The 113244-nt window shown below is 32.1% G+C and overlaps 13 protein-coding genes, 1 long non-coding RNA gene and 3 pseudogenes across 18 annotated transcripts; 6 read left to right on the forward strand and 11 right to left on the reverse strand.

Moving 5' to 3' along the window:
* The first annotated feature begins 1180 nt into the window (after positions 1 to 1180).
* LOC123203969 (glycosyltransferase BC10-like) lies at positions 1181 to 5666 on the forward strand. The gene is made up of 2 exons (XM_044620469.1): positions 1181 to 1968; positions 4826 to 5666. Exons 1-2 carry the CDS (start codon positions 1390 to 1392, stop codon positions 5468 to 5470), a joined length of 1224 nt encoding a protein of 407 aa, XP_044476404.1. The 5' UTR covers positions 1181 to 1389; the 3' UTR covers positions 5471 to 5666.
* A 3406-nt stretch (positions 5667 to 9072) lies between these two features.
* On the forward strand, positions 9073 to 14900 carry LOC123204851 (protein SAR DEFICIENT 1-like). The gene is made up of 7 exons (XM_044621654.1): positions 9073 to 9302; positions 9438 to 9513; positions 10096 to 10648; positions 13180 to 13340; positions 13442 to 13636; positions 14056 to 14155; positions 14253 to 14900. Exons 1-7 carry the CDS (start codon positions 9214 to 9216, stop codon positions 14501 to 14503), a joined length of 1425 nt encoding a protein of 474 aa, XP_044477589.1. The 5' UTR covers positions 9073 to 9213; the 3' UTR covers positions 14504 to 14900.
* An 806-nt stretch (positions 14901 to 15706) lies between these two features.
* LOC123204340 lies at positions 15707 to 20733 on the forward strand (annotated as a pseudogene).
* On the forward strand, positions 20059 to 22228 carry LOC123204912 (annotated as a pseudogene).
* A 1778-nt stretch (positions 22229 to 24006) lies between these two features.
* On the reverse strand, positions 24007 to 30918 carry LOC123204494 (LEAF RUST 10 DISEASE-RESISTANCE LOCUS RECEPTOR-LIKE PROTEIN KINASE-like 1.2). 2 transcript variants are annotated; one of them, XM_044621177.1, is made up of 3 exons: positions 29854 to 30918; positions 25501 to 25536; positions 24007 to 25398 (listed from the first exon to the last, which is right to left on the reverse strand). In XM_044621177.1, the coding sequence occupies exons 1-3, from the start codon at positions 30764 to 30766 to the stop codon at positions 24206 to 24208; spliced, it is 2142 nt and encodes a 713-aa protein (XP_044477112.1). In that variant the 5' UTR covers positions 30767 to 30918; the 3' UTR covers positions 24007 to 24205. The 2 variants fall into 2 exon arrangements, with proteins under 2 accessions (XP_044477112.1, XP_044477113.1); XM_044621178.1 differs by lacking the exon at positions 29854 to 30918 and adding an exon at positions 26059 to 27680.
* Positions 30919 to 35046: 4128 nt separating this feature from the next.
* On the reverse strand, positions 35047 to 38932 carry LOC123204495 (LEAF RUST 10 DISEASE-RESISTANCE LOCUS RECEPTOR-LIKE PROTEIN KINASE-like 2.3). Its single transcript, XM_044621179.1, has 3 exons — positions 37865 to 38932; positions 36434 to 36469; positions 35047 to 36270 (listed from the first exon to the last, which is right to left on the reverse strand). The coding sequence occupies exons 1-3, from the start codon at positions 38766 to 38768 to the stop codon at positions 35147 to 35149; spliced, it is 2064 nt and encodes a 687-aa protein (XP_044477114.1). The 5' UTR covers positions 38769 to 38932; the 3' UTR covers positions 35047 to 35146.
* A 1182-nt stretch (positions 38933 to 40114) lies between these two features.
* Positions 40115 to 40729, reverse strand: LOC123204501. Its single transcript, XR_006499567.1, has 2 exons — positions 40466 to 40729; positions 40115 to 40367 (listed from the first exon to the last, which is right to left on the reverse strand). It is a non-coding gene; the product is annotated as an uncharacterized LOC123204501 (long non-coding RNA).
* Positions 40730 to 42364: 1635 nt separating this feature from the next.
* LOC123204498 (LEAF RUST 10 DISEASE-RESISTANCE LOCUS RECEPTOR-LIKE PROTEIN KINASE-like 2.1) lies at positions 42365 to 54151 on the reverse strand. 3 transcript variants are annotated; one of them, XM_044621184.1, is made up of 4 exons: positions 53257 to 54151; positions 44356 to 44590; positions 43750 to 43797; positions 42365 to 43586 (listed from the first exon to the last, which is right to left on the reverse strand). In XM_044621184.1, exons 1-4 carry the CDS (start codon positions 53386 to 53388, stop codon positions 42463 to 42465), a joined length of 1539 nt encoding a protein of 512 aa, XP_044477119.1. In that variant the 5' UTR covers positions 53389 to 54151; the 3' UTR covers positions 42365 to 42462. The 3 variants fall into 3 exon arrangements, with proteins under 3 accessions (XP_044477119.1, XP_044477118.1, XP_044477117.1); XM_044621183.1 differs by lacking the exon at positions 53257 to 54151 and having other exon boundaries at positions 43750 to 43785; positions 44356 to 45261; XM_044621182.1 differs by lacking the exon at positions 53257 to 54151 and having other exon boundaries at positions 44356 to 45261.
* Positions 54152 to 58511: 4360 nt separating this feature from the next.
* On the reverse strand, positions 58512 to 62423 carry LOC123204496 (LEAF RUST 10 DISEASE-RESISTANCE LOCUS RECEPTOR-LIKE PROTEIN KINASE-like 2.1). Its single transcript, XM_044621180.1, has 3 exons — positions 61450 to 62423; positions 59979 to 60014; positions 58512 to 59813 (listed from the first exon to the last, which is right to left on the reverse strand). Exons 1-3 carry the CDS (start codon positions 62246 to 62248, stop codon positions 58690 to 58692), a joined length of 1959 nt encoding a protein of 652 aa, XP_044477115.1. The 5' UTR covers positions 62249 to 62423; the 3' UTR covers positions 58512 to 58689.
* Positions 62424 to 64654: 2231 nt separating this feature from the next.
* LOC123204500 (PR5-like receptor kinase) lies at positions 64655 to 69974 on the reverse strand. Of its 2 annotated transcripts, XM_044621186.1 has the most exons (4): positions 69708 to 69974; positions 69534 to 69614; positions 66023 to 66058; positions 64655 to 65858 (listed from the first exon to the last, which is right to left on the reverse strand). In XM_044621186.1, the coding sequence occupies exons 1-4, from the start codon at positions 69781 to 69783 to the stop codon at positions 64735 to 64737; spliced, it is 1317 nt and encodes a 438-aa protein (XP_044477121.1). In that variant the 5' UTR covers positions 69784 to 69974; the 3' UTR covers positions 64655 to 64734. The 2 variants fall into 2 exon arrangements, with proteins under 2 accessions (XP_044477121.1, XP_044477120.1); XM_044621185.1 differs by lacking the exons at positions 69534 to 69614; positions 69708 to 69974 and adding an exon at positions 66652 to 68587.
* A 433-nt stretch (positions 69975 to 70407) lies between these two features.
* On the reverse strand, positions 70408 to 75141 carry LOC123204497 (LEAF RUST 10 DISEASE-RESISTANCE LOCUS RECEPTOR-LIKE PROTEIN KINASE-like 2.3). Its single transcript, XM_044621181.1, has 3 exons — positions 74246 to 75141; positions 71769 to 71804; positions 70408 to 71604 (listed from the first exon to the last, which is right to left on the reverse strand). The coding sequence occupies exons 1-3, from the start codon at positions 75042 to 75044 to the stop codon at positions 70481 to 70483; spliced, it is 1959 nt and encodes a 652-aa protein (XP_044477116.1). The 5' UTR covers positions 75045 to 75141; the 3' UTR covers positions 70408 to 70480.
* Positions 75142 to 77600: 2459 nt separating this feature from the next.
* Positions 77601 to 78557, reverse strand: LOC123204341 (annotated as a pseudogene).
* A 1102-nt stretch (positions 78558 to 79659) lies between these two features.
* On the reverse strand, positions 79660 to 82528 carry LOC123204342 (LEAF RUST 10 DISEASE-RESISTANCE LOCUS RECEPTOR-LIKE PROTEIN KINASE-like 1.2). The gene is made up of 2 exons (XM_044620945.1): positions 82135 to 82528; positions 79660 to 80392 (listed from the first exon to the last, which is right to left on the reverse strand). The coding sequence occupies exons 1-2, from the start codon at positions 82526 to 82528 to the stop codon at positions 79671 to 79673; spliced, it is 1116 nt and encodes a 371-aa protein (XP_044476880.1). The 3' UTR covers positions 79660 to 79670.
* Positions 82529 to 83758: 1230 nt separating this feature from the next.
* LOC123204343 lies at positions 83759 to 94664 on the reverse strand. The gene is made up of 7 exons (XM_044620946.1): positions 93672 to 94664; positions 92423 to 92458; positions 91169 to 92287; positions 88499 to 88676; positions 86539 to 87479; positions 85130 to 85165; positions 83759 to 84997 (listed from the first exon to the last, which is right to left on the reverse strand). The coding sequence occupies exons 1-7, from the start codon at positions 94465 to 94467 to the stop codon at positions 83874 to 83876; spliced, it is 4230 nt and encodes a 1409-aa protein (XP_044476881.1). The 5' UTR covers positions 94468 to 94664; the 3' UTR covers positions 83759 to 83873.
* A 4090-nt stretch (positions 94665 to 98754) lies between these two features.
* Positions 98755 to 103087, forward strand: LOC123204721. Its single transcript, XM_044621520.1, has 6 exons — positions 98755 to 99519; positions 99991 to 100202; positions 101127 to 101418; positions 101512 to 101597; positions 101675 to 101766; positions 102393 to 103087. The coding sequence occupies exons 1-6, from the start codon at positions 99226 to 99228 to the stop codon at positions 102626 to 102628; spliced, it is 1212 nt and encodes a 403-aa protein (XP_044477455.1). The 5' UTR covers positions 98755 to 99225; the 3' UTR covers positions 102629 to 103087.
* A 1561-nt stretch (positions 103088 to 104648) lies between these two features.
* LOC123204720 (kinesin-like protein NACK1) lies at positions 104649 to 109477 on the forward strand. The gene is made up of 15 exons (XM_044621519.1): positions 104649 to 104808; positions 105039 to 105315; positions 105439 to 105525; positions 105609 to 105709; positions 105833 to 105949; positions 106069 to 106150; positions 106242 to 106309; positions 106400 to 106459; positions 106548 to 106672; positions 106782 to 106980; positions 107080 to 107190; positions 107276 to 107368; positions 107460 to 108419; positions 108502 to 108824; positions 108928 to 109477. Exons 2-15 carry the CDS (start codon positions 105075 to 105077, stop codon positions 109253 to 109255), a joined length of 2895 nt encoding a protein of 964 aa, XP_044477454.1. The 5' UTR covers positions 104649 to 104808; positions 105039 to 105074; the 3' UTR covers positions 109256 to 109477.
* Positions 109478 to 110286: 809 nt separating this feature from the next.
* LOC123204722 (non-specific lipid-transfer protein 2-like) lies at positions 110287 to 110969 on the reverse strand. The gene has a single exon (XM_044621521.1). The coding sequence runs from the start codon at positions 110951 to 110953 to the stop codon at positions 110609 to 110611; it is 345 nt and encodes a 114-aa protein (XP_044477456.1). The 5' UTR covers positions 110954 to 110969; the 3' UTR covers positions 110287 to 110608.
* Positions 110970 to 113244: the final 2275 nt, after the last annotated feature.

Raw genomic sequence — 113244 nt, forward strand, 5'->3', positions numbered from 1 at the left:
AAAATATTTGAAAAAATGAAAATGAATTGAATTAGGGTTGTGTTTGAGTCGAGCCCGTTCGAGCTCAAACTCGATTCGAACGAACCCAAAATGAGTCAATCTTATATAGGCTCGGCCGAGCTCGAGCTAATCGTCAAATTTTCTAATTAAAAATTTTGATATAAAATAACGTCATTTTGACTAATATGTATTAAAACGATATCGTTTTGATAACGAAATAGTTAAAAACTCAAGCTTAAAATGAGCCGAGCTAAATTTGAATCGAGTTCAAGTTGGACTTCCATAAGTTCAAGCTCTGCTATATACAAACTGATCTAAACTTGAGTTTGATTTAGTTCGAATCGAATCCAACCCTATGAATATATATAGCTAGATATATCGTTAAGCCAATGGGGGTGCATTCCATGGTTCTTCAATTGGGAGTATAAACCTATATAAAATTATTGAAAAGACCCAGAATAGTCAAGTTAAATAACACTGGACCTCTAAAAATTTACCAAATAAGTTTTATAGTCCTAATTTTATATTAATTTTAATTATAAAAAAAATTTACTAGTATAATTATAAATAGAAATGTCAATAATATATAATCATATGTTTGAGGAAAAATTAATTTTTAAAAATGTTGGGGGTATTAATGAAAAAGTTAGGGGTTTTAGAAATTCAAAATATATTAGTTTTGGTATTTTTAAAGTTTTAATATGTATTTAGTAGTTTAAAAAATAATAATTACACTTTCATTAAACTGAATATAACACAATGAATTAAAAGTGTAAATATCATATTACAAATTATTGGGGCTATAATATTTTTCAAAATATATTAGGGCAAATATATTATTTTCGAAACAAGATAGAGAAAAATACTTGTTTGACTATAGTAATTTTTTTTAAAACTACATTTACACCCCATAATATTATACATAGTTTAATCTAGCAAGGGTGTTATTATAATATTTTAAACCTTACAACAAAATGACGGTTAATTATTTTACTATTATAATATTTGAACAAAATAATGTAAATATTCTTTAACTTTTAAAATCAATGGTTGACTTTGACAAAGGGTTAAAAATGGATTTTTTTCAAACTTTGAGGGTAACAAAACCGTTTATTAAACCTTGGGTGGGCCATGGTATTTAGTCACAATTTATGGCAATATCTGTGCCACAAAAGATGGTTTCCCCTCTATCTTGACCCCAAGTCGTCCCTTTCCCAAATAAATTCTGCCCTCTCCGAAGCGTCACCCCCCACGAACATTTTTAAAAGAATTATTAGGGGTTACATCTGTTTATTCTCCATTAATCCTCTGAACTCTGTGTATATATAAACGTCTTGAAGCTGTTCCTCTGGAAAACCAGAAAGCTTTTCGTCTTTTCTCTCTTCAGCAATGAAGACTGAACAAAAACATCACCAAACATGGACAATCCCCACGTTTTTCAATTCCCATATGCACTTACCAAATTTCTTTTTCTCTTTTCTTCTTTTCGCCTGTGGTTTAGCCCTCGGAATCACCCTCAGTTTTCACCTCAAAGACATCACTTTCAGCTTTCAGCTCAATCAACAACTCCCCATCATCCCAAATACTCCTGCAAATCCAACCGCAATCCCTCTTCCGCCGCCGCCATCTTCATCAAATATTTCATATAAAAACCACACAAAAACCCCGGTTAGAATCGGCCTGGGAGACTTCTTAAAGCCTGCAGCTGACGCTATGCATGATATTGAAGAAGACGAGTTGTTATGGAGAGCTTCAATGGTGCCTCGCATTCGAGATTTTCCATTCAAACGTGTCCCTAAAGTAGCTTTCTTGTTCTTGACGAGGGGTGAGGTGACTTTTGCTCCTCTTTGGGAAATGTTCTTCAAGGGACACGAAGGGCTTTACTCCATTTACGTTCATTCAAGCCCTTTCTTCAATGAAACCATTTCTGAAACTTCAGTTTTCCATGGCCGGAGAATCCCAAGCAAGGTTAGTAATTTAATTATCTCTTCAATTATTTTTTTTTCATAATTATTATCGACAAAAATGAAAACCAGAAATCTCTATGATTTTTTACTGTTACTTAGATTAATATTTTTGTTACTTTGTCGTCTACGAAATCTTGTTTAGATAATATATATTTGCGTAGTCATAGGGATTAATTTAAAGTGGTGAAATCTTTCAAGTTTCAGGAAGTTAGAAATATTCTAGGATTGTATCCCCATAGATTCAGGGTTAATTAAGATGAGTTTAACTTAAATTTAAAATCTGAAGATTAGAAATATTTAGGACTAAAATTAATTAGAATGAGTTTGACTTAATTAGTAGGTTAATTGATTTAACTTTTGTAATTATTTACCGAAATTATGAAAATGAAAAATAAAAATGAAATTTCTGACAGATTTTATTTTCTTTTTCATTTTTACTTTGGTAATATTATTCATCGTTTTTCAATTAAAAGTCAAATTAATGGTACCCCTTTCACAACTAAAGTTAATTTTTTTTTTAATTAGAAGTGATTAGGAGAGGGGCACTGCATATTAAAGTCATTTAAAATATAAAACCTATTGAAAAGCTTTATTAACATTAATTATTCTACTTTAATTTGCCTAACACAGAGAATTATCGAAATAAACACATGAAAACCATTGTTGCCGTCTCCTTAAATTCTTTTTCCCAAAGCTTGCCGAATATCCTTTTGCCTCGAATATTCAATGTGGAAAATCTTATTGGGCAACAAGAATTTGGAAATTTTTTGTTAATTGAACCGGCGAAACCTTTGATGATTAAAGATTGTATACTTTAATTGTTGACGATGGTTTTCTGAGAAGAAATGGGTTTTTGAAATAGGACAAACCAATCATCAATGAGACATGTCACTAAAAAATTGGAATAGGAAAGAAGATGCCAAGAAGAAAAGTTCTTCCACCAATGAGATGTAGACAGTTTAGGGTTTATTAATTTTTATTATTTTTTGTGGTACACATTTCTTTCCTTTGTTAGTGCTTAGACGCGACTTTTGCAATGTCATATCATTTTTTTAGAACTCTAATTGAATCGGCCGAATTGATTGAGACTCAATGGCTAACCTGGAATCCATTAAACTATCGTGTTGATATTATTATGAAGTAGACCATACGAGGAAGAAACATCTAGTTATGTGAGGTGGCAAATATGTCGCTTTTGTTAGATTGCTTTAGTTTAAAATATACAATAAATTATATATATTTATTTTGAGGGGTTAAAAGATTTTTTTTCACCTAAGTTTTAATGTAAAGATAAATATATACTTGCGGGGTTTAAAAAATTTAAAGTCTCACTCATAGGCTAATTTTTGTTAAATTTTTTTTGTTAGAGATAAAGGTAAGATCATCATTTTATCACTAAACATTAAAATTCTAAAAAATTATATTATTTTCTCTCTTTAATTTGGAAAATTAATAATTTTTTTTTTAGAATTAAGTTTTGAAAAATTTATTTTCCCTCAAACCCCTAAACTTTAGGGTTTTCAAATCTGCCATAACTCCTTCGACAATAGTGATGATTGTGGCCTCAGCTCTATTTTTCTCCCTTCTCGTTCTGTCACAATTGATGAGGTTCAATGATAGGCGCCCAAACACTGATTGATGACGAAACGCGACGATCGGAGATGAAGAGGCAAATTTGAATTTGCGATGAATGACAAGAATCTGTTGTATTTTCTATCGATTCGACTTTAGAGGAAAATAAATCATATGATGAAAGCTGCATCTAGTGTTGATTCAATTAAAAATGTGATGGATTTGGACAATAAGGTTGCAACTTCTTCATCTTTAATTCATCATCATCAGGGCTTCTTCGCTTGTCATTGGACTTTGTCAATTGTGACAGTTGGAGAGGGGAGAAAAATGGAGGAACTGGTGGTCATCGCGGTCATTGAAAAGGAGAGAAAACCCTAGGGATTTAGGAAGAAAATGTTATTTTTCAAAGTTGAGGTTGAAGGTGAAATGTGAGTTTTTAAAACCAAGAGAGAATAAGATAAAATTAAATATTTTTTAATATTATTGATAAAATGACGATTTTACTTTTAATCTTAACAAAACATTTTAATAACAGTTGGTTTATGTGTGAGACTTTTGAGTTTTTGAAATCCTATAAATATGTATTTGTCTTTACAATAAAATTCAGGTGAAAAATAGTCCTTTAACCTTATTTTAAATACACAAATAAATATATATTTGATATTTGTTATGTGATTGAATAATTTTTAATTAGAAAAAAAGTAATGCTTTTTTATATAACAATATATATAAATATATATTTATTTAAATATTAGAAATAGATACATATATATACATTCTTAGTTGTTTAGTTGACTTATTGATGGCATTAACACTCTTGACTGACTAGGGCCGGCGTATTGACCAAGTCAAATACCGAATTTAAATATGAAAACATTGTGCCATACATGATGTTTTTTTTAAACGACAGTGTTAGTATTCCCAAGAGTCTTCTATAATTTAATTACATAAAAATTTGAATGCATTTGTATTAAGAATATAATTGAAAATTCAGATAATATATTATTATAATATATTAATTTTAAATTAAATATAAAAAATATTTAATTATATAATGTTATATTATTATCTAATTAGTTAACTAAAATCAGGTATACGTAACATTGTTTATCATGAATTATGTTAATTTTAAAAGATTTTCTATTATTTATGATATTCTTTATAGTTGAATATCTAAATTAGACACTGATCGATGAAAATGGATTCCATTGATATATTTTAAAACACCGAAAGTTAGCTTTGAATTTGCAATTTCAATACTGAAATTTTTTGTTTTTCTAATTTAGGAAGTAGAATGGGGACAATTTACCATGCTTGAAGCAGAGCGTCTCTTGCTAGCCAATGCCTTGCTTGACATCTCCAACGAGCGTTTTGTTCTTCTCTCAGAATCCTGCATTCCCTTGTTCAACTTCTCCACAATCTATAACTATCTCACAAACTCCCAAAAAACCTATATTGAATCTTATGACAAACCAGGCCCCGTTGGCCGTGGCCGATACCACTCTCCGATGAGCCCGATAATTGAGCTCAAGGATTGGCGAAAAGGCTCACAATGGTTCGAACTCAACCGAGCCTTGGCTGTGGAGATAGTTTCTGACACAACATACTTCCCCTTATTTCGAAAATTTTGCAAACCTGTGTGCTATGTCGATGAGCATTATTTGCCCACAATCGTAAGCATGAAGTTTTGGAACAGGAACGCCAATAGGACTGTGACATGGGTCGATTGGTCGAAGGGAGGACCTCATCCGGTGAAGTTTCAGAGACATGATGTTACCATTGAGCTTCTGAATAGGCTGAGGAATTCAAGCAAATTATGTGACTACAATGGCCAGAAGACTAGGATTTGCTTCTTGTTTGCGAGGAAGTTCATGCCAAGTACTTTGGGTAGATTATTGATGTTTGCTCCCAAGGTCATGAAATTTAATTGATTTTGTATAGAATTGTGTATATAATTATATCTTTTACATGTTTTGTGAGACATTTTACTTGATAAATAATTTTTTGTTGGGCTAAAGCTGTTTAAAAGAATGGGTTATAACATCGTTGGTAGGCCCAATGGTTGTTTCTCAACCAAGGTTGCCTTAATAACACTTTTTGGCCTTTTAAATTAACTAAATTTTTTTTTTGGTTTTATGATAGATTCAATGAATAATAAAATTATTCATATATATATATATATATATATATAAAATATGATTAAATAAATTTAAATTATATTAATCCTATTATTGTATCAAGTCACTAAGTAACTGTACTAATTACTATTAAAAATAAAACCTAACTTTAATGGATGGGTATGAAAATGAACTTTCAAATTTAATCGAAAAATGTTGTTCCATCAAAATTTGGGTGGAAAATAGCGATTTGCCTAATTATAACAGCAAATAAGACACGGATATAAATACAAATAAAATATTATTATTACGTTGAAATATTCAGATTTTGTGCTCACTCAATAGTTTCATTTTTCATATAAATATTAAATTTTTGGTATACAATTTGAGTATACAGATGATGTGTTATCATATGATTGAATATTATTTTATATTTAATTCATTATCTGTATACTTAAATTATGTACAAAATATGTAAACACATAATATCAAACCGAACTTGAGTTTGGGGTTAACTAATTTAATGCGCTCATATACTCAGTTTGTCTCGAATAAAATATTAATAAATCTTTAAAATAAATTGTACTTACACTATTAAAATCTTACTTTATAAATTTAATAAATGGGGATAAATAATAAGTACACAAGTTATTGGGTTTAAACTTTTTTTTTTTATTTGGGGTTATAAATGTAATTTTTCAAGTTACACTGAGTTAGTTGTTCCGTTGAAAAGCTTGAACTTGAAACGAAAAATTTCAAGCTTGGTGAGCTCAACCGTGAGCTTGTTATTAATGTTATCAAATCAAGCTCCAACAAAGCGCAATTAAATTTGACTACACCCCTACTTTAAGAATCATGGTGGGTTAATCTTTGAAAATAACGCGTAGCATGAAAAAACAAAGCAAGAAAGGTGTAACCTGCCGGGAAGCCTTGCCAAACTTTCCCGGAAAGTGTTATTTTGGAAATCACTCAGAAAATTATGATGGGCCCTGTTATAGCCACATCTATTTGAAAGCACTTTTTACTTTTGTTGTTCAAAAATAGCCCAGACAAAGGGGACCATTGATACAAAAGTCCCCATCTTTAGAATTTTTCCATGGACAATTCAAAGGATATATTGTAATTTATGGATTTCTGTTTTTCTCTGTGTTTGGGAATTCTATATTTGGTGAATTGAATGACATTTTACAACATGAAAGTGTAAAGTTTAGGAGGCTTTTTACCCCTGAATTCAAGGTGAAGTACTTTCATAGAAATTATCGCAAATATTCTTATATTTTAACCAATTATTTTAAAACACTGACCGTATTGACAAAGGAACCAATTTGGTCAAGATTTACGGTTAGTTTGATTCGATTAAAGTATTGGGTCAATCTAGTCAAACCATTATGGTTATGTAAGCATGACATAAATTGATTTTTTTTTTATAAATTTAGATATTCAAAATTGAATATTTGAATACTCAAAATTGAATATAAACCAAAGTTTTGAGTATTTGAATACTCAATTAAATACTAAAAATTAAATACAATAAAATCATATCTATCTAGTTTTAAATATCTAATTAGGTATTTAAATAATATATTATTATGTGACTGAATAATTTTAAATTAAAGATAAAATAATATCTAATTACATGATAACAATCCATTTAAATACTCAAAATTGGATGCATGTAACATTGCTCTTTCTGAAAAAGACTTGGGTTCGAATTTTTACCACTTTGAATTATTTATGAAAAAAAAAACCATTGCTCTTACTGAACAAAAAGAAAAAAAGTGTCTTTTTTTTTCTCTTGAATCTCACTTCAATCATTGGTAAGTCCATTATCATAAAAGCTTCTTCATGTCATTACCCCTATTTCTAAATTCAAGCACTTCATAATAAATTCATTCCATTTTTGAAAGTGCTGAATAAAACAATAGATAATAGTGGTAAATGCAATTATTTGGACACTTAAGGACATACAATGAAACATTTTTGAAAGTGCTGAACAATAATTATTATTGGACAATGAGTAATCACTAGAAACGAAAATCACGACCAAACACTTTTCTCTTATTTATCAATTATAAAAAAGGTAGGTAAACCTCTTATTTAGAGATAACGAGAAGAACTTCACAGGACAATATATTTCTCAAGTATCTATAGGATTTTATCTATTCTCCTCAAGTCTACAAGGAAAATATTTCCTACCCAATGTAATTATTATATTTTACTTCAATTAGAGTGAGAATAAACCTTGTGAATTATATATAAATTAGAGACATTCAGATTTGTTATTAGAGTGTAAAAACTCTCCCTATTCGTTCTATAAATATTAAAGGCTAATACAAAGGAAGAGATTAGGTGAAAGTCGAGTCTATCAATACACTAGAAGTATTACACAAGAATTAATCGGATCATTTACAAAATATAGTCTTTCTCAAGATATATTTCATTTATATAATTGTAGATGTAGGTTTCTGACCATCAGATCAAACTATATTAAAAATTATATCTTTTCATATTTTATCTCTCTTTGTAGTTGATAACACAAATAATTAATTGATTTCCATATCTATTGTCGTGATTGATCTTACACAAGATTTTAAATTACGTAAACAATACTAATCACAGGAAAAGCCATCTTTAGAAAATGGTGTGAGCTGAAGGGAAATTGGAAATTAAAAAATTTCGCAAACAATGTATAAAAAGAGGTGTTTATGATGGTTTTACAAATCGTCGAACCTATTAAAGATTAACAAAATGTTTTTGGTCTACAGAGTCATTTAAAAAAATGGGACCCAAAATTTCTTCTGCTCCCAGTCGATCTTTCCCAGAAGGAAGTTCTTTGACCAAATTACAGGCGGTGCATCCGTCCAACTTCTGCCACGTCGAGCAATCTCAACACACACCATAATGATTCTCAACCGTCCGATTGCCTACATTTTATACCTGAATAATCTCCCCCATACAAACATATTTGTAGAAACAAGAATAATAATATTTAATTAAATAATTTTGAAATAGATAAAAAGTAAACACGTTACCCCTTTAATTTATAAAATATATTGGCATAATTTATACGTATGATTTATTTTTTTATTTATTTAAATAATTATTATAAATTTACTATTAATAAAATTATATATATATTTTTATATATAATATATATATATAAATTAAAATTTTAAATTAAAAATTAAATAATATTTAATAATATAATAATATATTATTTATATATTTAAATTATATAAAAAAAATACACAACATTGTTCTTTCATAATTGTTGACTTTTGGTATAATACGTTGACGTCAACGTAGCTATTGAAGGGGCATTGGTCACTTCATTGAGTCTTGCCAAGATCCTTCTCTTATTATTCCATGAACCTTCTCTTTATATTATTTTATTTGTAAGTTTCCAATATTTGTCTCTTTTTATAATTTTCATTTTCATATAAATAAACCCCTTCTACCCCTAACCCTAACAGCATCTCTCCAACAGTTCTCTCTCTTCGATTTTCAGTTATCTGGTAGATTTGTCAGCCTGATTCTTACCAAACAAATTCACAAAAATGGCGGCTAAACGGGTGTTCAACGAATCCCGGTCTGACCCAGATCAGCCTCCCGAGAAAAAACCCAGAACTAGACCTTCTTTTGCTTCGTATGTGCTCAAAAACTTCATATGAAACTCTTTCTTTTACCTTTCTTGATCCGAGTTTATCAAATTTTTGCCATAAAACTTGTTTCAATTGAGCCTTTTTAGCTGATGAAATTGTTTTTATTTTTTTCTGGACAGTGTGATTGGAGAGGTCGTTATGGTGAATTCTATGAAGAACCTGTTTTCAGCTATAGAGCCGATGGTTAGACGAGTGGTATGTTAAATTTTCAAAACTGTTTGATTGTTAAGTTTAGAGCTTAGATATATGCAGCTACTTCAACAAATTACACTTACATATTCATGATTTTATGCAGATATTTGTATAAATTGTGCATGAAGATCCATGGATTAGCTGGTTTTTTCTTAAGATAATTGTTATTTTATGTATTCATGAAAGATCTTAGACTAGTAAAATCTCAACAAAACCCTATGGAAACATGTGATAATAAGTAATATTTAAGCAAGAACAATTAGATTTAATTATTTTGATTTATCCTAATCATTAACTTGTAAGATTTATTTTATATGAATAAACATAAAATTATTTCATCCTAATTTCATAGGATCTATGTATAGGATATAAAATTCTTAATTATACCTATAACGTTGCATAATTTGAAAATCTAAATTTGTAAAATTGTAGAGATTTTCTCTATCTGACTAATCTCTCATTCTTAAAACCTCTATGAATGACAAAAACCTAATCAATTCCCCCAAAACTCCGATAAAACTTTGGCTCACACTTCTTCTTTATTGCAAAATTATAATTAATGTTCATGTTAATGATAATCTTCAGGTGAAGGAAGAGGTAGAGCGTGCTGTAAGGCAAAGTTTTCTCTCTTTAACCAGCTCGCCATCGCTGAGTATTCAAGCTCTTGAACCGTCGAGCCTGAAGCTAATTTTCAGCAAGAACCTTTCTCTGCCAATATTCACCGGCAGCAAGATCACGGACGCGGAAAACAACCCACTTCAGGTCGTCCTCGTCGACACCAGAGGCGGCGGCCATATGGTGGTGGCCAATCTCCCTCACCCAATCAAAGTAGATATCGTTGTTCTAGACGGCGACTTCGCCCCGGGGGAGGGCGATAACTGGACGAGTGAAGAGTTTGACAGTAAGATAGTGAAGGAGAGAACTGGCAAGCGGCCTTTACTCACCGGAGATGTGAGTAATATCAACATGAGAGACGGGCTTGCAGCAATCGGAGATATTGAATTCACAGACAATTCAAGCTGGATCCGGAGCCGCAAGTTCAGGATTGGTGTAAAAGTTGCAGCAGGAAATTCTCAGGGAATTAGAATCCGCGAAGCCATCACTGAAGCCTTTGTTGTAAAAGATCACCGTGGAGAATGTGAGTATTTAATATTTCCCTTCTTTTATTATTATTATTTGCATTTAACATGAAATTAAATATCACATCATATCTGCATAAAGTAATATTATATATACTTATTTTGAGTATATAAATAGATATATACTTATGTGTATCATCACGTGATTGAGTGTTACTTTATTATTAATTCAAAACTATCAAATCATATGATAACACATATTAAATATGTATCTATTATTTATATATTTAAAATAGTTACGTATAGTATTATTGACCAGCGCAATGAATTTGAAGAAATAAATTGGGATAAAACATTCATGATTTTGCTTTGTTATTCCTGCTTGAGTTTATGTATAAATTACACATATATCTTTAGATATTCCTAGATAGAGATTTTTATGTCATTTTGTGTTATCCCACCCAAATTAGATTTTAGATCGGAGACTCTCAATCATAACCTGACCCAAATTAAAATAGTATTAAAAATTTCTAACCTTAGCCCAACTTAAACTATATTTATGCCGGTTAGAGACTCCCTTAACTTTTTTAGTAGTTTAATTTTTTTTCTAAATTACCCAAAACTTACTATTAACAAAATACACAAACAAATACTTTGCCTTTTACAAATAGTCTAAAAAATTATATGTCCACAACTTTTAAAATATATCAATAATTTTAATAACAAAATTTCATTCTCACTATTAAAGTATAAAATTAAAAAATTTAAATAAAAATTAATAATAATTAGGGTAATTATAACTATACAGAGTTAGAATTATAATAATATATAAATATTTCAACTATTATAACTTCTCCCTCAACATTGATTCAATCGACCCTTAACAAGTTTTATTATAATAATATTTCTTTTAATATTTGAGTTAGTTTAAGTTACTTTTTTGTCAATTTAAACACAATTTAATTTAGTTTTAAGTTATATTACACATGAATTCCTAGTACAAGGGAATTCTAAATGTTTCAACATGGTTGTATTGAAAATTGAAAATCCTAAATGTTTTAATCATGTGAAATTATATATTAATTATTGTACTAGGAACATGAATTCCTGCCAAACTAGGGCATGCTCTTCTGTACTTTCATCATGACCTTTGACATAATTTGATATTATCAATCTGCAACCTTAAAAACTCGTTTATTGCGTTTCTTAAATGTATACTGGTAGGTAAGACCTGCTGGTCTCGTTTCTGTCCCTTCCACCATGGTTTAAACATTACCCACTCATTCAGTCAAACCCTTTTACACTAAACCTAACCAAACAACTCCCACTTTCGCTTGCAAAGTTTTAGTATTAAAGGGCCAATCTTGACTCACATAGAGTTGAATAAATAAACTAACGTTTTTGAATCTTTATGTGTGAGAGATTTTGAAGGGAAGTTGTAAGGGTTAGTTTTTGTGAAGTTTATTGATTTGGTGGTCAAGTTTACACTTGATAAGATAGATTGTATGGGTTAATTTTCTAAAATTTTATTGATTTGATGGTCGAAATTATATTTGATAGTTCGTGTTTTTAGATAATGTTTGTTTGGATTTCGGGTTTAAAAACCTTTAATCTTAATCCTATTCGAATTAAAATCTTGTTAATATTTTTTTAACTCTAACTCTATTTGAATTATATCCGAATTGACTTAACACAATATGAATTAATCCAAAATAATTTCTTATTTATACTTTGATTCTTAGGTGTTTTTAACATTTTAATTTCCTTTTCAAATTAACCTAATGTTTTATTAACAAACAGTATAATACTTTGACTTATTTAAAATTGACCCAAGCACGTTGATAATAAAAAAAATTTCATCAATCCTAAAAAAATTTTCATCAATCCTCGGGCATGTCTGAACTAATTGACAAGCCTTGGTGTTGATTTATAATCGAGTCTATTAATTAATTATAAATAATATCGCTTTTGTTGGGTGACCCAGGTACTACGTTTAATTGAATAAGATAAGACTTTAATTTCGCTTTCAAACTTTGATCAAAGCCCAATAATCAAACTTTGATTTTCCAAGTCAACGAACGTCTAAAATTAATATTTAATTGAATAAAATTTTGTGCAAAACGTAAACATTAAAACAATTGAGATTGAACTGGTCATTGAGTTTTGATCAAAACGGTTTGACCATGGATCTGACTTGAAATTTAATTATACATATTTAATTAAAAATTTAAAATAATTTAATTATATAACGATATATTATCGAATATTCAACTTAATTAGATAGTTAAAACTAGATGTACATAATTTTTTTATTATAACTTTAGAATCCCGAAAAGGTAATTAAATTGACAAAAGCTGTGAAATACTCGTACATGCATAAGAGAGGATATATGTTTGAGACCAATAGGCACCAGAGTAAGATGAGATCATTAGGGATTAAAAACTTGTAATTTTTTGTCAAGAGTCTTACATTGACTAGCAAATTATATTAACAAATTATTATTATAATTTTTTTTTCTTTTCATTTAATTTGATTTTATTGAATCATCAAATTTGGCTTACTGATTTATATTATTTTTGCAATATGAAGTGTACAAGAAGCATCATCCCCCAATGTTGCAAGATGAAGTGTGGCGTCTTGAGAAAATTGGGAAAGATGGAGTGTTCCACAGGAGGCTTTCCTCTTGTGGCATTAAGTCAGTGCAAGATTTCCTCAAACTCTCAACGGTGGATCAACCGAAGCTTAAAAGGGTAAATATTTTACACATTAAAACGTCAAGATTTAATCTTTTTATTGCTTCAAATAAAGTTATTATGAGAACTAATTAAATTATTTCTTTAACTTTCATCAGATTTTGGGTGCTGGGATGTCTGAGAAAATGTGGGAAGTGACGCTAAAACATGCAAGAACATGTGTTAAGGGCAACAAATTTCATATCTATCGTGGAAACAATTGCACCGTCATCTTAAATCCGATTTGCCAAGTTGTTAAGGCAGTGATTAATGGGCAAACATATTCTGCCGGCGAATTGTCGACTCTTAGTAGCGTAAGTGCGATACCTTTAAATAAATCTTATATATGTAAAATATAAGTAGAGATAGTATAATAAAATTGATTAAATAGTTTATGAGTTTTTAAACTATTGAGACACTTTTTAAATTGTAAAACCCAAAAATAAAATTATGATAAACTATGTGCCTAAATAGTGGACCAAATGAGCTATTGGACCAAGATCTTGACAATAGGTTAGCCATTGAACCCTAATAATGTTACAAATGATGTCCCCTAGGGATGTTAAGAATTCCCACATGGAAGGGAAGTCAAATAAGACTGATTGCTAGTTTTTTTTGTTTTGTTTATAAAGTTCGAAAACAATATTATGATAGATTGTGTATAGAGTGTACAAAATCTTAATGGTGGGCATGGACAGAAGTCATAGAAAATGTTATTTTTACATGTTTGCAGGCTTATATAGAGCGCATGGTGAGGGATGCTTACGCAAATTGGCATTCACTGGAAGAGGTTGAAGGAAGTTTGAATGAGCCAGCACTTCTTCTAACCCAAGGTATTTATAAATTCTGTCTAGCCAACAAGCATAAAGAAGTACAATTGCATGGAAAAATTATGCATTCCCTCTGAACGTTCTACATGAAAATTCTCAGGTGAACTGGTAGATGAATATCCCAGCAACAATCTGGCTATGGGAAGACCTGTGCAACAGAATTCTTTCTCTGACAGAGCTTTCGACATCGGTTACATACCGAGCAATTTGCATCCAGGCGGCAATGACTGGCAAATTCAGACTACATATCTTAGCTCATCAATTGATCCTCCTACAGGGTTTACCATCTCTGAATCATCATCAGACGGTGATCCAACAACTAGCTCGAGAACTTTCCTCCATGGAAACTAATGGATGTACGAACGTCAACGGGCTATGAACAAAAAATTTGGTGTACTTAGGGGTAACAATAAAACAATGTGATTGGGTATCTAGATGATTTATCATCATATGATTAGATAATTTTGAATTAAAAATAAGTGACATTCAATCAAATGATGACATTTCATCTGTATACCCGCTTAAAACTAGACGCATATAATATTACGCTTAGCCGTTAGATTAATAACATAGGAAGAAGTGTTTAGGCATTTGGGACATAAAAATGTGGTTTGCTTGAAGGCGATCCCTCCCAATTGCTTTCATTTTTCAGTTTTTCTTTTTATCTTTTTTCCTGCGTGTTGTAATACTTTTTTGTGTACATAAAAATGAATGCGAAGGCAGATGGCAAACTAGCACTTAAACAATATGCTGCATGGTTTCTGCTGGCAAGCCTTTGGGCGGGCTCATATTGTGGGCTCAATGGGCAAGGCATAGGATCGTTTTTAGGCCCTTAACATTGGGCTGAGTTAAAACTTGTAATTAATATTATATTGATAAATAAACCTTATTAATTCACCAATACACATAAACATGTCTCTATGTGATTTGAAAATTTTGAAATAAAAGAAGAAGTAAATAATCAAATCACCAAATTAGAAATTATCATATTAATTTGTATGAATAAGTTAATAAAATTTGTTTATACATATAGTTTTATTATATAAAGTATTACGGTAATACAATATGTATAAATATTTCTACTAATTTATCTATACAAATTGACATGATAGCACATCTTATGAAAGCTTCAAGAAATGGTCCGAAAAGTGATTCTCCTACATCACTTGGTAACATCATTGTTGTTACAATGATATTGTTCAATAAGACGATAAGGATAGCAAGATAATAATGCCAATATATATAGAAATTTTAAGAGAATTGACTTTGAATGATGCAGGCAAAGGAGTGGCAAACAGACTGAAGATGGTTTTTGGAATTATATGATATCTCCTCTATTTGTTTTCATCTTTTCCGTTTCTTGCTTTTCACTGCATTTTTTTAATTCAAAAAGCATAAATCGCCACTTAAAAACAACTAAGACTAACTCGTAACTTATTTTTAGTGTCAGACATTGGTTATGTAATAACCGGAATAGCCATCATGAGTATAGTCATCTGCATATGCAGAAGGAAGCAAATCTCATCAATCATGTTAAAATTAGTTTCCAGAATTATGAGAAAGAATGATAAAGATTTTGAGGCTTTCATTCAAGATTATGGATCTCTAGCTCTCAAAAGATATAGCTTTTCAGATGTTAAGAGGATGACCAACTCATTCAAAGATAAACTAGGCCAAGGAGGTTATGGTGGTGTGTAGAAAGGGAAGCCATTGGACGGAAATATTGTAGCAGTGAAGCTGTTAAATGCCTCCAAAGGGAATGACCAAGAATTCATTAACGAAGTTGTGAGCATTAGTAGAACATCTTATGTTAATATTGTTAGACTATTGGGCTTTTGTTTAGAGGACAACAAGAGAGCTCTAATCTATAAATTCATGGCAAATGGTTCTCTGGAAAAATTCATATACAACGAGAAAAATCCGAAGGCCAGTCAACGTTTAGAATGGGAAAAAATGTATGAAATTGTCATAGGACTAGCTTGAGGATTAGAGTATTTGCATCGTGGTTGCAGTACAAGAATTTTGCATTTTGACATAAAACCTTACAATATTCTTTTTCATGAAAATCTGTGTCCTAAGATCTTTGATTTTGGCCTTGCAAAATTATGCCTCAACAAGGAGAGCATTGTATCGATGTTGGAGGTCAGGGGGACAATTGAGTATATTGCTCCAAAAGTATTTAATAGAAACTTTGGAGAAGTTTCACATAAGTCTAATATTTACAGCTATGGAATGATAATCTTGGAGATGGTTGGAGGAAGAAAAAGCCAAAATGATAAAGGTGTTCTTCATTCCAGTGAAATGTATTTTCCGCATTGGCTTTACAAACATTTTGAGCAAGGCAACGAATTAAAATGGCATGGGGTTAACAACAGTGAGGAAAATGAAATTGCAAAGAAGATGATTGTTGTTGGTTTATGGTGCATACAAACACGACCATCCGATAGGCCACCCATGAATAAGGTATTAGACATGTTACAAGGAAGTTCTGAAACATTGCCAATTCCACCTGAGCCTTTTTTATCTTCTTCTTCTTCCAGGCCCCCCAATATATTCTTCAACTACATCTATGTCATGAAACAATCCTTGGAAAATGAAATACATAGGTTTCCTTTTGTAGTCTTTGTATCAAACATGGCAAAAATTAATGGTTTATAAAAAACCTTGTGAACCGAGTGGCAATTTGAAATCCTGTTTGTTTGTACACATTTGAAAGAGGAAGACAAACTACCACATCTTCCACTAGTGCAACTAATTTTGTTGAAGGCTACATTGCCACCACTCGAATTCAATCTTAAACGGTGAGGTTTTTTCTCACACATATATTTATATCCAATTTAATTTTCAGTCAATATAAGATCCTCAACAATAATCCTTTTCTCACACATTGGATTAGGTCATTAGTCTAATATTACTCACAACAAACCAATAACCCAAACAACCAAAGAGTAAGGGAGATAGAAACCTCCCCTTGTTACAACTAAGGGAGACAAAAGATGGGGGGAGAGATTTTACCAAACAAGGGAGTAAAAGAGATGATGGTATTCCAAACTAGATGGTAAGAGAGCCACAAATCAGTAAGATTTTACCAAAGTTGGAGTTGGAATAACACAAATCAATAATTTCCCATTGACTTTGGATGAAGTTGTTCATAAATCTTTTTTATTCCACTTGTTAGGTCACCACAGAAAGTGGTATTGGGTCTCACCCATCCAAAAGTGAGGTGAAGTTTTCCCTCAAATTTATATCCTCGTATATAACTTAATTAATTCCTGATCAATGTGGGGTACACAACATTAAACAAGAAACTTCTGTTAATTTTTTTTTCAATTTCTTTTGGTAGTTAGACAAACATTGTTTGAACTAAATCTAGAAAGAGTAATACTATGTGTACCCACTTTGGGTACATAAATGTATACACACTCATATGTGTCATCATATGATTGATTATTATTTTATTCTTAATTCAAAATCATCCAATCACATGATGACATATATAAATGTGTACATATTTGTGTATCCAAAGTGGGTACACATAGTTTTATTGATCTAGAAAAATTCCTTCCACAGTTCTACCATGATTCACTTTCCATAAAGCTTCTGTCATCATAGCAGAAAAGGAAGCAGATGCAGAAACAAAAAGCTTATGGCATAAGACCAGTTTCATTTCTGATAATAAAATCATTCTATTGAAAACTTATGGCACTTAACGCATAACACTCAACTTTGTTTACAGAAACTAAATGTAATATTTCTTACCCATACATAGATGTGCAATCAAGTGGAGAAACATGAAATTAAAACAATCTCTTAATCAAGCAATTGTCAACCCCTACATAACCCAGAAACGAAAACGTTGAAATAAATTTTTTAAAAAAATATTAAAAATAGAAACGTGAAAAAATATATAACTATGAAAAATATAGAGATTTTTATTTAAAAAGACATTAACCTGTAATTAAAAAAGAACTTTTTTCCTGCCTGTTGTATTACTTATTGTGTACATAAAAATGAATGCCAAGGCAGATGAATTGCCGAAGAAGAAATGGGCCAGTGCTTTCATAAGCATTCCCAACAATTATTATGCAATTCTCAGATGCAAAACTAGCACATAACAATATGCTGCATAGTTTCTGTTGGCAAGCCTTTGGACGGGCTCGCATTATAGGCTCAATGGGCAAGGCTTTAGAAAGTTTTCAGGCCCGTAACTTTGACCCACGGTATGGCTGAGTTAATATTTCTCATATAAAATAAAATAAAGTAATACTAAAAATATAAACCAATCTTACTAATTTATAATTTTCTCTTACTAATTTATAATTTTCTCTATAGAAACTAATATACGATTTGAAAAGTTTGAAATTATAAAAAAAAAAACAATCAAATCACTTAATTATAAGTTATTACACTAATTTATATAAATAAATTAATAATATTTATTTATATATGTAGTTTTTATTTTATAAAGTATTATGGTAATATTATATGTATAAATATTTTTTATTAATTTATTTGTATAAACTTACGTAGTAATATGTCTTACAAAAGTTCCAAGAACTGGTCTGAAATGTGATTCTCTTCCACCATTTGATAACATCATTGTTATTCTAATATTGATTGTTCTCAGTTGGATTGAATGAAAAGAAGAATGGTTGTGGGATGTTTCATAATGCAAGACAAATAAAGTTGAGGTTTTGATATCGTTCATAAGGACACAAAACATTAATATTGTTTAATAAAACGATCAGGATAATAAGAGAACAATGTCACTATACATAGAAATCTTAAGAGAATAGACTTAATTTTATTTTTTAACCAACGGATTAATTTGAATTACAAGAATTTATGCCCTTGTATATATTTATTTTTTTTAACTAAACTAGAAAAATTTATTAAACTAGTACACTAATCTTACTAGAATTAGAATTATTAATTAATTCAAAATTATAGAAAATTTAAATTTTAAGTAAATAGCATTTATTTAATTAAATAAAAACTTTCTTAAATAAATAATCATAAAAATAGTTTATTTTTAGATTAAAATATGATTATAGGCATCTTTAATTAAATATTAATAACTCATTAATTAAAATTCATTTACACTAGTAAACTAATTTTAACCTTCATCTTTCTTATGTCTCTCTTCTATTCATACCTTAGTCTTGTTATCCCTTCACAGTTGAATGCATTGGTCCTCCATCACTTCATTTTCGTCGTATATGTGGATGTAATGAATCAAATCCGGAAGAATTTGAATGCCTTTTGCAGTGAAAATCCTCACCCTCATACTCGTTCCTTGTTCAACTTGTTATAAAAGTATATTAGACCTTTTCAAAATTGGGGGAAGAATGAAGAAATCTGCATTTGGCAATAAATACATGAGCAAACCAGTGGTAGTCCTAATTTAAATCCAGAAAATTAAGTCAAACCTTAAGCACACGTTAGGGTAGAAATATATACCTGATGGCAACTGATAACTGCTATTCATAATTTCAACAATTAATGCAACTCTGGCCCTCTTCCCACCGCTTGTTCTTCACTTCATGATTGTGTTGCCTCTTCTTCTGAGTCTCCGATGAGGAGTATTGTGACACTGGGTTTGTATATGCATTCAGTTCTTTATTCTGTTAAGGTGTATTTTAGAAGTAAAACCATGATAATCCACAAATCTAAAGTAGATAAAATAAGCAATTTTGGGTATCTTTTTGAAGACGCTGGGACAAATCCCACATCGTTAAAGTGAATCAGGTTATCGACTAGGAATGTTGCAATTATTATGAAATGGGCTCACTTTTTTGGGTCAACCAACTAGTCTCTCTGTTCACACCATAAAATTTCCACCATCTAATAATCTTATAAGAATTTGACATAATATACATCCCATATCTTACCAAGTCTCTCTTATCTCTCCCTCACCTTATTCGCTTCCCACCGTTTGTTTTCTATTACATGATTTTTACTGTCTTCTGCATCTTAATCTTCATCCCTTATCTAATTGTGATGATGAGCAGTTCGAGAAATGCAATGGCTTCTACCTTTTCTCATGTGGGCCAAATTTTGGGCTGGATATATCTTATCCTTTCTGGGGGAAAATATAGGCCTCGGCAGTGTGGTGGAGATGAGTTCGAGCTCCCTTGTGAAAGACATTTTTCACCCTGTACTAGAATCTCCACCCCAAAAGTTTCGAGTTTTAGGCATCAAACAGTGACAATTTCAAAAAAAACAGCCATTTGAACATTACTTCTTGTGTTGACAGGACCGAAGTTAGCGTTGATTTCAACCGATTTCTCTACAGCTACTACTCAAACGTTCGAAACCTAAGTTTATTCTATAACTGCACTGATGAAACCCAACTGGGTCGACACAATTATACTTGTTATCAACAGGGAAGTGAAGCAAGGAGAGGCTTTTACACAATTGATGATAAGCCACAGTATTTTCCAAATCTTACCAATACTGTAACATGTGGCGAGGTTACCAGAGTCCCCATTCAGCTCATTGATGATCTTTTCAAGTATGAATCTCGTGAGAACCTAGAATGGCTGGAAGCCTTTTTAGATGTGGGGTTAGAAGTGAAGTAAGAGGTGGAGAATGGACTCTGCTCTGCATGCCGATCTTCCGGTGGGATATGCTGATCTAACGAGTCAAAACCAGGGGAATTTTTGTGCCTTTGCCATGATAAACCTCGCCCTCATACCTGTGCCGTGATCCATGGCCATGGAGTGACAAACAGATTGAAGATGGGTTTAGGTGTTTTATGATATCTCCTCCTGTTTTTATCTTTTACATTTCTAGCTTTCCACTGCATTTTTTTAAATTCAAATTGTAAAAATCTCTACAGAAGAACAACTATGACTAATTCATAGTTGTTTGTACAGAAGAAAGAAAATGACATCAGTTATGTCAAAATTTCTTTCCAGGAGTCTGAAAAAGAACGATAAAGATATTGAAGCCCTCATCGGAGATTATGGATCCCTAGCTCCCAAAAGGTACAGCTTTTCAGATGTTCAGAGGATGACCAACTCGGTCAACGATAAACTAGGCCAAGGAGTTTATGGTGGTGTGTACAAAGGGAAGTCATTGGGCGGAAATATTGTAGCAATGAAGTTGCTAAATGCCTCTAAAGGGAATGGTCAAGAATTCATTAACGAAGTTGCAAGTATTAGTAGAACATCTCATGTTAATGTTGTCAAACTACTGGGTTTTTGTTTAAAAGGCAACAAGAGAGCTCTTATCTATGAATTCACGGTTAATGGTTCACTAGAAAAATTCATATACAATGAAAAAAATCTAAAGGCTAGTTAATGTTTAGGATGGGAAAAAATGTATGAAATTGCAATCCGAATGGCTTGAAGATTAGAGTACTTGCAACGAGATTACAGTACAAGAATTTTGCATTTTGACATAAAACCTCACAATATTCTTTTTGATGAAGATTTGTGTCCAAAGATCTCCGATTTCAGCCTTGCTAAACTATGCCTTAACAAGGAGAGTATCGTATCGATGTTAGAGGCTAGGAGGACAATTGGGTATATTGCTCTAGAGATATTTAGCAGAAACTTTGGAGAAGTTTCACATAAATTTGATGTTAACAACTACAAAATGATGATCTTAGAGTTGTTTGGAGGAAGAATAAGCCAAGATGATGAAGGGGTTCATTCCAGTGAAATATATTCTCCACATTGGGTTTACAAATATGTTGAGCAAGGCAAAGAGTTAAAATGGCATGGGGTTAACAATAGTGAGGAAGATGAAATTGCAAAGAAGATGATTGTTGTTGGTTTATGGTGCATGCAGACATGACCATGGGATAGGCCATCCATGAATAAGGTATTAGACATGTTACAAGGAAGTTTTGAAGCGTTGCCAATTCCACCTGAGCCTTTTGAAGAATATATTAGGGGCCTGGAAGGAGAAGATAAAAAAGGTTCAGATGGAATTGGCAATGCTTCCATGAATAAGGCATTGGACATGTTACAAGGAAGTTCTGAAGCATTGCCAATTTCACTTGAGCCTTTTTTATCTTCTTCTTCTTCCAGGCCGCCAATGTATTCTTCGACCATATCTAAGTCATGAAACAGTCCTTGGAAAATATAATGCATAGGTTTCCTTTTATAGTCTATACATCTAACATTGCAAAAATTAATAGTTTATAAAGGGCTTATGAATGAAGTGACAATTTAAAATTATGTTTGTTTGAAAACATTTGAAAGAGGAAGATAAATTACCATTTCTTTCACCCAAATTCTATCTTAAGTGGTGAGGTTTGTGCTCACATTTATATATTTATACCTAACTTAATTTTCAACTAATATGAGATTCTCAACAATCATCCCCTTATCACACATTGGATTGGGTTATTGGTCTAATACTACTCACAACAAACTCAACAACCCAGACAACCAAGGAGTAAAGGAGACAAAAACCTTCTCTCATTACAACCCGGCCAACCAAGAAGTAAAGGAGACAATGGGATTTTAACCTACATGGTAAAGGAGATGGAAATCATTGGGATTTTGCCAAAGTTAGAGTTGGAATCATATGAACCGGTAATTTCCCATGGACTTTGGATGGAATTATTCTTAAATCTTAGAGTCTGATACCATTTGTTAGGTGTGGTATTGGGTCTCACCCACCAAAAAGCCTACTGAAGAAGTTAATTCCCAACCAATGAGGGGTACACAACATTAAACAAGAAAGTTCTGTTGAAATTTTCTTCAATTTCTTTCGGTAGTTAGCCAAACATTTTTTTCAACTAAATCTAAAAAATTTCCTTCCACAGTTTCACAATGATACACTTTGCGTATAGCTTTCTGTCATCACAGCAGAAACTTATGGCATAAGACCAGTTTTATTTCTGATAACAAAATCATTCAATTGAAAACTTATGGCACTTAATGCATAATACTCAACTTTTTTTTACAGAAACTAAATGTTAACATCTATGTAGCAGGGAAACGGATTCGTGAAAACGAAAACACTAAAACAGATTTTTTTAAAAATGGAAAAATGTATAAATATGAAAAATATAGAGGCTCTTATAAATATCGAATTTTTATTTAAAAAATACAGTAACTTGTATATATTTTTTTAAAATAAAAATACATCAATTCTTTATATGACTTAAACGTAACCATAAGAGCGAGGGAAAGAAAATGTTTCCTTTCATAATAACTGAAAAATACTTTCTTCCGTTCCACTGTTGGTACATGAGATGGGAGAAACACTTGTTAAATTAAAATATGAAACTCGTTTAATTTGATTGTTCTTTACCAGATTCAAATGGCCTGAAACTTTTCGGATCAGTTTTGGAACCTTTCGGTTTCCAAAAAATTTCGGAAATGCAGTGCATTTCTGTGTTTCCTAGGTTAACATAAAAGTTAAAAATAAGTTGTTTCCTAAACAAGATGCCCAAGAGTTACACAAAAGAAGCGTCTAGTCGTTGCATAACGAGCGATTAGTCATGTGCATAGCATCTAGACATGTCATTTAAATGCAATGATTTAAAATATAAATAGACACTCTTGTATCTAAAAACGACACTACAAGTGACTTTTGAGAGATTCAATCGTTTCTATAATCTTTTTAGATATACTACTTCAGTCTATGATTATGATGGGATGACATTCTTATTTATATCTTCTAAGTACCAATGCACAAGACAGTGCAATCATATCTTATCTCAAAAAAGTAGAGTGATTAAAAACTTGCATTTAGGTATTTGGATTCACTGTGTTAGGATATAAATATGTCTATAAACACAAAACTATACGTATTTAAAATTATGAACATTTGGTAACTCAAACTATCACTCAGCCGGATATTCAAATTTTTCCTAAAGAATATCAGCAACATAACAATAAAAGTAAACTTCTGAATAGTACGTCGAACTATTTTAAAAATCTCTTTGGGACAGATTTTCACCATCAACAATAGTTTTTGCCCAAAAAGTAATTACCCGAATTCATACATTATGAATCCTATATATTTACAGAAATCCCATTCTATAAAGCCAACCAAAATGTAGTGAAATTGGGAAGAACAAAGAAACAATTATGAATTACTAGTGTTAGGTGTTGTTTTTGTGCTGATCCATTTGAAAGTCACTGAATCCGGGGAAACTGGTATAGGGCTTTTCTGCAAAAGTCCAAAATCATCTGATGGAATCTCCATATCCTCTGCTTTTTCTTTATCGTATCCATCACGCTGTATACCCTTTAGAATCTCCAAGACATCGGCCATAGATGGCCTCATGTCCTTCTCAGCTTGCAGGCATTGAAATGCTAACTCTGCCACTGCAGTTATCATCTTTCTCACCTTGCAGTCTGAATCAAACCCCAGAGTTGGATCGACAAGCTCGTGCAAGGCCTTGTTTTGGATCTTGTTAATAGCCATATTCGACAGGTTAATCTCGTGTCGATGCCTGGTGATGTCAACTGCTGGCATGGATGATATTAGCTCAATCAGGACTACCCCAAAGCTGAAGACATCACTCTTGACAGTCAGCTGGTAGCATTGGTGATATTCCGGATCGACATAACCAGGAGTTCCTTGTGGAGCAGTTGAAACATGGGTGACATTGGTCGGGAAGAGACGAGACAGGCCGAAATCTGCAACCCTGACACGGAAATTGTTATCCAGGAGAATGTTGTTGGTTTTCACATCACGATGGATAATATCCGAAGCATGAAGATATGTCAATGCGCTTGCAGTTTCTATGGCAATTTTCAGTCTAGTAGGCCATGGAAGTGCACCCGGTTTAGCAGAGGGGCCGTGGAGATGATCAGCGACAGTGCCATTGGGGACGTAATCATATACAAGCAATAGCTCACGGCTGTGCCGAGAGGTGCAGCCATAAAGAGAGACAAGATTCTGGTGGCGCAATCGGGCTAGGATCTCAACTTCATTCATGAATTGCTCAACTCTCTTGTAATTGCTTTCATACAAACGCTTGACTGCAACAGAACGCCCGTCCTGGAGCTTGCCATAATAGACAGTGCCAAAGCCGCCATCGCCAAGCTCTCTTGCAGAATCAAAATTATCAGTGGCCTCTTGGAGCTCATCGTAGGTGAAAAGCTGAACTCCACGAAAGTTGTCTCTTTTCTCAAGATCCACCATTGTTGAAGGATCAGAATAAACACTACGCGTGGTATAGGATGAGGGAGCATGTTTCTTTTTGTAACGACGAATGTAGAAATAGCAAAGAAAGGCCATCAAACCCATCCCTCCGATGGCTGCACCGAAACCTGTTCAAGAAAATTAAAAAAAAAAGAAAGAAATTGTGATTCGGAAGCTAGATTAAGTTCTGATATTTTGAAGAGAAAAAGCAATTCATAAATCCGTGTTACCTATTCCAAGCTTCCGTCCCAAATCAAGAGAGTTGCCTGAATCATTCACAGTCAAGAAAAAGTCAGAACACAATAAAACAGAATTCGGAAGAGAGGAAACAGAGTTGAAGCACTCAGAACAAGTGTAAAATTAAAGGCAAGAGAATTAGTAAATTATGATTGTGGTTTAAGGGTAATTATATAGTAGAATGCGAGTTTACAAATGTGCTTAATTGATCAACAAAGGTAACATTAGTATAGGTAAACAACACTAGTGTGAGTATTAAGGTTTAATGGATATTTGATGGTAAGGTCTAATACCCTACGATATATTGGTGAAGTTCCCTTTCCAAAACCAATAAAATATAGTTGTCGATTTCAGGAGCTCAATGGATTCAAATTGTATGGTAGCCTTTCAGATATTCCTATAACCTTAAACATTTTAATCCAATACTTTATACTCTATGTGATGATCCGTGGATTAAATTAAAGTTGTGTGTTTAAGTAAATGAAATCTTACATAATCAAGAACATGAATAGAAGAAACAAGAAACACGAATAAATCTCTGATAAATTTACCGTCATGGCATGTTTTATGATGAGTTCTATCTTGGCAAAAGCAAACGAATTTATCATTATCGAACCCACATCGCCCACCACTTGCCTCACAATTGCTGCAACTATGTGCAGTCCAATTCAGGAGGAACCCCATCTTCAAAATGTCAGTATAATTCATATACCACATATTGGCGCCGGTTTCAACATTCAGGGGGGCGTAAACGAAGGACTTACAGGAATAATTCTGAAACAATTCCTTGTGAAAACCAGCAAAAGAATAGTTGTGAGAATCATCATCACTTGCACATCTTAGAGGATAAGCAATGTCAGTAGGTGGATTCTCGGAGCAGTTGTACCAGAAGAAAAGATCTTCATCAGAGGAAACAAAATTGAATGGAGTTTGATTAAGAGAAAAATTGTAAAGAGGAGTTGGACATGAGGCATCATAGGCTATGGAGTTGGCTAAACGAAGTGAGCTATTTTCATAGAAGATGTCTTTGACAAAGAAATTTTCAGATGAAATGTTGAACACAGGTTTCTGGTCATTGCAGGTGATTTCAAAGTTGGGGTAGCCACAGAAAGACTCCTGCTCACCGGAAATCCAAAAGGGGTACTTTATAGTGAGGTTGCCACCGCAAGTTTTGGGTTCACAGGCCTGGAATTTTGAGGCAACAGAGACAGCCTGGTGGGCTGAGGTGATGAAGATGACAATGGAGAGAAAATTACACGGAAAGGTGAAGAAAGTGGGAGGATGAGGATCCATTTGGGATGGAAGATTGGAGGAAAAAATGAGAAATGGGAAGAGAGAAGAAGAGAAAAAGGTGGAGGAAGGAAGAAGGAAAATAATGTGTAGTCGGTGTGGCCTGGTTGGAGACTTTGAGAAGATTAGTTGTTTAGCTTTTGCTTTTCTTCCTGGTGAATGAGACTTGAGTTGAAAAAACTGTTCTTAGACACAAAGTGACAAAGAAAGTAGATTGAACCAAAAGCAAAGATTTCTGCAACTTATATTAACAATTCCTAATGTGGGACAGAATCCAAACTAGTTTACATTCATCATGCATCTCAAAGAGAATGAGTCAAGATGAGATAAAGTTAAGTATTGTTTAGTTTAATCTTGATTTGATTGAGTTTTTGTGAGACTCAAACTTGAGCTCAAGTTTGACAAGCTAAAGAGTTGTAAGATCAAGGTTGAGTTTAAGATAGAAATTGTTAGTTTAAGTTTAGATTAAAAAATTACAGTTAAACCTCGTAGTCTATACATTTATCAGTAATCCTTCATATTTAAAGTTTGGTGTTGGGTTTACGTGAATTTTAAGAGTTGAAGAGGTCATTTAAACTTTCATCCTATAATAAAAAAGTTTAATGAAGTGAAAGAAGTTCAAGGGGGAAATGTAAAATGTTGGGATAGTAATGGCAAGATTTTGAACTTTTAAAAATACAATATGTTATGTTTGAATTGAAAAATGAGATGAAAAACTCACCAAACCAAAAATAATAAGTTCAAGCTCTGACAGACAATAATTGAACTTAACTCGATATGAACCAAGTCGTGAGCAATCTATGGATGGCTCAACTCGTCTGTTGATCGAAAAATTTTGATAAAGATGAAATAGCCTAACCAAAGTTGAAATTCTGATTTTTTTTAAAGCAATAAAATTATATTAACTCAATTTTAAATACTCAATTGAATAATAATATATTATCATATGATTGCGTATTAATCAACTGAGTACTTAGTGCACATAGCATTGATTTTTTTGAAGTTGGAATATAATTACAAGTGGGTAGGTGGGGGAATTTTGGGCACAAGGAATTAGTAATTCAAAAGAAGTGGGGGATTTTGAGTCAGGCTTGATCAGTTGAACGAAAAAGTCGGAAAAAAAAAAAAAAGAGAGAGACGGCTTTTGGGTGACCATTCTCCTCACTCACAACACATGCTTTCAGGAATATTATAAAAGGAGAAAGTGCATCTTGAAAGGCAACCTAATTGCTGCCTGTTACGTGATGGACCACACTTCATATTTGGGTAAATCTGGCAGTAAAGTTCATAGAGGTTTCCATGATTTCAAGGAAATTTTTGAAGTGATTTCAAGGAAATCGTTCATGTGATAAAGATCAAATCAAATAGTAGACTTCATACTTAAACAAACCCATCAAAAGAAAAATTCATCTTCCCGCCATGTGAAATAGAAAATTCCAATTGGGTTTAGGTTGAAGAAGACTTGGTCAGACAGTGAGTTCAAGTTTGAGAATGAATATGTGATCATCAAGCTACCAATCCTCAATCCCATTTGGCAAAAAATTAAATGGTCAAATGACTGTCTCTAAAGTACATTTGGACACCCATTATTCACTTTCGTTAATAAACCACAACAATAAACTGATGTAGAAGACCAATGTATGCAATGGGGATTAAATTAAAGCAAAACCAAGAAAGGGAGAAGGTTAAATTAGAGCAGATGTGAAGGCTTAACTGTGGGCTTGATTAAAGTGAGTTTGTGTTTATGGGTACTAGGGTTTATTTGGATGGGCCTCATAGATTTGATGAGATAATGGATAGTTCAATTGAATCCGAGTTCAAATCTATAGATTAGATTTGTGGATTTAGTTTGATTCGAATTTATAATTAAAATCAGTAATTCAAATTTGTAATTCAAAATCGTGGTTTAAGTTTAAGTCTCATTTACAAAACGATGGTGTTTTATATATTATTTAAATAAAATAATATCATTTTATCAATGAACTACAAACTAGAATTGATAAATTTAAGTTACGAATTTAAAATAAACTAAAGCTAAACTAAGCTAAATATTTTTTGTTTGAATCAAACTTTAACTAATACTAATTTTAATATAACAAATTTGAACTAAATTTAAATTAGATTATTTTTTATTTAAATTCTATTTGAACAAAAGAGTTTTCGCATTGCTTCCGGTTCGTATGTCCTCTTAATACGAGGAAATAGTGATTCAAGAAAATTAAATAACTTGAGGAGAACCAAACTCAACTTTATGGTTTGATGTGAATGGTTTCAAGTAAAAAGTTTAAATTTGAATCTCCATCGTATTTATAAAAACTCTGAAAAAATTACTTTCCAAAATTGTAACTTATAAAAAAAAAAAAGTATAATGGGTAAATAAATGAATCAGCAAAGCCAGGCAGATTCTGAGCTCCTTCGCTCATAGACTCTGACTAGTCCGACTCAGACTATTACCAAGTCAAGTCAACTCCAATAGATGATTATGACCAGTCAGTGGACATGGCTTTTGTGAATTAGAATATCACCCAGAAAAGAAAATTAAATTATATAAAACTTAAATAATTGAAAAAAAAAAAAGAAAATTCAGAGCAATTAAAATTGTTTTTAAAATTGTTCAACAGCATGGATTCTTGACATCACCTATATAAATTAAATGTTCTGAGAAAAGCAGTTCAGTCACAATCTAAAGTCCCCAAATAATCTCTCCCACTTAAAACATTAATATGATATTTCTGAGTTAAATTAAAAAAGTCCCCAAATAATCTTTCCCTTTAGGTGTTATTGTATATTTCTAATAATTTAAATTTTTTAAAAATTATTTAATATATAAAGATTTAAAAATAATGTGAAAGGATAAATTGAAGAGAGGACAAGTCACCCCTGTCATGTCCCCTATTGTCAAAATTTTATCTATCTCTATTCATATTTCTATCAATAAATTTCTATCTTTTATTGAAAAATCCAAACCGGTCAAAAATTTGATTTTACATATTGAATTGTCATCTTTAATTTCCTGTACGAAGTAAAGAAAAATGAAGAAGAAAGAGCATGCATACCTTTAGCAGGACAAATAAGAGGCTGAGGTTTATCACGGCAAAGGCACAAAAATGCCCCATGATTTGTCTCATTAGATCCGCATATCCCACCGGACAATCGGCAAGCCGAACAGAGTTCGTTCTTCGCATCATACTTCACTTCTAACCCCAAATCTAAAATGTATCTCAGCCATTGCAGGTTCTCACTAGGTCTAGACTCATGCAGTGCAGTAATATCGAGCAGAATGGGGACTTTAGTAACTTCCCTACATGTCACAGCACCTGTATTATTTGGGAAAATGTCCGGCTTGTCATCAATGGTGTAAAAGCCCTTCCTATCTTCACGTCCCTGTTGATGACAAATGTAATTATGTATAACCAGTTGGGTTACATCACTGCAGTTATAGAATAAGCTTAAATTTCGAACGTTTGAGCTGTAGCTGTAGAGAAATTGGTTGAAATCAACGCTAACGTTGGCTCTGTCAAAACAAGAAGAAAAGTTCCAAGGGAGATCTTTTCTTAAAATTCTCACAGTTTGATCAGTTGTGTTGATGCGTAAAACTCGAAGCTTTTCGGGTGAAGATTTTAGCACAGGGTGAAAATGGTCTTCTTCACATGTGAGCTCGAATTCTGCTCGACCACAACGCGGTGGCCTATCTTTTCCCCAGAAAGGATAAGATATATTCAGCACAATATCCGACCCACATGAGAAATTGTAGAAGCCATTGCATTTCTCGAACAGCTCATCGTCACAGTGAGATGAAGGGATGAAGAATAAGATGCAGAAGACAGTGAAAATCGTGCAGTGGAGAAGATTGTTCATTGTGAGGGAGAGATAAGAGAGAGTTGGTGAGGTATGAGATGTATATACGTCAAATTTTCTTGCAAGATTATTCGAAGTTAAGGAGAAATGGAGATGAAAACTTTCCACCATGTCTTTCGTCGAAAGAGATGGTGGAAAATTTTATAATGTGAACGGAGAGACTGAGAAAAAGATGGCTGTTGACTGACTAATACTGGAGAAAATGTGATGAAATTGGAAAGGCGGGCGAAAGAGAGAACAGAAGAGGGCCAGAGTTGCATTAATTTACTAGATTGACTGACTGACTGGCTGACCCCTCGAATTTTGTTTACACAATTATGCAATGATTCTTCATGTTTCTCCTCCACTTTAATTGTAACTTCTGATTCATCCACTTTATCACTTATTTTTTTCATCCATAATTTTCCCAAATTTATAATCTACCCTTGTATATTTTGGTCATTACACGTTATCAAACAATTTGATAGAAAACGTTTAACTAGTTAATGTGTCACTTGGAATTTTTCTTCAATTAAACTTTGGAATATGCTAACAGTAATAGAATCTTACGTTTAATAAAACCATATGTATACAATTTTAAGAAACTAATTAGATATTTAAACGATGTATCATCAAATAAAAAATTGATTTTAAATTATAGATAAAATAAATACTGAATGCGGGTTAAAGATAACATTGTTTAGTTACATTAACCCTAGAATAGATAGAAGATTTCCAAACCACAAACAACTCAATCACCAAAGCCTCCAATTCCATCTTTCAATTCTCAATCTTTGGGAACAAACTTCAAATTGCTTATCTCCATCGTGTCCAAAATGGCCGAAAATTAATTAGGCCAACATGCCCACTTATTTTATACCACTAAATAGCTTGGTGGGTTCCATCTTCATTTGGACTTTGCACAAGCCTTCCAATAATTAATTATTGATTAGACTGGATACACTTACATCATTAACCAAGAAAAATTGGTTGAGATATTTTATCACATTGTATTTATATATGCATCTTTACAGATTTATAAGAGGATATAATATATATATATAAATTACATTGAAATTCAATAGGGTTTCATTCAAAATTTATAAAATATTAAATTAAAGCTATTACAATTATTATACTATAATATTATATATATAATTTTATATATAAATATTATATTATATTATTTTTAATTTTTAATTATTTAATCATATAATAATATATTATTATTTATATATACATAAATCACAGGTCATCATCGTGAACAAAATATAAGCAATAGCTGGCAACCATAGTCTTTTTATGACTTGCCGAACAAGGCCAGAATAACTTCCAATAATTCATTAATTTTCAAAATTCATTAATTTACCCTTTTTCAACATAATAACAAAAATACCCTTTTAAATTTACATAATTTTAATTAAAATTTATATGTAATTATGTAATGGAATATACAAAATTACCCTTTATATAAAAATTCAAGATTGAACAACATAATTAATAATAATTTGCCAATGTGATTTTTTATTTACCAAATTCAAGGTAAAATATGTTCCATCTTCCAAGGCCTGCACTGGGTCTTCAAATACTTCAAGAATCAGAGAAGCATTACGCACGATTATTACGTAAAGAAAAAGAAAAAACTTACTGAAAATGTACGGAAGTTGAGCCCGGCCTTTTCTCGAATACATCAAAGACACAATTGTTATTTGCAACATCATCAACCAACCAACATGCAGAAAAACTATCAAAATAATCACAACACTGAACACACAATAATAGCTACATCCTAGCTATATGCATCATATAGAGAGGACCTCACGCTCAGGTTGGATTGGGTGCCTTAACTGAGTTTCGATAATCCGAGGACGAATAGAGAGATTGTAACCATCAAAATATGACAGATTGTAAACAGCTGTTCAAACGCATCTCAATCGATAGATCATTACATCAAGAATCATAAAGCGTATCTATTTTCACCATTGGATCAACTATAAACATCGAATCTTGATTTCCCAGATGAAAGAATAGAGCCCGCAGTGAAAGGAAACCGCAGATATTTTGGGTGAAGAGAAGCCAAGGACTCGGGTTTTTAATTAGTGCCCAAATTGTCATTTTTACCCTTTCCTATGATGAAATTAGTTAATGTTTGTTCACGGTTGAAAGTCCGATATTTAAATTTTTAAAATTTAACGTATAAAAATTTGCCAATTGGTCAAACCTTGGATGGAAATAAGTCTTTTGGCTTTTCAGATTTGATCAAAGGGTTTTGGTCTCTTGGTTGACCATCAGAAAACATAATTAAAATTTTGAAACAAATTTGAGTATCATTAGGTATTACCCAATGTTCATCATTTTATATATGTATAATCTTATGTTTATAAATATATTTAGATTTTAATACATTAAATCTAAATATCCAAATATAGGTTTTTAATCGTTTTACTTTGAGATAAGATATAATTGCACTATCTAACAATGGTACGTTAAAGATGCAAATGAGATGTAATCTCATAATAATTATAAAGTAGTATATCTAAGAAGATAAAAACAATTGAATTTACTAAAAAGTAATGATATGTGTAAAACATTATTTAAGTAATGATCTATTATTACATAATTAGATAGTTTTAATAAGAGATAAATAAATATATATTCATACGATAATATAAAATTATTTATATAAATAATTTTATTATCGGTCAACGGTCACTTGTAATGTAGGTTCTAGATAAAAGAATATCTATCTATATTTTGAATTACTATATATAGAAAACATATTTAGACATCGTTCATGACACTAATAATTTATCATGTAATGATTAGATTCATCTTTGGTTTTGTTTTTGAGTATTTCTCTGGGAAACAACTATATATATATATTTTTTTTGTTAAATTCATTTTTTCTATTAACACTATTTGAATTAAACTGTTATATTGAATCAAAATTAATTATATTAAATAGGATAATCTTCAAATTTAGTGATTAACTCCGCAATTACAAGTCAGTCCGAAATGTTTCCGACTGTTTAGGAACATATGGAACTGAAATCACTTAAACCTTCCATTAAACTAATTCCTTCACCTTCTTCAGCCAAAACCTTCGTCTAAACCGTAACCCTCATGTCTCAGATTCGTCTCCAGCAATCGACGCTTCCTTCCTCTCCAGTATGATTCAACTCATCTCCTTTCCATCTCTAGCTTCTCCAATTGTCGGCAACTCAACAAATGCTTGAAAAGACTGGCTTCAACAAACACCATGTCCAGTTAGTCAAATTTATTGGATTACGAAGAGTTGGCTTTGTTGTTCTTGCGTCATGGACACCTATAATCGATTGTTTTGGCAGATATTTGTGGTATTTTTGATGAAATATAATTTTTGTGATTGCTTTGACAAAATATTAGTTTTGGTGTTTGTGATTACTTAGAGCTTGTGATTGTTTTGACAAAGTCTGAACTTTTGAATTTCAGAGTTGATGTCTATAGGATAATCAAATCGTTTTAATTGCTTGATTAAGAGATTGTTTTAATTTCCTGTTTCTCTACTTGATTGCACATAAAGTTTTCAATAGGATGATTTTATTATCAGAAATCAAACTGGGCTTATGCCATAAGTTTCTTGTTTCTGCATCTGCTTCCTTTTCTGCTGTGATGACAAAAAGCTATATGCCAACTGTATTATTGTGAAACAGTGGAAGGATTTTTTCCAGATTTAGTTGGAACAATGTTTGGCTAACTACCAAAAGAAATTGAAGAAAATCTCAACAGAACTTTCTTGTTTAATGTTGTGTACCCCACATTGGCCGGGAATTAATTAAGTTGGATATGAATATATAAATACGAGGGAAAATCTCACCGTGGGTGGGACTCAATACCACTTTTATTGGTGACCTAACAAGCAGTATCAAAATCTAAGGTTTAAGAACAATTTCATCCAAACTCCATGGGAAATTAATGATTCATGTTATTCCAACTCCAACTTTGGTAAAACCCCACTGATTTCCATCTCCTTTACCCTCTAGTTTGGAATCTCGTTATCTCCTTTCTCTCATCTCCTTTACTCCCATGTTTGGTAAAATCCCTCCCCATGTTCTAACTTCTTTACTCCCTGGTTGGCTTGGTTGTAATGAGGGAAGGTTTTTGTCTCTTTTACTTATTGGTTGTCCAAGTTGTTAGGTTTGTTGTGAATAATATTAGACTAATGACCCAATCCAATGTATGATAAGGGGATGATAGTTGAGGATCTCATATTGGTTGAAAATTAAGTTGGATGTAAGTATATAAGTGTGAGAGAAAACCTCACTGCTTAAGATAGAATCAGGGTGGTGGTGGCCTCTCCTTGAACAAAATTAGTTGCATTAGTGGAAGAAATGGTAGTTTATCTTCCCCTTTCAATAGTGTGCAAACAGTCATGATTGGTTCACAAGGCCCTTTGTAAACTATTTATTTTTGCCATGTTAGTTATAGAGACTACAAAAGGAAACCTATGCATTACATTTTCCAAGGATTAATTCATGACATAGATACAGTTGAAGAATATATTGGCGGCCTAGAAGAAGATGAAAATAAAAAAGGCTCAGGTGGAATTAGCAAGTCTTCAGAACCTGCTTGTAACAAGTCTAATACCTTATTCATGGATGGCCTATCCGATGGTCGTGTCTGTATGCACCATAAACCAACAATAATCATCTTCTTTGCAATTTCATTTTCCTCACTGCTATTAACTCCATGCCAGTTTAACTCTTTGCCTTGCTCAAGATGCTTGTAAATCCAATGCGGAAAATACATTTCACTGGAATGAAGAGCACCTTCAACATCATGGCTCTTTCTTCCTCCAACCATCTCTAGGATCATCATTCCATAGCTGTAAACATCAGACTTATGTGAAACTTCTCCGACGTTTCGCATAAATACTTCTGGTGCAATATACCCAATTGTCCCCCTAGCCTCTAACATCGACACAATGCTCTCCTTGTTGAGGCATAATTTTGCAAGGCCAAAATCAGAGATCTTTGGACATAGATTTTCATCAAGAAGAATGTTATGAGGTTTTATGTCAAAATGCAAAATTCTTGTGCTGCACCCGCGATGCAAGTACTCTAATCCTCGAGCTATTCCAATGGCGATTTCATACATTTTTTCCCATCCTAAACATTGACTAGCCTGCAAATTTTTCTCATTGTATATGAATTTTTCCAAGGAACCATTCACCATGAATTCATAGATTAGAGCTCTCTTGTTGCCCTCTAAACAAAAACCAAGTAGTCTAACAACATTAACATGAGATGTTTTACTAATGCTTGCAACTTCGTTAATGAATTCTTGACCATTCCCTTTTGAGGCATTTAGGAGCTTCACTGCTACAATATTTCCATCCAATGACTTCCCTTTGTACACACCACCATAACCTCCTTGGCCTAGTTTATCTTTGAATGAGTTGGTCATTCTCTTAACTTCTGAATAGCTGTATCTTTTAGGAGCTATGGATCCACAATCTCGAATGAAGGCCTCAAAATCTACATTCTTTGTCAAATTCCTGGACAAGAAGTTTGTCATAATTGATAACATTTTCTTCCTTCTGCATATGCAGAGCATTATACTTATGATGATTATTGTGATTATTGCAGAAGCAACGCCTGTCATAAGAAATAAGTTATGAATTAGTCTTAGTTGTATTTCTGTAGAGATTTTGAAAATTAAAAGAACAATTTAAAAAAAAAAAGAAAGATAATTCTGATTCGGAAGCTTGATTAAGTTCTGATATTTTTAAGAGCAAAGCAATTCATAAATCCGTGTTACCTGTTCCAAGCTTCCGTCCCAAATAAAGAGAGTTGCCTGAATCATTCAGAGTCAAGAAAATGTCAGAACACAATAAAACAGAATTCGGAAGAGAGGAAACAGAGTTGAAGCACTCAGAACAAGTGTAAAATTAAAGGCAAGAGAATCAGTAAATTATGATTGTGGTTTAAGGGTAATTATATGGTAGAATGCAAGTTTACAGATATGTTTAATTGTTCAGCAAGGGTAACACTAGTGTAGGTAAACAACACTAGTGTGAGTATTAAGGTTTAATGGATATTTGATGGTAAAATTTAATACCTTATTATATATCAGAGTATTAATGTTTAATGGATATTTGATGTCCCCTTTCCAAAACCAATATAATACGGTTGTCATTTAGATAAATTTCAGAAGGAAAAGACCACTCATTATGATACAGGTGATTTCAAGAGTTCAATAGATTCAGATTGTATGGTAACGTTACAGATATTTTTATAACCCTAAACAATTTTAATTCAGTACTTTATAACAAATTTGAGCTAAATTTAAATTAGGGTATTTTTCATTTAAATCAAATCCAAACAAAAGAGTTTTTGTATTCCTTTCAGTTTGTATCTCCCCTTAATATGAGGTAATAGTGATTTAGGAAAATTAAATAAGTTGAGGAGAACCAAACTCAACTTTATGATTTGATGTAAATGGTTTCAAGTAAAAAACTTGAATTCGAACCTCTATCTCAACAAAATTACTTCCCAAAATTGAAACTTAAAAAAAATAAATAAATAAAAGAGGAGAAAGGGAGAAGTATAAGTTGTAAATAATGAACCAGCAAACTCAGGCAGATTCTGAGCTCCTTCGTTCATAAACTTTGACTAGTCCGACACAGACTATTACCAAGTCAAGTCAACTCCAATGGATGATTATGACCAGTCAGTGGACATGGCTTTTGTGAATTAGAATAATATGACCCAGAAAAGAAAATTAAATTTTATAAAACTAAAATAATTGAAAAAAAAAATTCAGATCAATTAAAATTGTTTTTAAAATTGTTCAACAGCATGGATTCTTGACATCACCTACATAAATTAAATATTTTGAGAAAAGCAGTCCAGTCACAATCTAAAGTCCCCAAATAATCTCTCCCACTTAAAACAATAACATGATATTTCTGAGATAAATTGAAAAAGTCCCCAGATAATCTTTCCCTTTAGGTGTCACTGTAAATTTATAATGATTTAAAATTTTTTAAGATAATTTAATATATAAGAATATAAAAATATATTTATTTTTGTTTCTGTTATAATAATAGAGATTATATCTAATTGTTTCTATTTTTTATCGGAAAATCCAAATGGGTCAAAAATTTGGTTCTACGGGTCGAATTGTGATGTCTAATTTTCTGTACAGAAGTAAAGAAAAATAAAGAAAGAAGGGCATGCATAGCTTTACCAGGACAAGCATGAGGGTGAGTTTTATCACGGCAAAGGCACAAAAATTTCCCCGGATTCGACTCAGTAGATCCGCATATCCCACCGGACAATTGGCACGCCGAACAGAGTCCGTTCTCCGCGTCATACTTCACTTCTAACCCCATATATAAGTTGGTTTCCAGCCACACCAGGAATTCACGAGCTTCAGAGTTAACATGACCATCAATCAGCCGAATAGGGACTTTTGTAACCTCGCTACATGTTGAAGTATCTGTATGATTCGGAAAATAATCCAACTCGCCATCAATGGTGTAAAAGCCTCTCCTCACTTCAATTCCCTGCTGATAGCAAGTATAATTATTTCGACCCAGCTGGGTTTCATCAGTGCAGTTATAGAATAAGCTCAGGTTTCGAACGTTTGAGCTGTAGCTGTAGAGAAATCGGTTGAAATTGACGCTAACTTCGGATCCGTCAATGCAAGAAGAAAAGTCCCCAGGGAGATCTTTTCTTGAAATTGTCACTGTTTGATCAGTTGTGTTGATGGCTAAAACTCGAAACTTCTGGGGCGGAGAATTTAGCACAGGGTGAATACTGTCTTCTTCACATGTGAGCTCGAATTCTGCTCGACCACACCGCCGAGACCGGCCGTTTACCCAGAAAGGATAAGATATATTCAGCTCACTATGCGACCCACATGACAAAGGGTAGATGCGTCTGCATTCCTCGAACAGCGCATCGTCACAGTGAGATGAAGGGATGAAGATTAAGATGCAGAAGACTGTGAAAATGATGCAGTGGAGAAGATTTTTCATTGTGAAGGAGAGATAGGAGAGAGTTGGTGAGGTATGAGATGTATATACGTCAAATTTTCTTGTAAGATTATTCGAAGTTAAGGAGAAATGGAGATGAAAGCTTTCCACCATGTCTTTCGTCGAAAGAGATGGTGGAAAATTTTATAATGTGAACGGAGAGACTGAGAAAAAGATGGCTGTTGACTGACTAATACTGGAGAAAATGTGATGAAATTGGAAAGGCGGGCGAAAGAGAGAACAGAAGAGGGCCAGAGTTGCATTAATTTACTAGATTGACTGACTGACTGACTGACCCTCTTGAATTTTGTTTACACAATTATGCAACGACTCCTCATTTTCATCCTCCACTTAATTGTAACTTCTGATTCATCCACTTTATCACTATTTTTTTTAATCCATAATTTTCCCAAATTTATAATCTACCCTTGTATATTTGGGTCATTATGTTGTCAAACAATTTGATAGAAAATGTTTAACTTGTTAATGTGTCACTTGGAATTTTTCTTCGATTAAACTTTGGAATATGCTAACAGTAATAGAATTTTACGTTTAATAAAATCATATATATACAATTTTAAGGTTTTTAAACTATGTATTATCAGATAAAAAATTAATTTTGAATTATAGATAAAATAAATATTAAATACGGGTTAAAGATAACATTGTTTAGTTACATTAACCCTAGAATGGATAGAAATTTCCAAACCACAAACAACTCAATCACCAAAGCCTCCAATTCCATCTTTCAATTCTCAATCTTTGGGAACAAACTTCAAATTGCTTATCTCCTTTGTGTCCAAAATGGCCGAAAATTAATTAGGCCAACATGCCCACTTATTTTCTACCACTAAATAGCTTGGTGGGTTCCATCTTGATTTGGACTTTGCACAAGCCTTCCAATAATTAATTATTGATTAGACTGGATACACTTACATCATTAACCAAGAAAAATTGGTTGAGATATTTTATCACATTGTATTTATATATGCATCTTTACAGATTTATAAGAGGATATAATATATATATAAATTACATTGAAATTCAATAGGGTTTTATTCAAAATTTATAAAATATTAAATTAAAGCTATTACAATTATTATACTATAATATTATATATATAATTTTATATATAAATATTATATTATATTATTTTTAATTTTTAATTATTTAATCATATAATAATATATTATTATTTATATATACATAAATCACAGGTCATCATCGTGAACAAAATATAAGCAATAGCTGGCAACCATAGTCTTTTTATGACTTGCCAAACAAGGCCAGAATAACTTCCAATAATTCATTAATTTTCAAAATTCATTAATTTACCCTTTTTCAACATAATAACAAAAATACCCTTTTAAATTTATATAATTTTAATTAAAGTTTATATGTAATTATATAACGGAATATAGAAAATTACTCTTTATATAAAATTTCAAGTTTAAACAACATAATTAATAATAATTTGCCATTGTGATCTTTTTATTTACCAAATTCAAGGTAAAACATGTTCCATCTTCCAAGGCTTGCACTGGGTCTTCAAATACTTCAAGAATCAGAGAAGCCATTACACACGATTATTACGTAAAGAAAAAGAAAAAAACTTACTGAAAATGTACGGAAGTTGAGCCCGGCCTTTTCTCGAATACATCAAAGACACAATTGTTATTTGCAACATCATCAACCAACCAACATGCAGAAAAACTATCAAAATAATCACAACACTGAACACACAATAATAGCTACATCCTAGCTATATGCATCATATAGAGAGGACCTCACGCTCAGGTTGGATTGGGTACCTTACTGAGTTTCGATAATCCGAGGAGGCGAGGACGAATAGAGAGATTGTAACCATCAAAATATGACAGATTAACAGCCGTTCTAACGCATCTCAATCGATAGATCATTACATCAAGAATCATAAAACGTATCTATTTTCACCATTGGATCAACTATAAACATCGAATCTTGATTTTCCAGATGAGAGAATAGAGAGAGAATAGAGCCGCAGTGAAAGAAAACCGCAGATATTTTGAGTGAAGAGACGCCGAGGGGTCAGATTTTTAATTACTGCTCAAATTGTCATTTTTACCCTTTCCTATGATGGAACTAATTAATCTTGGCTAACTATTGAAAATCTAAGTGTTTGAATTCTTAAAATTTAAGAGGTAAAAAATTGCACGTACGTCAAACTTTGGGTGGGAATTAATGTTTTGGCCTTTTAGAATTATCAAACGTTCATCATTTTATATATGTATAATCTTATGTTTATAAAAACATAATTGTAGAGTGAAATAGTGTACCTAAGAAGATAAAAACAATTGAATTTGCTAAAAAATGGTGATTTATGCATAACCTTATTTAAATAATAATATATTATTATATAATTAAATAATTTTAATGTAAAATAAATAAATATTTAATTATATAATTATAAATTATTATTTATATATATAATTTTTCCAAGTTATTTAGTATCATATGAAAGTGAAATCTATTAAACCTTCCATTAAACTAATTCCTTCACCTTCTCCGGCCAAAACCTTTGTTTAAACTATAACACTCATGTCTCAAATTCGCCTCCGGCAATCGATGCTTCCTTCCTCTCTAGTTTGATTCAACTCATTTTCTCTCCATCTCCAATTGTCGGCGACTCAGCAAACGCTTGAAAAGATCGGCTTCGACAGACGACATCTCCAGTTAGTCAATCTGATTCGGTTACTTAGAGTTGGTTCTGTTGTTCTTGTGATATGGACACCAATAATCGATTGTTTTGGCGGAAATTAGTCATAGTTTTGACGAAATATTAGTTTTGGTGTTTGTTATTACTTAGAGCATATGATTGTTTCGACGAATTTTGCACTTTTGAATTTCAGAGATGACGTCTATAGAATAATCAAATCGTTTGATCCTAAAATCCTTTGCCAAGAAAGCATATGTTTATTCTGTGTCAAATTTACTTTAGTGGATTTTATTTATCACTACATTTGTTGGCTTAGTTTGTGTGAAATTTAGAATTTATAAAAGCCTCTATATTTTTCATATTTATATATTTTTCACGTTTCCATTTTTAATATTTTTTAGATATTGTGTTTCAGCTTTTCCGCTTCTACAAATCTGTTTTTGTGCTATATAGATGTTAACAATTACTTGATTAAGACATTGTTTTAATTTCATGTTTCTCCACTTGATCGCACATCTATGTTCGGGTAAGAGATATAACATTTAGTTTCTGTAAAGAAAGTTGAGTATCATGCATTAAGTTGGATAGTTGGTAATCCCATCATCTCCTTTACCCCCATGTTTGGTAAAATCCCTCCTCTCATCTTCTTTCTCCTTTACTTGCTTGTTTGGTAAAATCCCTCCCCTCATCTTCTGACTCTTTTACTCCCTGGTTGGCTTGGTTGTAGTGAGGGAAGGTTTTTGTCTTTTTTACTTCTTGACTGTCTGAGTTGTTAGGTTTGTTATGAGTAATATTGGACCAGTGACCTGGTCTAATGTGTGATAAGAGGATAATAGTTGAGGATCTCATATTGATTGAAAATTAAATTGAATATAAGTATATAAATATGAGAGAAAACCTCACCGCTTAAGATAGAATCAGAGTGGTGGTGGCCTAGTCTTTAATAATATTAATTGCACTAGTAGAATAAATTGTAGTTTATCTTCAGTTTTCAATACTGTGCAAACAGACATGATCGGTTCACAAGGCCCTTTATAAACTATTAATTTTTGCCATATCAGATACAGAGACTACAAAAGGAAACCTATGCATTATATTTTTCCAAGGATGATTTCATGACATAGATACAGTTGAAGAATATATTGGTAGCCTAGAAGAAGATGAAGATAAAAAAGGCTCACGTGGAATTGGCAACACTTCAGAACTTGCTTGTAACATTTCTAATACCTTATTCATGGATGGCCTATCCGATGGTCGAGTCTGTATGCACCATAAACCAACAACAATCATCTTCTTCACAATTTCATTTTCCTCACTGTTTTTAACCCCATGCCATTTTAACTCTTTGCCTTGCTCAACACGCTTGTAAATCCAATGCGGAAAATACATTTCACTAGAATGAAGAATACCTTCTACATCTTGGCTTTTTCTTCCTCCAACAATCTCTAAGATCATCATTCCGTAGCTGTAAACATCAGATTTATGCGAAACTTCTCCAAAGCTTCTACTAAATACTTCTGGAGCAATATACCCAATTGTCCCCCTAGCCTCTAACATCGATACAATGCTTTCCTTGTTGAGGCATAATTTTGCAAGGCCAAAATCAGAGATCTTTGGACACAGATTTTCATCAAGAAGAATGTTGTGAGGCTTTATGTCAAAATGCAAAATTCTTGTGCTGCAACCGCGATGCAAGTACTCTAATCCTTGAGCTACTCCTATGGTGATTTCATACATTTTTTCCCATTCTAAACATTGACTAGCTTGCAAATTTTTCTCATTGTATATGAATTTTTCCAAGGAACCATTCACCATGAATTCATAGATTATAGCTCTCTTGTTGCCCTCTAAACAAAAACCAAGTAGTCTAACAACATTAACATGAGATGTTCTACTAATGCTTGCAACTTCGTTAATGAATTCTTGACCATTCCCTTTTGAGGCATTTAGGAGCTTCACTGCTACAATATTTCCATCCAATGACTTCCCTTTGTACACACCACCATAACCTCCTTGGCCTAGTTTATCTTTGAATGAGTTGGTCATTCTCTTAACTTCTGAATAGCTATGTCTTTTAGGAGCTACAGACCCATAATCTCGAATGAAGGCCTCAAAATCTACATTCTTTGTCATATTCCTGGAAAGGAAGTTTGACACAATTGATGACATTTTCTTCCTTTTGCATATGCAGATGATTATACTCATGATGATTATTCCAATTATTGAAGAAACAATGCCTGTCATAAGAAATAAGTTATGAATTAGTCTTAGCTGTTTTTCTATAGAGATTTTGAAAATTAAAAAAAACAATTTAAAAAAAAAAAAAGAAAATTCTGATTCGGAAGCCTGATTAAGTTCTGATATTTTGAAGAGCAAAAGCAATTCATACATCCGTGTTACCTATTCCAAGCTTCCGTCCCAAATTAAGAGAGTTGCCTGAATCATTCACTGTCAAGAAAAAGTCAGAACACAATAAAACAGAATTCGGAAGAGAGGAAACAGAGTTGAAGCACTCGGAGCAAGTGTAAAATTAAAGGCAAGAGAATCAGTAAATTATGATTGTGGTTTAAGGGTAATTATATTGTAGAATGCGAGTTTACAAATGTACTTAATTGATCAACAAAGGTAACATTAGTATAGGTAAACAACACTAGTATGAGTATTAAGGTTGAATGGATATTTGATGATAAGGTTCAATGCCCTACTATATATTGGTGAAGTCCCCTTTCCAAAACCAATATAATATAGTTGTTATTTAGAGAGATTTCAAGAATAGAAGACCACTCACTCCGATGTAGGAAATTTCAGAAGCTCAATGGATTCAAATTGTATGGTAGCGTTTCAGATATTCCTATAACTCTAAACAATTTTAATTCAATACTTTATACTCTATGTGATGATCCGTGGATTAAATTAAAGTTGTGTGTTTAAGTAAATGAAATCTTACATAATCAAGAACATGAATAGAAGAAACAAGAAACACAAATAAATCTCTGATAAATTTACCGTCATGGCATGTTTTATGATGAGTTCTATCTTGGCAAAAGCAAACGAATATATCATTATTGAACCCACATCGCCCACCACTTGCCTCACAATTGCTGCAACTATGTGCAGTCCAATTCAGGAGGAACCCCATCTTCAGAATGTCAGCATAATTCATATACCACAGATTGGCGCCGGTTTCAACATTCAGGGGGGCGTAAACGAAGGACTTGCAGGAATAATTCTGAAACAATTCCTTGTGAAAACCAGCAAAAGAATAGTTGTGAGAATCATCATCACTTGCACAGATTACAGGATAAGCAATGTCAGCAGGTGGATTCTCGGAGCAGTTGTACCAGAAGAAAAGATGTTCATCAGAGGAAACAAAATTGAATGGAGTTTGATTAAGAGAAAGATTGTAAAGAGGAGTTGGACATGAGGCCTCATAGGCTATGGAGTTGGCTAAACGAAGTGAGCTATTTTCATAGAAGATGTCTTTGACGAAGAAATTTTCAGATGAAATGTTGAACACAGGTTTCTGGTCATTGCAGGTGATTTCAAAGTTGGGGTAGCCACAGAAAGACTCCTGCTCACCGGAAATCCAAAAGGGGTACTTTATAGTGAGGTTGCCACCGCAAGTTTTGGGTTCACAGGCCTGGAATTTTGAGGCAACAGAGACAGCCTGGTGGGCTGAGGTGATGAAGATGACAATGGAGAGAAAATTCCACGGAAAGGTGAAGAAAGTGAGAGGATGAGGATCCATTTAGGAATGGAGGAAAAAATGAGAAATGGGAAGAAAGAAGAAGAGAAAAGGGTGGAGGAAGGAAGAAGGAAAATAATGTGTAGTCGGTGTGGCTTGGTTGGAGACTTTGAGAAGATTAGTTGTTTAGCTTTCGCTTTTCTTCTTGTTGAATGAGATTTGAGTTGAAAAAACTGTTCTTAGACACAAAGTAACAAAGAAAGTGGATTGAACCAAAAGCAAAGATTTCTGCAACTTATATCAACAATTCCTAATGTGGGACAGAATCCAAACTAGTTTACATTCATCACGCATCTCAAAGAGAATTAGTCAAGATGAGATAAAGTTAAGTATTATTTGGTTTAAACTTGATTCGATTGAGTTTTTGCGAGACTCAAACTTAAAATAAACTAAAACTAAACTAAATTAAATATTTTTTGTTTAAATCAAAGTTAAAACAAACTAAAGCTAAACTGTTCTTAGACATAAAGTGACAAAGAAAATTACAATCGAAGCTCTATGACGTTTATAAAACCTTTAAAAAAAGTTATTTTCCAAAATTGTAACTTTAACAAAAAAAAAAAAAAAAAAAAGGGATAAGGTGTAAATAAATGAACCAGCGAAGTCAGGCAGATTCTGAGCTCCTTCGCTCATAGACTTTGACTAGTCCGACTCAGACCATTACCAAGTCAAGTCAACTCCAATAGATGATTATGACCAGCAAGTGGACATGGCTTTTGTGAATTAGAATATGACCCAGAAAAGAAAATTAAATTTTATAAAACTTAAATAATTGAAAAAAAAAAAAGAAAAATCAGAAAAATTTGTTGCATATCTGGTGGATTTTCCACCACATGCAGTGAAAGTTGAAAACTATAATGGGAAGACATTAAATGCCTTAGAAAATTAGCTTGGAAATTTGCCATTTTTGTTGACTGGAGGGGTGGCAAATTGCCTATAAATACCCCCCCCTAGGGCTGGATTCGAGGCTCAAGTTCGGTTCGGTTTGGTTCATATATGGGTGACTCGAGTTTGGCTCGAGCTCGACTAAGACCGACTGGTTTTGAGCTCGAGTTTGGCTCAACTCGTTTTTCGTTATCAAAACGATATCGTTTTTAATATATATTACTCAAAACGATGTCGTTTTGTATAAAAAATTTTAAAAAAAAATCTACTGAGCCAACTTGAGCTAGCTCGAGCTCAACTCGAGCTCAGCCAAGCCCGACTCCTTTCGGGCTCGACCAAGCCGAGCTCGAGCTCGAGCTGGCTCAGCTCGAGTCCAGCCCTACCCCCTCCTCTCTTCATGTAAAAAGATAATTCCTTCAATTAAGCTTTCTTGCTTCTTCCTTTTGCTTCTTATCTCATTTCGGAAGCCTTCCTTCTATTCTTTTAATAAAATTTTAGTTATAGTTTCCATCATTCAATTAATTCCATTCTATTTATAATACGTTATCAGCACGATCAGCTCAGGTATATTATAATCTTTCCGTTATATCGTTGTACTGCTTATATATTATAAATACGGATATCCCAGTTATCTTTTAATTTCTATTATGCTTCTATTTAATTTTTTTTTATAATTGTATCTTATTTACAACCTGAAGTTTACAAAATTGTAAATCTGGACCTGAAGTCCTGAAACCCTTGAATCTAGACCTGAATTCTGGAATATCATAAATCTAGACCCGAAGTCCTGAATATTATTTGTAACCTGAAGTTTACAAAATTATAAATCTATACCTGAAGTCTGGAATATCATAAATCTGGATCCGAAGTTCTAAATCTTATTTGTAACTTGAAGTTTACAAAATTATGAATTTGGACCTGCGGTCCTGAATATCATGAATCTGGATCTGAAATCTTGAACATCATTCGTAACCCGAAGTTTACGAAATCATAAATTTAGACCTGAAGTCATAAATATCATTTGTAACTTGAAGCTTACCAAAACCAATAATCTGGATCAGAAGTCCTGATATTATTTGAATATTTATTTTTATTATAGTAATTGTATTCAATTTATTTGAATATTTATTTATCTGAATCTTTATTTTTATTATAATAATTAAATCTGATTTATAACCCGAAGCTTGTAAAATCGTGAGAATATATATATATGGGTTCAAAGTCCCAAGTTTTACAATTTGTAACTTGAAATTTGTAAAATCATGAGAATACATATATATGGGCCAGAAGTCTCAAGTTTCATCAAAGTCTTTATAATGATATAATCTTTACAACTTGAAGTTTGCATAAAGTGTGAAAAATATAGACTTGAAGTCCAAAATATAATCAAAATACGTATTATAATATTCTGAATACTAATTACAAAACCAGAAATTTTGTAGATATGAGATAATATATGGACCTGAAGCTTCCAAAATTAATCCCAATATTTCTCCTACAAAATGAGCTATTTTGTAAATATGAGATAATATTTAAACCTGAAGTTTCAAAGATTAACTCATATATATTATTTATAAAACCAAAAGTTTTGTAAATATGATAATAATTGAACTTGGAGTTCCTAAAATTGGATGGATAATATTAAATAGACTTTTTACATGAGTCTCCACCTAGAATTTATGAGCCTTGAAAAATTGACCAAATAAATGTCCTAGAAAGACAAATAAAGACTATTATTTTTCAGCATCATATCCCTGAAGGATTGCAAGCCGAAATGTGAATATAATGATAAACCATTAAATTTGTGGAGAAATTTGAAAGATAGATGTGAATATTAGATTCAGTAATATTCCCAATGACTCTATAATTTATTATAACTCTATGATGTTCAGAATCTTTTCCTGAATATGAAAGATAAAATATTTCCTATATTTTATTTTATGCTCTTGTAGTAGCAATATCAAAAAAGAAAATTTTGAATTAATATTTTTCCGTTATACATCGTTCCTTGAAGTGAATACAACTACCAGAAGTAGTTATCATGGATATGAGAAATAACAAAAAATCTCAATCACACTACCAGAAGTGGACTAAGACTGAGACAAAATAAATTATAATGTAGAGTAACCCATAAAACAATAAGTGTGGTTATAAATATCATTGGTGGTGTACTTGTAGTACACACAAACATTGGATGGATCTATATTAAGCATCCATAAGAATTAAATTTTTAATAAGTTAGATCTTGTCGATCTAATAATTTTTGATATTTCAAATCTTCTTTCAAAGAATAATAATATGGGTCACTTGAATAGTGATCAGAATGCCCAAATTTTCATAAGTCCATCATATATATTTTGGAGTCATAAATATTATTTTATCTTTCAATATCATGTTCTCTTCCTTTCAATATTTTGTGTACATTATAACTAACGTAATTTTTAAATGAAAGGAAATAGACTCCAAAATTGAAGCGTTGGCTTCAAAAGCTGATGTAGGAGACATGTGTTTGGTGGATAGTATAACAACACACATAATTCTCAAGGAAAAGAAATTTTTCTTAACTTTAGCATTAATTGAAGCTAAAGTAAATACCATATCAGGATCAATTAATATGATAGAAGGCTCCGAAAGAGCCACAATTATGTTAAACAATGAGACCAAATTAAGCATCAATAATGCATTATATTTAAGTAAATCCAAAAGAAATCTACTGAGTTTTAAAGACATAAGAAAAAATGGTTATCATCTTGAAACCATGAGTGAAAATGGTGAAGAATTCATCTATATAACTAGTAATGTCTCCGAAAGAAGACTTATATTAGAAAAACTGTCTGCTTTATCATCTGGATTGTATTATACAATCATAAAGACAATTGAAACCTATGCAGTATCGAACCAGAAGTTCATTGATCCAAAAGCATTTATGCTTTGGCATGATCGTTTAGGCCACCGAAGATCTACAATGATGCGTAGAATTATTGAAAATTCACATAGACATATATTACAAAATCATAAAATTTTATCGTCCAGTAAACAATTTTGCACCGCATGTTCTCAAGGCAAATTAGTAATAAGATCATCTCTCTCCAAAATTGGAGGTGAATCCCCATAATTCCTACAAAGGATTCAAGGGGATATATGTGGATCCATTCATCCACCAAGTGGGTCATTTCTTTATTTTATGGTCTTAATTGATGCATCTGCACGATGGTTTCATGTTTGTTTATTGCCTACTCAAAATGTTGCATTTGTTAATCTGTTAGCACAAATTATCAATTTAAAAGCACATTTCACAGATTATTTGATCAAGTCAATACGGCTAGATAATGCTGGTGAATTTATATCCAAAATATTTGATGATTATTGCATGTCTATGGGGATTGAGGTTGAATATCCAATCCCACATGTCCACACACAGAATGGATTAGCTGAGTCTCTTATCAAATCACTCCAAGTAATTGCACGTACTTTATTACTAAAAAGTCAATTACATTCTTCTATGTGGGGATATGCTATATTACATGTTACAATGTTAATTCGTTTGCGACCTTCTTCTTATCATCAATATTCTCCTCTACAATTGGTTCTTGGTTACTAACCTATTGTATCTCATTTGAGAATATTTGGTTGTGTTGTATACGTCCCTATTGCGTCTCATCAACACACAAAAATGGGACCCCAACGTCGTTTAGGAATATATGTTAGATATAATTCACCATCCATTATCAGATACCTGGAGCCATTAACAGGTGATTTTTTTACTGCACGATTTACAGATTGTCACTTTGATAAGACAACTTTCCCATCTTTAGGGGAAAAGAAAATACCTCTTAAATTTAGGCTTGAACTTACTTGGTATGTACCTACCATGTCTCATTTAGATTTTCGCACATCCCAAAGTGAAACTAAAGTACAGAGGATAGTGCGTTTACAAATGATTGCCAACCAAATGTCTGATGTATTTGTAGATATGACAAAAGTGACAAGATCACATGTTCCAGCTGTTAATGCACCAACAAGAATCAATGTGACTATTGAACAGTACATTCGTGCCATGACTGATCAATCTACCTCACAACAGGTGATTTTTTTACTGCACGATTTACAGATTGTCACTTTGATAAGACAACTTTCCCATCTTTAGGGGAAAAGAAAATACCTCTTAAATTTAGGCTTGAACTTACTTGGTATGTACCTACCATGTCTCATTTAGATTTTTGCACATCCCAAAGTGAAACTAAAGTACAGAGGATAGTGCGTTTACAAATGATTGCCAACCAAATGTCTGATGCATTTGTAGATATGACAAAAGTGACAAGATCACATGTTCCAGCTGTTAATGCACCAACAAGAATCAATGTGACTATTGAACAGTACATTCGTGCCATGACTGATCAATCTACCTCACGCCAGAAGCGTGGTAGACCTGTTGGATCGAAGGACACTGTTTCTCAAAAAAGAAAGGCAACTAATCAAACAAATATCAATTATAATGATCTTAAGATAATTGAAAAATCCATACTCTCTAATATTCCTCCAGAAGAGGTTATAGTTTCTGAAGAGACTCAAGCCCCTGAAATGACACAAACCCCTGAAATGGTATAAAATCCTGAAGAACAGGAAAATGAGAATATTGAAATATCTTTAAATTATGTTCATACATGAGAGATATGAAATTGTAAAACAATTATAATTGATGATATATTCTCATTTACAGTAGCTACTGAAATTTCTGAATGATGATGATTTTGAACCCACGTACTGTGGCTGAGTGCAAACAAATATATGATTGGCCTAAATGGGAAGAAGCAATTCAAGTAAAATTAGCTTCTCTAAAAAAACGTTAAGTGTTTGGGTTTGTAGTTCCAACACCTCAAGACCCCAAGGCTTTTCCCAAAGGCTCGGTATAGATTTTGATAAAATATATGCACCTGTGATGGATATAATCACATTCAGATATTTAATCAGTTTAATAATCTCTGAAGGACTGGATATGCGTCTAATGGACGTAGTTACTGCTTATTTGTATGAAAATTTGGATACTAAAATTTACATGAAACTCTCTGAATGATACAAATTGTCTTAAGCAAAAAGGGTCAATTCAAGAGGCATGTACACAATTAAATTACAAAGATCATTGTACAAATTAAAATAATCCGCACGTATGTAGTACAATCGCTTCAGTGAATATTTGAAAAAAGAGGGCTATGTGAATGAACCTATATGCCTATGTATCTTTATCAAAAGGTCAGAATCGGGATTTGCTATTATAGCAGTTTATGTTGATGACATGAATTTAATTGGGACTCCTAAAGAGCTCTCAAAAACTACTGAATATCTGAAAAAAGAATTTGAAATGAAGAATTTGGGAAAAACAAAATATTGTCTCGACTTGTAGATCGAGTACAATTCAAATGGAATACTTATCCATCAATCATCGTATATTGAAAAATTATTAAAACGCTTTAATATGGATAAGACTTATATTTTGAGCACCCCAATGGTTGTTCAGTCTCTTGATCCAAAAAAAGACTCATTTCATCCTAAAAAAGAAGATGAAAAGATACTTGGTCCTGAAGTACCATATCTTAATGCCAATGGGAAGACATTATATTTGGCCCAATACACGAGACTGGATATATCCTTCATAGTTAATTTATTGGTCCGATTTAGCTCTACACCAACTCGTCGCCACTGGAACGGAATCAAACATATATTTCGATACCTATGTGGAATTAGAGATTTGAGATTATTCTATTCTGTCAAATCCCCTAAAAATCCTAGTTTGGTTGGATATGTAGATATTGGTTATCTTTCTAACCCCGATAAGGCCCGTTCACAGACGGGATATGTTTTCGCTTATAATAACACAGCTATATCATAACACCAAATAGACCTTAGTTGCAACTTCTTCAAATCATTCATAAATTTTAGCTCTACATGAAGCCAACCGAAAATGTATATGGTTACGGTCTGTTATCCATCATATTCGACATGCATGCAGTCTTTCTTTTACAACAGACACTCTTTCCATATTATATAAAGATAATGCAGCATGTATTGCCCAAATTAGAGGTGGACACATCAAAGGAGACAGAGCCAAACATATCTCACCAAAATTCTTTTACACTCATGAGCTTCAGCAGAGTAAAAAGATTGATGTCAAGCAAATAAGATCCAGTGAGAATCTTGTAGATTTGTTCACTAAGACACTACCGACATCAACATTTGAGAAGTTAGTGTATAACATTGGTAAGTAGCGGCTCAATAAGCAATCAAATTAATTCTACTACAAAGAGGGGGAGCATTCATCAAGCAAAATTTTGAAGTTTATCAAATATTGGACAAACGGTGCACTATACTCTTTTTTTCTTCACTAGGTTTTGTCCCACTGGGTTTTCCTAGTAAGGTTTTTAATGAGAGAGTTTAAGCACGTCCAATGCCAACTTACAAGACATTTAATAATTATGTTCTTTTGCTTTGGTTTTTATCACACTAAGTTTTTTCTTAGTAAAATTAATATAATTATCTGTAAGTGGTAGAAATCCAAGGGAGAGTACTGCATATCTGATGAATTTTTCACCACATGCAGTGAAAGTTGAAAACTAGAATGGGAAGGCATTAAATGCCTTAGAAAATTGGCTTGAAAATTTGCCATTTTTGTTGACTGGAGGAGCGGCAAATTGCTATAAATACCCCCCCTCCTCTCTTCATGTAAAAAGATAATTCCTTCAATTAAGCTTTCTTGCTTCTTCCTTTTGCTTCTTATCTCATTTCGGAAGCCTTCCTTCAATTCCTTTAATAAAATTTTAGTTACAGTTTCCACTGTTAAATTAATTCCATTCTATTTATAACAAAATTAAAATTGTTTTCAAAATTGTTCAACATCACGGACTCTTGACATCACCTATATAAATTAAATATATTGAGAAAAGCAGTTCAGTCGCAATCTGAACAAAAATATGATATTTCTGAGTTAAATTAAAAAAAGTTCCCAAATAATCTTTCCTTTAGGTATTCCTTTATATTTATTGTAATTTAAAATTTGCTTAAGATAATCTAATATATAAAAATTTAAAAAAATAGATAAAAAGATAAATTAGAGTGAGAAAAAATTAGAAATATTTTTATTTTTATTTTTATCATTTTTTTGGTTATAGAGATTTTATTTATTGTTTTGATCTTTATGAGAAAATCCAAACAAGCTAAAAATTTGATTTTGTGATGTGAATTGTCCTCTATACAAAAACATAAAGGAGGAAGAGTATGCATACCTTTACCAGGACAAATATCAGGGTGAGGTTTATCACGACAAAGGCACACGAATTCCTCCGGATTTGACACATTAGATCCGCATATCCCGCCTGAAGATCCGCATGCTGAACAGAGTCCGTTCTCCGCCTCATACTTCACTTCTAACCCCTCATTTAAAATGGCTTTCAGCCACTCCAGGTACTCTCGAGGTTCCTGATAAACAAGATGTTCAATGAACCGAATTGGAACATTTGTAACCTCGCTGCATGTTACAGTCTCAGTATGATTCGGAAAATGATCCAACTCGTCATCAATGGTGTAAAAGCCTCTCCTCGCTTTAATTCCAAGCTGATATCAAGTATAATTATTTGGACCCAGCTGGGTTTCATCAGTGCAGCTAAAGAATAAGCTTAGGTTTCCAACGTTTGAGCTGTAGCTGTAAAGAAATCGGTTGAAATCAACGCTAACTTCGGATCTGTCAACACAATAAGAAAAGTTCCGAGGGAGATATTTTCTTGAAATTGTCACTGTTTGAGCAGCTGTGTTGACGTATAAAACTCGAAACTTTTGGGGCGGAGAATTTAGTATCGGGTGATAGATGTCCTCACATGTGAGCTCGAATTCTGCTCGACCACACTGCGGTGGCCTATCTTTTCCCCAGAAAGGATAAGATATATTATTCAGCTTAAAATTCGGCCCACATGAGAAATTGTAGGAGCGACTGCATATCTCGAACTGCTCATCGTCACAGTGTGATAAAGGGATGAAGAATAAGATGCAGAAGACTGTGAAAATGATGCAGTGGAGAAGATTGTTCATTGTGAGGGAGAGATAAGAGAGAGTTGGTGAGGTATGGGATGCTTATGCCGGAGAAAATGTGATGAAATTGGAAAGGCGGGCGAAAGAGAGAACAGAAGAGGGCCAGAGCTGCATTAATTTACTAGATTGACTGACTATCTCCTTGAATTTTGATAACTCAATTATGCAATGGCTCTTCATTTTCCTTCACTTTGAGGTTGTGTTGATTAGAATTTACGGTTATTTTGATAATATATTTTTTATTATTTATATTATTTAATTTAATTTATAAATAATAAAAAATTTTAATAATATTTTATTATCAATAATAATATAATATATAATATAAAAAGTAATTTAATTATTATTTTGTCTTTAAATATTAAATGGTTATTAAAATAATTTTTATTTTATTATAATGTATCCTTATTTATTAATTATCAATTTTTTAGGACAATGATAATCTTATTTTCAATTAATATAATAAATAATATAAAAAATATTTTAAAATAATTATATCTAAAAATATTTAAATAAAATAATATACTAATATTTTTGTATTACCTATAACCAAATACAATAATTATTTATACTTCTTAATTTATCAAATTTTATCATTATTTTTTTCTCCGTAATTTTCCCAAATTTATAATCTACCCTTGTATATTTGGGTCATTACTTTGTCAAACAATTTGATAGAGAATGTTTAACTTTTGTCACTTGTAATTTCCTTCGCTTAAACTTCGAAATATGCTAATACGAATTGAATTTTACGTTTGATCAAATTATACGTATATAATTTTAAAAAATTAATTAAATACTTAACTAATGTATCATCAAATAAAAATTTGACTTTAAATTATAAATAAAATAATATTTAATCATATTATAATATATCATCTAAGTATTCAATTAAATACTTAAACCGGACTATAGATAACATTGTTTTGTTACATTAACCCTATAATGGATTGAAGATTTCCAAACCACAAACAACTCAATGACCGAAGCCTCCAATTCCATCCTGCAATTCTCAATCTTTGGGAACAAACTTAAAATTGCTTATCTCCTTCGTGTCCAAAATTGGCCGAAAATTAATTAGGCCAACATCCCACTTATTTTCTACCACTAAAATAGCTTGGTGGGTTCCACCTTGATTTGGACTTTGCACAAACCTTCCAATAATTAATTATTGATTAGACTGGATACAGCTACATCATTAACCAAGAAAAATTGGTTGAGATATTTTATCACATTGTATTTATATAATGTCCTTCTATGCACCTTTGTAGATTTATAAGATAATATAATATAATATATATATTATATTGAAATTCAATAGGATTTTATTCAAAATTTGTAAAATATAAAATTAAAATTATTTCAATTATTATATTATAATATTATATATATAATTTTATATAAAAATAATAATATATTATTATATAATTAAATATTATTTTATTTTTAATTTTTAATTGTATATTATTATTTATATATAAAATTAAAAATAAACACTACTTATTATGACTTGCCAAATAAAGCCTGAATAACTTTAAGACAATGGTTTTAGATTTGATGTATTGACACATTTTTATTTATTAATTTTAAAAATTTAAATATATAACTATCATACAATCTAAGTGTATTTTGTTAATTTAAAAGGTAAATTACTTATTTACCCTTTTTAAACATAATAACAAAAATATCTTTTTAAATTTATATAATTTTAATTAAAATTTATATGTATTTATATAAAAGAGTATACAAAATTACCCTTTATATAAAAATTCAAGTTTAAACAATATAATTAAAAATAATTTGCCAATGTGATTTTTTTATTTACCAAACTCAAGGTAAAACATGTTCCATCCTCAAAGGCTTGCACTGGGTCTTCAAATACTTCAAGAATCAGAGAAGCATTACACACGATTATTATGTAAAGAAAATGTTGGGGAGTTGAGTCAGGCCTTCTCTCGAATACATCAAAGACATCAGTGTTATTTGCAACATCATCAACCAACCAACATGCAGAAAAACTATCAAAATAATCACAACACTGAACACACAATAATAGCTACATCCTAGCTATATGCATTATATAGAGAGGACCTCACGCTCAGGTTGGATTGGGTACCTTACTGAGTTTCGATAATCCGAGGAGGCGAGGACGAATAAAGAGATTGTAACCATCAAAATATGACAGATTGTAAACAGCTGTTCAAACGCATCTCAATCGATAGATCATTACATCAAGAATCATAAAGCGTATCTATTTTCACCATTGGATCAACTATAAACATCGAATCTTGATTTTCCAGATGAAAGAATAGAGAGAGAATAGAGCCTGCAGTGAGAGAAAACCGCAGATATTTTGAGTGAAGAGAAGCCAAGGAGTCAGGTTTTTAATTACTGCCCAAATTGTCATTTTTACCCTTTCCTATGATGGAATTAGTTAATGTTAGTTAACGGTTGAAAGTCTGGTATTTAAATTTTTAAAATTTAACGGTAAAAATTTGCCTATTCGTCAAACGTTGGATGGAAATAAGTCTTTTGGCTTTTCAGATTTGATCAAAGGGTTGGTCTCCTAGTTGACTATCAGAATAACATAATTAAAATTTTGAAACAAATTTGAGTATCATTAGGAATTACCGAATGTTTATCTTTTTATATATGAATAATCTCATAATAACTGTAAAGTAATATACCTACGAAGATAAAAATAATTGAATTTACTAAAAAGTAATTATATGTGCAAAATATTATTTAAATAATAATATATTATTATATAATTAGATAATTTTAATATGAGATAAATAAATATATAATTATACAATAATATATAATTATTTATATAAATAATTTTATTATTGGTCAACGGTCATTTGTAATGTAGGTTCTAGATAAAAAATATCTATCTATATTCTGAATCACTATATAAAGAAAACATATTTAGACATCGTTCACGAGATTAAACTAATACCTTTACCTTCTTCAACCAAAACCTTTGTCTAAACTGTAACCCTCATGTCTCAGATTCATCTCCAGCAATCGACACTACCTTCCTCTCCAGTGTGATTCAACTCATCTCCTTTCCATCTCCAGCTTCTCCAATTGTCGGCGACTCAACAAATACTCGAAAAGACTGGCTTCGACAAAGAGCATGTCTAGTTAGTCAAATTTATTCGATTACTAAGATTTGGTTTTGTTGTTCTTGCGTTATGGACACCAATAATCGATTGTTTTGGCGGAAATTTGTGGTAGTTTTGACGAAATATAATTTTTGTGATTGCTTTGACGAAATATTAGTTTTGGTGTTTGTGATTACTTAGAGTTGTGATTGTTTTGACACAATCTGAACTTTTGAAGTTCAGAGTTGATGTCTATAGGATAATCAAATCGTTTGATCCTAAAATCTTTTGCCAAGAAAGCATATGTTTATTCTGTGTCAAATTTACTTTAGTGGATTTTATTTATGCGAAATTTGGAATTTATAAAAACCTCGATATTTTTCATGCTTATATATTTTTCTCATTTCCGTTTTTAATATTTTTTAGAAATTGTGTTTCAGCTTTTCCGCTTCTGCTCTGTTTTCGTGCTATATAGATGTTAACAATTGCTTGATTAAGAGATTGTTTTAATTTCATGTTTCTCCACTTGATTGCACATAAAGTTTTCAATAGAATGATTTTATTATCAGAAATCAAACTGGGCTTATGCCATAAGTTTCTTGTTTCTGCATCTGCTTCCTTTTCTGCTGTGATGACAAAAGGCTATATGCCAACTGTATCATTGTGAAACAGTGGAAGGATTTTTTTCCAGATTTAGTTGGAACAATGTTTGGCTAACTACCAAAAGAAATCGAAGAAAATCTCTACAGAACTTTCTTGTTTAACGTTGCGTACCCTACATTGGTTGGGAATTAATTAAGTTGGATATGAGTATATAAATACAAGGGAAAACCTCACCGTGGGTGAGACTCAATACCACTTTTGTTGGTGACCTAACAAGTGGTATCAAAATCTATGATTTAATAACAATTTTATCCAAACTCCAAGGGAAATTAGTGATTCATGTCATTCTAACTCCAACTTTGGTAAAATCCCACTGATTTCCATCTCCTTTACTCTCTAGTTTGGAACTCATTATATCCTTTACTCCCTTATTTGGTAAAATCCCTCCTCTCATCTTTTGTCTCCTTTACTCCCTTGTTTGGTAAAATCCCTTCCCATGTTCTGACTTCTTTACTCCCTGGTTGGCTTGGTTGTAATGAGGGAAGGTTTGTGTCTCTTTTACTTATTGGTTGTCCAGGTTGTTAGGTTTGTTGTGAATAATATTAGACTAATGACCCAATCCAATGTATGATAAGGAGATGATAGTTGAGGATCTCATATTGATTGAAAATTAAGTTGGATAGAAGTATATAAGTGTGAGAGAAAACATCACCGCTTAAGATAGAATCAGGGTGGTGGTGGCCTAGCCTTGAACAAAATTAGTTGCATTAGTGGAAGAAATGGTAGTTTATCTTCCCCTTTCAATAGTGTGCAAACAAACATGATTGGTTCACAAGGCCCTTTGTAAACTATTAATTTTTGCCATGTTAGTTATAGAGACTACAAAAGGAAACCTATGCATTACATTTTCCAAGGATTAATTCATGACATAGATACAGTTGAAGAATATATTGGTGGCCTAGAAGAAGATGAAGATAAAAAAGGCACCGGTGGAATTGGCAAGTCTTCAGAACCTGCTTGTAACAAGTCTAATACCTTATTCATTGATGGCCTATCCAACGGTCGTGTCTGTATGCACCATAAACCAACAATAATCATCTTCTTTGCAATTTCATTTTCCTCACTGCTATTAACTCCATGCCATTTTAACTCTTTGCCTTGCTCAAGATGCTTGTAAATCCAATGCGGAAAATACATTTCACTAGAATGAAGAGCACCTTCAGCATCTTGGCTCTTTCTTCCTCCAACCATCTCTAGGATCATCATTCCATAACTGTAAACATCAGACTTATGTGAAACTTCTCCAAAGTTTCGTATAAATACTTCTGGAGCAATATACCCAATTGTCCCCCTAGCCTCTAACATCGACACAATGCTCTCCTTGTTGAGGCATAATTTTGCAAGACCAAAATCAGAGATCTTTGGACATAGATTTTCATCAAGAAGAATGTTGTGAGGTTTTATATCAAAATGCAAAATTCTTGTGCTGCACCCGCGATGCAAGTACTCTAATCCTCGAGCTATTCCAATGGCGATTTCATACATTTTTTCCCATCCTAAACATTGACTAGCCTGCAAATTTTTCTCATTGTATATGAATTTTTCCAAGGAACCATTCACCATGAATTCATAGATTAGAGCTCTCTTGTTGCCCTCTAAACAAAAACCAAGTAGTCTAACAACATTAACATGAGATGTTCTACTAATGCTTGCAACTTCGTTAATGAATTCTTGACCATTCCCTTTTGAGGCATTTAGGAGCTTCACTGCTACAATATTTCCATCCAATGACTTCCCTTTGTACACACCACCATAACCTCCTTGGCCTAGTTTATCTTTGAATGAGTTGGTCATTCTCTTAACTTCTGAATAGCTATATCTTTTAGGAGCTATGGATCCACAATCTCGAATGAAGGCCTCAAAATCTACATTCTTTGTCAAATTCCTGGATAGGAAGTTTGACATAATTGATGACATTTTCTTCCTTCTGCATATGCAGAGCATTATACTTATGATGATTATTGCGATTATTGCAGGAGCAACGCCTGTCATAAGAAATAAGTTATGAATTAGTCTTAGTTGTTTTTTTGTAGAGATTTTGAGAATTAAAAAAACAATTTAAAAAAAAAAAAGAAAGAAAATTCTGATTCGGAAGCTTGATTAAGTTCTGATATTTTTAAGAGCAAAAGCAATTCATAAATCCGTGTTACCTATTCCAAGCTTCCGTCCCAAATTAAGAGAGTTGCCTGAATCATTCACAGTCAAGAAAATGTCAGAACACAATAAAACAGAATTCGGAAGAGAGGAAACAGAGTTGAAGCACTCAGAACAAGTGTAAAATTAAAGGCAAGAGAATCAGTAAATTATGATTGTGGTTTAAGGGTAATTATATGGTAGAATGTAAGTTTACAGATATGCTTAATTGTTCAGCAAGGGTAACACTAGTGTAGGTAAACAACACTAGTGTAAGTACTAAGGTTTAATGGATATTTGATGGTATGGTCTAATACCTTATTATATATCAGAGTATTAATGTTTAATGGATATTTGATGTCCCCTTTCCAAAACCAATATAATACGGTTGTCATTTAGAGAAATTTCAGAAGCAAAAGACCACTCCTTATGATACAGGTAATTTCAGGAGTTCAATAGATTCAGATTGTATGGTAGCGTTACAGATATTCTTATAACCCTAAACAATTTTAATTCAGTACTTTATAACAAATTTGAGCTAAATTTAAATTAGGATATTTTTTTATTTAAATTAAATTCAAACAAAAGAGTTTTTGTATTCCTTTCGGTTCGTATCTCCCCTTAATACGAGAAAATAGTGATTTAGGAAAATTAAATAAGTTGAGGAGAACCAAACTCAACTTTATGATTTGATGTAAATGGTTTCAAGTAAAAAATTTGAATTCGAACCTCTATCTCAAAAAAATTACTTCCCAAAATTGAAACTTAAAAAAAAAAAAAAAAAGAGGAGAAAGAGAGAAGTATAAGTTGTAAATAATGAACCAGCAAACCCAGGCAGATTCTGAGCTCCTTCGCTCATAAACTTTGACTAGTCCGACACAGACTATTACCAAGTCAAGTCAACTCCGATGGATGATTGTGACCAGTCAGTGGATATGGCTTTTGTGAATTAGAATAATATGACCCAGAAAAGAAAATTAAATTATATAAAACTAAAATAATTGAAAAAAAAAAGAAAATTCAGATCAATTAAAATTGTTCAACAGCATGGATTCTTGACATCACCTATAAAAATTAAATATTTTGAAAAAAGCAGTCCAGTCATAATCTAAAGTCCCCAAATAATCTCTCCCACTTAAAACAACAATATGATATTTCTGAGTTAAATTAAAAAAGTCCCCAAATAATCCTTTTTTTTTTTGGTAAGAGTAATCTTTCCCTTTTAGGTGTCACTGTAAATTTATAATAATTTAAAAATTCTTAAGATAATCCAATATATAAGAATATAAAAATTATATGAAATGATAAATCCAAGAGAACACAAATCAGAAACATATTTATTTTTGTTTCGTTATGTCCCAGAAGTTTGGTTTCTATCTTTTATTGGAAAATCCAAACGGGTCAAAATTTTGGTTTTGCGGATGGAATTGTGAACTCTAATTTTCTTTACAAAAGTAAAGAAAATTGGAGAAGGAAGAGCATGCATACCTTTACCAGGACAAGTATGAGGATGAGGCTTATCACGGCAAAGGCACAAAAATTTCCCTGGATTCAACTCACTAGATCCGCATATCCCACCAGACAATCGGCACTCCGGACAGAGTCCGTTCTCCGCCTCATACTTCACTTCTAACCCCTCATTTAAAATGGCTTTCAGCCACTCCTGGTACTCTCGAGGTTCATGATAAACAAGATCTTCAATGAACCGAATAGGTACTTTTGTAACCTCGCTGCATGTTACAGTCTCAGTATGATTCGGAAAATAATCCAACTCGTCATCAATGGTGTAAAAGCCTCTCCTTGCTTCAATTCCCTGCCGATAGCAAGTATAATTATTTCGACCCAGCTGGGTTTCATCAGTGCAGTTATAGAATAAGCTCAGGTTTCGAACGTTTGAGCTGTAGCTGTAGAGAAATCGGTTGAAATCGACGCTAACTTCGGATCCGTCAATGCAAGAAGAAAAGTCCCCAGGGAGATCTTTTCTTGAAATTGTCACTGTTTGATCAGTTGTGTTGATGGCTAAAACTCGAAACTTCTGGGGCGGAGAATTTAGCACAGGGTGAATACTGTCTTCTTCACATGTGAGCTCGAATTCAGCTCGACCACAGTGCTGATGCCAATCTTTTCCCCAGAAAGGATAAGATATATTCAGCTCAAAATTCGGTCCACAAGAGAAATTGTAGAAGCGACTGCAGATCTCGAACTGCTCATCGTCACAGTGAGATGAAGGGATGAAGAATAAGATGCAGAAGACTGTGAAAATCGTGCAGTGGAGAAGATTGTTCATTGTGAGGGAGAGATAAGAGAGAGTTGGTGAGGTATGGGATGTATATATGTCAAATTTTCTTGTAAGACTATTCGTAGTTAAGGAGAAATGGAGATGAAAATTCTCCACCAGATCTTTCGTCGAAAGAGCTGGTGAAAAATTTTGTAATATGTAGACGGAGAGGCTGGGAAAAAGATGGCTGTTGACTCAATAATACTCATATTCATATATATATATATATATATATATATATATATATATATATATATATATATAATTGAGTTATTTTATTTTCCAAGGATTGTTTCATAACATAGATGTAGTTGAAGAAAATACTGACAATCTAGGAGGAGAAGATAATAAAGGCTTAGGTGGAATTGAGAATGCTTCAGAACTTCCTTATAACATGTCTAATACCTTATTCATGGATGCCTTATTCGATAGTCATGTCTGTATGCACCATAAACCAACAAGAATCATCCTTTTTTGCAATTTTATTTTCCTTAATGTTGTTAACCCCATGCCAGTTTAACACGTTGCCTTACTCAACATGCTTGTAAATCCAATATGGAAAATGCATTTCACTGGAATGAAGAATACCTTCAACATCTTGGCTTTTTCTTCCTCCAACCATCTTCAGGATCATCATTCCATAGCTATAAACATTCGATTTATGTGAAACTTCTTCAAAGTTTCTACTAAATATTTCTGGAGCACTAAGCCCAATTGTCCCCTTGGCCTCCAACATTGATATAATGCTCTCCTTATTAAGGCATAATTTTGCAAGCCCAAAATCAGAGATCTTTGGATAACTTTTCAACAAGAAGAATGTTACGAGGCTTTATGTCAACAAGAAGAATGTTATGAGGCTGGATACAGTTACATCATTAAGCAAGAAAAATTGGTTGAGATGTTTCATCACATTGTATTTATAGAATATCCTTCTATGCATCTTCACAGATTCATAAGAGAATATAATATATATATAAATTACATTGAAATTCAATAGGGTTTCATTCAAAATTTATAAAATATTAAATTAAAGCTATTAATATTATTATATTATAATAATATTCTATATACATAATTTTATATATAAATATTATATTATTGTTAATTATTTAATTATATAATAATATATTATTATTTGCGTATAAATAAAACACAACTCATCATCATAAACAAAACATGAGCAATAGCTCGCAACTATATGGTCTTTTTATGACTTGCCAAGCAAGGCCTGAATAACTTCCAATAATTCATTAATTTTCATCATTCATTAATTTACCCTTTATAAACATAATAACAAAAATACCCTTTTAAATTTACATAATTTTAATTAAAATTTATATGTAATTATATAATGGAATATACAAAATTACCCTTTAAATAAAAATTCAAGTTGAAACGACATAATTAATAATAATTTGCCAATGTGATTTTTTATTTACCAAATTCAAGGTAAAACATGTTCCTGCACTGGGTCTTCAAATATTTCAAGAATCAGAGAAGCATTACGCAGGATGATTATGCGAAGAAATACCAAAAAACTTACCGAAAATGTTGGGGAGTTAAGTCAGGCCTTTTCTCGAATACATCAAAGACACCATTGTTATTTGCAACATCATCAACCAACCAACATGCAGAAAAACTATCAAAATAATCACAACACTGAACACACGATAATAGCTGCATCCTAGCTATATGCATTATATAGAGAGGACCTCACGCTCAGGTTGGATTGGGTGCCTTACTGAGTTTCGATAATCCGAGGAGGCGAGGACGAATAGAGAGATTGTAACCATCAAAATATGACAGATTGTAAACAGCAGTTCAAACGCATCTCAATCGATAGATCATTACATCAAGAATCATAAAGCGTATCTATTTTCACCATTGGATCAACTATAAACATCGAATCTTGATTTCCCAGATGAAAGAATAGAGAGAGAATACAGCCTGCAGTGAAAGAAAACCGCAGATATTTTGGGTGAAGAGAAGCCAAGGACTCACGATTTTAATTACTGCTCAAATTGTCCTCTTTGCCCTTTCCGATGATGGAATTAGTTAATGTTTGTTAACGGTTGAAAGTCTGGTATTTAAATTTTTAAAATTTAACCTATAAAAATTTGCCAATTGGTCAAACCTTGGATGGAAATAAGTCTTTTGGCTTTTCAGATTTGATCAAAGGGTTTTGGGCTCTTGGTTGACCATCAGAATAACATAATTAAAATTTTGAAACAAATTTGAGTATCATTAGGAATTACCCAATGTTCATCATTTTTTTTTTATATATGTATAATCTTATGTTTATAAATATATTTAGATTTTAATACATTAAATTTAAATATCCAAATGTAAGTTTTTAAATGTTTTACTTTGAGATAAGATATGATTGCACTATCTAGGAAGATGCAACATGTCTAGAAGAATATATAAGAAGATGCAAAAATGTAATCATTACTTTGAGAGGAGATAAGATATGATTACATTTTCCAAGGATTAATTCATGACATAGATACAGTTGAAGAATATATTGGCGACCTAGAAGAAGATGAAAATAAAAAAGTCTCAGGTGGAATTAGCAAGTCTTCAGAACTTGCTTGTAACAAGTCTAATGCCTTATTCATGGATGGCCTATCCGATGGTCGTGTCTGTATGCACCATAAACCAATAATAATCATCTTCTTTGCAATTTCATTTTCTTCACTGCTATTAACTCCATGCCATTTTAACTCTTTGCCTTGCTCAACATGCTTGTAAATCCAATGTGGAAAATACATTTCACTAGAATGAAGATTACCTTCAACATCTTGGCTTTTTCTTCCTCCAACCATCTCCAGGATCATCGTTCCATAACTGTAAACATCAGACTTATGCGAAACTTCTCCGAAGTTTCTATTAAATACTTCTGGAGCAATATACCCAATTGTCCCCCTAGCCACTAGCATCGACACAGTGCTCTCCTTGTTGAGGCATAATTTTGCAAGGCCAAAATCAGAGATCTTTGGACATAGATTTTCATCAAGAAGAATGTTGTGAGGTTTTATGTCAAAATACAAAATTCTTGTGCTGCACGCGCGATGCAAGTACTCTAATCCTCGAGCTATTCCAATAGCGATTTCATACATTTTTTCCCATCCTAAACATTGACTAGCCTGCAAATTTTTCTCATTGTATATGAATTTTTCCAAGGAACCATTCACCATGAATTCATAGATTAGAGCTCTCTTGTTGCCCTCTAAACAAAAACCAAGTAGTCTAACAACATTAACATGAGATGTTCTACTAATGCTTGCAACTTCATTGATGAATTCTTGACCATTCCCTTTGGAGGCATTTAGGAGCTTCACTGCTACAATATTTCCATCTAATGACTTCCCTTTGTACACACCACCATAACCTCCTTGGCCTAGTTTATCTTTGAATGAGTTGGTCATTCTCTTAACTTCTGAGTAGCTGTATCTTTTAGGAGCTATGGATTCATAATCTCGAATGAAGGCCTCAAAATCTGCGTTCTCTGTCAAATTCCTGGACAGGAAGTTTGACATAATTGATGACATTTTCTTCCTTCTGCATATGCAGACGATTATACTTATGATGATCATTCCGATGATTGCAAAACCAACACCTGTCATAAGAAATAAGTTATGAATTAGTCTTAGTTGTTTTTCTGTAGAGATTTTGAAAATTAAAAAAACAATTTAAAAAAAAAAAAAAAGAAAATTCTGATTCGGAAGCTTGATTAAGTTCTGATATTTTGAAGAGCAAAAGCAATTCATAAATCCGTGTTACCTATTCCAAGCTTCCGTCCCAAATTAAGAGAGCTGCCTGAATCATTCACAGTCAAGAAAATGTCAGAACACAATAAAACAGAATTCGGAAGAGAGGAAACAGAGTTGAAGCACTCAGAACAAGTGTAAAATTAAAGGCAAGAGAATCAGTAAATTATGATTGTGGTTTAAGGGTAATTATATAGTAGAATGCAAGTTTACAGATATGCTTAATTGATTAACAAAGGTAACACTAGTATAGGTAAACAACACTAGTGTGAGTATTAAGGTTTAATGAATATTTGATGGTAAGGTCCAATATCTTATTATATATCAGAGTATTAATGTTTAATGGATGTTTGATGTCCCCTTTCCAAAACCAATATAATATAGTTGTTATTTAGAGAGATTTTAGAAGCAAAAGACCACTCACTCCCATGCAGGTAATTTCAGGAGCACAATAGATTCAGATTATATGGTAGTGTTTCAGATATTCTTATAACCCTAAACAATTTTAATTCAGTACTTTATACCATATGTGATGATCTGTGGATTAAAGTAAAGTTATATGTTTATGTAAATGAAATCTTACATAATCAAGAACATGAATAGAAGAAAAAAGAAACATGAATAAATCTCTGATAAATTTACCGTCATGGCATGTTTTATGATGAGTTCTATCTTGGCAAAAGCAAACGAATTTATCATTATCGAACCCACATCGCCCACCACTTGCCTCACAATTGCTGCAACTATGTGCATTCCAATTCAGGAGGAACCCCATCTTCAGAATGTCAGTATAACTCATATACCACAGATTGGCGCCGGTTTCAACATTCAGGGGGGCGTAAACGAAGGACTTGCAGGAATAATTCTGGAACAATTCCTTGTGAAAACCAGCAAAAGAATAGTTGTGAGAATCATCATCACTTGCACAACTTACAGGATAAGCAATGTCAGCAGGTGGATTCTCGGAGCAGTTGTACCAGAAGAAAAGATCTTCATCAGAGGAAACAAAATTGAATGGAGTTTGATTAAGAGAAAGATTGTAAAGAGGAGTTGGACATGAGGCCTCATAGGCTATGGAGTTGGCTAAACGAAGTGAGCTATTTTCATAGAAGATGTCTTTGATGAAGAAATTTTCAGATGAAATGTTGAACACAGGTTTCTGGTCATTGCAGGTGATTTCAAAGTTGGGGTAGCCACAGAAAGACTCCTGCTCACCGGAAACCCAAAAGGGGTACTTTATAGTGAGGTTGCCACCGCAAGTTTTGGGTTCACAGGCCTGGAATTTTGAGGCAACAGAGACAGCCTGGTGGGCTGAGGTGATGAAGATGACAATGGAGAGAAAATTCCATGGAAAGGTGAAGAAAGTGGGAGGATGAGGATCCATTTGGGATGGAAGATTGGAGGAAAAAATGAGAAATGGGAAGAGAGAAGAAGAGAAAAAGGTGGAGGAAGGAAGAAGGAAAATAATGTGTAGTCGGTGTGGCCTGGTTGGAGACTTTGAGAAGATTAGTTGTTTAGCTTTTGCTTTTCTTCTTGTTGAATGAGACTTGAGTTGAAAAAACTGTTCTTAGACACAAAGTGACAAAGAAAGTAGATTGAACCAAAAGCAAAGATTTCTGCAACTTATATTAACAATTCCTAATGTGGGACTGAATCCAAACTAGTTTACATTCATCATGCATCTCAAAGAGAATGAGTCAAGATGAGATAAAGTTAAGTATTGTTTGGTTTAAGCTTGATTCGATTGAGTTTTTGTGAGACTCAAACTTGAGCTCAAGTTTGATGAGCTAAAAAGTTGTAAGATCAAGACTGAGTTTAAGATAAAAATTGCTAGTTTAAGTTTGGGTTAAAAAATTGTAGTTAAACCTCGTAGTCTATATATTTATCAGTAATCCTTCATATTTAAAGTCTGGTGTTGGGTTTACGTGAATTTTAAGAGTTGAAGAGGTCATTTAAACTTTCATCCTATGATAAAAAAGTTTAACCAAGTGAAAGAAGTTCAAGGGATAAATGTAAAATATTGGGATAGTAATGGCAAGATTTTGAACTTTTAAAAATTCAATATGTTATATTTGAATTGAAAAATGAGATGAAAAACTCACCAAGCCAAAAATAATAAGTTCAAGCTCCGTTAGACAATAATTGAACTTAACTCGATATGAACCAAGTCGTGAGCAATCTGTGGATGGCTCAACTCGTCTGCTAATTGAAAAAATTTAACAAAGATGAAATAGCCTAACCAAAGTTGAAATTCTGATTTTTTTTAAAGTAATAAAATTATGCAAACTCAATTTTAAATACTCAATTGAATAATAATACATCATCATATGTTTTTGTATTAATCAACTGAGTACTTAGTGCACATAGCATTGATATTTTTGAAGCTGGAATATAATTACGAGTGGGTAGGTGGGGGCATTTTGGGCACAAGGAATTAGTAATTCTAAATAAGTGGGGGATTTTGAGTTAGGCTTGATCGGTTGAACGAAAAAGTGGATTTAAATTAGTGCACATAGCATTGATAATGAATTTAAATTATAAATTTGAATTGGGAATTTAAACTATGAATTTGAAATAAACTAAAACTAAACTGAGCTAAATATTTTTTTGTTTGAATCAAACTTAAAATATCACTAATTTTAATATAACAAATTTGAGCTAAACTTAAATTAAATGATTTTTTATGTAAATCTAATAGTAACAAAAGAGTTTTTGCATTCCTTCTGGTTCGTTTCTCCTCTTAATGCAAGGAATAGTGATTTGGGAAAATTAAATAAGTTGAGGAGATCCAAAGTCAACTTTATGATTTGATGTGAATAGTTTCAAGTAGAAAATTACAATCCGAAGCACTAAGACGTTTATAAAACCTTAAAAAAGTTACTTTCCAAAAAATTGTAACTTAAATAATAAAAAGAAAAAGGGATAAGGTGTAAATAAATGAACCAGCAAAGTCAGGCAGATTCTGAGCTCCTTCGCTCATAGACTTAGATTAGTCCGACTCAGACTCTAACCAAGTCAAGTCAACTCCAATAGATGTATACATAATTTTATATATAAATATTATATTATATTATTTTTAATTTTTAATTACCTAATCATATAATAATACATTATTATTTATGTATACATAAATCACAAGTCATCATCGTAAACAAAATATAAGCAATAGCTGGCAACCATAGTCTTTTTTTGACTTGCCAAACAAGGCCAGAATAAACTTCCAATAATTCATTAATTTTCAAAATTCATTAATTTACCCTTTTTCAACATAATAACAAATATACCCTTTTAAATTTACATAATTTTAATTAAAATTTATATGTAATTATACAATTGAATATACAAAATTACCCTTTATATAAAAATTGAAGTTGAAACAACATAATTAATAATAATTTGCCAATGTGATTTTTTATTCACCAAATTCAAGGTAAAACATGTTCCTGCACTCGGTCTTCAAATATTTCAAGAATCAGAGAAGCATTACACAGGATGATTATGCAAAGAATTACCAAAAAACTTACCGAAAATGTTGGGGAGTTGAGTCAGGCCTTTTCTCGAATACATCAAATACACCATTGTTATTTGCAACATCATCAACCAACCTACATGCAGAAAAACTATCAAAATAATCACAACACTGAACACACAATAATAGCTACATCCTAGCTATATGCATTATATAGAGAGGACCTCACTCTCAGGTTGGATTGGGTGCCTTACTGAGTTTCGATAATTCGAGGAGGCGAGGACGAATAGAGAGATTGTAACCATCAAAATATGACAGATTGTAAACAGCCGTTCAAACGCATCTCAATCGATAGATCATTACATCAAGAATCATAAAGCGTATCTATTTTCACCATTGGATCAGGTATAAACATCGAATCTTGATTTCCCAGATGAAAGAATAGAGAGAGAATACAGCCTGCAGTGAAAGAAAACCGCAGATATTTTGGGTGAAGAGAAGCCAAGGACTCACGTTTTTAATTGTCAAATTGTCCTCTTTGCCCTTTCTGATGATGGAATTAGTTAATGTTTGTTAACGGTTGAAAGTCTGGTATTTAAATTTTTAAAATTTAACGTATAAAAATTTGCCAATTGGTCAAACCTTGGATGGAAATAAGTCTTTTGGCTTTTCAGATTTGATCAAAGGGTTTTGGTCTCGTGGTTGACCATCAGAATAACATAATTAAAATTTTGAAACAAATTTGAGTATCATTAGGAATTACCCAATGTTCATCATTTTATTTTATATATGTATAATCTTATGTTTATAAATATATTTAGATTTTAATACATTAAATTTAAATATCCAAATGTAAGTTTTTAAACGTTTTACTTTGAGATAAGATATGATTGCAGTATCTACGAAGATACAACATGTCTAGAAAAATATCTAAGAAGATACAAAAATATAATCATTACTTTGAGATGAGATAAGATATGATTACATTTTCCAAGGATTAATTCATGACATAGATACAGTTGAAGAATATATTGACGGCCTAGAAGAAGATGAAAATAAAAAAGGTTCAGGTGGAATTAGCAAGTCTTTAGAACTTGCTTGTAACAAGTCTAATGCCTTATTCATGGATGGTCTATCCGATGGTCGTGTTTGTATGCACCATAAACCAACAATAATCATTTTCTTTGCAATTTCATTTTCCTCACTGCTATTAACTCCATGCCATTTTAACTCTTTGCCTTGCTGAACATGCTTGTAAATCCAATGTGGAAAATACATTTCACTAGAATGAAGATTACCTTCAACATCTTGGCTTTTTCTTCCTCCAACCATCTCCAGGATCATCGTTCCATAACTGTAAACATCAGACTTATGCGAAACTTCTCCGAAGTTTCTATTAAATACTTCTGGAGCAATATACCCAATTGTCCCCCTAGCCACTAGCATCGACACAATGCTCTCCTTGTTGAGGCATAATTTTGCAAGGCCAAAATCAGAGATCTTTGGACATAGATTTTCATCAAGAAGAATGTTGTGAGGTTTTATGTCAAAATGCAAAATTCTTGTGCTGCACCCGCGATGCAAGTACTCTAATCCTCGAGCTATTCCAATGGCGATTTCATACATTTTTTCCCATCCTAAACATTGACTAGCCTGCAAATTTTTCTCATTGTATATGAATTTTTCCAAGGAACCATTCACCATGAATTCATAGATTAGAGCTCTCTTGTTGCCCTCTAAACAAAAACCAAGTAGTCTAACAACATTAACATGAGATGTTCTACTAATGCTTGCAACTTCATTAATGAATTCTTGACCATTCCCTTTGGAGGCATTTAGGAGTTTCACTGCTACAATATTTCCATCTGATGACTTCCCTTTGTACACACCACCATAACCTCCTTGGCCTAGTTTATCTTTGAATGAGTTGGTCATTCTCTTAACTTCTGAGTAGCTGTATCTTTTAGGAGCTATGGATTCATAATCTCGAATGAAGGCCTCAAAATCTACGTTCTCTGTCAAATTCCTGGACAGGAAGTTTGACATAATTGATGACATTTTCTTCCTTCTGCATATGCAGACGATTATACTTATGATGATCATTCCGATTATTGCAAAAGCAACGCCTGTCATAAGAAATAAGTTATGAATTAGTCTTAGTTGTTTTTCTGTAGAGATTTTGAAGATTAAAAAAACAATTTAAAAAAAAAAAGAAAGAAAATTCTGATTCGGAAGCTTGATTAAGTTCTGATATTTTGAAGAGCAAAAGCAATTCATAAATCCGTGTTACCTATTCCAAGCTTCCGTCCCAAATTAAGAGAGCTGCCTGAATCATTCACAGTCAAGAAAATGTCAGAACACAATAAAACAGAATTCGGAAGAGAGGAAACAGAGTTGAAGCACTCAGAACAAGTGTAAAATTAAAGGCAAGAGAATCAGTAAATTATGATTGTGGTTTAAGGGTAATTATATAGTAGAATGCAAGTTTACAGATATGCTTAATTGATCAACAAAGGTAACACTAGTGTAGGTAAACAACACTAGTGTGAGTATTAAGGTTTAATAGATATTTGATGGTAAGGCCCAATATCTTATTATATATCAGAGTATTAATGTTTAATGGATGTTTGATGTCCCCTTTCCATAACCAATATAATACAGTTGTTATTTAGAGAGATTTTAGAAGCAAAATACCACTCACTCCGATGCAGGTAATTTCAGGAGCACAATAGATTCAGATTGTATGGTAGTGTTTCAAATATTCTTATAACCCTAAACAATTTTAATTCAATACTTTATACCATATGTGATGATCTGTGGATTAAAGTAAAGTTATATGTTTATGTAAATGAAATCTTACATAATCAAGAACATGAATAGAAGAAAAAAGAAACATGAATAAATCTCTGATAAATTTACCGTCATGGCATGTTTTATGATGAGTTCTATCTTGGCAAAAGCAAACGAATTTATCATTATCTAACCCACATCCCCCGCCACTTGCCTCACAATTGCTGCAACTATGTGCAGTCCAATTCAGGAGAAACCCCATCTTCAGAATGTCAGTATAATTCATATACCACATATTGGCGCCGGTTTCAACATTCAGGGGGGCGTAAACGAAGGACTTACAGGAATAATTCTGAAACAATTCCTTGTGAAAACCAGCAAAAGAATAGTTGTGAGAATCATCATCACTTGCACATCTTAGAGGATAAGCAATGTCAGTAGGTGGATTCTCGGAGCAGTTGTACCAGAAGAAAAGATCTTCATCAGAGGAAACAAAATTGAATGGAGTTTGATTAAGAGAAAGACTGTAAAGAGGAGTTGGACATGAGGCCTCATGGGCTATGGAGTTGGGTAAACGAAGTGAGCCATTTTCATAGAAGATGTCTTTGCGTATTAATCAACTGAGTACTTAGTGCACATAGCATTGATATTTTTGAAGCTGGAATATAATTACGAGTGGGTAGGTGGGGGCATTTTGGGCGCAAGGAATTAGTGATTCTAAATAAGTGGGGGATTTTGAGTCAGGCTTGATCGGTTGAACGAAAAAGTGGAAAAAAAAAGAGACACGGCTTTTGGGTGACCGTTCTCCTCAGTCACATCACATGCTGTGAGGAATATTATGAAAGGAGAAAGTGCATCTTGAAAAGCAACCTAATTACTGCTTGTTACATGATGGACCACACCTCATATTTGGGTAAATTTGGCAGTAAAGTTCATAGAGGTTTCCATGATTTCAAGGAAATTTTTGAAGTGATTTCAAGGAAATCGGTCATGTGATAAAGATCAAATCAAATAGTAGACTTCATACTTAAACAAACCCATCAAAAGAAATATTCATCTTCCTGCCATGAGAAATAGAAAATTCCAATTGGGGTTAGGTTGAAGAAGACTTGGTCAAAGAGTGAGTTCAAGTTTGCGAATGAATATGTGATCATCAAGCTACCGATCTTCAATCCCATTTTGGTAAAAATTAAATGGTCAAATGGCTATCTCTAAAGTACGTTTGGTCACCCATCATTCACTTTCGTTAATGAATGACAATAATAAACCGATTTAGAAGACCAATGTAAGCGAATCGGGATTAATTTAAAGCAAAACCAAGAAAGGGAGAAGGTTAAATTGGAGCAGATGTGGAGGCTTAACCTCTGGGCTTGATTAAAGTGAGTTTCTGTTTATGGATACTAGGGTTTATTTGGATGGGTCTTAGAGATTTGATGAGATAAGGGATAGTTCAACTGAATTAGAGTTCAAATTTATAGTTCAGATTTATGGATCTAATTTTTCCGAAATGTATAGTTAAAGTTAATAATTCGAATTTGTAACTCAAAATCATGGTTTGACTTTACGTCTCATTTACAAAATAATAGTGTTTTACACATTATTTGAATAAAACGATATCGTTTTATCAATAACTATAAATTCGAACTATAAATTTGAATCGTGAATTTAAACTATGAATTTGAAATAAACTAAAGCTAAACTAAGCTAAATATTTTTTTGTTTGAATTAAGTTTAAACTACCACTAATTTTAATGTAACAAATTTGACCTAAACTTAAGTTAAATTATTTTTTTATTTAAATCCAATTTGAACAAAAGAGATTTTGCATTCCTTCCAATTCATATCTCGTCTTAATACGAGGAAATAGTGATTCAGAAAAATTAAATAAGTTGAGGAGAATCAAACTCAAGTAGAAAATTAAACAAGTACAAACCAGCACAAAAGTAAAGAAAAATGGAGAAGGAAGAGCATACATACCTTTACCAGAACAAGTATGAGGGTGAGGCTTATCACGGCAAAGGCACACAAATTTCCCTGGATCCAACTCACCAGATCCGCATATCCCACCAGACAATCGGCACGCCGGACAGAGTCCGTTCTCCGCCTCATACTTCACTTCTAACCCTTCATTTAAAATGGCTTTCAGCCACTCCTGGTACTCTCGAGGTTCATGATAAACAAAATCTTCAATGAACCGAATAGGTACTTTTGTAACCTCGCTGCATGTTACAGTCTCAGTATGATTCGGAAAATAATCCAACTCGTCATCAATGGTGTAAAAGCCTCTCCTCGCTTCAATTCCCTGCTGATAGCAAGTATAATTATTTCGACCCAGCTGGGTTTCATCAGTGCAGTTATAGAATAAGCTCAGGTTTCGAACGTTTGAGCTGTAGCTGTAGAGAAATCGGTTGAAATCGACGCTAACTTCGGATCCGTCAATGCAAGAAGAAAAGTCCCCAGGGAGATCTTTTCTTGAAATTGTCACTGTTTGATCAGTTGTGTTGATGGCTAAAACTCGAAACTTCTGGGGCGGAGAATTTAGCACAGGGTGAATACTGTCTTCTTCACATGTGAGCTCGAATTCAGCTCGACCACAGTGCCCATGCCTATCTTTTCCCCAGAAAGGATAAGATATATTCAGCTCAAAATTCGGTCCACATGAGAAATTGTAGAAGCGATTGCAGACCTCGAACAGCTCATCGTCACAGTGAGATGAAGGGATGAAGAATAAGATGCAGAAGACTGTGAAAATCGTGCAGTGGAGAAGATTGTTCATTGTGAGGGAGAGATAAGAGAGAGTTGGTGAGGTATGGGATGTATATATGTCAAATTTTCTTGTAAGACTATTCGTAGTTAAGGAGAAATGGAGATGAAAATTCTCCACCAGCTGTAATATGTAGACGGAGAGACTTGGAAAAAGATCGCTTTTGACTCAATAATATATATATATATATATATAATTGGGTGATTTTAAATTAAAAATTAAGTAATACTTAATCATGCGATAATATATATAAATATATATTATTTATATATCTAAAATATTTATATATAATATTACTCTTATATATATTTTTACGTAATTAAAAAATTTTAAATTAAAAATAAAATAATATTTAATTATTATTAATCCTGTAAAAGAAATTTGACATATTTGACGGCATTTTCTTCCTTCCACATTTGCAGATGATTATTCTAATAATTGCAAAAACAATACCTGTCATAAGAAATAAATTATGAAATAGTGAAATGGTCATAAATTAAATGAAGCAATATTTTGAAAAACTTGTTAAATTTGTTAATAAAATTATTTTATGCATTTTAAATTTATGGAAAAAAAAAAGAAATAAATTATCTGTCTTTACTAAAACTAAATAACAGTTTTCTCTTAAAAAAAATTAATAAATTTTTTATCCACTCTAAATAATAATTATAAAGGTGAGGTTTATGTATGATCTCATTTAATATTTTAACATCTTAAAACATTATATTTAAATTCATGGAATAATTTTTCATTAATTAACTTTACTACCATTGAAAAGTGTTAGCTATTATTTGGATAATCAATTTTTTCTCTTTGTTTTCTTTAATCATTTGAGTTTTTATTTGTGACCTTTTAAGTTCACTATGGTTTAATTGTGAGTTCACAATTGACTTAAAAAATATAACCAAAAGTTCATCAACTATAGTAAACATCTAGTAGTGGACCATAGTCCATGAACCGCAATGAAGATAAATTTTATAAAAGCTTTTTTTGATCATACATGTCATGTATTAAAATATCTCTGTTGTTAAATTCCAACTAAGGGCGGGTTTATGGTATGTCAAATCTTTAGTCTTAATTGTTTATCAAATCACCGATCAATATATTTGGAACGTGCTATCACAAATAAGTTTTCATGTGACTTTTTTTATACTTTGGCCAAATATTTTTGTTTCCAATATTTATCGACATCCTTTAAGAACTAAAAATGAAATTATTTCGAGCCAACAGATTCCTTTTTAACTATCACTTGTTTTCGTATACAAATAATGTATGATAATTATATCTGACTTATTGTACAAGCCATGAATAGTCTCGTACTTATATACCATATGAAATATATGTATTTGTATCGGATCCAACTGTAGCATCACAGGTCAAATGATCAAATGGTACACTAATAGAATCATTTGATGAATCATTGACTACATATTACATATTCATGCGATTCATCATAATCGATCATGTTCGAGAAATAGTTCATTAACCATTAGTCTATACTAATGCCTTAATTATACAACTTTCATAGTCACCCACACTAATATTATCTCATGATAGTCAATGGAAACATTCAACATGTCTATTGTGCTATGTCATTATCCAATTGATATCACATACATAAGGAATGCTTCGATGATTTAATTTTTGAATATCCATATCATTTGGACAATTCACATGCATACAATATATTTAATGGATAAATAAATAAAGTGAAACATAACATATATGTGAAGTACAAGTTACTTCTTTTATTAGTACAAGATAAAATGCTTTGAAATTGAAAACACAATTGATTTCTAAGACATATATACACTAACTACTTGAAGAAATTAATTTTCAACTGAAATTTCTTGTTAAATGTTGTATACCTCACATTGGTTGAGAATTAATTAAGTTAGATATAAGTATATTTATTTGAGGGAAAACCATACCTCTTCAGTAGGCTTTTAGGTGGATGAGACCTACGACTATTTTTGTTGATAACCTAACAAGTGGTATTAAAACCCAAATATAAAAACAACTCCATCCAAAGCCCTTAGGAAGTTATTGGTCCATGTGATTTTAACTCTAACTTTAATGATATCTTAATGATATTCGTCTCTTTTACCCTCTTTTACCCTCTACTTTGAAAACCCATCGTCTCTTTTATTCTCCTTGTTTGGTAAAATCCCCTCATTGTCTTCTGTCTTCTTTACTCCTTGTTTGACTCTTTTACACCTCGGTTGTTTGGATTCTCAGTTTTGTTTTGAATAGTATTAAACTGATGATTTAATCTAACATGTGATAAGAGAATGATTGTTGAAAATTAAATGGATATAAGTGTACAAGTGTGTGAGGAAACCCAATTGCCTAAGATAGAATTTGGGAGGTGGTGGCACATCCTTTGATAATATTAGTTGCACTAGAGGAAGAAAGATAGTTTATCTTCCTCTTTCAAATGTGTGCAAACAGACATGGTTTTAAATTGTCACCTGGTTCACAAGGCTTTTTATAAAATAATAATTTTTCCTATGTTAGATATAGAGACTACAAGAGGAAACCTATGCATTTTATTTTCCAAGGATTGTTTCATGACATAAATGTAGTTAAAGAAAATACTGGCAATCTAGGAGGAGAAGATAATAAAGGCTTAGGTGGCATTGACAGTGCTTCAGAACTTCCTTGTAACATGTCTAATACCTTATTCATGGATGCCTTATTCGATGGTCGTGTCTGTATGCACCATAAACTAACAAGAATCATCCTTTTTTGCAATTTTATTTTCCTCAATGTTGTTAACCCCATGCCAGTTTAACACGTTGCCTTGCTCAACATGCTTGTAAATCCAATATGGAAAATACATTTCACTGGAATGAAGAATACCTTCAGCATCTTGGCTTTTTCTTCCTCCAACCATCTTCAGGATCATCATTCCGTAGCTATAAACATCCGATTTATGTGAAACTTCTTCAAAGTTTCTACTAAATACTTCTGGAGCAATAAGCCCAATTGTCCCCCTGGCCTCCAACATTGATATAATGCTCTCCTTGTTAAGGCATAATTTTGCAAGCCCAAAATCAGAGATCTTTGGACATAGCTTTTCAACAAGAAGAATGTTATGGGGCTTTATGTCAAATTGCAAAATTCTTGTGCTGCAAACTCTATGCAAGTACTCTAATCCTCGAGCTATTCTGATGACGATTTCATACATTTTTCCCATCCTAAGCATTGACCAACTTGCAGATTTTTCTTGTTGTATATGAATTTTTCCAAAGAATCATTCACCATGAATTCATAGATAAGAGCTCTCTCGTTGCCCTCTAAGCAAAAACCTAGTAGTTTGACAGCATTAACATGAGATGTTCTACTAATGCTTGCAACTTCATTAATGAATTCTTGACCATTCCCTTTGGAGGCATTTAGGAGCTTCACTGCTATAATATTTCCATCCAATGACTTCCTTTTGTATTCACCGCCATAACCTCCTTGGCCTAGTTTATCTTTGAATGAGTTGGCTATCCTCTTAACTTCTGAATAGCTTATCTTTTAGGAGCTAAAGATCAATAGTCTCGAAAGAGGGCCTTAATATCTTTTTCCTTCTTTGTTATATTCCTGGAAAGGAGATTTGACATAATTGATGATATGTTCTTGCACCTGTATAAGCAGATAATTATACCAAAAATAATTATTCTGCTTATCACAAAAGCAATGCCTGTTACAAGAAAAGAAGTTATAAATTAGTCTTAGTTGTTCTTCTATAGAAATTTTATCTATTTGAATAAAAAGAAATTGAGTGAAAAGCTAGAAATGTAAAAGATAAAAACAAATGGAGGAGATAGAAATTTATAATACCTAAATCCATCTTCAATCTATTTGTCCCTCTGTTGTCTGTATCATTCAAAATAACTAAATACTTAGAACTTAAATAAAGCAATATTTTGAAAAACTTGTTAAATTTGTAAATAAAATTATTATATGCATTTTAAATTTTAAAAAAATAAAAAGAAAATATTTGTCTTCACCAAAACTAAATAACAGTTTGTTCTTTAAAAAATTTATAAATTTTTATCTATTCTAATTAATAATTATAAAAATTATAAAATGTCGTCATCAGACCATAAACCACAAATAAAGTAAGTCATGTCGGTGCTTCACAAAAAAGACATGATCTGCATTATTGTGGGCCTTAAATAGTTGGGCCTTGCCTCTAAGGAGCAATGAACCAACAAAGCTGGGCAGATTCTGAGCTTCTTCCATCATGGACTTTGACTAGTTCGGATCAGACGATAAGCAAGTCGAGTCAACTCCAGTGGGTCATCATGACAAGTCAGTGGACATGGCGTTTGTGATTTACAATATGACCCAGAAAAGAAAATTAAATTTTATAAAAGTTTAATAATTAAAAAAAATTCAGAATAATTAAAATTGACTCCCAGTGTGAGCAGTAAGGTTAAACAAACTTTGGATGAAAATGTCTAATAACCAATTATATATTGATTACATCTCTTTTTCATAACTAATATGATATAGTGTAATTTGAAGTAGACAATTTTGTAAGTTTAATAGATTCAAATTGTATAATAAAATATTTTTGTACTCTTAAATAATTTTATTTTAATATTTTATATCTATACCATGATCCCGTGGATTAGAATAAATTTATAAGTTCATGCAAATAATCAAGAACATGGATAGAAGAAACAAGAAACACGAATAAATTTCTGATAAATTTACTATCATGGCATGTTTTGTGATGAGTTTTATCTTGGCAAAGCAAACGAATTGATCATTATCGAACCCACATCGCCCACCACTGGCCTCACAATTGCTGCAACTATGTGCAGTCCAATTCAAGAGGAACCCCATCTTCAGAATTTCAGTGTTATTCATTTCCCACAGATCGGCGCCGGTTTCGACATTCAGGGAGGCGTAAACGAAGGACTTGCAGGAATAATTCTTAAACAATTCCTCGCCGAAACCAGCAAAAGAATAGTAGTGAGAATCATCATCACTTGCACAGTCTAAAGGATAAGCAATGCCTGCAGGTGGGTTCTCGGGGCAATTGTACCAGAAGGAAAGATCTTCATCAGAGGAGAAAAAACTGAATGGAGTTCGATTAAGAGAAAAATTGTAAAGAGGAGTTGGACATGAGTCCTCATAGGCTATCGAATTGGCTAAACGAAGTGAGCTATTTTCATAGAAGATATCTTTGATGATGTCTTCAGATGAAATGTTGAACACAGATTTTTGGTCATTGCAGGTGATTTCAAAATTGGGATAGCCGCAGAAAGACTCCTGCTCACCGGAAATCCAAAAGGGGTACTTTATAATGAGGTGGACGCAAGTTTTGGGTTCACAGGCCTCAAATTTTGAGTCAACAACTGTATAGCACGGAAAAAGAAATACAGAAACGTAGAAAAACAAAAATGAAAATATGAAAACGCATTTTTTTTTAAATATAGAAAACGAAAATGTGAAAAAACTTTTAAATATGAAAAATATAAAGGTTTTTATAAATACCAAATTTTTATAATAAAAATACATAAACTTGTATAATATAAAAATAAATAATAAAAAAATAAAGAAAAAGAATACTATAAAATAAAATTATAAAATTTATTGTAAATTAATTTTGAGTAAACAAATATAGATATTTAAGAAAAAAATAACAATACACATCAATTTATATAATATGTCAGGGAGGAGATGAATAATACATTGAATAGTGGAGAAGAGATGAATTCAATATGAGATTTAAAGACATTTCATGTTTAAAAATATAAAATATGTGTGTTTAATTGATTTTATAATTTTTTTTAAGAGAAACGTTTTTCAAAATTTTTCAAAATAACCCGAAAAGGTTCATATAAGTTTTGGAGAGTTTCAATGTTTTTGAAACATGGAAACGCACCACATTATGAGTTTTTGCGCTACTTTGGTCAATAGAGATTGCCGGTGGGGCTAAGGTGATGAAGATGGCAATGGAGAGAAAAATCCATGGAAAGGTGAAGAAATTGAGAGGATGAGGAGCCATTTGGGATGGAAGATCGGAGGAAAGAGGAGAAGAGATGAAGGTGGAGGAAGGAAGAAGGAAAGTATTTGTAGTCGGTGTGGCTTGGTTGGAGACCTTGAGAAGATTAGTTCTTTAGCTTTTGCTTTTCCTGTTGTTGAATGAGACAAGTTGAAAAAACTGTTTGCAGAGACACTGACAAAGAAAGTAGATTGAACCAAAAGCAAAGATTTCTGCAACTTCAATTAACAATTCCTAACGTGGGACAGAATCCATACTAGTTTACATTAATCATGCATTTCATATACAAGAAGTCAATATCAGATAAAGCTGAGCATTGTTGGATTCAACTTTGACTTAATTAAGTTTATGCAAGACTCGAATTTTGAACTCTAGTTTAACAAATTCAAGAGTTGTAAGATCAAGGTCGAGCTTAAGAAAGAAATTGTTAGCTTGAGTTTCGGGCAAGAAATTACAATTAAACATCGTAGTTTACATATTTATCGATAATCTTTCATATTCATTAAGAGTTGTAAGATATGAGATCTATGTAGCACAGAAACGAAAATACAGAAACGGATTTTCTTAAAAACATAGAAATCGGAAAGATAGGGAACTTACAAATATGAAAAATATAAAGTTTTTTTTATAAATACCAAATTTTTTATTTAAAAAATACATAAACTTGTATAGTATAAAAATAAATAATAAAAAATAATGAAGAGGAAGAATTCTATAAAATTGAATCATAAAACCTATTGTAAATTGTTCTTACTTAAGCACGTATAGATATTTAAGAAGAAAACAATAATACACACCAATTTATATAATATGCTGGAAATGAGATAAGTAACACATTAGAGAGTGAAGAGTTGATGAATTATGTATGAGATTTAGAGACATTTTGGGTTTGAAAATATTAGAGATATGTGTTTAATTGATTTCGCTATTTTTCTTTCAAAATAAATGTGTTTCAAAATTTTTCAAAAATTTTGAAACGCCCTCGAAACGTTTCGTACAAGTTTCATGACATAGATGTAGTCGAAGAAAATACTTGTAATCTAGGAGGAGAAGATTCAAAAGGCTCAGGTGGAATTGGCAAGTCTTCAGAACTTGCATGTAACAAGTCTAATACCTTATTTATGGATGGCCTATTCGATGGTCGTGTTTGTATGCACCATAAGCCAACAATAATCATCTTCTTCGCAATTTCATTTTCCTCACTATTGTTAGCCCCATGCCATTTTAACTCTTTGCCTTGCTCAACATGCTTATAAATCCAATGCGGAAAATACTTTTCACTGGAATGAAGAGCACCTTCAATATCTTGGCTCTTTCTTCCTCCAACCATCTCTAGGATCATCATTCCGTAGCTGTAAACATCAGACTTATGTGAAACTTTTTCGAAGTTTCGCATAAATACTTCTGGAGCAATATACTCAATTGTCCCCCTAGCCTCTAACATCGACACAATGCTCTCTTTGTTGAGGCATAATTTTGCCTGCATTGTTCTGGGCCTTGAATTTTGATGGACTGGGATGACCCGTAACATGTTGGGCCTTGCCCTCTAAGGGGTAATGAACCAACAAAGTTGGGCAGATTCTGAGCTTCTTCGCTCATAGACTTTGACTATTCCGACCCCGAAATAGTTGACTTAAACAATTACCAAGTCAACTCCAGTAGAATAGATGGTTATGACCAGTCAGTGGACATTTCTGATGTGAAGTGGAATATGACCCATAAAAGAAAATTAAATTATATAAAAGTTAATTAATTTAAGAAAAAATAATGTTTTTAAAACTGCATTAATAATCGAATCAATCATCACATTAGTCTATGATTTAGCATGTTAAATCAATAACCAATCAATTTAATACATTTTAAAATTATTATATATTTTTTAAACAACATAATACATTTATCATTTTTTTAAATATAAATTTTAACTTTAAATATATTAATTAAATAATTAATACTCCATTATATGGAAAAAAAAACCAATTATAAAATAGCGTTAAATAGTTTTTTAATTTTTTCAGTTTAACAAATTTATCAAATTTATTATATATAATTTTTTTCATCATTGAAAAATTAATAAAATATCTGTTATATATAAATTTATATTTAGAATAATATAAAATTTTAAAAGTAATTTATCATTAGGAAAAAAATTACGGAGTTAACAAATTAAACATATATTTATTTTGTTTTAAATATATATTTATCCTATTTTAAATAGCGGAGATTTTTCATTTCTGTTTTTGTTTTTATTGAGATGAGGAGGAGCCAATTGACAAATCGGTTTTGTCTATCTAGTTGTCCACTCAGTAATCTTTCATATTCAATAAGAGTTGTGAGATATGGGATCTATGTAGCACAGAAATGGAAATGTAAAAATGGAAATATGAAAATGCATTTTCTAAAAAATATAAAAAAGAAAAACGTGGATAAACTTACAAATATAAAAAATATAATATTTTTTTTTTTATAAATACTACATTTTTTTAACAAAAATACATAAACTTATATAGTATAAAAATAAATAATAAAGAGGAAGAATACTATAAAATATAATCATAGAACTTATTGTAAATTGTTTTTGTCTAAGTACATATAGATATTTAAGAAGAAAGCAACAATACACATCAATATATATAATATGTTGGAGATGAGATAAGTAACACATTAGAAAGTAAAGAGGAGATAAATTTTGTATCAAATTTAGAGACACTTTAGGTTTGAAAATATTAAATATGTGTGTTTAATTGATTTCATGATTTTTCTTTAAAAAAAGATGCATTTCAAAATTTTTGAAAAATTTTGAAACGCCTCCGAAACGTTTCATACAAGTTTCATGATATAGATGTAGTTGAAGAAAATACTCGCAATCTAGGAGGAGAAGATAAAAAAGGCTCAGGTGGAATTGGCAAGTCTTCAGAACTTGCTTGTAAAAGGTCTAAGACCTTATTCATGGATGGCCTATCCGATGGTCGTGTCTGTATGCACCATAAACCAACAATAATCATCTTCTTTGCAATTTCATTTTCCTCATTGTTATTAACTCCATGCCATTTTAACTCTTTGCCTTGCTCAAGATGCTTGTAAATCCAATGTGGAAAATACATTTCACTGGAATGAAGAGCACCTTCAGCATCTTGGCTCTTTCTTCCTCCAACCATCTCTAGGATCATCATTCCGTAGCTGTAAACATCAGATTTATGTGAAACTTCTCCAAAGTTTCGCATAAATACTTCTGGAGCAATATACCCAATTGTCCCCCTAGCCTCTAACATCGACACAATGCTCTCTTTGTTGAGGCATAATTTTGCAAGGCCAAAATCAGAGATCTTTGGACACAGATTTTCATCAAGAAGAATGTTGTGAGGCTTTATATCAAAATGCAAAATTCTTGTGCTGCAACCACGATGCAAGTACTCTAATCCTCGAGTTATTCCGATAGCGATTTCATACATTTTTTCCCATCCTAAACATTGACTAGACTGCAAATTTTTCTCATTGTATATGAATTTTTCCAAGGAACCATTCACCATGAATTCATAGATAAGAGCCTTCTCGTTGCCCTCTAAGCAAAACCCCAGTAGTCTAACAACATTAACATGAGATGTTCGACTAATGCTTATAACTTCATTAATGAATTCTTGACCATTCCCTTTGGAGGCATTTAGGAGCTTCACTGCTACAATATTTCCATCCAATGACTTCCCTTTGTACACACCACCATAACCGCCTTGGCCTAGCTTATCTTTAAATGAGTTTGTCATCCTCTCAACTTCTGAGAAGCTGTATCTTTTGGGAGCTAGGGATCCATAATCTCGAATGAAGGCCTCAATATCTTTATCATTCTTTGTCATATCCTTGGAAAGGAAATTTGACATATTTGATGACATTTTCTTCTTTCTGCATATGCAGATGATTATACTCATGATAGTCATTCCAATTATTGCAGAACTAATGGCTGTCACAAGAAATAAGTTATGAATTAGTCTTGTTTTTTCTGCAGAGATTTTAACTATTTGAATGAAAAAAATGCAGTGGAAAACTAGAAATGTAAAAGATAAAAATAGACGGAGGAGTTATTATATAATACCTGAACCCAGGTTCAAACTGATTTGCGCTTCATGGCCTGTATCATTCAAAATAATGTGAAATAATTAGAAATTAAATGAAGCAATATTTTGAAAAACTTGTTAAATTTGTAAATAAAATTATTATATGCATTTTAAATTTATGAAAAAAAAAGTTATTTGTCTTTACTAAAATTAAATAACAGTTTTCTCTTTAAAAAAAATTAATAAAATTTTTATATGTTGGGCCTTGCCCTCTAAGGAGTAATGAACCAACAAAGTTGGGCAGGTTCTGAGCTTCTTCGCTCATAGACTTGGACTATTCCGACTCCGAAATAGTAGACTCGGACAATTACCAAGTCAACTCCAGTAGATGATTATGACCAGACAGTGGACATGGCTTCTGTGAAGTGGAATGTGACCCAGAAAAAAAAAATTATATAAAAGTTAAATAATTTAAAAAAAAAACAATGTTTTTAAAACCACACTAATAACCGGATCAATCATCTTATTAGTTTTTTATTCAATCGATTAAACTCACAACTAACTAGTTCAATTTATTATCAAATTATTATATATTTCTAAAACAATATCAAATATTTATTATATTTTTTAAACATAAAACATATAAAATATAATTTCAAATATATTAATTAAATAATTGATATTCTATTATATAGATAAAGAAAAAAACCCAATTACAAAATATTGATTTTAAATAATTTTTTTGATTCAATAGATTTATCAAATTTGGTCAAATTTTAAATAATTTAATATTTATATATAAATTAGATTGGATTATAAAATTAGATTAGATGATAGATGCACTTATAATTTAATTGGTCAAACTAATCAGTTTAAACCGATTTTAAAAACACTGAAAAAACTTCAGAACAATTAAAATTATCTCTAAAATTGTTCATCATCATGGATTCTTGACATCACCTGTATAAATTAAATATTTTGAGAAAATCAGTCCAGTCACAATCTTAGGACACCGAACAATCTCTCCTAATTAAAACAATAATTTGATATTTCAGAGTTGAATTATTTAGATGGCAAAGAGTAAAATAGGTGGTGATTACTTTAATTTTGTCCTCATTTTTACAGGAAAAAATATTTACATTTTTCTCTTTTTTATCATCAATAAAATTAATAAAATATTTATTAAATATAAATATATATTTATAATAATTTAAAATTTTTAAGAATAATTTATCATAAAAAGTTTAAAAAATATATGAGAAAACAAATTATCCCCTTTTTTATAACAAAAATTTTAATCATTTTCATGTCTGTTTTCATTTTTCTCTGCACATCTCCCCCTCAAATTAGGAGGAACGAGCTGACAAATCAGTTTTGCGAGTCGAATTATTAACTCCAATTTCGTATATGAACATAAAGAGAAAGGAAGAAGGAAGAGCATGCATAACTTTACCAGGACAGGTAAGAATGTGAGGTTTCTCACGGCAAAGGCACACAAATTCCCCCGGATTCGACTCACTGGATCCGCATAACCCACCGGACAATTGGCACTCCGAACAGAGTCCGTTCTTTGCATCATACTTCACTTCTAACCCCCTATCTAAAATTTCTCCCAGCCATTCCAGGTTCCCACGAGGTCCAGACTTAAGCAGTGCATTAATATCGAGCTGAATGGGGACTTTTGTAACCTCGCTACATGTCACAGTATCGGTATAATTTGGAAAAATCTCCGGCTCGTCATCAATGGTGTAAAAGCCCTTCTTCTCTTCGCGTCCCTGTTGACGGCAAATGTAATTATGTGGACCCAGTTGGGTATCATCGGTGCAGTTATAGAATAAGCTCAGGTTTCGAACGTTTGAGCTGTAGCTGTAGAGAAATCGGTCGAATTCGACGCTATTTTCGGCTCTGTCAAAACAAGAAGAAAAGTTCCAAGGGAGATCTTTTCTTAAAATTGTCAAAGTTTGATCAGTTGTGTTGATGCCTAAAACTTGAAGCTTTTGGGGTGAATATTTTAGCACAGGGTGAATAGTGCCTTCTTCACATGTGAGCTCGAATTCAGCTCGACCGCACCTCCGAGGCCGGCCGTATCCCCAGAAAGGATAAAATATATTCAGCTCAACACTCGCCCCACATGAGAAAGGGTAGATGCGGCTGCATTCCTCGAACCGCTTATCGTTACAATGAGATGAAGGGATGAAGACTGAGATGCAGAAGACTGTGAAAACGATGCAGTGGAGAAGATTGTTCATTGTTAGGGAGAGATAAGAGCGAGTTGGTGAGATATGGGATGTATATATGTCAAATTTTCTTATAAGATTATTCAGAGTTGAGGAGAAATGGACAAGGAAAATTTTCCACCATCTCTTTCGTCGAAAGAGATGGTGGAAATTTTACAATGTGAACATAGAGACTGAGAGCAAGATGACTGTTGACTAATAAATACTGCAGAAATTTCGAAGAAATTGGAATGGCAGGCGAAAGAGAGAACAAAAGAGGGCCAGAGTTGCATTAATTTTTAATTTCGTATTTAAATATTTGTTTTAAAATCCATTTAAACATTCCTTGCCCCGAAAAAAAAAAAGTGCTTACAGGTAGCAAATAATCGAATTTTATCATATGCTCTTTAAAAATAAAATAATAAAAAAAACTAATTGATACATTACTAATTTATAAAATATTATAAATATTTTTAAAAATTTTAAAATTTTTTATAATATTTTTACTACATCATTATTTATTTTAAAAAATATAACAATTTATATCAGTAATATATATTATATTATAAGATATATTTATTATATTATATTAAATTGATATATCTTATGATATATATCATTTTTTATTTATGTTATATAGTATTTTTGAATATATATTGTACATTATCAGATATTAAAAACTGTGATGATTAGAGGTTCAATAGAAATTTCCAAACAAATAGCATTTTCAATCTAATAAACAATGCGATTGCACAATTTGAGGATGTTCACAGCTCCAAATATCTTGCAGTAAAAAAGAGTAGAGGGAGAGCAACAAGAAGAAGAAGGGAGGGAGGGAAGGAAAGTAATTTTGTATAAAAATTGTTCTTCTTTCGTTATTATTTTATTAGGGCGTTTGGTTTTGATAATGTTTTATTATCAAAATAAAAAGATTACCTAGAAGATGAATTATTTAAAAGATTACTGACTATGAATGATTACTATATTTGATAAAATTTAATAAATATAAATAATTATTGTATTTGATTAAAGGTAATAAAATATTACTAGTAAATTATTTTACTTAAATATCTTTGAATATAATTATTTTTAAATATTTTTATATTATTTGTGATATTAATTAAAAATAAATTTATTTTTGTCTCAAAAATTAATAGATAATAATATAATTATAATAAAATCAAGAGAGACCCCATCTTCAGAATTTCAATGTAATTCATTTCCCACAGATCGGCGCCGGTTTCGACATTCAGGGAGGCGTAGACGAAGGACTTGCAGGAATAATTCTTAAACAATTCCTCGCCAAAACCGGCAAAAGAATAGTAGTGAGAATCATCATCACTTGCAGAGTCTAAAGAATAAGCAATGCCTGCAGATGGGTTCTCGGAGCAATTTTACCAGAAGGAAAGATCTTCATCAGAGGAGAAAAAACTGAATGGAGTTCGATTATGAGAAAAATTGTAAAGAGGAGTTGGACATGAGTCCTCATAGGCTATCGAATTGGCTAAACGAAGTGAGCTATTTTCATAGAAGATATCTTTGATGATGTCTTCAGATGAAATGTTGAACACAGATTTTTGGTCATTGCAGGTGATTTCAAAATTGAGATAGCCGCAGAAAGACTCCTGCTCACCGGAAATCCAAAAGGGATACTTTATAATGAGGTGGCCGCAAGTTTTGGGTTCACAGGCCTGGAATTTTGAGTCAACAACTATATAACATGGAAATGGAAATGCAAAAATGTAGGAACGCAGAAATGAAATTATAAAAACGTATTTGTTAAAAAATATAGAAAACAAAAATGTGAGAAAAATTATAAATATGAAAAATATAAAGGTTTTTTTATAAATACCAAATTTTTATAATAAAAATACATAAACTTGTATAATATAAAAATAAATAATTAAAAAAAATAAAATACTATAAAATAGAATCATAAAACTTATTGTAAATTGTTTTTAAGCAAGTAAATGTAGATATTTAAGAAAAAACAGCAGTACACATCAATTTATATAATATATTAGGGAGAAGATGAGTAACACATTGAATAGTGGAGAAGAGATGAATTCAATATGAGATTTAAAGATATTTCATGTTTAAAAATATAAAATATGTGTGTTTAATCGATTTTATAATTTTTTTTTTAAAGAAATGCATTTCAAAATTTTTCAAAATTTTCAAATAACCCGAAAAGGTTCATATAAGTTTCGAAGAGTTTCAAAAATGAAAACGTTTTTGAAATATGAAAACACACTATATTGTGAGTTTCTGTGCTACTTTGGTCAATAGAGATTGCCTGGTGGGCTAAGGTGATGAAGATGGCAATGGAGAGAAAAATCCGTGGAAAGGTGAAGAAATTGAGAGAATGAGGAGCCATTTAGGATGGAAGATTGGAGGAAAGAGGAGAAGAGATGAAGGTGGAGGAAGGAAGAAGGAAAGTATTTGTAGTCGGTGTGGCTTGATTGGAGACCTTGAGAAGATTAGTTCTTTAACTTTTGCTTTTCCTGTTGTTGAATGAGACAAGTTGAAAAAACTGTTTGCAGACACACTGACAAGGAAAGTAGATTGAACCAAAAGCAAAGATTTCTGCAACTTCAATTAACATTTCCTAATGTGGGACAGAATCCATACTAGTTTACATTAATCATGCATTTCATATACAAGAAGTCAAGATGGGATAAAGCTGAATATTGTTGGATTCAACTTTGACTTAATTAAGTTTATGCAAGACTCGAATTTTGAACTCAAGTTTAACAAATTCAAGAGTTGTAAGATCAAGGTCGGGCTTAAGATAGAAATTGTTAGATTGAGTTTCGGGCAAGAAATTACACTTAAACATCGTAGTTTACATATTTATCAATAATATTTCATATTCATTAAAGAGCGTTTGGTTTAGGGAATATTTTGTTATTAAAATTAGAGAATTACCTCAAGGATTACTAGATATAAATTATTACTATGTTTGATAAAATTTGATAAATTAGATAAATATAAATAATTATTGTGTTTGGTTAAGGCTAATAAAAAAATATTTGTATATTATTTTACTTAAATATCTTAGGGTATAATTATTCTAAAATATTTTTTTATGTTATTTGTTATATTAATTGAAAATGAAATTATTTTTATCCTTAAAAAAATAAAAAACAAGGATATAGTTATAATAAAATAAATATTACCTCGGTAATTTTTTAGTACCTAAAATGGAGGTGGTAATCAGATTACCTCTTATATTAGCTGTCACATCATTATTGATAATAAAATATTATCGAAATCTTTTATTACTTATAAACCAAACAAAATAATGTAAGTAATAAAAGATAAATTACTAGAATAATTTTTAATGCCCCCTAACCAAATGCATCGTAAGAGTTGTGAGATATGAGATCTATGTAGCACGAAAACGGAAACGTGGAAATGAAAATGTGGAAATGGAGACATGGGGAAACTTACAAATATGAAAAATATAAAGTTTTTTTTATAAATACCAAATTTTTTATTTAAAAAATACATAAACTTGCATAATATAAAAATAAATAATAAAAAATAATGAAGAGGAAGAATTCTATAAAATTGAATCGTAGAACCTATTGTAAATTGTTCTTACTTAGACACGTATAGATATTTAAGAAGAAAACAATAATACACATCAATTTATATAATATGCGAGAAATGAGATAAGTAACACATTAGAGAGTGAAGAGTATATGAATTATGTATGAGATTTAGAGACATTTTGGGTTTGAAAATATTAGAGATATGTGTTTAATTGATTTCGCTATTTTTCTTTCAAAAGAAATGTGTTTCAAAATTTTTCAAAAATTTTGAAACGCCCTCAAAACGTTTCGTACAAGTTTCATGACATAGATATAGTCGAAGAAAATACTTGTAATCTAGGAGGAGAAGATTCAAAAGGCTCAGGTGGAATTGGCAAGTCTTCAGAACTTGCTTGTAACAAGTCTAATACCTTATTTATGGATGGCCTATTCGATGGTCGTGTTTGTATGCACCATAAGCCAACAATAATCATCTTCTTCGCAATTTCATTTTTCTCACTGTTGTTAGCCCCATGCCATTTTAACTCTTTGCCTTGCTCAACATGCTTGTAAATCCAATGCGGAAAATACTTTTCACTGGAATGAAGAGCACCTTCAATATCTTGGCTCTTTCTTCCTCCAACCATCTCTAGGATCATCATTCCGTAACTGTAAACATCGGACTTATGTGAAACTTCTCCGAAGTTTCGCATAAATACTTCTGGAGCAATATACCCAATTGTCCCCCTAGCCTCTAACATCGACACAATGCTCTCCTTGTTAAGGCATAATTTTGCAAGGCCAAAATCAGAGATCTTTGGACATAGATTTTCATCAAGAAGAATGTTGTGAGGTTTTATATCAAAATGCAAAATTCTTGTGCTGCAACCACGATGTAAGTACTCTAATCCTCGAGCTATTCCGATGGCAATTTCATACATTCTTTCCCATTCTAAACATTGACTAGCTTGCAAATTTTTCTCGTTGTATATGAATTTTTCTAGAGAACCATTCTTCATGAATTCATAGATAAGAGCTTTCTCGTTGCCCTCTAAGCAAAAACCCAGTAGTCTGACAACATTAACATGAGATGTTCGAGTAATGCTTATAACTTCGTTAATGAATTCTAGGCCATTCCCTTTGGAAGCATTTAAGAGCTTCACTGCTACAATATTTCCATCTAATGACTTCCCTTTGTACACACCACCATAACCTCCTTGGCCTAGCTTATCTTTAAATGAGTTTGTCATCCTCTTAACTTCTAAGAAGCTGTATCTTTTTGGAGCCAAAGATCCATAATCTCGAATGAAGGCCTCAATATCTTTATCATTCTTTGTCATATCCTTGGGAAAGAAATTTAACATATTTGATGACATTTTCTTCCTTCTGCATATGCAGATGATTATACTCATGATGGTCATTCCGATTATTGCAGAAGCAATGCCTTTCACAAGAAATAAGTTATGAATTAATCTTACTTGTTCTTCTGTAAAGAATTTAACTATTTGAATAAAAAAAATGCAATGGAAAACTAGAAATGTATAAGATAAAAATAGATAGAGGAGATATCATATAATACCTGAACCTAGGTTCAAACTGATTTGTGCTTCATTGCCTGTGTCATTCAAAACAATGCGAAATAGTTAGAAATTAAATGAAGCAATATTTTGAAAAACTTGTTAAATTTGTTAATAAAATTATTATATTCATTTTAAATTTATGAAAAAAAGAAAAAAACAGTTATTTGTTTTTACTAAAACTAATTAACAGTTTTCTCTTAAAAAAATAAATAAAATTTTTATCCACTCTGAATAATAATTATAAAGATTAAAAATTATAAACAGTCGTAAACAGGATCATGACTCATAAGTAAAGCAAGTCATGTCAGGGTTGCTTGCATTGTTCTGGGCGTTGAATTTTGATGGACCGGGATGACCCGTAACATGTTGGGCCTTGCCCTCTAAGGGGTAATGAACCAACAAAGTTGGGCAGATTCTGAGCTTCTTCGCTCATAGACTTAGACTATTCCGACTCCAAAATAGTTGACTCAAACAATTACCAAGTCAACTCCAGTATAATAGATGATTATGACCAGTCAGTGGACATGGCTTTTGTGAAGTGGAATATGACCCAACAAAGGAAATTTAATTATATAAAAGTTAATTAATTTAAGAAAAAATAATGTTTCTAAAACCGCACTAATAATCAAATTAATCATCTCATTAGATTGTGATTAGCCGGTTAAATTAATAACCAATCAATTTAATCTATTTTCAAATTATTATATATTTTTTAAACAATATCATATATTTATCAAATTTTTTAAATATAAAATATAATTTCAAATATATTAATTAAATAATTAATACTCTATTATATTAATAATCTCTCATAATTAAAACAATAATTTAATATTTCAGAGTTGAATTATTTAGATGGCAAAGGGTTATTTTTTAAAATCCGTTTTTTAAATTTTTCACATTTTTTTCTTTCTTATTATTGAAAAATTAATAAAATATTTATTAGATATAAATTTATATTTATAATAATTTAAAATTTTTAAAAATAATTTATCATTAGAGGTTTAAGAAATGTAGGAGGAAGAAAATTACGGAGATAACAAATTAAACATATATTTATCTTGTTTTAAATATATATTTATCCTGTTTTAAATAGTGGAGATTTTAGTAATTTTAGTTTCTGTTTTTGTTTTTATTGAGATGAGGAGGAGCCAACTGACGAATCGGTTTTGCCTATCGAGTTGTCCACTCTAATTTCGTATTTGAACATAAAGAAAAAGGAAGAAGGAAGAGCATGCATAACTTTACCAGGACAAGTAAGACGGTGAGGTTTATCACGGCAAAGGCACACAAATTCCCCCGGATTCGACTCACTGGATCCGCATATCCCACCGGACAATTGGCACGCCGAACAGAATCCGTTCTTCGCATCGTACTTGACTTCTAATCCCCTATCTAAAATTTCTCTCAAACATTCCAGGTTCCCAGGAGGTGCAAGCTTAAGGAAAGAGTCAATATCGAGCTGAATGGGTACTTTTGTAACCTCGCTACATGTCACAGTATCGGTAATATTTAGAAAATACTCCGGCACGTCATCAATGGTGTAAAAGCCCCTCCTCTCTTCACTTCCCTGTTGATGGCAAGTATAATTATATGGACCCAGTTGGGTTTCATCAGTGCAGTTATAGAATAAGCTCAGGTTTCGAACGTTTGAGCTGTAGCTGTGGAGAAATCGGTCGAATTCGACGCTAACTTCGGCTCTGTCAAAACAAGAAGAAAAGTTCCGAGGGAGATCTTTTCTTAAAATTGTCACAGTTTGATCAGTTGTGTTGATGCCTAAAACTCGAAGCTTTTGGGGTGAATATTTTAGCACAGGGTGAATACTGCCTTCTTCACATGTGAGCTCGAATTCAGCTCGACCGCACCTCCGAGGCCGGCCGTATCCCCAGAAAGGATAAAATATATTCAGCTCAAAACTCGCCCCACATGAGAAAGGGTAGATGCTGCTGCATTCCTCGAACTGCTTATCGTTACAGTAAGATGAAGGGATGAAGACTGAGATGCAGAAGACTGTGAAAACGATGCAGTGGAGAAGATTGTTCATTGTTAGGGAGAGATAAGAGCGAGTTGGTGAGATATGGGATGTATATATGTCAAATTTTCTTATGAGATTATTCAGAGTTGAGGAGAAATGGACAATGAAAAATTTCCACCATCTCCTTCGTCGAAAGAGATGGTGGAAATTTTACAATGCGAACATAGAGACTGAGAGCAAGATGACTGTTGACTAATAAATACTGCAGAAATTTCGAAGAAATTGGAATGGCAGGCGAAGGATAGAACAATAGAGGGCCAGAGTTGCATTAATTTTAATTTCGTATTTAAATATTTGTTTTAAAATCCATTAAAACATTCCAATATTATTATGTATTAAAAATTTAATTTTTTATATTATATTTCATATATTTTATCATATGCCTTTTAAAAATAAAATAATAAAAAATTTTAATTAATATATTATTAATTTATAAAATATTATAAACACTTTTATAAATTTTAAAATTTTTCACAATATCTCTATTATATCATTATTTATTTTTAAAATTATAATAATTTACATGAATAATATATATAACATATTATGAAATATATTTATTATATTATATTAAATTAATATATTTTATTATATATATCTTTTTTTATTTATATTATTTCATATTTTTTAAGAAAATTATGATGATCAGAGGTTCGATTGAAATTTCCAAAGAAATAGCATTTCCAATCTGATAACAATTCGAGGATGTTCACAGCTCCAATTATCTTGCGGTAAAAATGAGTAGAGGGAGAGCAACAATAAGGAGGAAGGAAAGTAATTTTGTATAAAAATTGTTCTTCTTTCGTTACTATTTTATTACATTAAGCAACACAAAGTCAACGAGCAATTATATACGTATATATATATTTTTTATATAATTTTATATATATATAGATAATATATTATTATATAATTAAATATTATTTTATTTTTAATTTAAAAAATTTTAATTATATAATAATATATTATCTATATATTTAAATTGTATTTTTAAACATATAGAATTACATAACCATAATGCTAGTGCTTTCCAAATTATTTGAACAGCTCCACTTCACACATTAACATTATTTTTCTTCAAGCGTGCAAGACATTTGTCCTCCGTTAACAAATCCAGTCAAATGATCTCGTTGTCATGTTGATTGTCTACGTGGACAAATAGATCTTTGTTTATATGTTTCTGACTTCTCCGCTTTAGTGTGTCCCATACAACAATCTATCAAGGTTGTGTAGTTGACCCCGTTACGGAAAATTTGAGGTAAAAGTGGGACACTTTTGTAAGGGGTATGGTTCAAATTTTGTTAAAGATATTTTAATATCAAAATTTTAATTTATTTGGTAAATTAATTATGAAATCGATCACTGAACTGGAAGTTTTCTTGTATTTAGAATTGTTAGTTTATGTTTGATTAAAAATGATATCACTCAAATAAGAATTTTTCATCATAAAAAAAAAAAATACTTAATTGAAAAGATTAACAATCTACTTATGAATTAATATTATTTTACATGTCTCTAAAGTATACTTGAATCCACATTAATAATTTTATGATTCGACATTTATAATTAGATTTAATCTAAGTTGTTTAGGTTTTAATTCAAATATAAATCAAAGAAATCGAGTTTAATCCAAAAGTTAAGCTAATTTTATATATAAACCAGAGTAAATAATTTGAGTTTCAATATTTTCATATTGAATCCAAATGAATAATTTTTTAATCGAATTTGAGCATTAACTTGTTTATCTTGAGTCATTTTTTTTTTTGTATTCAAATTGAAGTCAAGTCAAGATAGATCGTGTTTAAGCTCAATAAAAATTGAATTTAACCTTAAATGACAATTTATACCAAAAATATCCATTTTATATAAACATTTACTAGACGTTTATATAAACATTTATATGTGTTGAGTAGAATTTTGAGCGCAAATAGTTTAACTCTAACAATATGTCAACTTCCCAAATTATTTTGAATTAATTGAATTATTTAGATATTTATAAAAATAAATATGAAAGAAAAATATTAATCCCTTACCAGTCCGCCTTAGAATGGTTGTCGTGGAATTTGATATGACCCATCACACCCATAAGTTGTATGGGGCTAAGCTTTGGGTTGTATTTTCACAGGATTTTAATGAGTTAGATTGTATACCCAATAAGTCAACATTCTTATCTTAGTATATCCCATCATTTAATCTAATGTGACCCTGTTGTGCCTATAAGTTGTATGAGACTAAGCTTTCAGTTGTATTTTCATACACTTGGATTGCGTATTAGATAAACCAACATTCTTATATTGACATGTCACTAAAAAAGGATTTGAACCTAAGCTATCTTGGAAGTCTACCGTTTTACCACGCAAACCTTGCGGTTTCGTAATTACTTGCTATGGATACAATATTTCTCTGTATTTATACATTGGATTTGACATGCTTTATTAATTAATTATATTAATATGGTATCTCTTATATGACTTGTCAGAAGGATAATTATAAACGATTTAGGTTTAAGTCTTTATTATGATTATGAAATTTTAACTTATTTGATATAGTGATTATGAATTCGATCATTATATATCAAATTTATCTGTCTAACCAATACGAATAAAATCTCCGATTACCCAAAAAAATAAAATAAGGATAACTATGTCAAAACAAAATGGTTATAACCTTCACATAGTAGTAAAGTTAGTTTAGTTAAATTTTACTACAATAATAATCTATGTCACATTTGAGTAATGCTATGTATAATCAATTTTGAGTTTTAGTTTAATATTCAGATGATGTGTTATTATATAACTTAATATTATTTTATTTTTAATTTAAAATTATTCAATCACATAATAACACATAATTTAGATATTCAATTAAATATTCAAAATTGAGTATATATAATTTGATTAGTTAAATTTTATAACTAGATTTTTTTTCGTTCTTCATAATTTTACAAAATGTCATATCTACCCTTACATACATGGGTCCTCATGCCCCAAACAGTTTGATAGAGAATGTTTAAGCTTATTAGTGTTTCACTTAGACATTCCCTTCAATCAAACTTTGGAATATCCTAATTGGATTAGGGTGTTACATCAACCCTACAATAATAGAGAAATTCCAAAACACAATCAATTCAATGGCCAATTCCTCCAATCCCATCTATCAATTCTCAATCTTTGGCAACAAAATTTCAATTGCTTATCCTCTTTTTTGTGTCCAAAATTGGCCTAAAATAAATTGGGCCCTCAGGCCTACTTATTTTCTACCGCTAAATAGTTTGGTGGGCTCATCTTGATTTGGACTTTCCATGCACACACCGATTTCCTTTACAATAAAATAGTATATTCTTATTTTAAATATACAAATAGATATATTTATTTATTTATATATTATTATATAAATAAATAATTTTAAATTTAAAATAAAATAATAACCAATTATATGATGACATATATATGTATATATTTATTTATGTACTCAAAATAAATATGTATAATATTTTTTTTATTTGTAATATCAAATTTAATTGAAGATTTAATAGGAATTTTTCTTAAGCATGACATTTGATAAAGACTTTGCCTTTAATTAGATCAATTAAAATTAATACATAATTTAATAAATTTAAATTAAATTTATAATAACACTATCACACGTGCATTACCTACTCTTCTCCGCACGTGTGATTTCCTCGTACATTTTCCTCCGTCAACACATTCACTAATCACATTCCACCTTCCAAAACTTTTCTTCTTTGATTCATGTTTCCTAAAATTTGATTGGCTTGTTTCAATTTCGGATAAAATTCCAAAATAAAATCTTTAAAATAATTTTATAAATAAAAAACTTTGCCAAATTTATTTTTGATTTACAATTCTTCGATCATATTATAACACATATATATTGAAAAAATATATACTACAAATACTTTAATAATATGTTATAATATAAATTAATAATTTTAAATTAAAAATTAAATAATATCTATAATATATATAATATTATTCCAAAAAAATTACTTAAAAAATTAATAGATAAATGAGATATAATTCTATAACATAGTTATCAGTATCTTATAATATAATATGATATAATATAGTTATAAAATGATACATATTATAAAATATATCAAATTAATATAATATAATAAATATATCTTATAATATAATACATATTATTGTTAAAGATAAATATATTCTATGACAGCAAAATAATTAATATAAGCTTTTTAAGTAATAAAATAAATAATAATTAATTAATTAATTGATATTTATAGTAGGTTGTTTAATGGTAAATTCACTTTAAAATTACAGTCTGTTTCAGTCTTTCTCTTCACTTCCACATTTCTCTCTGCACACATTCCTCATTCTTCCTTCCTTCATCCAATTCAAATCCTCTCTTTCTTTCTCTTCATCTGATCTCGTCATTTCACTCTTAATCATCGCTGCTGTTTTCATTATTGCTAGACTGAGGTTGAAATTAGACGAACAATTCCGTAAAGTTAAATCGAATTTAAGATTTCTCTTTCTGTTTGCTTCCTGAGAAAGTGCAAGAAAATTGCAAGAAGAGAAGATAAGATTTGGCCTTTTTTCAAATTTTGTGTAGTTTTGAATTTCATTGATTTGTAGAGTTTGTATTCTCACTTTTTAGTAAAACGAAAGACTCGTAGGAGAATTTGTTTAATAATATAGAGAAAGGCGTAAGGTATTGTGATATATTACTGTTGTTGTACTTTTCTCCGTTTACCGGAGAATTGAACGAGTTCCGAGAGAAAGTATGTTGGGGACTTATTTGCAGTTTGACCATGTACGTGGTGTGGATCGGTTTTACATGCCCGTGAAGGCAAGAAAGAATCAGAATCGAAAGCAGAAACAAGAAACTGTAGAAAAAAGTGATGAAAAAGAAATTTTGTCACCGAAGTACACCAAAGACAGTGCTGTGAAGCGTTCAATTTCAAGTGACGTTTCAGTTTCAGTTTCCGTACCTGAGTCCTCTGTTGTCTCTGTTAGTAACCTTGATAGATTCTTGAAATTCACTACGCCTAGAGTCCCGGCTCAGTACTTATCTAAGGTTGGTTTTGATTTTTTTAAGTTGCTGATTGTTTTATTTATATGTTAATTTAATTGCTGAGAAAATGCAGTAAATGGGTGAAAGTTCTAAGTTCTTAAGAATAATGCTATGTAGAGATGATTGTGTGATGATTTGCTTTGCTTAATCTAGAATTTTAGAAGAATTTGACTCAGTTGATTTGTGCTTTTATTTATATATAAACATTAAAATTGCAAATCTCTGCTTAGCCAGGCAGAACGTGATTATTTGGCTTAACAAAGCTGAATTAATTATTATACACAGATATGTTTTGTAGGTAGTTGTAAGCATTGAAGTTCTTGAAAGTGTGGGGTTGACCCGCAGTTTTTATTCTTCTTGCTTTTTTTCCCTCTGTTTGTTACTCTACTTCTGCAAATAGTTGTGTAGTTTTCGATTTTTATCTTTACAGTTTCAGGATTTTTTAGTGAATTGTGTTCTTCTGTGTTGGTGTAGACAACAGTGAGAGGGTGCGGAACTTGTGATATAGAGTCTCAACCATACTTCACTTTGGGTGATCTATGGGAGTCGTTTAAGGAATGGAGTGTGTATGGTGCTGGAGTTCCTCTGGTATTTGATCAGAGTGATTGTGTTATTCAATACTATGTCCCTTATCTATCGGGAATCCAATTATATGGTGAATCAACTCAGTCAAACGCTAAGCCAAGGTGTTGGTCTTCTCTGTACTGATTTTTACATTTATGAACCAATATGGACTTGGCCTATATGCATATGTTTTGCTTAAGCATCAGTTGCAACTATTTTTGTTATACCTCCTTTTTGATGTTTTCTGTTATTATATTGTGTTTATTCATTGGTCTTCGTAATTTGTGTAAGGGAAGTATAGTTTAGACTGCGTTTTTTAGCTTGCACTCATAATGAGAAATGATTTTATTTCTTGTAGTTCTTAATCACCTACTGTGTGCCTTTTTTTATAAGATCATTTCCCTGCTTCTTATCTCTCCTGCTCCAGTGCTTGTGTGGTGGAAGAATTATATTGTTTTGCATTTTTACTTATTTTCCTAAGTGAGGACCTGTTCCATTTTTTAAATTGTTTTATTGAAATATTGCATTATGCTTTTTGATTAAAAGATAGATGTACTTTTATAATATAAATCTTTATATTTTATAATACTGTGCATACTCTTTGATTATGCCATTTGGTTAATTGAGTGTGCTGAATAGATTGATTTTATGTTAATCTCCATTCTCCATTCAGTCAAAAAACCAAATTTGCAATTAATTTAATCAGTTTCCACATGTAGCCTAGTTTAGCTAACTTCATTCGAATCAGTTACATTTCACAAAGTCTAGCTTATGAGTTGTGACTTATATGAACTCAAGTGCTACATTTTTTTTTTTTTTTGGTTAATCCATTTCTTGATTTAACAGTTAGTTTTGGAGTTAGTTCTTCATGCAATGATTGTCTAATAACTTTGATGAAGTATCTTCAATAGAAACATTCTAGTCAAATTCATATTGAAGTATCAAAGTTCTATGTAATAGTTGACAGTTTAGGTTTTATTTTTATAGTGTATGTCAGAGGTCATTAGCCTGTAACCAAATTTGACTTTATTTTATTATATGTCCAGGAAATCTGTAGAGGACAGAGATGGTGAGTACTACAGGGACTCAAGTAGCCATGGAAGCAGTGATTACGAATTTGAAAGAGGCATGAAATTTTCAAGTGTGCAGCAGGGTTGCTATAATCTAACAAATGATGTCCCTCCTAGAATAGGCAGTTTTTCAAGAAGTGAAGAAAACAGCGCAATGCAAGAAGGTTTTTCAAGTGATGATGGAGAATCTGGGAGTTATCAAGGCAGCCTTTTGTTTGAATATCTTGAGCAGGATACTCCTTATAGCCGTGAACCACTAGCTGATAAGGCACGTTATCTGCTTATTTCTTCATATCTGGTAAAATTTTGTCTGACCTCTATATTACTCACCTCATTTGATTTGTTATATTATTTGAGACAGATATCAGATCTATCAAGGCGATTCCCTGGGCTGAAGACATTAAAAAGTTGTGATTTGCTGCCTGTCAGTTGGATAGCTGTGGCATGGTAGGTTTAGTGTGATCAATATGATTGTTTGTTGTGCATGACAAATGGATTTGTTTCCCCTGATGGACTTTTTGTAGGTATCCTATATACAGAATACCTATGGGGCCAACTTTAAAAGATTTGGATGCTTGCTTTCTGACATACCATTCCCTTTCCACTCCTTTGAGAGGTACTTTCGGCATTAAACTTTTATGGTTGATAGGAATGATTTTGTGTCTCTTCCAATGACCTTGGCCTATTAGCCACATAATGAACCTGAACTTTATCTCACAGAAACCATTTAAAGAAAATGAAAGAAATGAAAATGAGAGGGTAAACTCAACTGTTTACCTTGGCCTTGGTTGATCAAATTCAGTCCAAATCACTCCCCAAGTTTGATCAATCTAAATATTGTAATTAATATAAATTTTCTTGAAAGAAAAAATTTGGCTAACAATATTATAAAGTAATTTACCTATCTTTGTCACTTGATTGTCGGTGTGGTTTTGAGCTGGATAAACTTGCTTCTATACTCAATATAGACAATACTCCACTAATTATTGGTGCCATTTAGCGTTCTGTTACAATTGCATTGTGATATGTGTTGTCTCATGTTATGTATCTCATCAATTGGTATGAAGATTTACCCATAATATGATTATGTGTAGTAGCTTCTCATAAATGATTTGAGGTTTTGAACTTTCTGTGTTGAGAAATTGTTAGTTCTTCAAAGGAAGAACTTGCTTTCACTCTTTTGTGCCTGGTGGTTTGACACATATTTTTTTTTTTAAATTGACCTTTTATCTGTTTTTGCAGGAAGCGGAAATAGCCAGGCTCCAGTCATGATCGATCCTAGTGAGTTTGGCGACGTCGCAAAGATTTTGATACCTATTTTTGGAATGGCTTCATACAAATTCAAAGGACCAATGTGGACGCAAAATGGAGTAAGGGAGAATTCCCTCATGCAGGCTGCAGAAAACTGGCTTAGACAGCTTCATGTTAATCACCCGGATTTCCAGTTCTTTGCTTCACATGGAATGTACCACAAGTGATACAATGCCGAGATTATTCGTTGCATGGTATTTTTATGCACTGTGAAACAATCAAAGAAAAAGGTCCTGACTCTTGGTAAGTCGATATATGTTTTGGTGATTATGATGGTGTAATACTTGCAGGAGTTTGTATGGTTTGCATTTTCTGTTACATGCAAGAAAAATGGAAACTGAAAGAAAGGCGAATACAAAAACAAAACAAAAGAAGAAGAAGAAGAAGAAATGCTTAAGAAATCGGAAGTTAATGGCATTGGAGGAAGCCATTTAAATTTGTAGAGAAGTTAGACAAGCAGAACTGAATACCGATATGCAATTCGAATAATTTTCTTTGTTGATTGATGTTTAGATTTTAAATATTGATGTTGTATATTAGGGCTGTTATTCCCCTGGATGTACTAACTTTGTTGATAAATAGTTAATAACAGAAGAAAGAAAGAAAAGTGTTAGGGCTGGACACAATCAATTTGTTATGTTGTGGCAAATGGCTTGGTGCTTTGGTGATTTGATTTTCAGGCTTTGATTCTTACGGTTTAGTTATCTTGTGAATAGCTTCCCACATGTTTCAGGTTTCAAAGAAGGCAGCCTATATTTGGGCTACATTCAAGTCAGGCTGAGCTTAGAGATTGGCTCGAATATAAAATAATCTGTTTACGGTTGACAAATTGAGATTTTAATACGGGCTGGTTCAAATAGTAATGGATTGGAGTTAAATTAGTTTAGACATGAAAGCCAATTCAGCTCTGCTCAGTTTAGTTCAAAATTCAAATTCGTTTAGTTAGAATTTGTACTAAGTTTGAGTTATGAGGTTTGATTTATTTTAAAATCGAATCGAACTTAAATTAGAGAGAGTTCAATTCTGTTTGGTTTGTAAGTTGGATAGATGAGTCGATTCGATTCAAACTTAACTTGTGTCTTGATTCAAATTATCTTAAATAATTTATAAACAATACCATTTTGTCAATGAATTATGAATTTAAATTACATATTCGAGTCATGGATATAAATTATAAATTTAAGTTAAATTCAAATTGAATTCAAATGGAATCATTTTTATTCAAATTAAACTCAAACCACTTTAATATTGAGTTGATGAACTCAAATGGAGTTATTTTTTATTCAAATCGAATTCAAATAAAATAATATTTTGATTTGTTTTGGTTCGTATTTAACTTTAGGTTTGAACTCAAATATTTAGATTAATTCGAATTTAAATGGTTTATTTTACATTTAAATTTGAGTTTAACCCATTTGGATTGAATCCAGTTACAAGTGGGGAAGTTTCTAACTTTTTAACTGAGTGATTAGGTTCGCTGTAAATTTCTGATTTACAGGAAGAAATAAAAAAATATTTGGTTGCATTGAAATAATAATAATATTGCACATTCTACACAAGAAATTTTTTCGAACAAAATCATAAATCAAGAGCATGTTTCCCCTTTTTAATTGATTAATTTTTGAAAAAAATATATCTTAAATATTTTTATTATATTGGAATAAAATCTCAATCTAATAAAATTAATAAAAACATTTTTTTATGTGGCTTTTTATACAAAAGAAGAATAAATTATATGTACATATTTTTAATACATAATTAAATATTATTAAAAAATTATTTAATTATGTAATAATATATTATTTATATATTTAGATTATCTATTAAAAATGTGTAGGTATGCATCTATCAACAAAAGAATAATATTAAAAAATGAATATAATTCAATAATAATAATAAAAAAAGAAATCCAAGTGCTTTAATTCCCAATTATTGGCCATAGTCGAATTATTTGAAAGCCCAAGCCCTTGGAAGCAAATTTATTCTTTTCCTCTTTTTGTCTTTTGTCGGCTTTATCAAAGAATTAAGAGACTGCTTCAAACCGTTTAAAGCCGGGACCCACTTTTTCCGCGATAAAATGACGAGACGAAAACACACACGAGAAACCCAATGAAATATTCCGAGAAATTAACAACTAGCCGTTGGTAACCTAAATTCAAATCTCATTAGTAACAGCTTTTCATTTCATTTCATAAAGACAAAATCGAAGCCTCCCTTTCACTCTCTCTTTCTGTTTCACAATCCATTATCAGTTCCATTTCTCTTTCCCTGTGCTTGTTTGGTTGCTTACAAGCTCACTGTTCAGATCTGAGCCTTACCCAGATCGCCATTTCACTTGATTCTTTAAGTGAGTACAAAAGTTTGCATTTTTGTTTAGTTTCAGATAAAAAATTGATTTCATTAATTTACTTTCCTTTTAGAAGAAAACGGGAGATTGTTATTAAGTTGAATCCAATTTTGACTTTTTTTCAGTAAAAATTTTCCATCTATGAACAGAATCTGTGTTTATGTATTTTCCTTTTAGGGATTTATACAATCGATTGTCTTTAATTTTGGAAACATGGTTTTGATTTGCAGCTTCTTTTGAGTAAATAATTTAAAGTAGAGAAGAAGATGACGGTGAGGACTCCAGGAACCCCAGCTTCAAAGATGGAGAAGGCGACACCTGTGTCGACACCTGGGGGACCAAAAGCAAGGGAAGAGAAGATTGTGGTTACTGTAAGGTTAAGGCCTCTTAATAAAAGGGAACAATTAGCCAAAGACCAAGCGGCTTGGGAGTGTGTTGATGATCACACTATTGTGCATAGACCACCGCCTCAAGAACGCGTGCCTCAACCTGCTTCTTTTACATTTGGTGAGTTTTATGGCACTAATTTAGAGTTTCTCTAACGTTACTGGGATCTTGTTTTTGAGCATAAATTAATGTTACTGGGATTTTGCATTCTGCTAATTTTATGAATGTTTTTCGGTTTTACAGATAAAGTATTTGCGCCTGCCTGTTTGACTGAAACTGTATATGAAGGAGTGAAGAATGTTGCTTTGTCTGCTTTAATGGGCATTAATGGTGATGAACTGGATAAACTTATTTGAAAATGGTGTTTATCTGGCTTTTGATCTTATTAATTTATGAGAATTTGGCTATTGCAGCTACTATATTTGCATATGGGCAAACCAGCAGTGGGAAGACATATACAATGAGAGGAATAACAGAGAAAGCTGTTAATGACATCTATAACCATATAATGAATGTAAGATATATTACAATCTAGAGGAAGATAGGCTTTTTAAATTCTGTTTCAATAATGTGATTGGTTGCACTGAGAGAAGGTTGTGTGGTCTTTAAGTTAATGTTTGTGTTGGTATAAATCCAGACCCCTGAGAGAGATTTCACAATCAAGATTTCTGGACTAGAAATCTATAATGAGAATGTCAGAGACTTGTTAAATTCGGAACCTGGCCGTAATCTCAAGCTTTTAGACGATCCAGAGGTACTGCTACTATAAGTTCTTTTTACTTGTGCTAATGAAGCGCTTGTGCTTCTGACATTTTTCCCCTTTTCCTGCTTATTCCTCTCATTCATTGTACATTTTGCAATCTCTGTTTACAGAAAGGTACTGTGGTTGAGAAGTTAGTGGAGGAAAGAGCAAATAATGATCAGCACTTACGACATCTGATCAGTATTTGTGAAGGTAATTTGGTGAAGCTACTGATTTGATTTGAATCAACTGTTGACTCCAGAACGTGCTAAGCAGTTGACTAATTGTTCTTTCTGTATTGTAGCCCAAAGGCAAGTTGGTGAAACTGCTCTGAATGATACTAGCTCTCGGTCACACCAAATAATAAGGCTGGTAAACTTTATGGATGGTTATTTCTGTTATTGAATGGAGATCACAATATTTGTAGTTTAACTGATGTGAGGGTTTGGATTGAAAATGCAGACCATAGAAAGTACACTCCGAGAAAATTCAGATTGTGTGAGATCGTTTGTTGCAACCTTGGTAAGATTTCATGGAATCCTCAACTTTCTTTTATACTATTGTATGATTATTATTTTTTTGATCTTACTGTTGGATCAATGACTTGCAGAACTTTGTCGATTTAGCTGGAAGTGAACGAGCCTCACAGACGCATACAGATGGTGCTAGGCTCAGGGAAGGCTGCCATATTAACCTTAGCTTGATGACTCTTACTACTGTAATCAGAAAGCTCAGGTCAGAATCTCCCATTGAATTTTCTTTTATTGCTCTAGTTTGGTGACTTTTTCATTGAAGCAATTAATTGAGTTTGATTTTTGTCTTGATGAACTGTTTCTATATGTAGTGTTGGAAAAAGAAGTGGCCATATTCCCTATCGAGACTCAAAGCTTACTCGTATATTACAACACTCTCTTGGTGGGAATGCACGTACTGCCATCATTTGCACTTTAAGTCCAGCTCTAAGCCATTTTGAGCAATCTCGAAATACTCTCTTTTTTGCCACCCGAGCAAAAGAAGTGACAAATAATGCACATGTGAATATGGTATTAATTTGATAGTCTCACCTTGTTTTAGTATTTCCAATGGATTGCAAATAAGGCCTTCAATATTAACTTAACCTCTTCTATTGAAAATGTTATTAGATTGTTTCAGACAAGCAACTAGTGAAACATCTGCAGAAAGAAGTAGCAAGATTGGAAGCAGAGCTGCGCTCGCCTGATCCATCAAAGGAAAAAGATCTGAAAATTCAGCAGGTAAAATTCTTATGCTGGTTTGGCCTTGTTTCAGGACTGAAAAAGAGAGTAACTGTAGTTCTTTTTGTGTTATTATTATGTCTAGATGGAGATGGAAATGGAAGAACTAAGAAGACAAAGAGATATGGCGCAATCTCAGGTGGATGAGTTACGCAAAAAACTTCAGGAAGATCAGCAGGTTTTTCTATCCCTTTTATGTGTCTTAGGTTCTCTCTCCTTCTCCTGGTCAATTGGAATTACTCACTCATTTTTGTATGATAATGATTCAGGCTTTAAACCCGGTAGAATTACCCTGCCCATCTGTGAAGAAATGTCTCTCTTACTCTGATGCATGGTCACCAAAACTTGATGGCAAGGAGCTTGGCCGTGGTGATAGAACAAGGAAAATGATGTTAAGGCAGTCTATGAGGCAATCCTCAGCTGCTCCTTTCACTCTGATGCATGAAATCCGCAAGCTTGAACACCTCCAGGAACAGCTTGGAGCTGAAGCAAACCGAGCTCTTGAAGTGCTACAAAAGGAAGTAGCTTGTCACAGACTGGGTAATCAAGATGCAGCTGAGACAATTGCTAAGCTGCAGGCAGAAATAAGGGAAATGCGTTCTGTTAAAATTGATAGAGAGGAATTTGAAGTTGGAAGTGTAATTGCTCCTAACAAGAGTGTTAGTGCTAACCTCAAGGAAGAAATAACAAGACTTCATTCACAGGGTAGCACCATTGCTAATCTTGAGGAGCAACTGGAAAATGTTCAGAAGTCCATAGATAAACTAGTAATGTCTCTTCCAAGCAATAGTATTCAACAATCTGACAGTGAGGTGCTTCCCAAAGCTAAGAATCAATCAAAAAAGAAAAAATTACTTCCTCTAGCTGCAAGTAATGTTGTCAATCGGCAAAATTTTATAAGATCTCCTTGCTCTCCTCTATCAACATCTCGGCAAATTTTGGATTCTGAGATTGAAAATAGAGCTCCAGATAATGATGACATGGTATCCAGTGAGACTGTGCAACAATATGAGAAAGAGACTCCCACAAAGAGTGAGGAAAGTGGAGATGTATCATCAAAGGAAGGCACTACAGGTTATCGGCGTTCAAGTTCAGTTAATATGAAGAAAATGCAGAAGATGTTTCAGAATGCAGCTGAGGAGAATGTAAGAAGCATAAGAGCATATGTAACAGAACTAAAAGAGCGTGTGGCAAAACTGCAATACCAAAAACAGCTACTTGTTTGCCAGGTATCTAATTGCATTCTTGTAAACATCAAATATATTTCAATATATTCATACCGAAAGAACTGCACTTGTGTGATGCCTCCAGGTGCTTGAGATGGAAGCAAATGAAGCAGCTGGATACAATGTGGAGGATGAAGAGAATACAATTGAGCCACAGGAACCCCAAGTTGCATGGCATATAACTTTTAAGGAGCAAAGGCAGCTTATAATTGAGTTATGGGATGTCTGCTTTGTCTCCATTGTTCACAGGACACAGTTTTATTTGTTATTCAAGGGAGATCCGGCTGATCAAATATACATGGAAGTGGAGCTTAGGCGCCTCACTTGGTTGCAGCAGCATTTGTCAGAACTAGGAAATGCAAGCCCAGCTCATGTGGGAGGCGAACACACCATCTCTCTTGCATCAAGGTAAATGACTCCCTTGACGGAAAAATTATTGGACAAGGAATTTACTTTTAGATGTTCAACGTAACTGAGAAATTCGATTAACTAGTTTGTTCTAAATTTGCAGTGTTAGAGCATTGAGGCGAGAAAGGGAGTTCCTTGCCAAGAGGCTGACCTCGCATTTGACAGAAGACGAGAGAGATTCATTGTATATGAAATGGAATGTTCCGCTTGAAGGGAAACAGAGAAAACTGCAGTTTGTTAACAAGCTTTGGACAGATCCTCATGATGCCAAGCATATACAGGAGAGTGCTGAGATAGTGGCAAAGCTTGTAGGATTTTGTGAAGGGAGCAACATGCCAAAGGAGATGTTTGAGCTCAATTTTGCTTTACCAACAGATAAGAGGCCATGGATAATGGGCTGGAACAATATTTCAAACCTTCTACATTTGTGAGAACCTACATTCCTTTTTCTATTTTTGTAATTATTTCCCATTTAGAACATGTAAATGAATTCAGAGGTGTGATTAATGGGAACATAGTTATTTTTGTAGTCTTCGAATTTCAATAATAGAGTTCAATTCATTTGTTTTTTCATCTGAAATCTTGTAATCTATTCTCCTAGTTTCTGCGGATTGTGCTAGTGGGAACCTTTCTAATAGAATTCAATTTATTCATGTTCTTACCGTTGCTAGAGTAGTCTTATATAAAATATCTTTGGTTTAATAGCCCAACCCACTTTGGACACAGAGTTTATCATGGTTTTATTTTTGCGTTTTACTATTCAAAATACATCTTGATAAGTTAAGAAACTCATCAACTATTTAACGAGTTTTATCTAGAATGTCAAATTTAAAGAACTATCTTTCAGGATTACATGGTACCTACTCATCTGTATGCTTCGGTTGCCACTTTTTGAGGATTTCTTTAGACGGGCAAGAGCAGTTAAGGACGGTTTTTGGCATTTCATTGTCTACTGCTGCATGTATTATATGAGCACTTGAGACTATTTCTATGTTACTGAAATGTTTCTATGTTTATTCTTATGTGAGTGGATTATGAAAAGCTATAGGTGCTGGTCCATTCAGTCATCATCAGCTTAATATTCACTTGAAACACCATAGGAGCTTGTCGATTCAGTCATTATCGGATGAATTTTCAGAAGGTCCAATCATGCTCCAATGGTGGCCCCTTACCATGGACTTTGAGGTTGTGGAATATTTTCTTCTTTCTTACTCTTTTCAAACTTTTAACTGAGAACTCCAGATCAATTGTAATAATCCTCTTAAAAGACATATCCCTAAACGAAATATGTACTCGAAGAGATGTGCCGGCTTAAAAGTCCTTATTTTCATCAGACATTAAAACATGATTTAAGCTTTCATCACTTATGCGTACAAAATTGTGTGAAACACAAACAATTGAAATATGAGGAAAACACAAAAATACCCTTAGGCGAACTTGTGAGTGCTACACCAATCTCAGATATCAGAGGACAACACTTATAATTAATTTCATTATAAAATACTGCCATGGCAACAACTAGTAGTATACAACATAACCACACCAAAGACTGAAATCAGTGACATGAGACACCATGACTGAAAATCATTCTCATTACCACTAATGCCTCTACTACACTTACCATTTTAAGATACACCACCACACCAGACTCATAATTATAACAATAAAATTTCTTAATTTCTCTCCAACATTCTCTTTTCACAAGATTCTGCAGCAAGATGCATGAAGCAGAGAGAAATGGAGAGAAAGTAACCTTCAAAGGTTAAATATAGTGATCAATTAATCTAGCACTTTGGGAAGGGAGTGCCACAAGTGCTGGCAACATTCCTTGCATTTGGAGTATTAACAAACTTCCTCAGGTTTGGGTTCTTGAGATACTGGCAGAGACAAGGCTTTTGCTCCTTGATCTTGCTGCAGCATAGCTTAGATGGCGGGGTTTTAGATGTGATGGCACTCACACAGGAGCTCAGCTCTGTTGGGCTGCATGTCACTGCCACTGAAACCTGAGCTTCAGCCATAAGTAGCAGCACTAGAAGAGAGCAAATTGCTGCATATGAGGCCTTCATTTTCAGTAAGCTTGGGTGGTCAAATGCTCTCTTGTATTTGTGTGTTCTTGTGAGTGGTGCCATTTGGCTTGGTTTCCATGCTAATTTATAGGTGGGAAATCGGTGAAAATCAAGAATCTGCAAAAGAGAAAGAAAAAGTGAAAGGCATTTTCATATCATTATACTATTGTTTGGGCCGGTGAACAAAGTAAAAGCAAATGGAAAAACCTGGAGTTTGGCCCCACAGGTTCGGCGCATCTTTATCAAGAAAGGAAAATGCATATATTCTTTTTGACTACAAATTGTACAAGCTACCAAGCAAGCTAACAAAATTCTTGATTCAATGATATCAAATTCATTTCATACTCATTTGTATGTCATTTGAAACTTGAAAGATTACCAGAAGTGTTATGTGGAAACATGGGAAACAAGTAATGAAAGCAAACAAACCAAATGCAATGCAAGAGCAAAAGAACACTAAGAATTTACGTGGAAACCCAAAATCGAGAAAACACACAAGTAGAGGATGGAGTACTCACTATACCGAAGTTTTAATTACAAGGAGAACACAACAAAGTGATAGCTATTTAGAATATCAAACACAAAATTTTAAGACCCTAGCCACACACTTAAGCATTCCTTAAAACCTTAATAAAATTTGCAAACAATTGTTTCAAATCGTTTCTTTGGTCGTTATCTATGCTTCTCAAAATTGAAATTTTAGGTGAAACGTCAGTTCTATTATTGAAATATCTGTTCTTCAACCTAGAACATCTATTCTAAAATTTGGGTCACTACATCTGATATGAAGTTTTATTGTTTGTTTTGCATAATTTTGGGTTGAAATTAAGTCAATCAAAATAGGCAAGGTTGTGATATTTGGCTTAGAATTAGAAATATTTTTTTTGTTTGTAGTTTAGTTGGGGGCTACTTAATTTGGCAAATGCACGCTAGCATCATAACAACAATAGTGCTATAAGCATCATCTCAAAAACTTATCGTAACAAGTGTGCACTCAAATAATATGCATAATTTTTTATTAATAAAACAAGAGAAAAAAATGTTAGGTATATATAAGCATCACATATTACTTGAGAATGATATAAAAAGATTGGTTATATAATCTATGAGCTTTTAAATATCAAGAATACATTTTGGGTTAAAAAACTTAATAATATAGCAAAATTACAGGACTATTGGACCAGGATGTTACAGTTGCTCTTTCTTACTATTTCATATCATGATAGTATGATCACGTACTAACTTGATAACATTTTTTTTACCCAACAAGCCTGCAAAATCAAGTATGGTTAGCTTGAGATTAACCATGATTAATTACAGTAACCCAATTAAGCTTTTAGCATGCATGCCTCACATTGTTCAGAAACTAATAGGAAAATCAATGAGTGGAGAAAATAATTGGATCATCCTTTTTTATTGCAGTGCATGAAATTGTGGTGCCCACTTTGACATAGTGTTTTGCTTTCGGTGATTTGGCATTACACATTTTCTCATCAATAAGTTGGCCTGCATTTTTGAGATTTATATGATCATAGCTGTAATCATTTGTGCTCATGATATGTCTCTCCGTAATTTTTTCATTATTGAACTTCTGTATGCCAACATTGAAAATTTTCAATGATATGATTTGTCATAACTTTTGATCTATACGTGTGGTATGATTGAACAAGTATTTATGCACCTGTTTCACTGAAGACTTGGTGAATTCCAAACAGTTAAGAGATGATTGAACAATCCAATAGAATTAGCGATATGGTAAAGCACCACCGAATTGTATTCAGATTCAAATACGGGATAAGAAAAGCAACCATTGGGTTTCTTGGATAACTCAATCAAATAATAATTGATGTTTGATGTTTTTAGGGTTAAACAACCTTTAAATATGTTCTAAAATAGTCTAGCCCTGGAAAATAAAGAAAAACAGAAACTAACACCTAGAAAGTTTCCCAAACATTTAAAACTCTGTAGATACGACGGAATGACCGTTCCATCAAAGGAACGCCCATTCTGGCTTCAACAGTGGTTGTTCCAGGTGGGGATGAGTTTGTTCCACTAATCGTTCAATGTTCTGTCTAAATTGTTTGGAATTTGGGTCATGGCTGTTTACAGTGGAATGGGATCCGCTACTCGTTCACGGTTATGAAATTTGAGTCATGGTTGTTCACAATGGAACTTGGCCGTTCCATTGCCCGTTCGTGGTTTTGCCTTGATTATTTGATTTGAATGAACTTCCTTCCTTTAATGGGAATGCCAATTCCTACATCAATTCTTTTCGGTAAATGTCCATTTCAAATTGGATTCTGTCCTCATATGAAAACAAGCTGGCGGTTTCTTTATGTATTCATTTTCACATT

The sequence above is a fragment of the Mangifera indica genome, chromosome 20 (genome assembly GCF_011075055.1).
Source record: "Mangifera indica cultivar Alphonso chromosome 20, CATAS_Mindica_2.1, whole genome shotgun sequence".
Lineage (NCBI taxonomy): Eukaryota > Viridiplantae > Streptophyta > Magnoliopsida > Sapindales > Anacardiaceae > Mangifera > Mangifera indica.

Bases quoted from the DNA above. Each gene is read 5' to 3' on its own strand.
- LOC123203969 (XM_044620469.1), top strand. From the start codon at position 1,390: ATGAAGACTGAACAAAAACATCACCAAACATGGACAATCCCCACGTTT. The intron at 1,969-4,825 runs GTTAGTAATTTA...TTTCTAATTTAG, and splicing joins GCCGGAGAATCCCAAGCAAG to GAAGTAGAATGGGGACAATT.
- LOC123204851 (XM_044621654.1), top strand. From the start codon at position 9,214: ATGGCGGCTAAACGGGTGTTCAACGAATCCCGGTCTGACCCAGATCAG. The intron at 9,514-10,095 runs GTATGTTAAATT...GATAATCTTCAG, and splicing joins AGCCGATGGTTAGACGAGTG to GTGAAGGAAGAGGTAGAGCG. The intron at 14,156-14,252 runs GTATTTATAAAT...GAAAATTCTCAG, and splicing joins AGCACTTCTTCTAACCCAAG to GTGAACTGGTAGATGAATAT.
- LOC123204494 (XM_044621177.1), bottom strand. From the start codon at position 30,766: ATGGTGGAAAGTTTTCATCTCCATTTCTCCTTAACTTCGAATAATCTT. The intron at 25,537-29,853 runs GTATGCATGCTC...TGAATGATTCAG, and splicing joins TCTTATTTGTCCTGCTAAAG to GCAACTCTCTTGATTTGGGA. The intron at 25,399-25,500 runs GTAACACGGATT...TTTCTTGAACAG, and splicing joins GGGACGGAAGCTTGGAATAG to GTTTCGGTGCAGCCATCGGA.
- LOC123204495 (XM_044621179.1), bottom strand. From the start codon at position 38,768: ATGGTGGAAAGCTTTCATCTCCATTTCTCCTTAACTTCGAATAATCTT. The intron at 36,470-37,864 runs GTAAAGCTATGC...TGAATGATTCAG, and splicing joins TCACCCTCATGCTTGTCCTG to GCAACTCTCTTTATTTGGGA. The intron at 36,271-36,433 runs GTAACACGGATT...TTCTTATGACAG, and splicing joins GGGACGGAAGCTTGGAACAG to GCGTTGCTTCTGCAATAATC.
- LOC123204498 (XM_044621182.1), bottom strand. From the start codon at position 45,097: ATGGATCCTCATCCTCTCACTTTCTTCACCTTTCCGTGGAATTTTCTC. The intron at 43,798-44,355 runs GTAAATTTATCA...TTTTCTTGACAG, and splicing joins TCATAAAACATGCCATGACG to TGAATGATTCAGGCAACTCT. The intron at 43,587-43,749 runs GTAACACGGATG...TTCTTATGACAG, and splicing joins GGGACGGAAGCTTGGAATAG to GCATTGTTTCTTCAATAATT.
- LOC123204496 (XM_044621180.1), bottom strand. From the start codon at position 62,248: ATGAACAATCTTCTCCACTGCACGATTTTCACAGTCTTCTGCATCTTA. The intron at 60,015-61,449 runs GTATGCATGCTC...TGAATGATTCAG, and splicing joins TCATACTTGTCCTGGTAAAG to GCAACTCTCTTAATTTGGGA. The intron at 59,814-59,978 runs GTAACACGGATT...TTCTTATGACAG, and splicing joins GGGACGGAAGCTTGGAATAG to GCGTTGCTCCTGCAATAATC.
- LOC123204500 (XM_044621185.1), bottom strand. From the start codon at position 67,393: ATGGATCCTCATCCTCCCACTTTCTTCACCTTTCCATGGAATTTTCTC. The intron at 66,059-66,651 runs GTAAATTTATCA...TGAATGATTCAG, and splicing joins TCATAAAACATGCCATGACG to GCAGCTCTCTTAATTTGGGA. The intron at 65,859-66,022 runs GTAACACGGATT...TTCTTATGACAG, and splicing joins GGGACGGAAGCTTGGAATAG to GTGTTGGTTTTGCAATCATC.
- LOC123204497 (XM_044621181.1), bottom strand. From the start codon at position 75,044: ATGAACAATCTTCTCCACTGCACGATTTTCACAGTCTTCTGCATCTTA. The intron at 71,805-74,245 runs GTATGTATGCTC...TGAATGATTCAG, and splicing joins TCATACTTGTTCTGGTAAAG to GCAGCTCTCTTAATTTGGGA. The intron at 71,605-71,768 runs GTAACACGGATT...TTCTTATGACAG, and splicing joins GGGACGGAAGCTTGGAATAG to GCGTTGCTTTTGCAATAATC.
- LOC123204342 (XM_044620945.1), bottom strand. From the start codon at position 82,528: ATGCAGGCAAAATTATGCCTCAACAAAGAGAGCATTGTGTCGATGTTA. The intron at 80,393-82,134 runs GTTCTGAAGACT...CGTGCTATACAG, and splicing joins ATTAGACTTGTTACATGCAA to TTGTTGACTCAAAATTTGAG.
- LOC123204343 (XM_044620946.1), bottom strand. From the start codon at position 94,467: ATGAACAATCTTCTCCACTGCATCGTTTTCACAGTCTTCTGCATCTCA. The intron at 88,677-91,168 runs CATGAAACTTGT...ACCCATCTGCAG, and splicing joins TTCTTCGACTATATCTATGT to GCATTGCTTATTCTTTAGAC. The intron at 84,998-85,129 runs GTATTATATAAT...TTCTTGTGACAG, and splicing joins CAGTTTGAACCTGGGTTCAG to CCATTAGTTCTGCAATAATT.
- LOC123204721 (XM_044621520.1), top strand. From the start codon at position 99,226: ATGTTGGGGACTTATTTGCAGTTTGACCATGTACGTGGTGTGGATCGG. The intron at 99,520-99,990 runs GTTGGTTTTGAT...GTGTTGGTGTAG, and splicing joins CGGCTCAGTACTTATCTAAG to ACAACAGTGAGAGGGTGCGG. The intron at 101,419-101,511 runs GCACGTTATCTG...TATTTGAGACAG, and splicing joins GTGAACCACTAGCTGATAAG to ATATCAGATCTATCAAGGCG.
- LOC123204720 (XM_044621519.1), top strand. From the start codon at position 105,075: ATGACGGTGAGGACTCCAGGAACCCCAGCTTCAAAGATGGAGAAGGCG. The intron at 105,710-105,832 runs GTAAGATATATT...GTATAAATCCAG, and splicing joins TCTATAACCATATAATGAAT to ACCCCTGAGAGAGATTTCAC. The intron at 105,950-106,068 runs GTACTGCTACTA...CTCTGTTTACAG, and splicing joins AGCTTTTAGACGATCCAGAG to AAAGGTACTGTGGTTGAGAA.
- LOC123204722 (XM_044621521.1), bottom strand. From the start codon at position 110,953: ATGGCACCACTCACAAGAACACACAAATACAAGAGAGCATTTGACCAC.